The 144,179-nt window shown below is 45.8% G+C and overlaps 5 protein-coding genes and 1 long non-coding RNA gene across 6 annotated transcripts; 2 read left to right on the top strand and 4 right to left on the bottom strand.

The window, feature by feature from the left end:
* The first annotated feature begins 4,148 nt into the window (after positions 1–4,148).
* Positions 4,149–20,533, top strand: LOC126534612 (uncharacterized). Its single transcript, XM_050181884.3, has 8 exons — positions 4,149–5,209; positions 7,484–7,533; positions 7,746–7,827; positions 10,517–10,545; positions 13,419–13,473; positions 15,299–15,342; positions 19,443–19,536; positions 20,176–20,533. The coding sequence occupies exons 1-8, from the start codon at positions 5,179–5,181 to the stop codon at positions 20,313–20,315; spliced, it is 525 nt and encodes a 174-aa protein (XP_050037841.1). The 5' UTR covers positions 4,149–5,178; the 3' UTR covers positions 20,316–20,533.
* Positions 20,534–22,718: 2,185 nt separating this feature from the next.
* Positions 22,719–49,781, bottom strand: LOC140219510 (uncharacterized). Its single transcript, XR_011895829.1, has 3 exons — positions 48,201–49,781; positions 25,462–25,533; positions 22,719–23,199 (listed from the first exon to the last, which is right to left on the bottom strand). It is a non-coding gene; the product is annotated as an uncharacterized lncRNA (long non-coding RNA).
* On the top strand, positions 27,464–52,575 carry LOC126534611 (uncharacterized). Its single transcript, XM_050181883.3, has 8 exons — positions 27,464–28,291; positions 30,095–30,144; positions 34,100–34,181; positions 35,676–35,704; positions 44,858–44,912; positions 45,660–45,703; positions 46,240–46,333; positions 52,139–52,575. The coding sequence occupies exons 1-8, from the start codon at positions 28,240–28,242 to the stop codon at positions 52,258–52,260; spliced, it is 528 nt and encodes a 175-aa protein (XP_050037840.1). The 5' UTR covers positions 27,464–28,239; the 3' UTR covers positions 52,261–52,575.
* Positions 52,576–53,557: 982 nt separating this feature from the next.
* On the bottom strand, positions 53,558–66,130 carry LOC126534607 (uncharacterized). Its single transcript, XM_050181880.2, has 5 exons — positions 66,028–66,130; positions 61,044–61,176; positions 57,680–57,825; positions 55,079–55,208; positions 53,558–54,776 (listed from the first exon to the last, which is right to left on the bottom strand). Exons 1-5 carry the CDS (start codon positions 66,059–66,061, stop codon positions 54,536–54,538), a joined length of 684 nt encoding a protein of 227 aa, XP_050037837.1. The 5' UTR covers positions 66,062–66,130; the 3' UTR covers positions 53,558–54,535.
* An 18,401-nt stretch (positions 66,131–84,531) lies between these two features.
* Positions 84,532–96,072, bottom strand: LOC126534606 (uncharacterized). The gene is made up of 5 exons (XM_050181879.3): positions 95,955–96,072; positions 93,797–93,938; positions 92,340–92,485; positions 88,027–88,156; positions 84,532–84,836 (listed from the first exon to the last, which is right to left on the bottom strand). The coding sequence occupies exons 1-5, from the start codon at positions 95,992–95,994 to the stop codon at positions 84,593–84,595; spliced, it is 702 nt and encodes a 233-aa protein (XP_050037836.1). The 5' UTR covers positions 95,995–96,072; the 3' UTR covers positions 84,532–84,592.
* Positions 96,073–125,279: 29,207 nt separating this feature from the next.
* On the bottom strand, positions 125,280–135,500 carry LOC126534508 (uncharacterized). The gene is made up of 4 exons (XM_055072172.2): positions 135,481–135,500; positions 135,289–135,434; positions 132,425–132,557; positions 125,280–126,669 (listed from the first exon to the last, which is right to left on the bottom strand). Exons 1-4 carry the CDS (start codon positions 135,498–135,500, stop codon positions 126,408–126,410), a joined length of 561 nt encoding a protein of 186 aa, XP_054928147.1. The 3' UTR covers positions 125,280–126,407.
* Positions 135,501–144,179: the final 8,679 nt, after the last annotated feature.

Here is a 144,179-nt window from a genome sequence, read left to right on the forward strand (position 1 = left end):
CAATGAGTCAAACTTGAAATCCAACCAGAGAGACCAATCGACAAATTTATCCATGTGGCCACACAGGAACACTCAGACCAAGAAATACTAAAAATACTTGCGCAAAGATATCTGCCGATTGATCTCTCATGCGACGCCGACTATCCTCCTTAAGAGGGTTTGCACGCGGAGCCTCTAGACGAACCTTTCAGCACGGATGATGTGAGGGAGGCCCTCATGGGACTAAATGGGCGCTCGGCCCCGGGCCCGGACGGGGTCTCTAATAGGTTCCTTCGTAATCTGGGCGATGCTTCCGTACAAGCGCTCACGGACGAGATTAACAAGATGTGGTAATAGGGCGCCGCCCCAGAATCGTGGAAACTGGCGTGAGTCATCCTTACTCTGAAACCGGGACGTTCCCTGGCTCTGTTTAATATCAGGCCTATATTGCTTACATACTGTATAGGCAAGGTAGCCGAACACGTCATTACCACCCGCATTTCTAAACACATTGAAGAACACGTCTCTTTCCGTACAAATGGTTGGCTTCCTTCCAGCCGGCACTTTCAACCCAGGACAACATGAAGTTAATCAAACTTCAGATTATGGACGTTCAGAAGACAGATGTTAGGGAAATCTTGTCTTCCTGTCTTGACCTGGAGAAAGCCTTCGACAATCTCTCGCACATGGATATTCTCAAATTCATCTCTAGTTTTGGCTGGGGGCATAGATTCCATGCATTCATCAGCTCCTTCCTCAAAAACAGAACTGCCACGATTAAGATAGGAGATCTCGATTCAAAACCCCTCGTACTTGGCTCCAAAGGTACTCCACAAGGTTCGGTGGTCTTACCACTTTTATTCAACATTGCTTTCTGTGGGCTTTCCAAGATGCTCTCGCAAGTCGAGGGCATACATCATGCCATTTACACCGACAACATCACCGTCTCGTGTACGGGCGGCGGCGAGGGTATAGTAGAGGATGCACTTTAACAGGCTGCGGATTACACCGAGGCTTTGTTTAGTGGAACCGGACTCCGACTCTCTCCGAGCAAGTCAGAACTTTTGCTGCACGGACCCAAGAGAAGGGGTGTCAAACCCAAGGGTTCGGTCTCCCTCTCGGACGTCAGTATAAAGCTTCTCACCAGCTCTGGTCATCTCATCCCTTGGGTAGAGGTCATCAGAGAGAGAGAGAGAGAGGAAAGGGGAAAGGCGGGGAGGTTAACCAGAGAAAAAGATCTGGTTGGCTACCCTACGCTGGGGAGAGAGGGGAGGGGGAGGTAAAGTGGTAACAAAGTAGAGATAAGGAAAGGAAGGAGCATAGACACACAATCACAATCGGTCACTGTCATCGAATACTGTCATCGCACAGCACAGTGACACTTGCAGCACAATGAACATCTGTTCAGGCTATAGCCGCCTGTCCAATTCTGTCGCCCTCAAAAACCGCAACAGTGCCCTCGTCGCCCTCTGCTGCGGTGGCTTATGATGGCGGTATCTGAAAATAAGTTCCTCTGTGAGAGGTCTTTGGTCAAAGCACGCTATCGCGGTTGCGAGTGATTGTCTCTGTAAATTATATCGAGGACAGTCACAAAGAAGGTGTTGAAAAGTCTCCTTGTTACCACAGTCCTCACACGAGGCGTCGTCGGCCCATCCAATTCGGTAAGCTAAAGACTTGGTGAAAGCCACCCCTAGCCATAGTCGACAAAGCAGGGTAGCTTCGCGACGGCAGAGTCCAGCTGGAATACAAAGGCGTAGAGAGGAGCCAAGATTGTGTAGTCGGTAGTCGTGAAAACTTCCAGCGTTCCACAAGGAGAACGTGATGTCACGGCTGATCATTCGAAGTTTTCGAGCGGCATCTGTCCTTGATAACGGTATCGGCTCCTCTTCGTCCCCTTGAAGAGCCGACCGAGCAGCGTTATCAGCGTGTTCGTTCCCTATGACTCCGCAGTGACTTGGAAGCCACTGAAATGTCACGTGGTGTCCTTTCTCATTTAATGTATGAATGAGTTCTCTAATCTCAAATACCAGTTGTTCGTGTGGTCCGCGCCGCAAGGCCGATAGCAAAGATTGCAGTGCAGCCTTCGAGTCACTGAATATTGAGTCATCAGAGATCTTGACGTCATCAGAGATCTTGACGTGCTTATGGAGGCTAATGGCACTAAACGCAGACCATCAACACGATCACAGCTAAAACGGAAAGCATGGTTCGGCTGATCACTAGAGTCTCCAACTCTCGAGTTGGCCTCAGGGAGGACAATTTACTAAGGATGTTCTACGCTTTTTTTAATGAGCCACATTACCTACGTTGCTGCCATGCACTGCTGGCAGAGTCATGAAAAGACTAAGCTCAATCTACTGATCCGCAAGAGCATCAAGAGAGTGCTAGGCGTCCCTTCGCGTGCTAGCACGGACCGGCTCGCGCAACTGGGTAATTACAACACGTTGGAAGAGATAATCGAGGCACAGCATACGGCTCAGATGGCCATGCTCTCCTCCTCAGCCGTAGGTAAGAGCATCCTGGCCATCCTAGGGTGTAGTCCAGCTCTATAAGAGGAACGCAAACATAATCTCAGCAAGGAGCAATGGGCTTACATTACGGTCTCTCCTTTTCCCCACAACGTACCCCTGCAGATCAATGTGGGGAGGCGGAAGGCCAGTGAGGAAGCCCTGCTCAAAAACGTTCGTGCAAACCAGGAGTCTGCATGCTTCGTAGACGTGGCGCAGTACGGCCGATCGGCCAACTTCTCGGCTGTCCCGATTGATCACACAGGTTCTGTTCACAATTCCACTTCTATTAGGAACGCCACTCCCACTAAGGCTGAGCAGGTGGCTATCGCCCTCGCTCTCCTCGACGATTCTAAGCAACAGATCTACACACTCACGAGCAGCTCTCAGGGCCTTTGCGTCACGATCGGTATTAGCTGAAGTAACTCGCATTTTAGGTCATAGGGGTATTTCTCCTCACAAAATCACCTGGTTTCCGGCTCACCTCGGATCACATCTGTCCTCCATGGCCAACCTGAACGAGATCGCCCACGCCCGAGCGCGCGAATAACTCACCACGCTGGGCAGGCTGGGGGATGTTCGGGCTCCAATCTAGCGGTCTTTCGGGACGTTCTTCTCACTTTTAATGAAATCATCAAATATTATTAGTTGGGCAGGAGGGTCTTCCCCCTTCCTCACGAGAAGCTCTCCAGAGCACAGTCATCCACCCTCCGCATGCTTGATACCAGGTCATGCGCTAGTCTTTATTCCCCCAGTCATTTCATCGAAAGCCTTGATCCAGCATCCCCAGATTGTGCCACCGCTTGTACATTAAACCATCTCCTCTGGCAGCACCCCTCATTACAGGGTCCTCAACGCACGACCCAAGAGGAATGTAGCTCCACGCTCAGGAGCTCAGACCTTCTACATCAAATCCGGGCCGTCCAGTGGGCCCGCGACGCGGCGGTGAGGCTCGGCCTATAGATACCCGTCCCGGTGTGGGATCGGTACGCTACTCTACCGCCTTGAGCGGTAGCGTACCTCAGGACCTAAATAAAGTTCTTTGTCTGTCTCGTATATTCAAAATACAATCCGACGCTATCTTGTCTGTACGTCGTGTTTAAGTCGTACGTTACGAATTGTCTGAAGCATTTTACTTTGAGAAATTAAATTATTTTAGTAACGCCTCTGCGTCACGCAAAGGGCGTGTCTGGTCGTGGTTCGGTATGATCTTTTCTCACGGACAACGTGGTGGACGGTGGACGCCAACATCAAATTTTCTGCGACACGGACCTTAAAGCTATCACGCTAAAATACGCGGTTAAGTAAACAAATAACCATAATCCACAAAGTATCCGCCCACGGTACGGTCACTTTGTTCGAGTTTTCAATCCCCGGCTGGTATACTAGACATTCTCAGATTCAGCCAATTTCTCGAATTCGCCATCTGCTCCTTTCTGATTGGCTCACACTGGTGCTACGCCTTCGCTGATTCGATCGAAACACCAACATGGTGGAATTTTACTGCCCGCACAATAGCACCCCTGTTAGCAACTTTCAAGCCAACAGTGTAGCTCGATTCTGTGCAAAATGATACTTGGTGGCGAAATCGTTGGCCGTTGTAAAGCACTGGCTTGGTCGGTTTCGTCGACTCTGTTTGTATAAACGGCAGAAATAAAAACTGCTGTGTTTTCACTGCCGAGGAGGCGTACCGGCTGCATTTCATTCTAGTCACGTCATCCTTTAGACACAATCTCCGTTGTCGCTTCTTCGGGCGTCGTGGTTACCAAAGTGCCGTAGAGATAGACTGAGCTTGATGGCGAGAAAATAAGTGCTTCCTGCTTATATCTCGCCTACCAATAACATGGCCACCCTTATATTCAAGCTACAACTTAGACCGGCTCCGCACTTTTGTCGTATCGTAAGTACGCGCTCACCAGATCCCATCTCGTAATTCATTGCTGCTGAGTCCTGTCACGTCGTTTTGTTTTAAAAAAATACAGAAAATAAAGAAAGCAAGAGAGAATCCAAACGTCAAGGACACGCATTTAACCGAGCTTCAGTCGCAACGCTTGTCACGTGCAAACCGGTTAGGTCAGCGGAGGAAAATCCCGCACAACAAAAAAAAAAAGATATTCAACACGCGTCTCCCAGTCAGGTGAGTAAGCTTTCTAAAGCTCCTTGTTAGCGTAACTTCCTTGCAGTGTGACAGAGGCACACGTTTGTTGACGGAGCTGTAGAAAAACCAGTCGAGAGTGCCTGGAAGAAGGTTCCGGACGATGTGGTGTTACTCCGCCCTGCTTCGTGAGTTTTTGAGGCTTCGCTTCCGCCTCAAGAACGAGAACAGCAAAACGTCGGTCCGACTTCCCATGAATGAACGGGCGTGCGCCCTCAACAATGATGCGCTGCACCGCTGCCCTTCGTGTGGCGACTTGGGACTACATTCTCTCGCGTAGAGTGCGAGCTGTTCCTACCCTCCCGCCGTGCGTTACCTACGCTGTACGCAAATATCGGGACAAGTTGTGCGTGCTATGTCCTTGTGGTATTTCCTTACGGTGAGGCTCTACCACAATGCTGTGAACAACGAAAGGCGTCTGTTTCGGGAAAGCGAAACCTCGGCGCCGTGCCACTGAAAGCTCAGTGGTGGTATACATTTCGCGGTGCCATAACTTTGAGTATATAGCTCGGCAGTCTGCATTCCGAGACGGTCGCCATGCATCCTGCTGTCGTAGCAGCTCTCATAGGTGAGTCAGGTGTTTGCCTTTCTTTGCGTTTTACGGTGTACCTAGAATTCGTGATACAGTTCTGTTTTGGGCGAACATTTTGCTTATCCCTTTATTGTTTGTTAAGCCTCTTCTCAGCGCTCCCTGTGAACACGAGTTCCGAATACTGATAAGTTAACAACGGCGATTTCATTTCATGGGGCGTACAACTTTGAATCAATGAATATCCCGACGCAAGTCACGTTGCATTCCGAGTTTGTAAACAAAATGGGGACAGATTTGTTTTTGTTTTTTTTTATTCCTCGAAGTTTCTTCAAGCGTCTCCAACGGCAGGTCTTCATTGCTATACAGGGTGTTTCACGTAACTTCAGCCAAACTTTAATAATGTGCAAATGCCACGTAGCTGGACAGAACCAAGGTAATGTTGTTTGCCGCCGCTTGAAAATACTCAGATTACTTTTTTTACATCGCGCCAAATTAGTTAATTAGTCTTAATTAATCAACATTTATAATATGGTAGTTAGATGAAAAGTGTGAATGAGAAAACTGTAGAGCAACATGGGAAACTCCCCATACATATTTCCGTTCCTCAATACGCGCTACATAAATGTGTTTTTCCGAGCGGGAAAGAAGCCCGCGAATACCCGCAAGATTGCCGCGCGACTCGCCCCTCGAGGAACTTCGCGTGTATTCGCGGGCTTCTTTCACGCACGGAAGAACACCTTTATGGAGCACGTATTGAGCAAAATAAAGCTGTATCGGGAGTTTCTCGTGTCGCTCTACAGTTTACGCATTGACACTTTCCATGTAACTATAATATTTTAGAAGTAGAATTATAAATTAAGACTAACCATCTAATTAGGCGGAATGGGAAAAATAGTTCGAGTATCTCTAAGCGACAGCAAACAACATTACCTTGATCCTGTCCAGCTACGTAGCATATGCATATTTTTAAACTTTGGCTGAAGTTACTTGAAACACCCTGTAGGGCAACGAAGACGTGCCATCGGACACGCTTGAAGAAACTTCAAGGAATAAAAAAAAATTACTTCTTTTGTTCGGATTTAGTCTCAGTGGCGTTGCAGTTATGTTCTGAGAACATTTCTCCCGTTTTCTGTTGTTAGTCATTGTTTCGGGTTAGTATTACTGCTTCTTGATATAATAGATTTATCTACTTAGTATCTTCCTTTAGCTGCAGTTTTATGACGGTAGTTATACTTCGAATATTGCCACAGTTGAAGGAACACTAAAGGCAAATACTAAGTCAAGCTAAAGTGATAAATTAGTGCTCGAGAATCTCTAAGGCGTCAATATTATAGCGAACAGAGCTTTAATAATTGAGAAATCGAGGTAAATGCGGGACATGATTAGAGACTCTCCCGGGGCATTCAAGCACTTGCCTGATGACGAAAGCACTCCTCAGTTAAATTCTGTCACTAGTACTCAACAAGTCGTTGCAAAAACATCCTCGTATTGTATTGCAAGATGGAATGAAATGCTACTTACCCATTTCTATGTCATTTTTAGAAAAAAGAACTGAATGAAATTACCGTTGACAACGATGCGGGTGGTCGAAAGGTTTCGTTTTCGCTCGACTCCGTGCCGCCCACGTTTTCGCGTTTCAGTACTTTCCTGATCGCCTAGTGCTGCGCTGGTTGTGCTGGCTCGCGAAACTCGCACAAACTACAAGCAGCAGAGAATTCAACTTCCATGTGATGTCGGGGATGCCCGAACGGTCTACGCCACTTGAACAAAAAGCAGCTACAGCGGCGAATCCACCGCTCTGTCTTGACTCGATACCGCCGTTTGTCGGGCGCAGCTTTGCTCACCGACGGCAGCAAAGAGATGGCGTATGCAACGGTTGGGTGGCGGGAGATTTGAATTTCGAAAAACGTATTCGGACCCTTCAGATGCAATTGTCTCGTAAACTAAGTCTTTTCTAGGCACGAAACAAGCGTTGCGAGGTTTCTGCAATGGTATTTTGACAGTTTACATCGACTTAGTATTTGCCTTTAGTGTCCCTTTAATGAGCAGCCGCAGAAGCAACAGCAGCAGCAGCAGTATAGTAGCGTAGCATTTGCTTACTGATTCATCCGCTGTAGGAGTAGTTGGTGCATAGCTTATGAAGAAACTTGGTAGCGCCTACTCCGACAAATACTGATACAGCAAGTCATTTGGATCGCTCATAGTTTAGCTCCTGCGTTTGACGCATTTTCGCATACTTGAAGCCTGCTGTTTTTATTCGCTTATGTTCGGCCAGAAATCCCGAGTTTAATTCATGTTTGTTTTTCACAGCCTTGGTTTATAGCGGACGCGCAACCTGCACCAACGTGACCTGCACCACTGTGAGTCCTATTATTCGTGCATATTCAATTTAATTTTATTTGATATCCTAGAAAGCATAGACAAGGTTAGCCCCCTTCTGGAGCTCGAGGCGCCCAATAATACAATAAAAGACAGTATAAACACAACAAAACAATAAAAAACGTGACGCTGCACGTTGTTTGCTGTTTGCCAGTGGTGTTAACCTGAACTGCTTTTGCGTTAAACGTTTTAGAACGGCGACTGCACCGACGGAAAGATGTGCGTCACGCATTACAACTACACCTCCGGATCAAGTTGCAAGTCGCAGGGCCACTGTGAGTGTCAACATCCATTATAGTGTCTATCTTCGAAATATTTTAACTATTTCAAATATCGTGAGATCATTGGGGGCGCCTCTGAAGATTCTGTTGCGGACATCCTCGTTGAATGCCCACAGTTCGAGCAGCGGCGAGAGACATCCGTGTTTCCGGTAGTTCAAACCTAAGGTTTTTATTAAATGAAGGAAATGCAAATGACACGTATACTGAAACGTGCGATACGTAGTCCAGATGCTTCCCTTCTTTTTCTTTTTTTTTTGCAATGTGACGGAAGTTACTCGAACTATGGACGGTGAGCACATGATTTTCTCAAGTAACAATAAGAACATCGTAAAAGTGAACATTTTCGGAGTGTAATTTTGAGAACATATGCGCGCTGTCTTGCTTATCGAACCAAGTGGTATTTAGGTTTTTATATACAAACGGCTCTTTTTTTCAATTCTCTAAGTACACATTTCCGCAAAGCAACCAATGTTTTCACCGCGATACCAACGCCTAGAATAATATGTTATCAAATATATTGCCCAAGTCGGATCAACTGAAAGTGGTACTGGCTGATGTTGTTGTCATATTCAGAGTAAATATGTTTAATTGCAGCTCGAACGTAACCCAGTCATGAGCAGATACCTTATTACCGGCAACTGGCTATCGTTCTCGCGGGTCAGGGCCTGCGTGTACCCCTTTTGTTGTATGAGCAACGATCTATGTCAAAATGTGGTTTCAGACTGACTTACTTAGGAGTGACTACAAATGCCTATTTAATTCCATTGTTACTATGTATGCCTGTTCTTGTTTCTGACAGCTGAAAATGTTTGTTTTTTTTCTTTGGGAGGGGGGGCACTGTTATTGTTTCGAAAGCACATTCGGTTAATTATTTCCACAATAACTAGCAGTTTTTTCGGACGCTGTGGTGCGGGCAATGCCCCTGGCAAAGTGCCTGCAAGGAAGTGCTTGTGCTGTCAACAATAATTGAGCTTTTAGTGCCAGTAGCCATCTGCCCAACACTGGTTAATAATTCCAGAGAAAAAGATCACCGAAAGCCTCCTTCTCGGCCACAGTACACGAAATTCCATGTCACACTGTAGGCGGTGATTGTAGACAGAAACGCGCCACTATTTGAGAAACGTGTACACTATAGACATTAGCCTGGAAATGCTGTAGGCTGTAGAGGGCGCTGTGGGTGTGTCGGGCGCGTGCATGCAAAGTCCGCTGGAAGCACTCTTCAATGTAGCTACGCGGTCCCTATTGTCGGCGTCTCCGCGGCACAACCAAACTGTGCAATATACGAGTAATAATCTTTTCCCCACTCCATCCCCCCCTCCGCACCAGCTGTGGAGGATCAGCTAGTTTTACCTAAATATTGGCTTGTAATAAAATAGATACTCCTGTGCTCCAACAGAGAAAACATTTTGCGAAAAAATAAGGCTATAGCGATATACTAAAAGCGTTTTAGGAAATGTTTCCGCGAACAGTCCACGAATCGTGATTCGTACTTGACACAGCCGCCACACCATAAGTTTTCCACAACATCGTAGCGTAAGCGTGGCGCCAACTGTGGAAACAGGTTCTCGCTGGTGAACGCTAGAGAATGCGTGAGCGTGAAGCCGTTAAACGCACTGAAATACAAAAATTCATACATTCACCTCTGTCGATCTCGACCTTTCGCTTTGAACCTGATGCTTGTTTTGGGTGAGATGAGGCACAATCTAGAATTCCAAGACCTGGAGATAATAATTACGAGTTACTATTCTACAACTTTTACAAATACTTGTAAGCGCACACTAATCAACACTTCTGTTCTTGATGGAACATTTGGGGATTTTAATTTAGTTTAGTTTCGTTAACCGTTTAGCAGCTTTCCTCCCGTATTTTGTGTTTTTCTGGATTGCTCTACTCGATGTGCCATTGTAAAGAGAAAAGCTTTACTAATAAATTTGCAATATCTGTTCATCGGGCTATAATAAATGCAATAAGTGTTTTGCCAGTAATATGTGGATTGACAGCGGACTGTCATTTGCCCTTCAAAGCTCTTAGAAGCGATGGCCTTCACATTATGGTGGCTGCCCTTAGGACCTCACAAGCGAACGCTACGTAAATTTTCTTACCATAAAAATGGGCTACGTGCATTCAATACATATACATGTCGGGGTTTACGAATAGTTTATAGTGCCTATTTCGACCCCTATATATTCTGTGTAAAACTAGGCTTTAAGTGTCCGTTCTAGGCGCTTAAAACGTACACTTTTATAGCCTAAAAATATCGCTTCTAGTGCAAATTGTGTGTTCTCGATATCACCAACTTGTTGCTTTACTTCAATTTAATCGATAGTGCATTTTGAAAATACTTTATTCGCTCAGTCCCTTCATTTATGAACTGTATACGCTGCGTAAATAAACATACTGAGACGCTTCCTCATTTTTAGGCGTTACTTCCTAGTTCGTGAAGAGAAGACGATATTTTCACTAGTAGAATAATGCGAGTACTCTAAAGTGTACAGCTATTCAACTAACACATTGTTCTAAGGTCAGAAAAGCAAAAACTGTATTATGAGGTGTAATATCACTTGCAAAAAAATCACTTTGGTACTAGCGCTCATCAAATCCTGCATTTGTATTGCGTATGCCCTTTCAAATGCCACAAGATAACATGTTAAAGTTTGCTTCTTGACGTAATCTTTCTCTGCAGGCATCTCTGTCACCGGCAAGACGTGTTCGGTAGGTATTCAAGGCTTCTATGGACTACTTTAAGTTCAATTTCAGTCTATTTCTATTTATGACTACAAAAGTTGCTGAAAATCACCTGAGCCCTTAGCAATACTGCTAGTTCTGGGCCCATGCAAATGAATACAAAACACAACAGCAACTCAGGTTAACAGGTAATGTGATTTGTAAGTACAGATTCCGCTAACATTTTTGTTAGCATGATATAAATAAATGTGCTATAGCACAGGAGAAAAACCAACAGTAGCGAAATCCGTTACTATGACACTACGGAAACAAATCCATAAGGAATTATAAATTGCTTAAGAACATGAGAAAATCTTGGACTCTCGTTTATCCTCTTGGGAAGATTATTCCATATTTTCGTTGCAATATAGGCTAACCTGCGCCTACCATACAAGTTGCTGACAGGTGGTACGTTCAGTTCAATTGGATGGCATGCCGCAACTGTTACGAAAGATGACCACGCAGGAAGCTGCGAGCCACAGGAATTACCATGCTCGTATGCAGAAGTCTACGAGACATTGCATTCTCGCTCTACTAATTTCGATGAATGCCTGCGCCAGGTGGCGTAATCCATTTCGACAGCTCGAGAGCTTGAAGAGGCGCGCAGTGTATGCAAAACACATGAACATGTTATCTAGCTAACTACCATGATTATTACAACAATTTCAGGTTTTACGGAACGTCACGTAATAATGAAACCAAAGCGATCCCATTTCAATTCTGGTCAGTGTTTGGCTACATGGCCACCTTACGCCGGCTGCGATATCTTTAGAGATGCGATATGCTGAACATGCTTTGGATAGTTCTTCAAGCCGCGTCGTTTAAAAAATGCAAACAGCACCAGTTTTGAGATATCCGTCCCTGAATATTGTGGTTAACAGTGGTATAATCGATGGACCGAGAGAAATGTAGTTACACAGTACGATCGCTTATTATTTATTTATTTATTTATTTATTTATTTATTTATTTATTTATTTATTTATTTATTTGCTTGCTTTTCGTCGGTTATCGTTTACTTTGTTGGTCACAATGAACGGAATTCAGCTCTGCCAAATCACATTTGTACAGCCTGTGAAATGTTCAACGAAATAAATCGGCGCTCTAAGTGGATCGGTCTCACAGTGTGTGACTAATATGGGAAACAAAAGAATTTTAAGGGAAACTAATATCTAAAATACCAACATATTTTGACGCATGTGTTCTGCGCGGATATCTCGAAACGGGTGTGTGTCTCAGGACTTCTGGCAAATGTACATGATCCTTGCACTGGCTGGCTTCAGTTTTCTAAATGCAACGCTAGTCGTACAATAGTTAAATATATTATAATTGCTAAAATGACGTTGTTCCGTAATTTCTCCTCGTTATTTATTGCCTCTATTTAGGCGAAATTTATTGTCTCAATTTAAATTCAATCAATCTTCAATCAATCAAATAAATCTCAATCAATTCAATATCAGTATAAATTTATTGCCTTTATTGAATTTATTTATCGAATGTATTGTCTGAATTTAGATGAAATGACGCTATCTGCCTCGAACGATTTAAATAATTGGGTAGACCAAATATACGCCTCGTATAATTTGGACAAAGCGAGCACATGTAAGTATTTGACACTTGACTTTTCCTTTGCGCTATGCTTGGCCGCTACGTAGCCCCGTAGTTGATTCGCAGCAACCCCAGCACACGTTTTGACGATGTCTTTTTTTTTAATCCTGTCAAACAAGTGCTAAATATCCTCTCCTTTCACGTCAGATTACTTATTGGATCTTAAGTTGTGAATCGGTAGATGCACGCCTAATGGAAACCAGCACGAAAGCAGCACTTCTAACAATTCTTACCCAGCGAACACTTTCATCTGGCCTCCACTGTCAATGATTTAATTAAAGCGTTTTTAAAAAGTCTCTACCAACTTCTTTCTGCAAAACGTGCCGATAGACTACAATCATAAATGGCCTGTGCACTTCTAGTTCCACACTTTGTGTCGAATAATGTCGGTCAGCTCATGTAAAGGGTCCATGCAGAAGTCTAGGCTGCATGGCGCGTCAAAAATTGTTTAAAAGAATTTTGTATACAGAGGGTGTATAAACAAACTATAATTGAAGGAGACGATTCAAGAAGCGACGTGGCCTACACTGAGTCTATAGGGAGTCTGCCAACTCTCAAAATTCATTTTGTAAGAATTTTAGGTTAATATTTACGCAGTGGTAAAAGCGCTCCGAAGATGTTACCAGCAGGACGGATATATGGCTTGCTGACAATCTCACGCATGTTTGAAAACATACGCACTATTAACAGGAAAGGGAAAGCGAGGAGCAGGCTGGCAACTGCCACCGGAAGGGGCACAACGCCTGCCTACTCTTCAGAAGGGAGGTGACAGCAACACAGAAATGGAAGATAGGAAGGAGGGGAGGAAAGAAAGAGCAACTTAGTTCGCATAATCTATGCATTTTAAAGCAAATTGTACCGATCAAACACTGTCACTTTTTCTAAGCACACAATATATTTGCGAAGGTAAATAGAGAGGTGGCCTAATTAATTTTTTCTGACTATCGCCCACAGAGTTTGTCTTTTACGGAGCAGCCACTAATAAACTGAAGCTATTTTAATAAATGAATCAGTCACTCACTCACTCAATCAATCAACCAATCAATAAATGTTTATTCAACATTTTATTGATATTTGGGGCATGGACAAAACACCTGATAATGATTGGCTGGGTCTATGTCTCGGAAACATAGTATACACTGCTAGGAAGCTTGAAAGGGTACAGCGCATATATTTCTCACATTTTATCACGCGACATCATTTTTCCGCGAGAAACGCCTTCTCAGACAACTCAAAAACCTGCCCTTTATTTCAGTGTCTCGAAGGATACACCTGCCGACAAAAGGACTGCCCTAAATCACCTTACGAATGTAAGAATTCAATACTATGCATTTGTCATCACAAATGGTCTAACAAGGGATGTCTCAGGTTTGAGCGAACGTGTCGGTAAGTGCGCTTCTCTTCACCAAACCAAGGTCGCCTTATTTTTATACATACTGCCACCCTAAGATGGTTATAGCAGGAGTGGGGTACAAAATTAAGGGTACCACGCACACAGCAAAAGGAGGTAAAAAAATCAAAGGTACAAGGCACACAGCTAAGCAATAGGGAACGGGATATAAAAAAGAAAAATGAAAAAGATACGGTCTCAATACACACATATATTCATATAAACATAGTACATAATACACGGTCCTAGGAGTCACGGGCATCGACTAGTGACTGCCTTAACAATATTATCAGGCGCCAATTTTCGTATGTTAATAGGAAGCTGGTTCCACAATTCAATGGATCGGGAGAAAAAAACTATATTTGTGGGAAAGGAAGGAAGGAACGAAAGAGAAAAGCAGAAGGCAGGGAGGTTAAGCCGAATAACGTCCGGTTGGCTACCCTCCACTGGGGGAATTAGAAAGGGGAAAACAATAACAGGGAGAGAGTGGAGGGAAGGAAAGAAGGAAAGTAGCGGTGAGTTCACTGACGCGTGTGGTCTAATAGTTATTGCACTAATAGTCACAGACGTTCACACAAGCCCGTCGTCGTCAAGAATTTAAACCTTATCTCCAAACATGAGACATCTCTTGTGGCCCATTGTTCATCTGATCACTTCAGGTATCCATCTTGCCATGAACCTCAATTTTATCACGATTAAACAATGCATTGCGTATTATGTTCCGTAAACTATCGATCGCGTCGGTGCTTCGAACTCTGGGCGAAGCTGCAACTTTTCTTGTAAGGACAATTTTCCTCATCTGGTTGTTCTGTGCGCACGGAGCCTAAATCAACGTATTTTTCACAGAAAAACATGCGCACGTTTGATAAAAAAAAATATGCTCTTTGGAAAAGTGCTCTATGTGGCCCATTGGTTATAATCAATGCTCTATAAACACAGCGAGACGTGAATAAATGTGTGTGAGCGTCAGAGCCTTGTACGACGAGCTTGTCCCTAAGCGTAGTTTCGAGAATTTCCTCTAGGGAACAAATTAGGACGTGAAAAGAAAGTCACAGCATGCCACACTGCTTGTTCTGAGAAGGAAAATGAGCTTAATAATATTCCCTCGAGGAACACTTAAGATAATCTGTAAACGTACGACCTGTCTGAATCAAATCCGCCAGTCGTGCATAATGTTTTGACGCGTCGTGGCTTGGGAGTCGGCTTAATTCAATAAAGCCTCTCGGAGAAATTGTTTGAAAAGCAGGACAATGACACTGATTGCAATCTTTTAGAAAGTACTGATGATATATTTCATTGAAACATTGTGTCCCGTTTTCCGCAAAAAAAAAAAGCACGCATGACAAGCGTCGTTGAACACTCACCACGTCTTCCACCGTAAAATAAACAAAAACCTTCTATATTGTGGCAATGCTTTCTCATAAGACTGGAGTTCTGGGAAGTGGCCTTCCGATAAAAACTACATATTGCATTGCGCACCTAAATAAATTATGACACTGCAATTTTTATTGGCGGATTACATTCGTTCACTGAAGGTGTCTCTTAAGAGTTCGTGCATTCTTTTGTTTAATTAGTTAGAAGGCACATCGAGCCTGTATAAATCTAACGCACAAGTTGAACGCGGCTAGATAATTACGCTATAGACAACGAATGAAACTGGCCGAAACACGGTTTTCCGTGACCATTTCCCCTGACACCAGTCGCGCAAATAGCACAATTTTATTTCCACGGATTTCCATTTCCAGGTGTCATCATCGAAAACCACGAAACAAGATGCGGCGGTAAAAACGTGCGTATTGCCCCTCATATTTCATTTGCTATTCTGAGTGCGTCGGGCCTTGCGCAGCGTTTTCTTTGCAACTCAGATGCAGCAGCATTCTTTTTTTTTGTTATTGTTACTTTATTATTGGGCCGACGCTTGCCGGCCGTAGCTGCTACGTCGGCCTCGGTGGTGCCGGCGCATTTCAGCGATTCGCCATCGGTGTCGGCTACATGATGACGTTCTGGTATTGAGCGCACGAGGTCGCGCGATTGGCTGCGGAGTGCGGCGACCACGTTATAGCTAACGCAAAACGAACCGATCCTCGTGTACCGTGCTTTGGATACAGGTCAACAACCCCAGATGATCGAAATTGTTCCAGGGGCTACTGCGTGCCTCAGAGTCCAGTGCGCATAATGCACAATTTCGGCGCCTCCTTTTAAGCTTTCCGTAAAACTCGCAGGAGAACCGAAAATGTTACGACATCTAAACGATGCAATGTGAGCTGCTGAAAGAATGGCGAAAAAGGTAGGTGCTGCGATTCCGTAATAACATAGGTGCGCGTGCAACTTCGAATGTGAATCGAATACGATTTGAAGATACAATATCGAAGCTAATATCAAATAGTCAGATGCATACGTGTAAATTTACAGCAAGAGTATTTATTTCGGCATAATTACTTGCCGCACCTATACAGACTAGTTCAAAAAGCGACAGCTATTAGGAACACGGGATCATTTTTTGAACAAAAGGTCACTAAATGTCAATAAAAAAACTGCATTAATAGCCGCTCAACGTCTTCAGAGCTTGGTTGCAAGCAAGCTACCTGAGAATAAATGGCTGCAGTATGACAAGGTTGCATAAACGGAAAATAAATGGTTTGCCGAAAAAATGATCAGAAGTTGCAGAGCAATAAAAGCTGCTGAAAGGCTTGTGTGCCGTAGACACGTGAAAAAAAGGGAGCGCTGCTAGGAAAAGAACCCTGGTTGTAACGCAAACGATACAACTGCTACGTGACTACATTTGCAAAAACATTGAATGACAGACTGCAAGCGAAAATCGCGAGTTCTCATCTAGGCTTATACGTCAAAACCGAAAGCAAAGCTTGCATTGCCCATGTCCTTTCTGCGTCGCTTCCAAAACTTTTGTCTTCGTGTCACTTATGACAATTTGCGTGCGATTCATTGTTTAGCAGAAGAACAGTAATCCGACTTTAACAGACGGATGTTGGGAAATAATTTGTTAGTTTTGAACGATCGAAAATGACAAATAGTTCCTCTTTGTCAAAGCAAACAGCTCTAAAAACACGCACGAGAAATGAAGAAGACAGGACCAGCGCGGTCGGCGGAACAGGACAGAGTTCGTCCTGTCCGAGCTTGAAGCTTGGTTTTCGGACATTCGAACGCATCTTAATGTGAACAATGGTTCCTCGATTGTGTTTACATTGAATGTGCCGGTGAAGATCACTCTCCAATGCCGTCAGGAAATAATTCCGCAAGTTACTTTTTCAAATACGTAGGTGTAATGTACGACGCAAAAGTGAGCTGGCGAAATCACATTGATTAAGTTAAATCTAAGGCAGCATGCGCTGTTAGCATGATAAGCAAACTGGGCCGACATCACTCTGGGCTACGCGGGAAAACTATAATAATGATTTATTGCATTTGCATTCAATCAATGCTGCCATTTGGGTGCGTGCTATTCTCTGGTGGGCCAGCATAGAAGTTTAACCCCCTGGTTCTTCTGGAGCGGGAGGTTCTACAAAATTGTATTGGTTTAGTAAAAGTTTTTTACAAAGAATGTTTTATATCAAGAAGCAGGACTGCCTACTTTTCCCGACAGATTCTGCATCCTAAAAACAACAACGTATTTAAACATTTATTCATCTCCTTGGAGACGATCACATTTTATATTTATTAGTGAAATAGGGGTATCTTTCGATTAGCATTGGTCCCGCTTACATAGACCTCAGGTTTTGTTTTTACGAACTCAGCTAGATCCATCAAACGTTATTCTACGCTAGATCATTTGACCGGACAAGCCACTGCCTAATATAATGATTGAAGTGTATTATATATTTCCATCGAATGGGGGCCAAACTCCTGCCCACTGAATATTTAAATGACATGTTACACGATCATTTAACACACTTGGGAATAGATAATGTGATCGCGACTGATGCGTCAATGAGTGAGGAGAAAGCAGATGCGGGCATTTTCGTGGTCATATGCATTACGCTTTTCCGGATTTCACATCGAGATTTCTGGCTGAACTACCAGCCATTACCTTAGATCTTCAAAAACTTCCTCCAAATTATTCAACAGTGGGTATGGCGACTGATTCACTGTCACCATGCCCATCACTCACTTCATCTTCAGGCACTACTGTAGCCAATGTATTTAAATCATTAACCCCTCCAAACTTAAGCCTAGTTCGATTGGCATTGGTTCCAGGCATCGTGGTATAGTTATTCTTAAATGAAATGGCTGACGCAGTTGCGCGGATGTCTCATGATGGACCAGTTATGTCCGCTATGCCTACTTCTGCCGATGTCACTGTGGTTATAGGTTTAGAAAAAATTCCCTTTTCCATGATTCTACGAAGCTGAGAATCCCAACGCCGGAATTTAATCATTTGTACTTCTTATGGGACAATGAATGGTGTGCCACACGTAAATTAGAAATCTCCATAACAAAATCACGCTGCCGCCACCCACCATTAAAACTTTACCTACACAGTTGTGGTCTGGCACCATTCCCCCTCTGTGTCCTACCTGCCAGGAGCCAGAAAACATTGATCAATTTCCACTCGCATGCGGTAGATTTAGAAATCAGAGAAATAAATTTGAATTTTCATTCCGAAAATTGCGCATTTCTTTAACTTCTCAAAATATCCTCTCCTTCGGGGCTTCTTCATTGGGCTTTAGCCACAGGAACGTCTGCGTGGCCATTTGCGGCTACCTCTGGGAAGGCTGCCATGTTAGTCCCTGAAATCAATAATTGGATGGCTCACGACATCGCGGATAGTTTGTTCGAAATTATTCTAGTAGCATCCCAAACATATCTTTTATTTTCTTTTATTTCTGTATCCCCCAGGTCAATCATAAATTATCATAAACGTTATACCTCACCCTGAATAACTTTCTCGTTCAAGTTTTTCTCTGTCGCCATTACCTTTGACCTTTAACCTCCGGCTTCTGGGGCCAATGCCCCGTATTGCGCAAGCGCCACAAGCGAGGAACAAGCAAGCTTGTCCGGTCGTCCGTGTCTGGCGCTGTTTTTATTCGATGCATTCGTACCAACGAGCTCGCGTTCAAACCATCTTAAGTTTCCTTTTCAAATACGGGTAAAAATAGTGCGAAATATTCGATTCATACTTGAAGCCTTCAATATACACCGACCCCTACTTATACTATAGTAGAGTGTTTGTAACAATGGCTTTCTTAGAGCGGCTCCGTAAAGACGTCGCATGGGTAATGTGTGTATATATATATATATATATATATCAAACCGACTGAAGCTCTCATTCGAGAGCGTGATTGCCATTAGAGTACTACCTCAAAATATGCTCGCGTATGACACCACTGCCGTACGTGAGAAGTACCGCAGGCTGGGGCATTTTTTCTCTCCGCAGGTTGCGTCGTACGTCTCAATGCCGATAGCATAAAATTGCTGCTCTGAGGTCTCAGATTTCTTGCCATGTTTCTTTTCCTCCATTCCCATATTTCTCCCATTTTCATCAAGGTAGGTGGCGATGTGCGATGGCTTGTTGGCATTTATGTTACGATAGGTATCTATCGTCAAACGATAGCGCTGTCACTTATTAGAGATAGGTTGCAGTGCCGACTTATACAAAAACACCAGCGAGTTATTCCCATGCGTGTATCTCCGTCAGCCTTATTTTGCTTCCCTCAGGTAGCAGCGCTTTCTTTTTATCCCTAAAAAGGGACTCAAGTTTATTGGTACGTCCAGCAAAAGCTTCGAGAACGTCCAGCTTACGGGTAGCCATCGTTTAGAACCACCCACGGGACGCCGATAATTCCTGAAACTTAATCTTGCCTCGAGATGATCTCGTTGCTCACGCTTCTGAACTCCGTTCTCACCTTTCTTTTTTTTTTTTTTTCGCCCCAGGCCCCCGCCTGCAAGGACGGCGAAGTCTGCGCCTACGTCTTCCAGGACGTCTACTGCTACGAGTGTCCTTGCTACTACACGCACGATGTGACGTGTTAGTCTAGCTTTTCTCTCCTTTATTCTCTCTCCCTCTTTCTTTGTCGCTGTTAAACACTGCGGAGATCTGGCACAGAGTGCTGGAGTAAAAAAAGAAATACATCGTTCTCTTTAAGTAAATACGATATTATTTGATGTGAGTATTGCGTCATAAAAAATGCACTTGCGGATTCGAAAGCACGAAATAAGAGTGTGTGTCTTGACAGCCTTGAGGACTCAATTGCAGTGCATAATATAGACGAATTCGACAGTCTACGTACTTGTGAGCCAGCGTGAGAACTGAGTGCCAGCGTCTGAGAATTAGGTGTCTTGTGCAACGAGTTGGGCCCCCGATGGGTCCAGCCGAAACTCTGTACATGGCCATGCGGTTTGAGGGGAGCGCATGCATACCCCAGAGTTCTACCCCACCGATGCGCCCAGTGAGGTCACAAGCTGATCACGTGTATCTCAAGTTTAGCGACGAATTTGCCGTAGCTCAAAGCCGGAGCGAGCATCTGCTACTGAAAAAACTGACTCCTCCGTTCCCTGCGCCATGTGTTACGTCACTGCTGTTGGCGTTTAAAAAAAAAAATATTCGTCACTGGTTGCTCATCGGCTTTTAACGCGCTCGTGTCACTGGCACTTCCGTTGCACGCAGGTCTCAAGATCACCAAGCAACATGGCGCCTGCGGCCCGAACGCCATCGCCGAAGTCAGCGGCCGCCGGAAGTACAGCTGCGATGGCTGCAAGTCGGCCACCGCTGTGCTAACCCCGCCTACAATCAGCCCCGGACCCTGAACACTCTCCTCCGCGCGTTACGAGAAGCGAAAGAAGCGTGCATACAACTCTGGACTGCTCGTAGCCCCGACATTTCCTACCGTACAAACCCAAAATAAATGGGCCTCTCTGAAATCGACCGAAACCGTGTGCTGAGTGATTCGGCCGACAGCCGGGTAGCCTGATCGACTCATCTTCTACTGATCGTTCCAAATATTCCCTGAGAGACGTCGCTTTGCTATGGACGTTTGGTGAGACGTCACAGGCACATACAGAGACGTTCAGGCGGAGCAGCTGCCCGACTCAACCTACCACCTAGCAACGGTATAGAGTCACGTAAGAAAGAATCGAAGCCCTATTTGGAAAACATATTGGCTGATTTAGCATCTTAGTAAAGCCTAGTACTACTGCTATAAGCGAGCATTGAAAGGCTACCGGAGCGTTCTGAAACGATCAGTCCAAAAACGTTGTTGGGTCCTCAAAACATGGTTACATGTTTATGTTGAGTCCTTTTCAACAGGGCACATAGCCACGATAGGAATTGGCCACGCAAAGGAGAAATTTAATTACTGTTCATGAGTAACAATACTTTGAAAGACGCAAAGAAAAACCAATTTTATTAGAAAATATAGCGAACGTTAAAACAGAGAAATAGAACCTCTAGCACTGTAACCGGCTTGATGATGCTTCTATAAACTTATGGAGTTAACTGCAAATTGCACTATGGATGCAGGCAAACTGCGCAACTTTTGTGATAATAACAACTGTAATAGCCATGAAGAACGGAAGACGAACGTTCAAGGAAACGTCTGCGCAAATAAGTGAAACGGCGGCATAAAAAAAGGAAACAATCAACGGTTTCTTCTTTATTACAAAAAGCAAAGGTTAGAAGTAGAAAGTCCAGATCGACAATGGAAAAAAAGAATTTTTGTGATGGAACTCTGCGTCGGAGGTTGGTAAACGTAACCTCGCATTGACGTGAGAGGCATTGATCTGGGTGCCGTGGGTAACGTTCAGAACAACATTCATTTGGGCTAGATGGCGCGTACTTTAATGAGGAAGGAACGGCGCCAACTAAGACGACCACGAGAGGGAGAACGACACAGGACAAGCGCCAAATTCATCTAGAGACGAAGTCAGCGGGTAACGCAAATGCTGGAAGTCAACCATCAATAAAAGGGTGGATGACGCAGTGCAAGAGGGGTCGTTCTTGAGTATGGAAAAGGGCGGCACAACATAAATAGGTCCTAGCAGGAATGACGACGCCAGAGAACCAGATTCCCTAAGAGCGGAAGTTATCTTCGTTTACTTTTTTTTTAACGTTGCAACGACTATTGTTACATATCGGCCATTCCACCCTACACTACTAATGTAGACTTTTATAACATAGGTGAACTTACCACATTGATAAGACGGGCTTTGAGACACATGCTCTCTTGAAAATGTATAGGAATCTCCGAAATCGGTGCTTATCCTCCCAAAATAATACGGAAGAAGAATTCAAGCGACGACGTTGTGCGCAAAAAGATACGAAATCATGAAATTTAGATGGGAAATTCTGTAGGAAAAACAATATTCGAAATCAAGATTTGGACGATTGCCATATGAACTCCAATGTACACGAGTAGCTGATTCAACCGCACGTGCAGTAGCCTTGACAATTTTTCCAAAGTCACGGTTAGTACGATCAAATTTTGATTACTCTCTGATTAGTCTGATTACTCTCCGATTACTCTCTGAAGTTTTGATTAGCAAAATCAAACTCATTTGAAAGGGTAATAGCCGGCGTTAGAAGGCATAAACTGACTAACCGACAACTATCCCGTGATGTTTTAACATCCGCATTCATGAACCCGAACAGACACAGTGAGCGTAAGGTTACATTTCGCTCGGAAATCACCGTGGTGTGAATGAATCTCAGCGACCCGTCGTGTCGACAGGTGGTGCTGACATTCACTTTCTCGTCCTAACTAGAACGACTTAAGAATATGACAGAAAGTAAATGGGCTGGGAGAGTGTTCGGATAGTTATACAGGAAAAATATTGATGCACAGTGGAGAAAAAGAACTAGGATGCTTACCATCAAGTATGCGACTGGTATGGTGAACAACGTGGCAACAAAGAACGTCAAGCGGGAAGTCAGAGAGGCTGAGATAATCCCATGAGTGGCGGTAATGAAGAAGAAAGCTGCTATGAGTAACTGCTTAAGATAAAAAGAACGAAATGAGGAAAGAAACGATTTATGATAACTCAAAGGGAAGCTCAATGCTTTTTGAAGCGCGAACAGGGTGCCTTAGAACACGCCTTTATAAGCGAGGTACAACAAGAAGGAAGAAGCATGTGCTTGCTGCGGTAAAGATAGGGAAACGATGGACCATGTTTTATTAGAATGTGAAGATGTCTACCCGACGGTCAATTTAATCACTCATGGCCTCCTTGAAGCCCTCTCTCTTTCAACGAGAGCGAGGGGAAGGTAAACTTGTCCGCCATAGACATTAGTAAGAGGTGATTGGAAGATTGGTGGAAGAAAAGTATAGGAAATGACAAACAACGGAGGCGTAGAAAAACGAAGTTCCCAATAGGGGTTCAGAAAGTTTGGTGATGTGAATTCTTAGAGTGTTTTTTTTTCTTTTCCTTTTTTTAAACATAAGTAGGACATTAGACAATATAATAACAAGAGCTTGGTGCCGCAATCCACCGCCCCGTTCCAAAGGGGACACTCACAGCATCCATCCATCCATTTATCCGGATGGCTCGAGTTAATCAAACTGCTTACCATGAAAAGCCATCGTCGGCAGACAAACATGTTCCTGTGTCGCTGCTTCGGCGTCGTGGCAAATCCATGGGTCATTGATCGCGAATAGTTGCTTATTCCGTTGCTGGTCGGGCACAGATGGTTTTGTAGCTGGAAATCAAGAGCTGCATAAGTACATTTGCAACGAATAATGCATATTCATGTTCACTGAACACAGTCACACTTTCTGTCTTTAAAATCAAGCGTGTACAATGTGCGGAGCTGCGCACAAAGAGATATTGCCATTCAGAGCGCAATCAGGTTGCAGGCCGCACATCTGCTTGCAACCTCGCATGCAGCCCTTCTCAGATGCATGTTACTCTCAGTCGGCAAATAGCAGAAAAAATTATGAATTTTTACTTTATCGGCAGTGGTATACCATGAGCCTACAACTAGACCGATCAGCAGACTCGCCGGCAGCAGACAGACGTCAGGGACGTGCAGCGGAGAACCGCTCGATCGTGCAAATTACAGATGATCCACCGCTGCTCAGCGTGTGCAGTATTAGTAAGATGTGCGCAGTAGTTGGCTGCAAAAATAGTGACTGGCATGTTAAGGAATGGAATGAATGTGTGCGGCCAAGTTCGCGGACCGCTGCTGTGACTGTCCGTACGTGTTACCGGCACTTTGAGATGTGTACGGCTTTCCTCGAGGATACAGATATTTGCTCATCCTCCGGCGTTGTATCGCTAACCTTCAAAAAATGGGCTTCAGCCGCGGAACGTTAGCGAGAGTGAGTAGCGCTCGTTAAACAATGACAAAGGGAGTAGCGCCGCTTCCTGTCATAGTGCGTTTCTCGCACAGTATCTACACATATCTACACTAACTTGCACGAAATCTTACGCCCACTCTATCACCGACGTGTCTATAACTGAACGGGCGCACACTTGAATATATGCGCACCATATACGCAGAATAAATGACCGACTACTCCGATAGCGCACGAATGGTCGAAGCTTATATGTTTCGTGATGGTCCACAAACGCAAGCGAGTTACTAGGGATAATCCATCTTAGCTACACGGTATCACAATGCACAAAAAAAGCTACGTTTCAAGCATTCCGCGTAGCTGGAACAAATCTATCGGAACTGGGCACACCCACGAGCGATTAGGCAGAAAATAATCAGGTAGTGACCGCACCGAGGAAATTTACTGAGTCAGAAACGTGACAAGGCGGTGCTTAAATATATTTGCCAAATAACGAAAGAAGAAGAAAACACACTAATCCTGATTTAGTTCATGAGCGGAAAGTTTGGATAGCTTGGAATACATAATTAGCCCCGCTTTTAGAACAAGTACCATATACGCTGCTCGCGCCTTTTGAACATAGCTTAATCGGCTCCGAAAGCGCTTTTGCATGTTCTCTGAAGCTGTGGCCAAAGGTTCGTGTCGTCCACCCTGTCAGCGTCTAGGATATCTCCCGAAACAGGGGTTTGCTAAGGCGTACCGGCGTCATACACACCCATTGTAAACGCGGAGGCAGTTGAGGCAAGCAATGGATGCGTCACCACGTGATATAACATGGCAGCGTCCACGGGATCGCCGCGTAAAGGTTCAACAGGGAGAGCCGCTGACACCACTGACGAAGTTCGAAAGGAAAAGAATTGGTATGGTAGCACAACGATAACGCCAACCCTGGCTGCGAATTTTAGCCCGGAGCCTTTCACTATAGCGCGCACGTTATCGGATCGCGGCCTTTGTTCGTAAACGCCTCGCATAATTAATTTCCAAACCCGTCACACTCCTAAGTTGTTGCCCCCGATTCGAACACTGTTTAAGCTCGGTCTGGATACATCCCCTGAACATGAGCAATAGGCAGAGTAAATGACACCGGTAACGCGGTCCGACATCCTGTTATCGCAGTCAGTGGATTTTGTCATTTCTTTCCTCAATGCGGCGTAAAGCACCGAGCGAAGTTTTTCTTTCTTGAATTTTTACAGATATTCCGGTTTAACAAAATTCATTTACGTGCTCTTTCTGAACGACATAGCACACGTGTACGATCGCGTACTGAACTTGGGCCGGTTGTCGCATGCAGTGCTGTCCACTGAGATTGGAATGAGAGCCAGCCGGTACAAAGCATATTTAAACGTGTATTCTAAGTAAAATAATATAACCAAAATAACGTTGAAAAAAAGGAAAGACGTGAAATCTGTACAATAAAAGCGTAAATTTGGAGAAACGGGCAGTTCACTCGTATGAATAGAAGGGGGCGCTTTGAAAAGCGACAGGGGCTTCACAACGGTGCAACTGGCATGTCAGCTTTGGCCATTAAATTTTTTACAGCCATTCCTTAATTAGGATGCAGTTTTCTATGACTATGCATTTACTGTGCGACGCCATAGAAACGAGCATAATTTCAGGTGATATACCTGCTGTTGATGTCTCTTCCAGGTTCCTGCGTCTCCCATGCTGTAGATGTACAAGAAACGCTGACGGCAATCCTAATAAAAAAAGCTGCGTTCAAATCCGGAAGGTGAAAGTGAAACTTAATTGCTTTTCAACGAAAAGAAGGTGCCAGAACAAAAGTCTAAGAGCCTGACAGTGTCACTGACACACGTAAAACAGTCGACATTGTGTACTTCACAACGTGTAGTTGAAAACAATTTTACAATGGACTATACATATAAGTACGCGAGCAGAATGATGAAGGCAGCATGCACTAAATTTCTAGATGAAATGTAAACTGGAATGTATGAGCAACCTAGTGCACGAAATATGCAAATTTATTACCATCATCATCATCATCAGCCTTATTTACGTCCATTGCAGTATGCAGGCCTCTCCCTGCGATCTCCAGCTACCCCTGTCCTGCAACAACTGATTCCAACTTCTGCCTGCGAATTTCCTAATTTCATCAACTCACCTATTTTTCCGCCGTCTTCGAAAGCGCTTCCCTTTTCTTGGCAACAATTCTGTAACTCTAATGGTTCACCAGTTATCTATTCTACGCACAACAGGGCCTGACCAGCTCCATGTTTTTCTCTTCATGTCAATTAGACTATCGGCTATCCCCGTTTGCTCTCTGATCCACACCGCTCTCTTCCTGTCTCGTAGCGTTACGCCTAACATTCTTCGTTCCATCGTTCTTTGCGCGGTCTTTAACTTGTTCTAGAGTTTTTTTGTCAGTCTCCAAGTTTCTACTCTATATGTTAGCACCGGTAGGATGAATTGACTGTGCACCATTCTTTTCAATGATAGTGGTAAGCTTCCAGTCAGGACCTGGCAATGTCTGCCGTAGATGGAGGAGACATAATGCTTGAATAACCAGCGGCCCTTTATACGAACTCTCTGTCGACTTGAAGAGTCCGAGAGAACTGGAAGAATGCTCACAATATACTAATAAAAAAATACGGAGACATTAGAGAATTGAGCAATTATAGACCCATTAGCTTACTTTAAGTATTGTATAAAATATTCACCAAGATGATTTCTAGTACAATAAGGACAACACTTTACTTCAGTCAACTAAGAGAACTGGCTAGCTTCAGGAAAGGATACTTTACAATGGATCACACCCATGCCGTCAATCAGGTAATCGAGAAATCTGTAGGGTACACTCAACCTCTCCATATGGCTTTCATAGATTATGAAAAGGCATTTGATCAAATATGGAGGAGATATCATGCTTGAAAAGCTTGGGGCCCTTTTTACGAAATGTCTCATGACTTCAATGGTTCCTGACAACTGGAAGAACGCCAACATTTTATCAGATAACAATTTTATAATATACACAACTGTGTATATCAAGTGTTTCCATATTAAGTATAAAGTCGTAAATAGGTACAAGCATGACAAAACCATTTTAAAGTCAGCAAGAGTCACGTAAGGCACATTTGCTAATTAAGTACTCCATTCCGTTTCTTCTTTCATTTTTATTAACTAAATGAAAATAAAAGGAAGAGACGTAGTCAGCGTGTAATGGTGACGGCCACTCCTTCTCGCATAGCGGAAAGAACAATAAAAAAATATATGTAGGAAAATAAAAAGAAACCACGTCACGGTTTGTTCAATTGGGTGTTGTTGATTGGCGTGTTTAAAATATCTTGATGAGCGCTAATAGTCAGTTACAAAATGAAATCGATTTAGTTTTGGGATAACTTGGTAACTTAGTCATTGCTTGTCGTAATTAGTGCGCTTTATCGGTACGCGTTTACGTTTCTCACGGAGAACATATCGCCTGCGGGAATCATCTGCACACGAAAAAAGAATATATATGACGATGGACATGATGTTTAAGTAGACAGACAACGACATGTTCCAGCTCTTAAAGAAAAAAAGTAGAAAGTGCGGAAAAGATAGGCGGCTGGACATGTACGTAGCTCCAGCGTTCTACCTGTCCAGTCGGCTTTCCTCTCTACACTCTTTTACGCTTTTTTCCTACAGGCTGTTGTATGTATTCGTCTAAATTCCAACTAGCCCAACATATGGCCTTAAGTCGACGAAAGATTACACGCTTGGCTTCCCTTAAGGACGCCCCGATTCCGATATTGCAGCGACGATATTTAAGGGAAGAAACATGGCATTGGGAAACGTCGAAACAGTGGTGACGCTATTTCAGTAGCGTGTAAGCTTCAGCAGTCTGGTAGTTCATCGCAGTGACATGCACACCGCGCAAATGGTTTATTAAAGTAACATGGACCAACGCAGAGTGAAAGAACGCCGTCATGTAAATAATTTTCACTGCCATATACACTGGCGCCGAGAAACACAAGGCGAGAGGCAACCGAAATCGGGAGTAACACCAGGGCTTTTTCGCTTTCTACCTTTATAGTTTTTTTTTTTTTACCTTCGTTAAACCATTCGTGATTTGTGGTTGCCATTGCAGGCTGTGTGCAAGCTTGTCTAGCACACACCGTTTCTCGTTTACCTTTCTTTTTTTTTTACATTTCAAAGCGTGTATGTTTAAAGCTTCCGTGCTCGCATGTGCCACGCTGACACCGGAAAACGCTGCGCCATCCAGTACTTAGAAAAGCTTGCATGAATCAGAGATAGAAATGTTCGGCACGTGGCTGGCCACCTGGTGGAGAGACTAAGGTCCATGTACGCGCGATCGACCGCCTGTTAATTTAGCTCGCAGCACCCCGTGCGATTACAGTTTTCTAGTCGGCGTGTTTCGGGCCTTTCGTCTGTTATTCTGCCGCCGCGCAATGGTTTTCAGGCCGTCCGGAATCACCGTCGTCTCCTTCGCTGCTTCTTTGGGTACGTCTCCACTGGATGGCTGCTTACTGGTTTCTTTTCTCTTCTTTTATTTTTCCTTCTTTTTTCGTCAGCGAACTTGTTAAGGGGAGTTCCAGAATAATTTTTGTTGGGCGGCCGTGGTGACAGCCGATGGCTGCGTGCGGTCACGTGGTATCCAATGTCAAAAGACATGTTTTAGCAGAGCGTTCACGGTCCGCGTTATCCTAACCATTTGCACAATGCCACTCAGCGCATTCCACGTGAAAAATCTGTCTTGGGCAAAAAGAAAGCAATAATGATATTAATAACACAAAAAAGGCAGTGGCGATACCAATAATTACTTCCTTTTTTATTTATTTTTTTCACAGGGGGCGGAGGAGGGGGAGAAGGAAAACAATGTTCCTCGACAAAAGAGAAAGGCGCAGCGGCTGTCTTCTTTTACTTATTTTTACAAATTATTTTTGGCGGGGCGATCAAAATGGACCAAAATTCTTTCTTCGGCAAAATAAGACAAGGAACATGAGCGAATTTCGTTTACAGCTTGATGTACGCGCCGTGGTTGCTTAGTGGCTTTGGTGTTGCGCCGTTAAGCACTAGATCGCGGGATCAAATCCCGGCCACTGTCTACGCATTTCGAAGGGGGTGCAGTTCAACATCACCCGGATACTTACATTTAGGTGCACGTTAAAGAAGTCCAGCTGGTCAAAATTAATCCGAAGTCCCCCCCCCCCCCCCTCTATTGTGTGCCTCATAATCAGATCGTAGTTTCGGCGCGTAAGACCCTATTATTTAATTTTGTTCATTTTACAGCTTCATGCATTCATTAAGCGACCACGTTTACGAACCCACAGCCAACAATGTGGCTACGATAGTTCGTATTCCTGAATCGCTCTATAGCGCTTCCTTCGTTGTGCATATTCTGTTTCTTACAGAGTTAAACTACTGTAGCGAAGTCTTGCACGATAATTTCGATAGTATATTACGATACAAATTCTCCTTTCCGTGAGCCGCCGATCGACTTGGCACCCTTCTTCGCTCAAGAGAAGTTTCAACAGACCTCGAGATCATAGCTTTGTGCTAGGTGAATACTCTCTGAGGTCCACACAACGCGACGTCAGTCATTAACTGATCAGGCTAGAGAATAGATAAGGTCGGTAATGCCATGCAAGGATATTTACCGTGTCAGAAAACTTATTTGTCGAAATTACGGCACCGGACGTCGTCATGACATTCGCCTCCGTAATTCGTAGTGGAATAAAGGCTAGCAACCCCGAGAGACTTAAAAGCGCTCTGTATTTCTGACGTTTGCTCCTGGCCTGCCTTTATGCTGGTCCGATGAGTTACGATGGTCGCTCCCATTGCTGCCCCATCTCCACGTACTTGGGACCGCCACAGCTGCGTCGTCATGGACTTGGCGGCGTAATTTTTTAGTCGGTAAACACGGACCGCACTGGATATATAGTGAACTTAGAAAGTTTCAAGAACATCTACTGAGGGACAATGGCTAAAAGAAATGAAAAAACAAAGCTCTGAAATCTGTGACGTCATGTTGACTTACCATTGCTGGTGCGCCGACATAAAATACAGAAATGCAACTTCTAACAATCAACGCGTTACCCCAAAATTAACTAAATTACTGTTTCGAAAGGAACACTTCATCAGTGTAAACTGATACGGGGTCTCTTTAGTATGCCTTCTGTCGCCCGGTGCTCGGTTTACTACGCAACACAATTTGCCGCCTGTGAGCAGTATTTTATTTACTATGGAAAGGAACTTGTTCGTGTTTTCTAACATCATTCGCATCGCTTTCCCCCACGCTTCTAGCGGCTGTGCTGCATTTATGTGCCGCCAGCGTGCCTCCCACATGCGCATCGGTGAGTTGTGACGTTTTCATGGTTCAAGTTATTGAGGCGCTTCTTAACTAGGGTACGCTAATTGGGCTTTTTTTTTCTCTTCCTATTGCCACCAAATACTGAATGTAACTCATCTCATTGGTCGGGCTTTTTTAGGGATTGATCAAGGGATACTCAAGAGCAAAAGAAAACAAAAAATGTCGTGGTTGAACGCGGCTAAAGCAAGTTCGTCGAGCGATAGCGAAGTTTTGCTTGCTTTGGGAAAGTGCACAGACGCTGCTTGGTGCGGCAGCAGCAGCGAGTGAATTGACCTTCCTGCTGCGTCTCGCTTCAACGCGAACTATAGCGTCGAAAGCCCAGCGCATACGAAGCTACCAGCACTCGACGCACTTTGTCCGCATCGCAGATCGCTTTCAGGATATGGGCGGCCACGCGGTGCTTCCAGTCCCAGTTTGACCTTGGCTGAGCTTGAAGGTCAGATTTACGGAACCAGGCGTTTTCCGGGTTTGTGCCTGGAGCAGTAGAGCTATCGTTCTGAAATTAGGCTGATCTAACGCATACATTGACATCTTTGAAGCGAAGCTTTCGTGGAGAGGTTAAGTGTTATATCATCATCAGCAGCAGCAGCCTGTTTTATGTCCACTGCAGGACGAAGGACGTCCACTGCGATCCTCAATTATATAAATTCTTCCCATTTCATCCCCGCGTCTTTGGCGGTAAGGGAACAGGGGTGCACACGTGCTGTGCCCAATGTTACACACACTGCAATCATCCAAAAGAGCTACTTGATTGCTAGAAGTACAAGTGAAGTGGCGCCCTAGCGTTAGAGTACCGGGCTGCTGCGTAAGGAGACCCGAGGTTCAGCCCCACCATCGGGTAGGTGAATTTTTCTATTTTTTTTTACTACGAGAATACACTGCACCAGCAGCAGCCACGGTCAGGAATGGCTGGGAGCGTTCGCAAAGAAAACTTCGCTTTGCAATTATTCGAGCTGCATTAATTACCTCTCACAAGGAAAGGCATGTCTTGACGCGAGAGGACAGCCGCTAAGGCAGAAAAGATGAAAAAAAAACTGAATACCGGTGGCGACGCCGCCGTCGAGTTCTCGCACCAACTCCCTGTGACGTCATGGGTTTTGGCCGGGTCTGCTCGAGTCTAGCGATGTTTATCGGTGAAGATGATTCGCAGTAGTGGCTCAGTGGCTATGGCTTTACGCTGATAAGCACGAGGTGACGGGTTCGATTGAATTGAATTGAATTCCAGGGTTTTACGTGCGAAAACCAAGATTTGATTATGAAGGACACCGTACAGCAGGAGACTCCGAATTAGTTTTGACCCCTAGGGGAACCTTTGATGTGCCCACAATGCACAGAACATGGGCGATGTTTCATTTCCTTTTTTTTTTTTTTGCACTTGGCCTTCAAAGAAATGCGGCTGCCGTGGCCGCGATTGGCCCACGGGATCAATGCACAGCCGCGGCTGCTGGATTTCGGTGGAGGCGAAATGTCAAAGCGCTTGTGTACCGTGTAATGGAGGCACGTTAAAGATCACCTGGTCGTCAAAATTAATCCGGAGTCCCCCCCTGCGTCATGCCTGTTAATCGTATCCTGAATTTTGCACGAAAGACTCCGTAATTAACTAGAAATCGATAAATATAGACTGAATGGTGTTCTAGAAGAGCCAAATAACAAACATGAAAATCTTCAAGAACGTCTGATGAGTCAGAATGACCCGAGTACAACGAAAAAAATAATAAGCGTGAGACCTGCATCGATGTTATCTGTGTTCATAACCTACCGGTTACTGCCAAGTTAACGAAAGTACTATTGAAAGAATGCTTTAGCGGTCTAAGCTTGTTTAGCATTTCCCTTTAGTGTCCTGTTAAGGCGGTGTTTCTCAAACATTTCCCAGTACGTGGCCCCTTTTTAGTAGTACGAAATCCACCACGACAACCCCCCCCCCCTCCCTGTTTATTAGCTTTCTGACGATTTACTTTCTGACGACTGACAACACTGTAAGATAACCGGTGGAGCCACCAAGCTAGTCTTGTGCGTAGCGTGGAGTGCCGAGTGCGTTGTGAATTGTGCGTAGAATTCCCGAACTTGTGTTACGAATTTTCTGAGTTTCTGATTTCAGTGAACTGTGTTTTGTTTGTACGTCATGGATAGTAAAGAGGAGCAGAGAACAGCCATCAAGTTTTGCGTAAAACTTGACAAACCAGCCACCGATACCATGAGCATGATTCAAACAGCTTACGACAATGATGCTCTGGGCAAACCAGCCACGGAGACCATGGGCATGATTCAAACAGCTTACGACAATAATGCTCTGGGCAAACCAGCCACGCAGACCACGGGCATGATTCAAACAGCGCACAACAATGATATTTTCCTATGGTATCGTCGTTTTTGCGAGGGTCGGGAGGCGGTCACGGCCGACCTTAGACCTGGCCATTCGGTAAACGTTCGAACTGACAAAAATGTTGAAAAAGTGCGGGGAAAAGCTGGGTGAATATCGTTCAGTCCCTCAGGATGATTGTGGAAGACTTGAACATTGGTAAGGATACTGCTTCGAAAATCGTGGAACAAGATCTACAGAAGAAGAAAGTTTGTTCCAGATTTGTGCTCCACAGTCTGACAGCCGAGCAAAAAGAAGACCGGGTGTCTTCGTGTCAGGAGTCGGCCCGGCTGGCCGAAAATGACCCAGAATGGTTTAATAAATCATAACTGGTGATGAATCGCTCTTCCACGCGTACAAGCCTGCCACAAGGAGACAATCAGCAGCATGGGTAGGGAAGAATTCCCCACGACCAAGAAAACTCCGCATCCAGAAATCACGTGTGAATGCAATGCTAGTGGTGTTTTTCGACGGGCAAGGTGTTGTGCATAAAGAATTCATTCCAGAAGGACAAACTCTGAATGATACGGTGTAAAGATACATTTTAGCTTGCTTGCTGCAGAGAATGCAACGGGTCCGTCAGGAAATGGTTCATTCGGGTGTCTGGCTCTTGTTGCACGACAATGCACCGCTCCACCGAGCCATTGAAGTACAGAAATTTTTGGCAAAAAAAAAAGAAAACAGGTGACATGCTTCAATCATCCGCCCTATGCACTTGTCCTGGCCCCAGCTGACCATTTCTTCTTTCCAAAGTTCAAAATAATGTTGAGAGTAAAACACTTTTACTAAATTTCGCATATGCAAAGGGCTATGATGGCAGAACCCTACACTGTCGGTAATGACTTCCAGGAAGGTATCCAGAAACTATACAGCCGTGTAATTGCCTGTATACAACAAGGAGGGTCATATTATTGAACATTAGCAACCAATCAATGTAATTATATTTTCCATTATTTTCTGATAATGCCACTCTTCAAATTTAGTAGCACATGCACACATTCAATAGTGTACATGCATCTCATGGTCGGTAACACGATATCGAAATGCAGTTTAGGTTCGACCGATGTACTGCAACGGACAGACGGAGAATTGAAAAAAATAATGTTCATTGCGTCCCACGCAAAATAATCCCGAATTTATTGGCTAAATTTCCTCGTGGTGTTCTTACCCACAGCAGCCGTCGGTCTCGGTGCCGATACTCTTCCTACGTAGTTTTATTCAAGATGAACATGTATATTCCGAGACTTAAAATTCATATCGGCTACGGAAAGCCGAAGGTACATATAATTTGTACCCTCCATTACCCCTCAGAAAAAGGGTCTTGGCCCGCTGTTTGAGAGACACCGCTTTAAACGATAATGCCTGCATGACAGGGTAACTGCTGCTCTCTGACACGTCAAAACGAGATGACGGTTGGTTTAGACGCTTGTTCTTGCTGAAGTCGCAAGAACAAAGGTCTAAACCAACACTGGGACCATTCTTCATTACGTAAATTACGTCTTCGCGCCGATCGTGTTAGCCGAGCGTGAACCATTTCAAAGTTCGTGTCGCGCGTCTATAACGCATTTCTCGTACGCAGGATTCTGACTGCTCTGGTGGCCAGCGCTGCGTCACACACTACAACATGTCGGTGAACAGCAACTGCGACAGCTACAATTACTGTAAGAGCTCTCTCGCTCGCTTGAGAGAGAGAGAGAAAACGTTTGTTTGGAAACTTGTTCGGAGATCATATTTTTTCTCCTTTATTTCACTATACTGCTCATTCACGCAATCGACGCGATTGCAAAATGCTCATAATTGCTTATTCTTTCATGGTGTCATGCTTATTTCACATTTTATGAACGAGTTTGTGTCGTATGTAATATTTAGTAACTTTAAATGAGTGCCTAAAGGTCGAATAGCAGGAAGATCTTCATTTTTATTAGCAAAGCGTTAATATGACAACGTCTACTGCCGCGCAGGCCGTACGGCTGTTGACAGGCGCGGAAATAAAATATCTAACATTTATGTGTTTGAAAAGGACAGCCATGAGATTAGTTCTTTCGCGTTCCTGATGTATATGCCCCCCTTTCTTTCTCTCTCTCTCTCTCTCTCTCTGTCTATGGATTTGCCAGTGCATACGGATCTGTGCCACCATCTTGCCGCGTGTAAACCGACTCAATGCGCTCCATGACGTTAGTGGCCCCGCCTTTAACAGATATAATTTCAAGCACAATATTCTGTAGGTTCAGTATGCACGTAGTTTAGAAAGGAGCACACTTACGAAAAAAGTTTCTCGCACGAAGGCCCTGCCACGACCGAAACGAAAGCCATTAAACATGCCTTTTTCATAGGTGTGCTCCTCCTTTCCAAACTGTGTGTGCGTGCGAGCGTGTGTGCAAAGATTTAATGCCGACAGGCAATGAAGCCAAGGAAAGCACAGAGGTTTAATGTAGTATATATTTCTAAAATTTTAATAGATTTAACTTTTAAGAATTAACGACAAATATATATATATATATATATATATATATATATATATATATATATATATATATATATATATATATATACAAACTAAAAATAATTAAATTCTACATTTTTTTTAACATTTCAAATATATTTAAAGTAGTGTGTGTATATATATATTTATACACGCACATATGCCGAACAGGAAATGTCCGCGAAACTAACTCAAGGTGGACCGGCATTTCGCGCTCGCTTAACTGTCTGCGTGAAGGTCTTTTGCAACGTAGGGACGTCTAGCATCATAGAAGCGGCACATTGGCTAACGCTTCTTCTTTGTGGCGACAGATGGTGACACGTAGACCGTGGGAGATTTCCTGCTTCTGTGACCCGCCTAGTTTGAATTTCAAAACAACGTGCACGATACCTACGTGCATGGCTTTCGTCGGCAATTCCAGTTTGGTCGATTTAGCGAGGTTTGTCGTCGCTATTCGCCCATTTATCGCTCGCGTGGCACTTTCATTACATATGCAGAGTCAACAAGCCGCAGTTAGTCAGCGGTGCATGTTTCGTACGTCAGCTCGCACACTGGCCATTGCACAAGATAGCTTCATCTTATGTTTCGGTCATGACAACCTGTTGCACAAAACAGTGACGAGTTGAATTTATGGTGGTTTCAACACGCGTTTTCTTCTTTACGTTACCTTTAGGTATCGACGTATCCGACACATCCTGCTCCGTGAGTACCTTGGTTATTGTTGCTTTATAATTGTGGACGCAGCGACAACAAACATCTGTTTCAACTTTATCGAACTCGCTGACCGACAGAGTAAACAAACACGCGCAAGTTAGCAACGGGTCATTCTGTCTAGCTACCCTGTGTGAGCAGTGTCCGCGATTAACAAATGTTGAGAGTAGACAGCACAGGCACGGGCGCGAACAAATGCGAACAAATTATGCATATAACTATAATCTACTTTGATTAAAGAGTAATGGCAACATAACACGTCCTCCTCTACGCCCTCCACTACCACCTTAGTGCCTTCCTTCTTAATACATAATATTGTGTTTTGCAGAAGTCACGCTGGCTATTGTACAGCACATCGGATTAAGAGATGTTATATTGAAAGCCCAATTAAAGCGGCACTGAGTCACTATGATAACAAAAGTCGCATAAGTGCCCTAAAACATGTGATAAGTGAAACACTAAATACTGCGACTCAAACACGGGTCATATTAGTACGCTAAGTACAATGCACACGCGCTAAAAAAAAAAAAAGAAAACTCGGAGTCTGGTCACAAAACGACACACTGTATTGTCCACCACATTTTACGCGTGGGGAAGGCTATACTATTATCCAGAAGGGCATTTTTCGCATGCAAGCGCCATGACATTGGAAGGTCTTCTGCCTTTGTTTTCCCTGTATATCGTTATCCCGATACAGATGCAAATTAACCGACGTGTGTGCAGTTCGCTAATTTTCGACTGCTGTTTGCACAATTCAACTTAAGTTGCCTGTTATTGCGCAACGTTGTTGACCCAGTATTTTGCGATATTGTTGACTCAAGCGACAATAACCAAAGCGCCTAGGTGCTGACCTAGCAGATGCCTTTAATGACTACTTTCTTTCTTTTGCGGACACATCAAACAGCGATGTAAATCTGTCTAATATGAGTGCCCGAAATAGCGAAACAATATTTCTAATGCCGGTTACAGTAAATGAAGTAATTACAGAATTTTTATCACTCAATAATAGTAAAGCTACATATGCGTCAGGTTTCCAGATACAGCCCATAAAATTTACTATCGACATTCTTGCACCTTGCCTTGCCCATATCTTCAACTTAGCTTTAGTTTCCGGCGTTTTCCCGCGTCTTATGCAAAGGGCAAAAGTTATAGTAATATATAAAAAAGGGAACAAAAATGTAGTGGGAAACTATCGCCCGATATCCATCTTACCTGTGTTTTCTAAAGGCCTCGAAAAAGTTGTTCTTAAACGGCTATCTTGTTTTAGTGAAAGATACAACATTATCACTTCAGCTCAATATGGCTTTCGTAAAAACAGATCTACTGAGTTAGCTCTCCTTGCTCAAAAAGAATTCATACTAGAAAATTTTGAATCAAAAAACATGGTACTGTTACGTTTCGCCTACAACGCGCGGTAATGCCGGCGCGGATGCAACGGACGCCGGGGCTTTGTTCAAAGCGGCGGACATTTTGGCCCGTCCGACGCCGCCGCAACGCCTACCCGCCAAGCGTGTCCAGGCGTGTTTCAGTGCCACGTGTCTTCGTGTGTGCGTGTGTGTGTGTGTGCCCTCGCTTGTCAAAGCGCGGCAGCCGGGGAGCGGAGTTCCCCGAATGAGGAGCCTGGAGGTCTCTCGGCTCAACCGTTCGCGCCGTCGTGTGGGCGGGTTGGCGATGCGTCACTGCACTCGGTTCAGCAGGTCTCTCGGCTCGACCGTGCGCGCCGTCGTGGGCTCATGCTCCGCCGTCCCGTGACCTTCATCCCGTGACCTTCATCCCGTGACCTTCCCTTTTGGACCGCGACGCCGAGAGTATAAGAGCAGCTGCCCCCGGACGCCAGGAAAGAGGCTCCGATTTGTACTGTTGAGTTACGTGCTCTCGCGTCTCTCCACTTCGGTCGACCTGACCGGCCGCTCTTTTGCTATGTTAGAATAAACAAGTTGTTCTGTTACCAGTCTTCTCTTGCTTTGCCGGGACCTTCGGATGCTTCCAGTGCCCCAGGCCGCCAGGCCAACGCTACCCTTGGGGCTTGCGACCCATTGGCAATAACGGGCGTCAGCACCGAGACCCCAACAACTCGTGCCAGCGGTGCGATTACAACATCTGGTTGCCAGCGGTGAGATCGCGACAACGGAGGCCAGCAGCGAAGAGATGCGGTTGACTGTATGCTGAGCAGCACATCGACCATCCGGGAGCAGTGCAACGAGCCCTGTGTGATGACTGGTTGCCTGCAGCGGAACGACTGCGCTGAAGTCTTGGCTGCAAGGTTTGGTGAGTGCGGGACTTTCTTCTTCTGAGTTTTGCCAGGCTTTTGTTAGTGTTAGAAACAGAGCTGGTAATTGTGGTTGTCGTTGCTACCGGGTTAGTTTGCGGCAAGACAATAGTAGGCAGTAGAGAAAGCAGCATTCAGAGCAGCCATGGATTTGAAGTCGTTGCGCAAACCGAAATTGCTGGAGCTTGCGAGAGAGTTGGGTCTGGATGTCTCAGACAAACTCAGAAAACCAGAACTGCTAAGGGCTATTCTTGAGTTAGAAGCTGAGGATGACGAGCTGTCGGAATGCCTTGAGACCATTGAGGAGAGGGAGGAGCAAAAAGAGAAACAGGAGCGCGAACTTAAAGAACAGAAAGAGAAAGATGAGCGCGAACGTAAAGAACAGAAAGAGAAAGATGAGCGCGAACTTAAAGAACAAAAAGAGAAAGAAAAAGAAGAGCGCGACCGTCAACACGCTTTGGAAATGAAGCGTCTCGAGTTAGAGATGGAACGCGCTCGTAATGGAAGTCAGGCACACGGTGCAGGAGAACGAGTATTGTTCAAAATGACTGACCTGATGCGGCCGTTTAAGCTTGGAGAGGACATTGGTTTGTTCCTGGTTAACTTTGAGCGAACGTGCGAGAAGCAGGGGTTCTCTCGGGAAACGTGGCCACAGCGCTTGCTCACTTTGCTACCCGGTGAGGCGGCCGACGTAGTCGCTCGCTTGGAGAGAGAGGAGGCAGAGGATTTCGACAAAGTGAAATCGAGTCTGCTAAAAAAGTACCGGCTGTCAGCGGAGGCGTTCCGTCGGAAGTTTCGGGAAAATGAGAAAGGCAGAAGTGAGTCATATACAGAGTTTGCGTACAGGCTTATGTCAAACATGCAGGAGTGGCTCAAAGAAGAGAAAGCGTTTGGTGACCACGAGAAAGTTCTGCAGTGTTTCGGGCTAGAACAGTTTTATAGTCGGTTACCTGAGAACGTGCGGTACTGGGTCTTAGATAGGCCAGACGTTAGTACGGTGGCTAGAGCCGCTGAGTTAGCCGAGGAGTTTGTGATGCGTCGGGCTCGCGGAGCTAAGGACGGTCAAAAGGGTGAATTTGGCTCCAAGTTTGAGAGGCCGAAGTTCACACCCATGAGAGCAAAGGGGGATACACGTAGTGCGGATGCGAGTGAAAGCAGTCCGACCGAACGTAAGGAGACGGCGGCAACCGAAGCCGAACGCAGAAAGCGGTTCGAGACGAGGCAAGCGCGCGTTTGTTATACGTGCCAGAAGCCGGGTCACTTTTCGGCGCAGTGTCCAGAAACAAAAACACAAGTCGTGTTTTTGTCTATATGCAGCACTGACGAGAACATGAAGCTTCTCGAGCCTTACATGCGAGACCTCCTCGTGAACGGGAAAGAGTGCCGAGTGCTTCGCGATTCCGCAGCTACAATGGATGTAGTTCACCCCTCTTACGTAGAACCCGATATGTTCACGGGCGAGTGCGCATGGATCAAGCAAGCAGTGGAAGCTCATAGCGTGTGTCTGCCGGTAGCAAAAGTGCTTATTGAAGGACCTTTCGGAGCACTTGAGACGGAGGCCGCAGTGTCATCTATGCTGCCCCCCCAGTACCCGTACCTATTTTCGAACAGGTCCGATCACCTCCTGCGCGAGAAGGGGCTTTTGTTTGGTGAGGCTAGCGTTCAGGCCTTAACCAGATCGAAGGTTCGGGAGCTCGCTGCAAAGGCGGTAGTTGCGGGGCCGACGTTGTTGAACGATGAAAAAGGGTCAGAGGCGCAGCAAGCTGGTATTCAGGGCACGCCCGAACGGGATAAAATTGAGCCTGTAGCGTTAAAGGCACCAGATACTGGAGAGGAAATTCCCGATGCGGGAAAGTTAGAAGAGCTTCCGGTCGAGCTTCCGGGACTAGGCTCAGTGACGAACAGGAAAGACACCGATCAAGTCATTAGTGACTTAATAAGTAAAGCATCGCTGTCGCCGGAGCAGAAAACCGAACTACACCAGCTCTTACAAGAGTTTCAAGGTCTGTTCTCTGAGAGGCCTGGTAGGACTTCTGTCCTTACTCATGACATAGAACTTACCTCCCCAGAGCTAGTACGATCCAAGGCGTACCGGGTGTCACCCCGCCAGAGCGATATTATGGAGGCTGAGGTAAAGAAAATGCTACAGCTCGGTGTTATTGAAGCGGGTGAGAGTGATTATACCTCCCCTTTGATTTTAGTTGAGGTACCGGGCAAGGAACCTCGTCCTTGCGTCGACTACCGCAGGCTTAATTCCATCACTAAGGATCAAATTTATCCGATCCCTAACATCGAGGAGCGCCTTGAGAGAGTGAGTAGCGCTCAGTTTATTTCCACCCTAGATCTTGTCAGGGGTTATTGGCAGGTTCCACTTACAGAAGAGGCTAGTAGGTATGCGGCGTTCATTTCACCAATGGGGACATTCCGTCCTAAAGTTTTGAGTTTTGGTTTGAAGAACGCGCCATACTGCTTTTCAAGCCTCATGGATAAAGTGTTGCGGGGACAGCAAGAATTCGCTTTACCGTATCTAGACGACGTAGCGATATTCTCCGCATCCTGGCCTGAACATATGGCGCACTTGCGGGCAGTGCTAACCCGCCTGCGCGATGCGGGCTTGACAGTCAAGGCTCCCAAGTGCCAGTTAGCACAGGCCGAGGTTGTCTACCTCGGACACGTGATTGGTCGGGGTCGACGCCGCCCCTCTGAAATAAAGGTGGCCGCTGTGCGAGACTTCCCGCATCCGCGTACGAAGACCGATATTCGGTCGTTCTTAGGTGTCGCCGGCTACTATCAGAGGTACATCCCCAGGTACTCTGATATCGCGGCTCCCTTGACGGATGCTCTAAGAAAGACAGAGCCGCAAACAGTCGTCTGGGATGAGACGAAGGAAAGAGCTTTTAGCGCCCTAAAGAGCGCCCTAACAAGCCAGCCTGTGCTACGATCGCCCGACTACACAAAAGGGTTCGTTGTTCAGTGTGATGCTAGTGAGCGAGGCATGGGCGTTGTACTGTGCCAACGGGAAAATGGAGAAGTAGAACACCCCGTCCTGTATGCTAGTCGTAAGCTGACCAGTCGTGAGCAGGCGTATAGCGCCACCGAGAAAGAGTGTGCGTGTATCGTGTGGGCCGTTCAGAAATTGTCATGTTACCTAGCCGGCTCGAGGTTTATCATTGAAACGGATCACTGCCCTCTCCAATGGCTGCAGACCATCTCTCCCAAAAATGGCCGCCTCCTGCGCTGGAGCCTCGCTTTGCAACAATATTCCTTTGAGGTGCGTTACAAAAAGGGGAGTCTCAACGGTAACGCCGATGGCTTAAGTCGAAGCCCCTAACGTGGGAATCAGCCTCAAAATTGCTTGTTACTGATGTTTTTCTTCCTGAGGCAGGATTTTTTTAACCTATTGCTTTTGTGTAGTGTTTCAAAGTGATGATGTGCTTTTTAGTGCAATTTTTCCGATTTGTGGACGCGTTCTGAGTGCTGCTAAACTACTGTAAGGAACTAGGCAGCAGTATAAAAGGGGAAAGAGCCTCGCAGGGCTTAGTGAGGGTTGTGCCGTGCTTGCTGACTGAGCGGTTGACTTTTGGCGTGGTTCTAACGCTTGCCGGAAACGAGAACAAAAATGTCAACTCTCCCGAAGTCACTTTGCAGTGTCCTGTGTGCACCTGAACGTGAGAACGAGGCCTTCTCTGTGCGCTGCGCTCAAGAAACGCCCAAGGACGCCCAACTTCGGTTATGAGCATCATCGAGCGACATCCCTCCGGACAGCGGATGCAGTCCCCTGACCATCGGGATCTCCTTCCCCCGGCGGGGCGGTCTGTTACGTTTCGCCTACAACGCGCGGTAATGCCGGCGCGGATGCAACGGACGCCGGGGCTTTGTTCAAAGCGGCGGACATTTTGGCCCGTCCGACGCCGCCGCAACGCCTACCCGCCAAGCGTGTCCAGGCGTGTTTCAGTGCCACGTGTCTTCGTGTGTGCGTGTGTGTGTGTGTGCCCTCGCTTGTCAAAGCGCGGCAGCCGGAGAGCGGAGTTCCCCGAATGAGGAGCCTGGAGGTCTCTCGGCTCAACCGTTCGCGCCGTCGTGTGGGCGGGTTGGCGATGCGTCACTGCACTCGGTTCAGCAGGTCTCTCGGCTCGACCGTGCGCGCCGTCGTGGGCTCATGCTCCGCCGTCCCGTGACCTTCATCCCGTGACCTTCCCTTTTGGACCGCGACGCCGAGAGTATAAGAGCAGCTGCCCCCGGACGCCAGGAAAGAGGCTCCGATTTGTACTGTTGAGTTACGTGCTCTCCCGTCTCTCCACTTCGGTCGACCTGACCGGCCGCTCTTTTGCTATGTTAGAATAAACAAGTTGTTCTGTTACCAGTCTTCTCTTGCTTTGCCGGGACCTTCGGATGCTTCCAGTGCCCCAGGCCGCCAGGCCAACGCTACCCTTGGGGCTTGCGACCCATTGGCAATAACGGGCGTCAGCACCGAGACCCCAACAACTCGTGCCAGCGGTGCGATTACAACAGTACTAGGATTATTTCTAGATTTTTCAAAGGCGTTCGACCTTGTTAATCACTCTGTGCTGCTTAAAAAATTGGATCATTACGGTATTAGAGGCATAGCCCATACGCTGATTGCCTCATACTTGCGACATAGGTCTCAGTTTGTTAGTATTGCCGGTGAATGCTCCCAGTTGAAAGCGGTAGCTTCCGGCGTTCCGCAAGGGAGCATTTTGGGTCCGTTTCTTTTTGTTCTTTATGTCAATGATATTGTCCACATCGACAGCACTGCTAAGTACATAATTTACGCAGACGACACCAGCTTGTTTTTTTCGGGTACTTCAACTGCTGATCTCGCAAATCGAGCTAATAAAACCTTAAAAGAAATAAATACTTGGGCGGCTGATCATCACTTAAGAATTAACGTTAGCAAAACTGCAGCAGTCATGTTTCACCCACGTCACAAACACTTTGAACCTCCTCTAATTGAATTAAACAATACCAGAATAGAATTTGTGCAGTCTGTGAAAACTCTGGGCGTTTACTTTGCAGCAGATATGTCGTGGAATGATCATATTAATTACGTAGTTCAGAAACTTTCCAGAACAGTTGGTATCATGCGCCGCAATTGCTTTAATTTTCCTACATCAGTTAACTTGTTACTTTACCACTCTTTGTTCTCTTCCATAGCCAACTACGGATGTATGGTGTGGGCAACAACAACAGCTGGAAACATTAGCAAACTCACTGTCTTACAAAAACGTATTATACGCATTGCATGTAAAGTGCCGTATTTCTTCCACACTGCAGGCCTTTTCCATCAACACAACATTATACAGATGAAGTCCATGTATAACTTCAGACTGTGCTATAAATATAAACTCGCCATGATGAAAAATGATGACTCCTTGCTTAGACTTGCTGGGTTAGAGCAGAGCAGAACTGTGTATGATACCCGCACAACAGTACCTTGGAATGTTAAGAAATGCCGCACAAACTATGGCAAACACATGTTGCAGCATACCTTACCGACACTTCTGAACCATTTGTACTGCTACGAGAATATTGATTTATCTAATATTTCTCTGAAAGAATTGCCCCAAATGTTCGTGTAGTTTTTTACTGTACAAGTACAATGTACTGCGTACTGAACGTGCATGTCTCATTCTCTGTACCGAACGTACGTGTTTTTTTTGTTTTGTTTTTCTCCTCACGTTTTGTTTGTTGTTGTACTCCGCCGCCGTCAATGCTGCACTGTAAGAGGAAGCCAGGGCCTCTCAAGCTGTCTATACAGCTTTTTCCCCGGCTGTCCTCGCAACACCAGTTGCGGAAATAAACCTTCAACCTTCAGTGCCCGTGCACATGCGCATGGCGTTGCCTCGTGCTTTTACCTTGGATCCATATTTCAACCCTTTCATTGCGTCGCCTCCAATTTCTATTATGAATATTAATTGTGGAAACACACAAGCACAACACTTAAAAATAAACAGCAGCAGACTAGCAGTCGTCCCCTGAAAGTGGCACGAACGGCCCTCTGCGTGAACAGGATAGAAAGAAAAGCAAAAACAGAAGAAACACACCACAACACACTTTGAGCATATGTGTGCTATACACGATAGCCGAACCCCATAGGTGAGAAGAATTTTAGGCGCGCTTTGTGGGCCCCCGTGTCTAGAGGCTCGAAACAACGATCTTGCGGAAATGACAAACCACTGAGCGTGCGGTTCGAGAAGGGCGAAGCTACTGATGCTCCCTCAGCACCACAGAGCGACGAATCGACTGTACAAAGTTTGCGAACGCCTGTGGTGGGAGCTCCTTTTCTGCTACTTGCTTCCTTTCCTTTTTTTTTTGCTTTCTTTTTTTTCTTGTTGCTTGTTTTTTTTTTTCTCCTCTCGCTCTTTGTCGTATTTACAACCACTATATCCCCAACCCCAGTGCGGGGTAGCAAACCGAGAACGCGCCTTTGGTTAACCTCCCTCCCTTTCCTCTCTCTCTCTGTCTCTCTCTCTCTCTCTCTCTCTCTCTCTCTCTCTATATATATATATATATATATATATATATATATATATATATATATATATATATATATATATCTCGCTCTCTCTTTCTCTCTCGACATTTCGAAAGCACATGGCCGAATGTTGCTCCGAAGTTACCTCGCCGAATTTTACACGCTTAGTCTACGTTTCTTTTCATATTTATCTGCAGAGTCCCTCTAAGCCGATTCGGGAAGAAATGTCATGCACACGTGTTCATCCATTGTTTGCGACCTTGCGCATGAGAAAGAAACACATTCGAATCCTCACTTCGAATGTGCCTCGCAAGGTGCGCCTCTTTCGGGAACCTAACGGTAACGTTTCCTTTATTATTCCTTCCCTGACTATGCTCAGTGTGCTGATGGCTACACCTGCCGCCTGAAGGATTGCCCGAGTTCTCCTTACGAATGTGAGTCCCGAGACATTCTATAGTATATGCATCTATGTCTTTTCGCTATGCTGGTTGTCACAACGAGCTTATTGTCGGAAAAGCTGTTTCTCCTCTATCAGTGTGAGTCACCATCGTCAATCACTCGCTTTGTCAAGTGCTTGAAGGCTTTGCTTGCTCTTGTGGAGTTTCTGCAATAGTAACCAATACTTTCGTATACAGACAAATAAATCGGATTGGGAACAAAAAATGCTTGAGTTTGAAAGACGTAACAAATCGCTTCGTGCAGTGGTAAGCTCTTATTCTGCGCTGTGTACAATGGATTCTTGGTTTTTTTTATATATGTTTACGTAGCCTTGCGTGTACTGACTGCTAATTTCGATGTACGGAGCGAACCTGCGGTGCGATTCAACGTTCATATGTTAAAATATATCGCCCTCTGGCGATACATAGATTATGTAGCAGGCAAATTTTTTCAGATGTGATTCATTCAAGCTTCATTATTTCTCATTTTTATTTTTGTGCCCTATTGTTCTGTCGTTCTTGATTCTTCCGATTTCTTAGTAAATGCAATTTATATGGTTTTGTCTGGGGGATATTCTACACTCTGATAGCATATTTTTACTGGACTCGCATCACTCACTAAAAAGTAGTAGTCGACAGGCACAGCCTAACTCTGAATTAGCAACGCCCAAACGCTCTAAAGCTCGACTGAAGTAAAGCCAACGCGGGGGCCTAATCGTGCCGTGTACGTTTCCTATTCTGCAGGTCTATTTCTGCAAGACACCAAGAGCAGATGTGGTGCGGAAAATGTGAGTGATTCATGTTTATATTTTTTATAGAAAAGGCACTTCCGTGGCATCTTGTGAACGAAAGCTCAGTTTCATTGTTCCAACCATGTGCATTAACCAGCCGTCTCTAAAAATAAAACAAACGGAAAGTGGGGCAAATCTGCCATTCTCGATGCCATCCCTCCATCCACCCAATCTACCTTGTCGCCTAGGTTAAAGCACTCTCGCCTGCTAGCTGTTTTTCTTTATTCATTTACTTATTTATTTACTTATTTACTTATTTAGTTATTTACTTATTTATTTACTTATTTACTTACTTACTTACTTATTTACTTATTTATTTATTTATTCCTGATGTGCCATCGTTTATTTCTACGGCTTCAGACCCAAGGTAATCGGGTGTCGCTGTCTTTTTCTTCTTCTTTTGTTGTTGTTGTTGTTGTTGTTGTTGTTGCTGTTGTAAATATCATTATTATTATTCTAAACGAATTCCTGGTTTTGGAGAACCAGGCGTCGAGGCCTTACATTTGCTTCTCAAATTAAACCGTCAATTACAGGCTCCCGTATGCCAAGACGATGAGACCTGTGCGTACGCATTCAACACAGTCTACTGCTACAAGTGCCCCTGCTATGGACAGTTCAACGTCACCTGTAAGTCTACGTGTTTCCGGCGCGACATTAAAAGCCGTGACCAGGGCAGCAGGCGTCGCACACATTGCGTCATTCACAGGATGTCTGAGATACTAGAGAGTTTTAGATTAGGGGGACGCAAGCGTTATGGCCCGGTAGCGCTTGTGGGGCCACGGTACTGCGCATGCGCATATCGGTTCCGGGCATGCTCAGTACTGTGGCCCCAAGCGCTAGCGGGCCCCAAAGCTTGCGTCCTCCTAATCTATAACTCCCTAATGCTGGAGGCAGTGCCGAGATACGGCGCAATCACATGACCCTCTGCCGCATTTTCGGTTACGCGGATTGCTTGCTATACAGTGAACAGTTTTCAATTGGGGAGTTACGCAACTAGAAGACGTTCGCTCAGCGTACGGTGCGCGTAAACAAATCAACGGCGAGTTTGTGTCTGGCACGTGCCGAAGTGATGCAGGCACTGTTTCAGTGGCCCGCAAGTCTTCACGTGTACATGCCACTGACGTCGCCTAATTATACAGGGTGTTTCAGCTAACTTTAGCCATAGTTCCAAAAACATGCCGATGCACTCTAAGTCGACGCGATCTACTGGATGTTGCTCACTTTTGTATGTAGTGTATCCCACTATATTTTGTATTTTGCTCAATTAGATAATTATTCAAGTATATTAACCAAATTCTGAAGGAACGAAGTTAGGCGAAAATTTTCAATTAGAAAGTTATAGATCGCTTTGCAGAACTTCCGATTAGACAGTTTGTAACTTTACATCTGTTAAATATTCGTATTTTTCAGCTCACTGCCGATGCCCGCGAAATACAAAAAAAAGTACCACGTGACATACCCGCTTGCGCAGCGCGATTGCAGCGCTCCCGAACTGTCCGCGTACAAACTAACATAGCATCTAGCAGGGCGTGCTGCCGCTTAAAAGGGGACAGGGCAGTGACGAAGGCGTTGGCTGTGCGGTTTACGCTAGCGATGTGCTTCCCTCGCGGCTTTTATGGTAGCGATAAGCAGACGCAGCGGCAGCACACCAGGCTAAATGCTATGCAAGGTAAACGTAAACTGTTAGCGAAGCTTCCATAGGAGCCCACATGTCAAGAAAATGGCGGCTCGTTGCAACCGGCGCAATCTACGTATCGTGGGGATAACTAACGGCAAGCAAAAATTTTAAAAAAGTGAAGTCATAACTGGAAATGCCAGTGACGTCAAGTTCTTATGCTGCTTGGAGCGAATGTTTCAATTTCTTTAGCGTCCAGCATTTCGACCGCTACGTCAGCAGTCATTTTCCTTTTGAGGCTGAGGCGAGCTTGCGACTTGCCTCAGCTTAAACGTGAGCATGTCCTTTAACTATAGGAGTGGCGTGTGCCTTAATGTGAACATAATTAGGCTGTTACTGACGGCAATTGATCCAGTAACTTCCTTTGGAAAGTGAGCGAATAGGATGGAAATAAATGACACTGCCCCAGAGGTTTCAAAAGCAACTTCACTTTTGTTCGTCTAGAATAATGCAACCAATATAACTGACCAAACAAAACATGTTCCAATGCATGAAGAGTAGTACTGTGGCCAGCAGACAGTCGTAATGTATAGCAACATAAGCCTATTCTTTTCACAGAATCATTCGTACTTCCTTGCGACACCATCTATTCATATGCGACAGTTATCACACAAGACAACATTGCCCCACATTATCATTTATAAAACATTCGACTTACTCATTCTGCTGCCCGTCGGACACTCAGAGCCTGTGTTACGGGGAGTAAACGAACGTAGCGCGATGTTTCTTCGCGGAGCGTTCCGCGTTTATCGTCACGACGAGACAAGCGCGTCGGATACGCAGCTTAAACTTGCACGATAACAAAAAACCTGCACTCACACGTTTCGCCGACGAATGCCGTCTGCTAGGTCACGCAAAACGAAGTGGAGCGCACGCCACACTTTGAACAAACACGCAAGGAGATAAAAAAAAACTCCGATGAAACCACCGCGTTCAAGTGAGCAACGTCATTCCGCACGACGTAGTAGCTGGTTTGCACAGCCTTGCCATGTGTTGCGCCAGAATCACTGGTTGGTAGGGGTCACCAAGAACGAAGTAATAAATTGAGCAATAGAAAAAATGTACATTTGTTGTTTTAGTACAGCAAAAATACTTGGAATGGAATATTTACTCGTATGACAGTATTCTGATTAAAAATGTTCGAACATATTTTTTTTTTTCACATAGGTTTTCTAGTTTCAGTGTTTGTCCCCCCCTCACCTAGCCGCGCTTCAATCGTGCACCACTAACTGATATCTTTGGCGATAGGTTTTGGCACGCTTTTCTTTCCAAACTTCGCGACCTATCTAGATGGATCTTATGCTACGTTTGTGCGCGGAACGCTTGGGAACAGTGCAACCAAGACGCGCAAGCGGGCATATCACATGGCATTTCTTTTTATTTTTTGTATTTCGCGGGCATCCACAGTAAGCTGAAGAAGACTAATACTTAATAGATAGAAAGACAGAAACTGTTTATTCGGACGTTTTGCGATTCGCTCTGCAACTCTTGAGGTTGGTTAATTAATCATGAAAAATTACTTAATTAAGCAAAATACAGAAGATAGCGTGACACACTACATCCAAAAGTGAGCAACATTCATTTAGTCACGTCGTCTAAGAGCGCATCGGCATATTTTTAAACTCTGGCTAAAGTTAGATGAAACGCCCCGTATATATTTGTACCTACATATTTCATCCAATATTTTCTTTTTTTTTTTTGTATGTGTAACAGGAATGGAGAAACGAATATGCGTTCGACCCCCGTCTGTCTAAAGCAATCAACTTAAAGGGGCGCCTTGCGCGAACATTTAAGATCGAAAATAATCCCTGTTTTATTATTGTGTTATTAAGTGTTTCGTAGCAGTGTCCAATTTTGTACGTCATCTATACACACAGCTGCCTCCTAGCTGTAACTGCTCATTAAACGCACTGCTGTGCGTAACTCTGCGGCCACTTCGTAGACCAGTGGTGCGATATCGCACCAAAAATGCAGGCTGTTTCATCAATAGGAACGCCAAATACACCTGACTCTTTCGATCGCTGCAGTCCTTACTAAATCATTGTATAGCTAATGACGTTTCTGTTGACTTTTTCTTGACTTTCTGCTGCCTTCAATAGAATGAAAGTTGAGATGGTATTGAATATCGTGCAATATTTCTGTAAGCGTGTGGTGTGGTAAAAGTTCAATGAATTCTGGCGCATTCGAATTTCGCACAGCCTCTACGCGTCGCTTGGAACCTGTGCGATGCCTAGTAGAAAGTGCATAAGTGCTGTAACGGAACCGTGGTGCCCTCTGTTATTGTTAGGTTGAAACTACAAGCTGCAAGCGAAACACACAGCGCCCACGCGCCTTTGTTCGTTGTAGCAGCGACAGACGGCGCCACAATTCTCTTCCAACAAATTCTACGCTTTCGGCTAAGCACCGCCGTAGGCGATGCGTAACTCAGGCCAATCGTGTAGGCTGTAACTATACTTCCCAGTCGGTTGCCAGAAAAAGCAAGCAATAATATTTAAATAATGTGTTGTATACTATGTCTGAATTATGTGATGTTTGATTTCTTCGCCGTTTCACCTTTCGGCCTTTTTTCTTTGCTTATTTTTGACAATTGTTCTTCGCTGAAGTTTGCTTTTAATATTTTGGATAGACGGCCATTTGGTGGGACCTCTTTACTCCGTATTTCGTTATATAAAAAGCAGCCCACACGTTCACATTCCCGGAGTGCCACGCTGTCATATCACTGGCAGCAGCCGTGGTAGCAAACGACTGCAGCGTATTGCGCTTATACAGACGTTTGTCCCCTGCCTAGAATGTGCGTACTCGAAGACAAACGTGTTGAATGTCCAATTATACGAACAACAATGACTCATAGGGGACTTCTGAATCGTCAAGTATTAAGCTAGTGCGTATAGGGTCACAAGGTCGCGGGATCGAATCCCGGCCACGGCGGCCGCATTTCGATGGGGGGGAAATGCGAAAACACCCGTGTACTTAGATTTAGGTGCACGTTAAAGAACCCCAGGTGGTCGAAATTTCCGGAGTCCTCCACTACGGCGTGCCTCATAATCAGAAAGTGGTTTTGGCACGTAAAACCCCATAATCTAATCTAATCTGCGTATAGGGTTTCTGCACGCTCGGTTTTTTTTTGTCTTAATGGTTGCGTTGTGAGCTGCCTTCTTTACGAACTCTCAGCCCGTTTCCACTTAAACTTCGTTCGGCGTGCCTTCTTAGTTGTCGTCGTTTACTTAAGGATGACATCCCGCGCGTACTAGCCAATCTCCAGCCACTAGGGATTGTTGATAATAACGGAAAAGACAAATGAGGAAAGGTAAAGGCAAGCTCGAAAAAAAAAGAGAATGACCAAGCTCTCCCCTACCGGAAAATGGGGGTAAGCGAAGCTTGTCTTACGTGCAACTGACCTTCGTCACGGTTAAGTAAGCCACAGGTAACGGGTAACGGTGCCGAATTGCTTCGGCCTCCCGCTCCCTTAGCTTGGGATTTCTTCTCGCTGCTGTCGGATTGCCTGGGCTCTGGCGGCTCCGACGATTGGATCGGCATGCCGACGGCGAGCCCTTTCGTAGGCTAGTTCTCGCCGCCGCTCGTCGAACGCTGCCCGTCCCTCGGGGGATCGCACAGCGCTTGGCCGTCCCATCCGTTTTCCGAGAATGAACTGAACGCAAACGAAGCCGGCGTAGCGCGCGCGACATCCTTTCCTGCTCGTTCCCTCCCCGGCGGAAGCGAAACGGCTCTGATTGGTTGCGCATCTGGCGTGAGCGCGCGCCTATGCAGCTGGAATCCTTTCTAATTCGGCGCCGGCGCAGTTTTAAACTCATCAAACCGCCCTTTCCCACAGCTTCTCTGCTCTGGGAACAACTGGGTTTTTGCGTGACCACGACAACGCCCCTCGTGAACCAATACAAGCTTCGCTTGAAGAATAGCGGCGGTACAGAACATATTTTAACATAGGCTTAAACTGCTGCACAGAATGTGATTGTCAGGACGTGCCTCGTTCAAGCTTATGTGCTTTACTTGTTGATGCGTTTCTGAACCTTTCCAGATTGTTGGAACTGTCAGTTGTCACATGCATCAGCATTTATTTCCTCCAGATATTTACTTATATTTTGCCCACATCAGAGAGCTACGCCGGCACTCTTGGGCTGCACTTACAGTCACTAGTGAGCGTAGTCATTCAGCACAAAGAAATTTAAGTGGCAATAAAAGTGATGAGAACTGAAATGAAAGTTTCGTACGTACAAAACGTAGCCGCGCCGCAGTGAGTCACTGCTGAGCTGCAGCTATTCCCATTCAGTGTCTCTCTCGATGCGAAAATAAATGTCTGGCAAATGACCTTTCACCAAAATAACTGTTATCTACAAATCTCAAGAATCTCTTGTTATGTGACTCCCCGGATACGTACAGTATTCCGCAAGAGTTTGCGGGCAGCGCGATCTGAGAAGACGTCGAATTTCCAAGCAGTACATGTCGCCCTGAATAGCAAAACCATACAACTATACACATGTAGGTTGTTTGCACGTACAAGTATACTGGCAAGAAAACCGAATACGAGACTTCTCTCCGAAGCTGCGGAGATATTAAGCTTTTTTTGCTCGGATGTTACCGCCGTCCGTAACATTTTGCGGTTGAATGCACAGTAAGAAATTATACAAAAGCAGAATACGAACAGTGACCCTTTCTCCAAGTGCTATAGCATGTTTAACCTCCTAGTATGGAAAAATACTTTCTCAAATGTGATCCTATGTCTTCAATACCGTGTGCAGGTCTGAAGCACAGCGATCGGTATCCTGCCTGCGGACCTAACAGCATCGCCACGTTATACGGCATTGAATACTGCTGCGACGGCTGTAGGTCGGCGAGCTTCGCGCTCGTCGCTCAGAACTGAGCACACAAGTGTCACATCGGACGTCCAGCCTTTGTGCTGAACGCCAACGACAAGGCTAGACCCGAAGCTTAACCATGTGAACGCGTGGGCGTCACTTCGTGCAATCGCAATAAAGCCGCGAGGTACTCGAAGTTCACCTACATTTTTATATTATTTTTGTCCGTAATCAAAAAGGTCATGACAAAGCCGGGATGAGTGCATCTGCCACTTCGCCGGCCCATGGTTAGTCGCTCATCTGCTACTAGCCTTAGCATTCTGCAGTTCGATGTGCTCAACACTAACGACATTTTCTCGTATTAAACGTTTTGTTCTTTATTGCTATTGTCGTGACAAGAGCTGAAACACTTACATCGGGTGCTCAGTTTGACCGTGTATAGGTGTGGGCAAACATCTGACTCCTAAGACTTGCTTATTTTTTTTTGGGGGGGGGGGGGGGGGGCTGTAATTTTTGAGACACCTACCCCAAGTCATGTGGCACATATGCGTGTCACGCCGGCAGCGTTAATTCTCGAGACAAAAATATTTGAACGCATTTCCTCGGGCAAAGGATTCAAATGCCCGTGTGCTACGACTTCCATGCGCTTGAGAGAACGCAGAGTAGCAAACTCAATCTACAATCATTAGGGTTTGAGACCTCGCTAGGAGTTGTTCCATGTTACTGCGAAATATAACACACACTGGGACAAAGAGGAAAAGACTCTTGTCTTCCTCTTTGCCTGTCTGTCCCCGTGGATGTTGTAATTCGTAGTAAACGAGAAGAGAGGGGGTTAACCGAGGGGCCCAATTTTTTTAGTCATATCATAAGAAGCCAACAAACACTGACACCAAGGACAACATAGGGGAAATTACTTGTGCTCAATAAATGAAATAACCAAACGATAAATTAATGTAAATTAAAGTGGATGAAAAAACAACTTGCCGCAGGTGGGAACCGAACCCACAACCTTCGCTTGTGGGTTCGGTTCCCACCTGCGGCAAGTTGTTTTTTCATCCACTTTAATTTACATTAATTTATCGTTTCGTTATTTCATTTATTGAGCACAAGTAATTGCCCCTATGTTGTCCTTGGTGTCAGTGTTTGTTGGCTTCTTATGACGTAATTCGTAGTAGTCATTCAGAGTGTCCATAGAAATTCAGCTCTAGGGCGCGAAAAACTACTTGATCAGTGGTACGATCAATCAATCAAACTATCAATTAGGGAAACAGAAAGCATTGAGAAATGGCGTAACAGTTCACAGCTCAGCAACGAGTAGGTGTCGCGGAGAGGTGAAAGAAGAGAACACACTTGGAGACAACGCAACAGCACGAAAGAATGTATATATATTTTTTTCTGTACAAGTATCACAAATCGCACAGGGGCACACATGGGCATACGAGTGCACAGGTAACTTCCCGCTGGCGATCAGAACCACGTGTCACACATTTGCGACACTACATAGACGTATATTGCACAGTCAAATACGAAGCTCGGAACGTATGGGACGGAACGGGCGCTAGTTAAACGACAAAAAGACAGTGGTGGCTTAACACTGGAGACAACGTGACTACCACAACCAAGCACCTGGTACTTAGGGGGAAAGAATTGGGGGCAATAAGCTTTCGTTTCCGCTGGGAACATCTGTGATCTGACATCCAGGTACGTCCGTTTGTTTTGAGCTTGCAGCGATAAAGCTCGCCAGGGACTACAGGCACAGGAGAGATTGAAGTGCTTTAAGCTCAGGTTTGCGTAGCCTCTAGTGAAATGGTGCTGACCACAAGCTGTTGAGGTAACATTTGAAAAACGTCCTGCAGTGAAGTCTGCGACCTAAGTTTAAAAGAAAAACGCGAATGTTCAATACACACTTAAGGAAGCTTAATTTCTTCTCGGCACTTATTAATTGCTAGAGTATAGTTTAGCAAAACAGCGCGTGCTTCAACTGTTAGCGTTTCAACCTAGGCCATCTTCGCGTCGGCCAAATGTCGCATCAAGCCTCGATACAGCACTTGTCGTGCCAATAAAGTCTTTCCCATTCTCCCCACGTCGAGCCATCTTCAACTCTTCCCCAACGTCGCGTGCCAATCTGATCTGCAGGTATTGCCACTGCACCACCGCGTTAAATCACTCTTCCCCAATCTTCTTCGTAATGCGCGTATCGTGTCTGGTTCGATGAGTGCAGCACGCCAAAAACACCGAACCGCCAGTTTCCGCACCACGCGTTCCGAGCGTACGCGCCGCAGCACTCATTGCACATCGCGATTTGTACAAATGTCTCTCCGTCCCGTGCGGCGCCGCGTTTTAGCCCAGGGCAGCGGACACCTTGATGAGGGGCGTCAGGACGGCGCGGATGTTCTTGTCGCCGGGCGCCGAGCCGAAGTCGATGCTCTTGCACTTGTTGCCGGACCGGTAGGCGGTGCACACCGTTCCGAGCAGCTCGCCGGCGTACTTCTCGACGATTCCCTTGGCGAACTCGATCACCTCTTCGTCGCACTGGGCCTGGACGGCCTTGTGAGCGCACTCTTCGAACACGTTGAACTTGCTGCACAGCAATGCGAAAGAGGAGATTAGGTCGCTGCGCTCTACTGTGAGGTATACGAGAGAGCAAAGATTAAAAGAAAAAGAAAAAAAACGGAGCTCCACGGTGACAGAGAACAGTGCTGGCGAACACTTTGTTCTCAACCGAAACTGAATGACTTCGTCGCTGGCGACTTAGTTCTTACTGAGCTCTGTGACGACGACTACTCTAGCTTGAGAATCGGTAATCGTAAAGCTTTAGCACAGCTCGGTGTACTTCGACTCCCTCTTTCGCTGATGGCCCGGGCGACCGTTATGTATACGTACCAGCAAGCTCCGCCAATCCTCTGCTTGTTGGGAAGCTTCGACGCCAGATCGAGGTCAGCGGTGAGGGCGCGGAAACACTTGTGGAATGCGGAGCCAGCCTTGTTCAGGCACGGAGCGTGCTTGAGAAAGTCTGCGAAGGGAAGGTGCAGGGGGAGAGGAGGAGAATAGTTTGTCTTAATCGAGATAAGTGCGGCGATATATACCTCCCGTTACATGTCATTGGTCGAAATGTTTTTTCACATTCCGCGAGATCTTGTACCTGTGCAGCTTGCGTATTCGGCTACTCACGTACGAACGCGTGGACTCAGTTTTGTCTTGCTTTGCGGAACGTTTCCTTGTTTCGAGGAAACTTCACCTAGCCGGTTGCGTGGGCTTTGCACAGACAGCTGCGTCATCGGCAAGTAAGTATAAAATAAATAAAGGTACTGGTAGGGCCCCATGCCTAAGTCTTCGTAATCATCGCCGGCATAATTTTTCTCTACTTTGTATTGTCTTGCCCACGCGTCATCTAAAAACCCCGGTTATAGGGGCAGTTGAAAGTTGAAGTATTAGAAATGAATAAAAGTCCTCTACCAGTAGATCCAATTATCTTTGTCTTGTCCCCACATGTTCCAACAGATGCCTCGAGATGTCCTAATCTTTTAATGCAAATCCGAGTGCATTTTAATTCCTTTCGCACTACCCCAACGGAGTGGAGTATGCCTAAACCATAAAGGTTAGTAGGAGAGCGATTTCTTATCTTCTCTGCCACCAGCGATGCCTCCAATATGTACCGTACGGGTACCCACGAGCATGCTTCAACGACTTTTTAGTGCCCCGTCGAGGAGCAAGTTCCATGCTGCGATTATGTAGCACATAGCTAGAGCTGTTTTCTTGACTGATCACTTTCAGGGACCGGTTGGTGACCCAGGGCTATGCGACAGTGCGAATATTCGAAATTTTGAACACAAATTGAATATTCCTTTCTACTAGATTCACATCCTACGCGAGAATTCACTGTTTGGAGTTGTCTAACACTCGTTTCGTTCAACTACTATAAGGAACAACAATTCTTGCCGTCTACAAGTGGAAAGACTAATGCAAACGGGTACACTGAGAAATAATTCTGCCACAGGAGCACTGCAGTTGTTGCCAACACGAAGCGGTTCCTGACCGATGCGTGAAGTTTGAAATTTATTGTAGACTTCCTTAACCAGGTACATATGCGCTTTGGACACTTTCTGGGACCCCCCAAAAATTGAAGATCAGTCCTTCACAAAGTTTTCAGTCGTTCAATGAGCACTGCTTAGGCAGCCCTACAAACTTGTTTTGCCAATCTCACCACATCTATCTTCTTTAGAAACTACGTGCTGTTCTCTAGTTTCGTGCTCTAGTTTTCTTCCAAAAGCACCATAATGTGCTTCTGATGACTTGCGATTCCTTTGTTTCATTACTGTCTTTGTCCTGGCGCATCAGATACCACCGGATTTCCTTAATTTTTTATTTTCAAGTTTGTCGGTTACCCTGAGATCCAGTTGTTAACGAAATTACATGTATCAAATAAAGTAAATTATCCTTTTTTTTTTTTGCTAAGCAAGCCCTGCGGAACCTCTCAATTCACTTTTTTCTTCTTCTTTAGAAACTGGAAACATACTGCATTCGATTCTTTGTTCGAAGATCGTTTTTTTTTATATCGAATATTCGCTTTCTACTCAATTCGAAACTTTCGCTATGCGAATATCCCTGCTTTTGCATGACGTGGCGTTGAGCTCGAGGCCTGTGAATAGCTCCGGCAGCAGCCACATGCTGATCGGTAACCGTTACCGGTTACTGACGTCACACGCAACGTCGAGCCGGCGTTCGCGAAAATATCACGCCGAGGCCCGCTACATACGGAGTTAGCGCGGAAGATGACATAATCGCGGAGATTTATTCGTGACATGCAGGAGGATGACATTCGCAAGGCGATAGCAACGTGTTGAGGCCACAACAGCAACAACAACCAAAAAACGTGTTGCTTTCTTTTTATCAGCTATGGCTTTGGCATGGCAGGTTGGCCTGCCATGCCAAATTTGGCCAACCATTCGGTTGGCCAAATTTCCCCTTTTTTCACGAGTAAGCAACAGTTAAGAATAAGCAATGAGAAGTGGTAAACACCGTGTTAACAGCGCAAACAATGCATTCAATAAATTAAGTTAGCACTTGCTTTAAAACGCAGCTTCATCTGTTCGTCAGGGCTTTCAAGCCAAGGTCGCAGCGTCATTTGTCCGCGTCATAGTTATCCTTTAGCCAACCCTAGCACGAATTTCGAACACCTAATTCGTGAATCCTTAAAAAAAAGAAACTAAATTACGGGGTTTTACGTGCCAAAACCGCGATCTGATTATGAAGTACGCCGTACTGGGGAACTCCGGAAATTTGCACCACCTGGGGTCCCTTAACGTGCGCCTAAATCAATTCGTGACTCCTTAGTAGACGTGCATTCAGTGTGAATGCCCGTATACGCGTGGCTTGGCCGGTCCTCTGCCCTTCCGCGCGTGTCTAGGACTGTCCGTGTCTAACGTACGGCCACGTAATTGTCTCTTTAACGACGGTGGAAACGCGGTCGACGGTCGCACTCACCCTCGTGGTAGGTGGAGGCTTGGTCGCAGCGCCCCTCGATCTCGGCCTTGATGTCGTCCAGGAAGATGCTGCCGACGCCCTGCGCGATGCTGTCCGTGCAGCGCTTCAAGTAGTCGCGGGCGCAGGCCTCCGATTTGTGTTGCTTGCTGCTCGTGATTGAGAGAGAGAGAGAGAGAGAAAAGGAACAAAATTGAGAGCGTGCGTCGGAAGTTCCCTACGTTATGCGGCATGCACGGCCATTGATGTACGGTAATCGCGCACGTCGATCGATGTAGGACGATCGATTGTGTGTGACGTGAGCGGGTGCGTCTGTAGCACTATACGGGCATGACGGCGACGGCGACGGCAGCGCCATGACCGCTAATTTATTTCACTCCGGCGAAGAAACCTTGCAACCGGTTAATGCACGCCACCAGGCCCGAACCAGAAGGTGCTAAATCGCGCCAACTGTCTCGAGGCGCTATAGTTCGAAAAGTGAAAAATGGGCGAGTTGGTATGGAAGCAGGGCTGAATTGGGAGCGCTAACTATGGGGACACAAGCTAAGGCACAAGAAAAGACGGGACCTGTCCTTTTCTGTGCCTTAGCTTGCGTCCTCGTAGTTGGTGCTCTGAATTTAGCCCTGCGCCATAGTTGGCGCTTTTCTGAGAGAATTAAGTATGCATGCGTCATGGGGAGCTAAAATCTGATAAGGGGTCTTGGCCGACCTTGTCAATTTGAAACATCATTAAAGTGTGCCCCCACCATAAGCATCAATCATGGTGGTGGTTAGTTTGTTCATGTTGACGTTGCTCGATACGCAATAGGAAAAAGCAAAAAGAAAATTCTAGAATTTTACGTGCCAGAACCACTGATTATGAGGCACGTTGTTTGAGAAGGGGGGGGGGGGGGGGACTCCGGGTCATTTTCTACCATCTTTAACGTGCACTCATTGCACGGTACACAAACGTTCTTTCTTTTTATATATATATATATTTCACCCCCCTCAGAATCCTGCTGCCAGGGCCAGGGTCGAACCCTCAACCTCAAGCCCATCAACGTATCGCCACAGCCACTTACTTAGCCATCGGGGTGGGTCTAGGAAGAAAAAAAAAAAGCGTCTGTGGCCTAACGGGTTCTGATTTTTTTAATGAGCCTGATGCATCGGGATTTTATTCTCCTGTGGGGCTGCGCCTCTGCCGGTCCCCCTTTCACCCAAGAGGAAATGATGAAGCTCATTAGGGCCCAGGACCAGACTTCTCAAATCCTGGCAGACCAGAGGGATCGCGAGAGGGCCGTCAGGTTTCACCTGATGGTTCCCCCGAGTGGGCCTAGCCAGGTGACGTTGAGTTTACTCGCATATATTGTGGACCAGATAAAGTTGTTTCACTCACTCACTCACTCACTCATTCCCTCACTCACTCACTCACTCACTCACTCACTCACTCACTCTGAGAGCTGGTCCGATCGCATCGTCGAACGCGTAATAATTTCTTTATCGAAGAGGCCCGAAACAACGCGAGACGGGAACCTGCCAATATCGCAGATGGGCCGGCACGAGTTAAAGAACGCTCCGCATTAGAAGGTGCATGCGCTTCGGTTAAGCGCTTTGTAAATAGCCAAATGCGTGCCATAACCGCCACGAATTGACTCTCTCCCCCCAAGCACACTCTCAGCTATATAGATACTTGTCTGGCATTGAAGAGTTCGCCTTCCGGCTCACGCATGGGAATTATGCCGGCTCCTTGAAAACCAGCTCACCCGCAGCGCGTGCTAATTAAAGCAAACTGAGCCTCGCAGGCCCAAGAGATAGTGATCGCCCCTCAGCCTTCGATGGTGCGCGCCCGCATATCCTATCTCGAGAACAGCTAGGCGACAAGCTTACCGCTGTGACGTAATCGTTCTGGCAGACCGATCCACATTGAAGTCCTATCGACGCTGTCTAAGCTGCTTCGAAGGTTTTATTGCTTTATTTTCCTCCTATATGTCGTACATATCTTATTTGTTTCTTCGCCACTTCTTTCCTTTCATGGTTGTGTGAATGAACGGGATTTAAAACGCAAACTATTGTGCTTCGATTTGGGAACTCAATACTCGATGAATCTTTCACTTTTCGCTTGCGCGTATAGCGTAGGCCCACGTGCTGCAAGAGCCTGCCCAATGGCGGAAGGTGGGATTGCTACCGTCGGATTCAAGAGTGAAGTCTAAGCTAAGCCTGTAAATGCGAATATCCTAACGGGCGTTAAGTTACATTAACATTAGATGATGGCAGCCTTGCGACCGTCGTCAACAATGCGCGAAGCACATTGGAACGTGTCAAAATCAATTGTCTTAAAACGATCAATCTCGAGAAATGAATATGATTTAAAAAATATTCAAGGCTGCTGAAGCATAACCTTGGTGCGTCTGTTAGCACATTTTAGCGCTTCTGTCAGGTGGTTTTCGCAACGACTTCTTTGTATAGCTCGTTGACATGACTTGTCACTATGATTACCTTGTTGACACGATAACCTTACGCACAGAGCGAAGGAATATGCATAGAGCACCAGTGGCTCTTAAGAATTTTTTTTTCAGACTAGCTTTGAAAAGTGTATCCCATATGGGTTTGTTGTAGCTATTGCGTAATTTTACTTCACTTTAGTGTAGTAGCCCAGCTTACGAGATAGTCGCGCATCTTCGGTATCTTTAAATCTCGCCTGGGCCACATTACCTATACTGAAAAAAACCAGCCGTCACTTTAACGGTCACGTTTTTATCATTTTTGACAAGTCGTCGGCGTCATTCTCACATAGCGCTTTTTTATGGCCGTAAACACGGAGAGGAGACAGTCAAGAACACCACATGAAAAAAAAAGGAAGGAAAAAGAAATCGCTCCTGGTAATAACGCAATTCTAATGGCTACCGTGTGCAGTACGTCGTGGTGTATGCCTTAAAATTAAATGGTTCGAACTTGAGCTGTCAAGATATTCCCCACACATTACTGCAGCAATTTTTTTTTCTTTTTACAGTGCAGGAGCGGATCATCCGTCTGTGTCTTTCGGGATCACATTTAGTAAGACAATACACCTTTCGGAATCAGAAACATAAACCAGCCTTGCGGTATTCTGCTACATAATAGGCTATCAGAAATAAACTTCCACCGCGATTAGATATTGATATTCTTTGTCTTTTCAGACTGTTGAAGATACAGTTAGAAAACTTATAACGCTGGTTCCCGACGCCGCTACTTTGGTTGCATCTTTCAGATATCCTTGCCGCTTGTCTTACACAAGCACGTAACGACACGTCCAGAGCTGAAGGAACGAGTAATAGTTACTGCAGTATAAAACGAGAAGTCAGAGAGAAAAAAAAGCCGCGCATGTACATTTAGGCCACTGAATAACTCACCTGCAGAATCTCTCAAGCTCGCTCGATGTGGTCGGAACCTTCTCTGAGGTAGCGAAGATGAACAAGTCGGCGGCGCAGGCATCCACCTTCTTGACGTCGCAGTCGGGACCGGCCGACGCAAAGCCGGCGAGCCCTGCAAGGTGACACTCATTGGTCGCACGCACCGTTTTTTGCCAAGCGTGGGGGAATAAAAACGAACAAATTGACAAACGCAAATTACGCCAATTGACGTCGCTTATCACTATAAGCTTAAATTAGATTTGACGTGCAAATTGATAAACTGCGACAGACAAAAGGTAAATGCAACAAAACGACCCTAATGCCGCTGACAAGAACAACTGAATATCGTTGATCGTTCCTACCTCAAACATTAGGCGAATGAAAGGTCCTTACAAGAAACGTCGGCGTCGAAACGACTCCTGGGTCATCTCCGTCTGCAGTGTGGACGTTCTTGCAATGTTGATGCGTTGAATTTTATTTTTCGTTTATGCTTTCACGCTCTGAACCCTCTTTCGTGCATTTCTTTTTGACAGGGAATGTAATCGCGTCAACCTCATTTTGTCACTACAGGCGAAGACGCGCTTAATCCTATATGTTTGCTTTGCTTTCATTATGCTTTTCCTCTTACTCCTTTCAAGGGAAAGTGTATGCTGTCTTTTCATATTATGTAACTACACCTGCCTGGGTTTCTCAAAGGCAGCCGGCGGTATTGTTTAAATACTTAGCGTACATCTGTACATCTGCGTATTTATTTATTGGGTTGTTTGTTTAAAATTATTTGTTTAACTATTCATTTATTTAATAATTAATAAATTATAAAACGATAGCATATATATTTGCGGCGCAACTTGGAAATGCAACACGTAGGGAAAAAGAAATTGTGTGCGAGTAGAAAGCGCAGGCGAAGAGGAGCACGAAGCGAGAGAGGCTGGATGGGGACAAATCGTGTATCTGTAAATGTAGCGTTTAGGACAGCGTGATATTCCCGTCACAATGTCCACCATAGATTGCCTGCCATGCCGCGACCCCTACGGCCTGTTCGGAGATTTCGAAAGGCCCTCGTCAAACAATCTCGTGAACGGCAATTACGGCTACAAGCGCATTATATATGTGTCAAGTAAATTAACTTCGCAAGATGTAGTTCAATATTTTGGCGTGCAAGACGACGCCACCGTTAAGCTGTAACGTTTCTTCCAGTGCGTCTGTCACATACTACGCCGAAATGGCAGTCTCTTGTAGGGGCGTCTACAAACATTTACGAGCACATCCTGTACGTTCAGGTAAAAAGCATATTGCCAGTATATTCCTCCACTCCTCTTGATTTAAGAATAGCCGCAGTGGACGCTATCGCGACAGTCGCTTTGTTGCTGTGTTTTAATACATGCTTGCGGTCAAAGACCAAGCAGAACGTGTGAGCGAGAAACGCTGAAGGAAGCCTTCCAGACCGAAAGACAGTATCTGTGACGTCAACTGTGCCTACATGCGCCTCAGCGCGATGCTTTATAACTGCGTCGCCTGGTGCATTCGCTGCAGTGAAAACAAGGACGATTTCGCGCTTCCGATTAGCTTTGCCCAATGCATGAGGGAGGCTTTGAAGACCTTGAGAGATGTTGCTCATTTCTTTATTCTCTCTCTCTCTCTCACTCACTCCCTCTCTACGTGCAATGCAGGAAACATTAACGGTATCAGAGAACCATCCGGTGAAAAGGCCAAGATTTTCTGGAAGAACACACCACACCAACGTTGGTGAACCACCAGAGAGTAGGGAAAGCGAAAAAAAAAGAAATGTAGACAGACTGATAGACAGAAACCGAAAAAAGCAAAAAAAAAGAAAGGAAAACAAACGATACTCAACAAGCGTGAAGAAAGAAGATAAGAAGCCTTTACACGATGGCAATGAGCAGCGATAAATACATGTGGCAGTTATTAACGCACGTGACCTTCTCGGCAAGATCACATCCTAACGTCGCTCCAAGCTCGTTGCATCATCCATTAAAAGTAAACATCGCACTTCTTTTATTCCTTCTTTTGTTCCTCCTCACCTCTCTTGTTGCAATTACTGGTTATATGTACATATATATAGTTTCTGATAGTCGCTTCATTTACGTATGTCTCCCCTTACGCAGTGCCACTGTGAGTCGGCATGGTATTGTGAAACATAGAGGATGACAAGCGAACACGCCATAATAGATACGCACATCATTCCTCAAGAGAGGTACAACCAGGTGTGGCTAGGCGAAGGCGCCCGAGGCAGAGAGAAAGATATTTTAGTTTTTTCCAGCTGGAACATGGTGCGGAAATAAGGCGAAAGGAAGCAAATGTTATCAAAGCCTCCAGAGACAGACACGATCGAGTCATGGCGCGCAAGACTTTAAAAATCCTACTTTATGAGAAAGGAGGCTCACTCGGCCTGAAAACGAAGCAGCTGAAGGCAATCTCCGGGCGTTTCCTGTCGCATCTTTGCCTTTTCTCATGCGCTTTTGTAAATAAAATACATTTCTTCATTATTTTTTATTACTGGGAACTTGCCATAGGCAAAGCTCGTTATGCCACGGCACGAAACCACGTACTCCGCAGATTAGGCAATTACCTTACTGTGCCTCCGGTATTTATCTCACGGCATTCGATCACAAAACGGCATCTACGAAAGTACAGGTTTCACTCTCGGGAGGTTCTGCGTTGGCGCTAGGCCAGCCGATCAGCGATTATCTACTGCCCGATCACTTGTGCTCTCGACGTCTCGTACTCAATGCGCACGATAGCTTAAGATTTTGCCTATATACGGGATGAAACTGTAATACGTACAACAGCAAAAAAAAGAAGACTGTTGTAATGTCGCGATACCATTCCACCAATTTTTGGCACCTTCCAAAAAAAAGCAATGCGTAATCACGTGCTAATAAAGATCAAGCTGCGCTAAAACGAATAGATGCCTCGTGGCGGCTCCCCTTCCCACCATTTGCTCGCGCTGTTTTACGTGAAGATCTCTATCGAACTGCGAAACTTTGCTCGAACCGGTGAAGTTTCGTTGTAATTGGCCCTCCTGTGTTTTCGTAATATGGTAGTGATACGGCTATCCTGCGGTCGCACGACACTTAGTTCAAGGAAGCGCCACCAGTAGAATAATAATAATAATAATAATAATAATAATAATAATAATAATAATAATAAGCTTTATTTCCATCAAACGATGGAGGGGCCGTGGGTAAAAGCTGCTGAAACAGCTTGACTAGAGCCCACGGTCCCCTCTACAAGGCAGCACTGGAGCATACATGAAACATACAGGAATACAAACATACAGAAACGCAAAATTGATTCGATTTAATGTATCACAAGGAAATCAATATTAGAATTGTTCAAAAACATGACATATCACGTGGCGCAGTTCGCGAACTGTAGTGCGACCTAAATAAATTCCACATTTATTCAGATCATTAAGAAGTTTAGGCAAAATGTACGATAGTGTACCCATAGAATAGTTAGCGCGGGGAGTGACCACCTTCCAGCATTCAGACTGACGTATAGTATAGGATGTAGGCTTTATTTCTAGCTTGGCTAGGTTGCGAAAGAAGTTTCGATTTTCTTTTAATTCGCACTTAAAGGCAACAATTAGTCTATAGCTAAACAATTTCCAGACAGGCATTATATCTGCTTTAGTGAACAGAGTATGTGTATGAGAATTGTAGGGGACATCAAAATTAAGCCTAATTATCTTTTTTTGTAGAACGTACACCTTTGTTAAGTTTGTTACTGTGGTAGATCCCCATACCAAAAAGCAGTAAGAGAGGTGAGAGTAAAAAAGAGAATTATATATCAGCTTTTTTACGCTGAAAGGTAATATAGACCTACACCTGGATAAAATACCAACGACACTTCACAATTTAGTGCAAACAGAATCTACATGAATATTCCACAGCACATTTTGCGAAAACGTGACCCCAAGAATTTTAATACTACTTACTATTTCTATTTTTCTAGTACCATAAATAAGTTCTACGTTCATATTTACCAGCTTTGATTTCGGTCTAAATAGCACAGCCTTAGTTTTGTTGGTGTTAACTTCTAACTGATTTGCTACAGACCATTCCAGAATTTTTAGAAGGGCGGAGTTTGCTATATAGCTGATTTGCTCACAGTCTGTAGCGGAAAAAAATATGCTGGCATCATCGGCGTACAATATATATTTGGCTTCAGCGCATGTATTTACCAGATCATTTATATAGATATTAAAAAGAAAAGGTCCAAGAATGCTGCCTTGAGGCACTCCTCTTGCAATCGGTTTTTGGTCGGAACAGTGCTCACCTATTTGAACATACTGCCGCCGATAGCCAAGGTAAGATTTTATAAGATTCCAACAATGGCCACGCACTCCATACAATTCAAGTTTTTTGAGTAAAATGGAATGAACAATGCAGTCAAATGCTTTCGTGAAGTCAATGTACAGGCCCAGTACAACCATCTTATTTGAAAACTGTGACAAAATAAACTCTTTTTGTTCTATCAAGGCTAGTTCCGTAGACCTATGCTTTCTAAATCCAAATTGAGCTGGGGTTAAAAGGTCATATTTCTGAAAAAAAATTGAAAGGCGCTCATGAATAATCTTTTCTAAACCCTTTGAAAATATTGGCAACACTGAGATAGGGCGATAATTCTTGATGTCATTTCGATCACCTTTCTTGAACAGTACCGTAACCTTAGCCACCTGCATTCGGATAAAACCCCGGATACTTTTTCGCTATTGAGTGTGAGTGCGCTGTTCCGTAAAGGTACTTGATTACGCTTCAAAACGGCTTCTGCACGCTGTTCCTGAAAACGGTGTAATTGAAGTACAAATACTAAATGCACGAAAAATTCGTTTGCATCACATTAAAGGCGTTCTAGAACATCGTCCCGATTCATGTGGTTACAGCATAATACAGTCTATCCGAAGTTGCGGCTTTTGAACAAATATGAGTGGTTGGTGAAAGCGAGACCGTTTACGCACCTGCGAGCAGGAGGCAAAAACCAATCCGAGACATGGCTGCAATGAGCAGGTGTGGAGCTGCGTCCGTTTAGTGTGGAAACGGCGGAGTGAAAGCAACTCTGAAGCTCTGGAGGACTCGAAGATCCTCATCGGCTCCAGTTCTTTTTATAGGCCTTCCAAGTCTTGCGGCGAGGGTGACTGGTGACGGGTGTCACCGGGAGCGGAGAGAAGCGACGAAGCAGGACTCTGTAGGAGAGGAGGAAAGGTGCGCGCTTCGAGAGCGAGCGCGTCGAAGGTGAAAGCCATTGCCACTGAAACCTGCCCCCCGCGCACGGTAAATGCCCTTGCCTGGAAGAATCGCAACGTCTTACGCGGCGTTGGTGCCCGTATTCGGTCGGCAAGGCCCTCCCGGGTTCGCTGCGGGGTCCGCCAATTGCAAGCTCGTAGAGAGCGTCCGCTGTACGTCATCGGATTGTGGCGCCATTTTGTGGCGTTCAGAAGCCGTGCCGGATCCCTGCGGGTTTAACGGCGGGTTTGTGGACACGACTGGTGACGCTTTGCTGACGTTATGTGGCAGCTTGTGTCCTATGCCCTGCCCACCGAAACGCCGGCGGGACTTTGGATTTATTATTTAGATGCTTCTCATGAATCGGTCTTCTCGGTAAGCTGTAACCAAGGTTCACTTCATGACATAAGAAGGGCTGAAGTTTTCGCCATCATCTTGTCTAGAAATATATTATAATTATCAGATTTACTAGCACATTTTGCTCACACTTTTCCCTTGGAATCGTTTAATCCCCTTCAGCCTTAATTTGCACAGTAGCATGTCTGTGGTTGTATGCATGCCGCAAAAATCTCTGCCTTCTAATGAAGACCTCCCCATTCTCTCTCTCGCGCTTCCGGGCTTAGGAAGGTTATCTTATGAATAAGAATTGCATTCATAGCGTCATTCATCTTAAACAGAGCCAAAAAAAAAATGGACGAAAAAGGAAGAGCACAGGACTAGCGCTGACTGCCAACAACGTCTTTATTGAAGCCTGCACAAATGCATAATATTCGCAACTGGCTGAAAGAGTGAAAGGAAGAAAGGGAAGATGAGTCGTCGTCTATCAACTCTTGCTGCACATGCGTCACAAATGTAAAACTATACAATTGTAAAATACACTACATGGACACAATCGAGCCTAACTTCTAAGGAAGTTCTAAGGAAGCTTTACCTCGGGGCCAACTCCGACGCGGCCAATTTAAATACATGTAAAACGCAAAAACGCTTTTCTTAGATAACCCCTGGAACAATTCTGATGAAATTTGTTGCATTTGAGAGAGAAACTCAAATTCTAGTGACTGTTCGAAGCGGAATTTCTATTTAGGGACTCAATTTCGCTAAATGAATTTTCAAAAATTCGAAAGTGCGAAAATAATAGAAGCACGAAGTTTACAAATTAATAGCTTTGCATCAAGAATAGATATCGCGGCTCTATAAACGGTATCCATTAGATCATTCAAAGCGGACAAATTCTATGCGCCAAGTTATATCTTCCGTGAATTTGTCACGTTGTGTACAAGGGTTCTCCAAAAGCTGTATTTCCATATTACAAATTTTTTGTAGATTCATGTGTAACATATAAATTTTGGCCCCTTTGTATGTACTATTAGATGCAATTAAAATAATTCTGCTATCATTTTTTATTGCTGAGTTACAGAGTTGTAAACTTCATAGTTTCGATTTTGAAATTTTGCAATTTTTGCCAATATTCAATGAGAAATTGACGACGTAAATCGAAAATTCGAAACAAACAGTCACTAGATTATAAGTTTTTCGTTTAAGTGCAACAAAATCTCGTCAAATTTGGTGCTGTGGTTGCCGAGAAAAACGAATTCTCCTTTTACATGTATTTATATAGGAGCACCGGAGCTAAAGCTTCCTCTTAAGCTACTTATCGCAAAGAGCTATAGAAGGGACGCTTACGCAAGTGGCTCCTAACTCACAAATTGAAAAGGCCTCAAAGATTTCCCTGGCCATCTGATCGCTGTACCTCCACAGCACACGTGTGAGCAGCCCCACTTTGCACAATGAACCGCTAGATTACTACCAGCCTTAATCTTGACACAATGCGCATGCTCACGGGAGCGTTCATTAAGGCAGCATCCTGTTTGCCCCATGTAAGTGCAGCCTCAGGAGTTGGGAACGGCATAAACTACATTAGTTTCGCAATCTACGGGCTTAGCGGTATTTCGCTTACTACATAGACCAGCCGTTTGCTGGCTGTCGTTACCTTCTTGCACAATATTCCCAGCTCTTTCAGTGCTGTAATCAGCAGCTTAACACCGGCCCGGCCCACGGCTTTCTTGATGCGGTGGGACACTAAATGTACATACCGGATCGCGACAGTCTTGCTTATGTCCTGTACCACTTCGCGCGGTTTCATGGGGGAACGAACCTCTTACAGCAAGACTTCCGAGAAGGATGACAGCAGTTGTGCTGGATAGCCACTTGCCTTAAGCCGAAGGACATGGTTGGCGAAGCTGCTGTACATGAAGTGGAGGCAAGAGCGAACCACACCATTTCTGAGAGCCCCTAGGGCTATTGAGCACTTCAACACTTTTGAATGTTTGGAAGTGTCGGGAAGAAGGTGTTTATTGGAACGTGGGGAATACATTCGACATGTGCGGTTCTCCTGGAGGTGCAGTGCAAAGGCGAGGAACGGATTTGGCCTTTTTCAGGCAATTCCCTTGTGAACGTCAACCCTCGAAAAATGCTCTTGAGTTTTTCGAAAACATAGTTGAACAGAGATGTCGCTTCATTTGGGTGGGCAGAAAGGATGAGCAAAATATCGTCAACGTAACGAAACACTTTCACAGGACCTGCTGTGCTGAGGTGATCCCGGAGGAGACTGTCGTAGTGCGTCAAGAATAAATCACTCATTATGGGTGCAATTCGGGAGCCAATAAATGTCCCACTTTTCTACACATAGAACTCTTAATTATGCAAGACAACCGTAGATATTAGGTAGACCTGCCGCAGATCCAGGAAATTGATGACGTTGGTGCCCACTGCCTTCTGGAACCAGACCTCGCCTATCACCTCAATGCCTTCTTGCACAACGGCGAAGAGGTCAACTTGAGGTAGGGAATAAAATAAATCCTTGATGTCCATCGAGAAAGCCTGTGTTCTTTTGATGCTGGATTCCTTCAGGAATTGGACTATACCTCTGTGGAGTTGCGTATTAAGAACGGGTCTTTGATCGACAGCTGCCTCAGATCTTGCAGGGGGTACAACCAGAGGCACTTCTGCTGAGTGCCCACTTCAGAGACAATTTCTCGGAAGGAGTCGCCCATCTTGTGAGTCCTGATGGTAAAACACGCGGAAAGGCACATTTCCTTGGAGCGCTTTATCGCACTAGACAACTCCTCTAGAGCAGCTTCTTCCCACTTTCTTTCGGAACATTACTGGCCGATGGTACTTAGTGGTCGCACAGACGATCATATTAGCCGATTATGTGCTAGCGATCTGCTTGCCGTAGTGTGCAGATAGAGACGAACAGTATTCCTCTATCACTCCCACGGCCCTCATTCCGGCCCCTCCCATCGCCAAACCACATCCCTTCTATAGCGCCTTCATAATTTCCTCAACACAAGCCTCTCAATTCCTTTTCACCGCCCTCAGGACATATCCCCTTCGGACAAACGGTCTGTTTTTTTTACGTGTTATATCATGACAAAGAAGCTATGTCAGAAGCTATGATGTCAGAAGCTATGCGCTTTTATGAGAACTGCGAGGAAGAGTGGCAAGGCTGTTATTCACTCGTTTCGCGACTGCGTTGGTTCCACCCATTCTCTGTCGCCTCTCCCTCGTCCTCTCTACCATTCTATCTACCTTCTCTCTGGGCTTGCACGTTGGCAGAAAGATAAGCGCTGAGAGAGAGAGAGAGAGAGAATAAAGAGGAAAGGCAGGGAGGTTAACCAGATATGAGTCTCCGGTTTGCTACCCTACACTGGGGATGGGGGATAAGGGTTGGAAAGATGATAGAGAGGAAAACGAAAAAAATTTGAAAAAAAAGGAAATTAAAGGAAAAAGGAACGCGCACACATGGAGACACACACACAAAAGGCGTTCCAGAAATCTCTGCAGTGCTTTTTGCGGTGGGTCCGGGATAAAACAGCTGTCAAGAGGCTAACGTGGCGACGCCCAGGGAGCTCCAGAGGGTATTGTGCACATTCGACGCGGTGAAAAGATCCAAAGGAATGTTTCGCCTCGCCTTTCTTCTCTTCCGCGCTCCTGTCATGTATACACACGCTCTGAACCAGCTCCCGACGCGGTGTGCCAGACAGCAGCACCAGCGTCCCCCGCACTTGTTAACGCGATCTCCAGATTAGCAAGGCAGTCGCGCCACACTTCGCTCCGTTAGGAACGGGCCGCACGAGACAGATTGTCCGCGCCAACCTATATATCACGAAATGAAAACACGTGTAGAATTCCGCTCACATTTCACGTTAGGGAGCATCTCAATCGCCACCTATTTCTTTTTATTATGTATTCCCTGTAGGGTGGTTACTTTTCATTTGTGTGATCTGTTACAACTGCCGCGTGGCGTTCGACCCTTTCTTACTCTCTAGGGAGCCTTACCTAAAAGCGGTAGTCCCATAAAGAGTAATGTTTACAACAATATCTTTTTTTTCTTTACATAAGGACGGAAAATTGCTTTAAGACATTACCTTAGTGAAAGCACAAAAAAGTAACAAACAGAAATGTTATTTCACTAAAAACGAAGTAGTTTCATTTTTCTGTTCTCTTCACACAAACACAAAAACAAATGCAGTACCTATATCTTTCTTCTTTTTAAAGTGTTACACCTATATCAAGCAATTGTTTTCATTTGTTTCTTTATCGGCGTATGTGATCAGTCTTTCAAAAGAATCATCCAATTATCTAAAGTATTACATTATGATTGCTGTATATGGTAAGAGCGCTTTGCGTCGTTATTGCGAAACATAAAAATCAAAGGGGACATCCGTCGGCTGTGTCTACCGCCCGCAATTTATTATGATGGTACTTGAGAATCCATCTCGCAGATCTGTGCCCTTATTTAGGCTTGTCCCAGCTTTAGCGCTTTTATTGTATTTTTCTTTTCATCTTTGTTTTCCCCTTTCCCATTCCCCCGGTGTAGAGTAGCCAACCGGACGTTATTCTGGTTAACCTCCCTGCCTTCTACTTTTCTCTTTCCTCCTCCTTCTTGTCATCTGCGCTGCTGTGCTTCAACCAGCTTTCTTTGGCACCGTTCCGATGGCTATAACACAACCACTGGTCGTAATGCTGTCACGCTGTCGCCCTTATATTCATCAGCGGAATCTGTAATGTGCTTTAAAGAGGCATCAAAGGCAAATACTAAGTCGACGCGTTCTGTGGAAATATCGTTCCGGAGACCTCGCAGCGCTTGTTTCGCGCCAAGAAAAGACTTAGCTATTTACAAGAAAGTCACGTATGAAGGGCTCGCACACCTTTAACACCAATCAAATCGCCCACCCCGGAGAGGGAAGTGGTGACGTTACATACTCCCGGCTCCCGACAGATGGCGCTATGGGCTTTTTTTTTTTGGGGGGGGGGGGGGAGGGGGAAAATGTGAACGGGCGGCCGTAGAGAAACCGAGCCCAGACGGGGCGTTGGATTCGCCGCTGCAGCTGCTCTTGGCCAGGTGGCGTGGACCGTTTAAGGAATTCTCTGCCACTTGCAGTTTGTGTGAGTTTGCGCAGCAAAACACGATAACGAAACTACTGAAACGCGAAAGCGCGGCCGGCGCAGAGTGCAGAAAACGAAACCTTTCGACGGCCCCTGTCGTTGTAAAGGGCAACGTTAGTGATTTCTTTTTTTTTTTTTAAGCATATAAAACTGGACAAGTAGCTTCCTCCTTTGTATTATAATGCGGTTCAATTACCTTTCATTACGAGTGTTTGACTACTTCTGACATAATTTTAATGAAGAGCGCCTTCGTCCTCGGGCTAGTACTTAAATGTTCCGGGGTGAGTGTCTCTAACCGTGTCCTACATATACATCAATGTCTCGGCTACTCAGGCTCTGTTACGCAATAATATTTACGCTTTAGACGTTCTCGAGCACCAATCTATCACTTTAGCTTGACTTCATATTTGCCTTTAGTGACCCTTTAAACTGCATTAGCGGCCACGGCGGCCTCATTTCGATGGAGGCGAAATGCGACCAGTGTGTACTTAGACTCAAGTGCACGTTAATGAACGCCAGGTGGTCCAAATTTCCGGAGACCCCCTCTACGGTGCGCCCCATAATCAGATCGCGATTTTGGCACGTAACCCCCCGGGCGCCCCTCTTAGGATGCATTGGGAACTTCACCTGGTTCCTGATAAAAAACGTCAGAATTCTCTCTTTTTTTTTTTTTTGTAGACGATGGGGCACTTCTGAGCTGCCAGCTGCCATTCTGAAAACCAATTGCTAATTATTCTGCAAACCCTCAAAATAAATATGAATAATAGTGTGGCTTGTCGGTGGTCTGTGCTCTCTAACAAAGCATTCGCTTTCACCCCTACACTGGAACAGACAGAGAAAAGGGGAGTAGTTTGGCGCTTTACCCAAGAAATCAGCGTGAGCGACACGCAACCAAGAAGAAAGCGCAGTCTACACATGAATTATAAAGCAAAGAATGCGAAGCGAACGTGCAGGCATTTTTCGAGCGCATTGCGTGCAAAAGAAAGTAATAATACGAAAGAACTTTTCGTAGGCGCACTTTCCAAGTTGAGCAGAAGGATTAGATTAGATTAGACAAATCCAAGGGGGAGTCTGGACTACTAGCCATGCTGCTATTGTTTTTTGTTTGTTTGTTTTTATACTCCTTCCTTTTCACTTTCTTTTTCGGCCCTCTTTCTTCCGGTGCATTCGTCTCCTCTTTGTGCCTCGCTTGGCGAGTGTTATGCACGCGGGTATACTTCTACAGAAGTCTGCGCTGGCTAACAATCTGCTTTTAAATAAAGTACTCTCTCTCTTTAATGAAAAACAAAGAAAAAGAAAAGGAAAAACAGGAAAAAGAAAAGAAACAGCAACGTATCTGTTTAAGAACATAACACGTCTCTAGACCATGTTCTTTATCAAGACCGTTTAGCAGTAGTTATGTAATCGAGTGCACAGTAACATATGTACATATATATATATATATATATATATATATATAGTTTGTTTGGTATGGTGGCCTTTCTTGCTCCTTTTTTTTCGCAGTGCCATTTTTTTACTTTTTTGCCATGATGGATTTTGTATGCCCCTCCTTTTTTTTGCTAATTTGTTTGTCCTGCTGGTTGTGTACTGCAGTATACGTATCCTCGTTTTCTCCTTTCGTGCGCGCGTCATGTAATATACGTATCCACAAAGAGAGTTGCTTAATTAATAAAACGCCGGTCTCTCTTCAACAGTTTGTTTTCCTCTTGGGAAATGCGAACGGTATGAGCAATCTTTCTCATTTTGATAACTGACGTAATTTCTCGTCGGCTGCCCCTTCAGTTCAATAACTAGATTACTTTGCTATTTTTTGTTATTTTCTTGCGTATCGTGTAGCTCTTGCAAATCACCGCTGTCTGCGACTACTTTTCTTCTGCGTACCATGACAAAATAATTCTCGCTTGCCTTGAGAAGCATTTCTGCCGAATAAATTTACTAATTTGTCCGCCCTCTTTGCCCTTCCGTGGCCCTTGTGTTATAAGACCTCATTAGTGGTCAATTTGTTCTATGACGAGTTGTACAGGTGCGCTGTATTTTGCTCTGGTGCTAAAACATAAATTCTGTTTTGTAGAATTCACAGTTGGGGCTTTCTGCATACATACCTGCCACTATACGCTATAGGCTGAACCAGATGTAAGGCTTCTAATAGGCTCTGACGACGCTATTCAATGATCATGAAATGTCAGGGCTTTGATTTCTGGCATCAGTAACATCTTGGTGAGGGCTAGTTGGTTCGTCCTTTGAACTAAGTTCGAACAGTACATCTTCGCAAGCAACAGCGCTTGTTGTGTGGTATGCGTATCTCTGTGCGTCCTTGTTTTAGTCGCACCGCTTTAGCTTCTGCTCGCACTTGCGATATAGCCCAGCGGCCGAGTCGTACTATGACGCCATCAGCTCCCTCAACACCAAAAAGGAGGAAAAAAAAATGCGGGACATCTATAGTCCTAGTTGCCTTTCATTCAGGCGCTGCCAAACTGTTTACGGCAAGCATCGTGAGTCACGACTTTATGTTTACGTAGGGCCTCGCATGTTCCTTCTCTTTCACTGGCCATGAAAAGGTCATGACGTCACTCGTTTACGAGCGCTACGGCACGTGCACATAGGACGGACCGTAGCATGAATTTCGCGTGAATTGCTTTTTTTATGCCTTCCGCATGTCTTCTCCTCTGTCGTCGACGCTGGCAGAAATTCCTTGAGGACAGTCACCACGACGCTGATGACAACAGACTCAGCCTACTCTCTCGGGGTTTCCAGGATATTTAATTACAGTCGCGCGAATTACCGCTTCGAGTACACTTCCTCGTCGGCCGTCGACAACCGCGCAATTTCAGGAGGGGGGGTGGGGGGGGGGGGTCTAGATCCACGTGCGCTGCGGGCGCCTTTGATACGCCGCCCAGTGGATGGCGTTTATAAATAAAGATGGCGAATATCGCTAACGTGGCCTCCGCGACCCGCGAGAAAGGCGTATTGCGCGCGAAATGACGTTGCCCCGTGCTACAGGCACAAACGAGTGGACCTTGAGCGGCACTTAAGGGCGCGTGCGACATGGGGACGCCGTCTAAATAGTCAACGCCATCCTTGGGCGGAGGTCTTTCGCGCTATCGGTACGGCGCTAAGCATTCCGTACACGCAAGAAATTTTGGTACAAGCGCGTTCATGTCCTTCGCGTAGCGCCCGCCTTCATCGCTTAAGAAATTCTGGATGTGCCGTCATACGACGACGATACGCATAAAAATTTCGTCCGAAGAGTTGTAAATGTTTCGCATATAAAAAAATGCATGCCTTGCCAGAATGCATTGCCCTCCTCTTTGTCGGCACGCGTACGCTACCTCAGATAGCGCGTCTAACTTCCCGCTTGTGTTGTGTAGCGTCCAACATTCCTTTGCGCTTCGTGAACTTCATTATTTTTCTTCTCGCTCCTTCTTCTCTATCCTTTCCCTTTCCTCGCCTCCAAGTGTAGGGGAGCAAACTGGGCGCGTCCTTTGTTAACCTCCCTACCTTTCCCTTTTTGTTTCTCTGTCTCTCTCAGTACAAATATTTAGCTTCTGAGATGCACTAAAATTGCTTGTTACTGCAAATTGATTGCGAAATTTATCCAGTTCTTGGGGCGGAGTCTGCTGCTCCTTTTTTTTCTATTCAGATGTAAAAACATGTCTACCGTGCTGCGCACGAGTGCGCAAGAAAATGGTAATGCTTCTTCAGAGGCGTTGTCGATGGTGTTCATTAATTGTTCCTCGAGCCAGCTCAGATGTTGTTTCAAGTTAGTCAAAATAACGCTTCGTAAAAGTTCGCGACATCTCTTTTCTTGTTCGATTCTGTGGCACGCTGAGGATGTCCTAATAATATAAATGCAGGGACTGGCTGCGTGAGTTCGAGAGCAGTTTCATCAGATTTTCTTCTAACAATTCTCACTGGCACTGCCGAAACAAAGGAAGTGTACGTTAACTCTTGTACTACCAGTTTGCTCCCTCGCCGAAACCCCAGCGCCCGTACGTCAGCGTGACGTCAGGGATTCCAAGGTATGTTTTCGCATTTGGGCCGCGTTGGCTGAATAAAGGTTCCCGAAACTTACCATGTTTAATATTCTGTTCCTTTAGAACACAATGTAGTCAATCTGTACCGCTATATATAATTAGTAGGCCCTAGAAGATGCCATCAAAATCCATGACGTCACAGCCCCCAGGTGCGGGAACTTAAGTAGGCGTCGCCACCCGTAGTTCGTTCTTGCGCTTTTTCTGGCTAACCAAACGTCTTATCGTTGTAAGAGTGGCGTTTTTGGTGTTGTAGAACGGTAATTTACTGATGCAGAAGAAATCCTTTTTCACTTTAGTGTGCCTTTAAATGACTGCAACGTGACTATGATGGACTGGTGAACTCATCGGCTTTACTACGGCAAATAAGTTTACCCAAACACGCTGTTCTCTATTCAAGAGCCTATAGGAAAAAGTGTAACAGATGTTACGACACTGAGGCAACGCAACCCTTCTCTAGCTCAAGGCCATACTGCAGTGGCTTCTAAATATCGAGAGTTGTCGTTAAGGATTACGCCTGCCGACACGGCCAAAGAAAGTCGTCTGTAGCCTAGACTACGTTGCACCATGTTCTTTTGCAGCTTCCGGTGACCTCCGACGAGCCGTATCACTATCTGTTTATCGCATCTGCCGAGGCCTTTGACTTACTTTTGCTATAAAGGCCATATCTCGGCTCACATGCAAGGACTCCGTACTTGTTTCTTCCTTGTCTGCGTCCACGTGTACCGGATACAGATCTTTAACAATCGAGACGAACGTTAGCCGCTGAGGAACGATGAACTTGAAATCAGGCGTTCCCGTAATGTATTCTCTCCGAAACCACGGCGGTGAATCGCTTAAAGACGTCGCGATACCGCTCATAAATGTATCTCGACTGCCTGGTTTCCTGCCCACAGTTCACCTTCTGCATCGGCTTTAAGCTGTAAGTACTACTTCGTTCACAAGTTAGCGCTTCCATTATTTCGAGTGTCTGCGGCAGCGAGACTGCGCACGTTTCGAAGCCATTTCCGATATGCGTGCAGGGTTACGTTAATCTGTGACAATCACGTGCGTGCTTGGCAGCTTCGCGCACGTATTCGGCGCGCCAATTGATAGAGCGATAATGAAAGGAGAGACGCATAAACCTGTACTAACGACTGATGGAAGAAGTAACAGTCATTCTCTAGCGGATTATGTAGCTCTCGACAAGCGCCAGCTTATCCAGTTCTGTGGGAGTCCATCTATACAATCATCTATACGTTGCATCGCAAGTTACATCGCTCAATAATTTTGCAATCGTTTCCGAAACTTTCTCCTTTAACATTACCACAATGGAAGGCCGCTGCAGTGGTCCCGTGCCCATCGTGAATGGGAAACGACCTCTGTACTGCAGCGCATACTGCAGAGATCTCGAGCAAAGTTAAAGGGACCCCGAAACAATTTTGACGATTGTGCACAAACGTACCGAGTCGGTAGGGTACGTTCTGCTGATCATTAAGAAACACATTTTAGCTTTGCGCGCAAAGCGTGTAACTTATTATAAGGTTTCCAAAATGTGCGTCGATACCGGTCCCCCTCCCCCTCCCCTGCGTTTTCAGCCGCCCCGTCCCACACCACGTAGCGTGGGAGAGTGGGGTCGCTCGGGCGAGCGGCCCGATTGGCTAGACGCTCAACGTCAGCGGGAATGCTTGAAACATGTGGCTGCATTAAGCTTATTTCTAATAACATCTATACGCATAATCACTGGTGTACCCTTAAGATTAAGTCCACAAATACAATAAATGTAGACGTTCCTTCAAACTAATGGCACACTTCTGCCTGTGAATGCGGATCGCCAGCGGCAGCTCTGGCATTGGCAGCCGACATGGGACGCGGGCGGGCTCGCCCATGAAAATAGCAGCATCGATGTCTTGTTTGGCGACAGAACCATGAATGGTGCAGGCACTGTATTACGGCTCGTCCTGCACTGTAGATTTCTATAGGGTAGTAAGCTGCTGCGGCAGCACACTGTCTACAAGACGCGAGGCTGCACATCAATGTGGACACCAACCTCTTTGGTGAACAAACCAATCACCCGCAGTTTTAACAAGAAAATTGCTTTTAGCGGAAACCGCAGGTTCAGCATTTGTCAGAGAGCCATAGTTTGTGCACAGTTTTCCCAAAATTGTAGCAGAGAAATTTGCTAACAAGTCGAGATCGGGAAAAAGAAGGCGTCGCGAACGCAGTTCAACGTGCCTTAAGAAGTGTCAAAACATCTTTTTTAAAAAGCCGCCATCTTGAATTGGACTTTTGTGAATAAGAGGCATCTGTGTTTTACAGATGTCCCACTTCTATTTTCCCTTTATCAGGAGCCATTGTGCATTAGGATGCGTCAATGTAGAAACAATCAGTGTTTTAGCGTCTTGTGTGACTAAGTTGTTGTATTGGCTTACGTAGATGATCTTGCCTATTCCTGCACTGACAGACCTAGCATTCACAAAGGGCTATCATTGACTGAACAATTCTGAATGGCCTTATGCGGCCCATATAAATCGAACTAAGAGCTTATGTCATTGGTTTATTTTGTGGCGTTCTAGGCCAAGTAATTTTGCTGGTATTGAATTGATATGTGTGCCATCCAGTTACACTTGCGTTAAGATAGACACATATGAGGTCAGGGCACGATACTGGCGACAGGGATTACCAGCACCCCAGGGTTTTGCTGATACATTTGTACCACATTGCATTTCTCTATTTGCAACCGCCACCGGCATGTAATCTGTTCCTCACTACAAAGATACAATATGTACTGCAGATTCTGCCTTGTGCCTGGACTTATATTCAAAGTTTTCATGGAACATTTGACACATTTGTGTGGTCTTCTAAACTTGAACCTTTGAGGCGAGACAATTTCTTTAGGCCTATATGTGCGGGCGGACTTCGCTTAGTGCAGCTTTCCGTACATATTTTTTTTTGGCGACAGATAGTACGCCGCTTCTTATTTTTTCCGTGAGAGTTCAGATCCAATATTCCAATTATTCCTGCATGTAAATCTAGCCAATGCTTCACCCAGTTTAGGCGTGTCATCCGGATATTCTGCACCTCTTCTCTTTGCGGGGTTTTATGTGTATACGAAATTTATTTTCCAGTGCATTTTCATTTGGTCCGTTTTCCCATGAATATCCGTACACAAGTATCGAGGAAACGGCTGTACAATTATTTAATATCCATGCTCTTTCCGTCTCCCCTTTACCGCTCTGCACCCTCCGGTCTACCAGGCGATGACATAGTTTAGCGAGTGTACTGTATGCCTCTTTGCCCATGCAAGAAAGCGTTTTTCGATAAATTAAACACAAGTACATTATCTGTTGAAACCTGGCTACATAAAAAAAAAAGTCACAGTTTCGCCCGAAAGGCGAGGCATCGATTGGGATATCAAATTCGTGGACAGCAATACGAAGTAAAGAGTGTATTTTCATCGATCGCGGAAACTTGTAAGCATAGGCCTACCAACAAGATTGACAAGCATGGTGTCAAGTGCGCCAAGCAAACACGAACTCATTTCACTCGATGACCGCGGAAACTCGCTGTCAAAACATTGGAGTGAGGAAGTGCGGCAGCGAGTGAATTGACCTTCGTGCTGCGTCTCGCATCCACGCGAACGCGGGTGGGCGCGGCAGCCCGGAGTTGAGCGCACCAACCTATCGACCATCCCTGGAGCCTTGCGCGCGACTGAACACGGCGCGCTTCCTCCTCGCTTCCGTACCTTGCATGCGCGAGATTAAGTCGCGATCACCGGCTCACCCTCGCACGCTTTCACTCGCATAAAGAGCATGTGGCGAGCGGCGACTATTTTATCGCCCTTGGGCTTTATATGGACATCACGGCGACGCCAACGGCGATGGTGGAAATGTGCCAGCCGTGTCAATACAATTGATATCGCAATAAAAGGTATTTTTGCGTTCTCTATAAATTTTACTACAAGCTATAGGTGGCAGAAAACGGTTAAAAAAAAAAACAATTATCTGAGACGACGAACCACAGCCCTCCATGCACTGTCGGACATGAAGTGTAGTAAAATGAGCTCACTCGCTAGAGCTGAAAGCAAGCTCGCCACTTGGTTGCCGCAGATATTTAGAGGCGCTTTAGGGTCCGTGAATTTTATATTGATGGCCTCCAATTGTTTCACTGAGAGAATGTTGTAATATAATGACGTTCAGCTGACGGCACTGCCCAGATCCGCATCGAAACGCGATGGAGCAGGTAAAGCACCATCGCTGCACGTCCTATCTGCCGAGTGGCGCAACTTTATCGCCGAAAATCCCGTTGCCGTAGCAACCGCAGCTTCGCAGGACGTATCAAATCGTACCTCCGTGCTTACCTGCGAAAATAATAGAATTATTAGTGTGGCGTTTTATCACCGTATATGCCGCACTCGCGACGTTTTTCTCTCCAAATGAACGTGACTTGCAATACTTAGCACGATATCAATTGGAGCGAGTGATGGGACACTTATTTTGGGTATATACAATACTCTGTACGGAAATATGAAAGTAAAGAAGTGCATTTAACGTTACGGCTACACAAACGACTAAAGTGGCGTCTACAGCAGTTTTTGACAATTATTTCATTGATTCAACCTAATGAAAGCCGAGCGTTCACTTTTATACGAGAAAAGAAACGTAAATAGATTCGGCTAAACGCAACCAAACAACTATCTGTGCTTTTCGAGCCGTAATGCCGCTTTGAACGCTCGAGGAAACCATGCACAGTTCTCTTTTGGAACGCTGAAGTCAGGCAGTGGCCAAAAAAAGATGTAGAAAAAAGAAACACCCCTCTTCATTTTTTAAGGAGGTACTGCCGAGAGAAGCACTTTTAAGGAAAGCTCAGGGGGGCGTGGGTCGCGAACAGCATTATGCTTTTTCTTCTTTTTTATAAATGGCACTATAGGTGATTTTTTTTACGTGTAAATGAGTTATTTGTTAAAGCACCTTCACCCACCTTTGTATAGTGCTGGTGACATTCTATTTATTCCGCGGTATTGGCCCGCAGCCATATTACGGCGTCTTCGTTCCTTCGGGCAACACACGGCTACCATGGACTCGTTAGCGCAGTTTACGCGGCACCCTGGCACACAAGACATAAATGGCATGGCGTGGTTACTTCTCTCACGTTTCCCACAGAAGTAGCTCAGCTTACACAGAGACCGCAACATAGCCTGCACACAGCACAGCACACGCCGAGGCAGCACAGGTTGGACAAACCAAGATCGCATAAAGGACCTGTTCCCTCACGACTACTGTCGTAAAAGGGAAACATGGTGCGCGTAATGTTGAGCGACCACGCTTTCATTTACATCTGACAGGTGGGGCCCGCCTGCCCCATCTTGGATGTATTCGGCGGCGGGTGCAAAAGTTGGGGCGAGCCGGGATGGCCAGCGGCTTCGTCTGCGTTGTCTTCCCGCGCACCTAGTGTTGAAGGTCGCGTAATCTGAAGTTTTGGAGACGCGTTGAAGCGCGAAGCAACACGAAGCATTCATTTGGGCTCTTTATGGCGCCAGCGTTGTGAAGACGAGTGGTCGCGGTCATCGACCGAGATCTGTTTATGTTCGTTTGTGCGCGCGTGAGGCCATGATTGGTAATTTAATTAGTACATGGTGTTAATCTTCACTGCAATTTATACAGCCGAAAAAGACTACGAACCTTACTTTGTGTAGTTGACTGCTACTTCGCTATCTCTGTCAATTGTTCACGTTCAGAGCGTAACTGGACCTTCTTAGAACTTCTCTCACCTTGCGAACGCTTGAAATGAGAATTGCGGAATTCAAAAGAACTCAAGCGTCAAATTTACACCTATGTAACGGTGCAAATAATAACAGACATAACAGTTCCGTAAACTGTACTTAATCATAGATCTAAGGTGGACAAAATTTATGCACTATAGACCGCTCTAAATTATACCACTAAGTTGTAAGGGGCACGCTTGCGAAACTCTCCTGAACTTTTAATTAATTTACGTAAGTTGTAAACTCGCCAGCGTATGCTTGAGATGCTCTAAGTGATACAGTTTACAGAACTGCGATATCTGTGTTTGCAGGAGCGTTATGGATCCGTAAACATCGCGCTTCTGTTTTTTCAAGCTTAACAAATTTTGACAATCCTCGTAAATTATTCAAGATTAGAAATCAAAATTTTGCTGCCTAGAAATGCTACAACTTACTTTTCTCTTCCGAAATGCATCAAGTTTCTTTCAAATCCGTCCGCCAGTTGTTTTATAAAACCACATCCTCCTTTCGAACGTATCTGAACGAGGAAATCGCAATTAGCCCCGAATTGAAGCTTCCTCCGGAACGGCCTGCTCCATGCTCGCACCAGGAACTGGCAGGGAAAGGACATTAGGGAGTCTGCTTCACTAAGGTCGCAAGTGCGGCACACACAAAAAAGAGAATTTGAAATAAGTATAAAAATTAAAATAGTAATCACACGTGTCCGTCCGTGTGTTGTGCATGTGCTGCCTAACAGGAAATGAAAAAAAAAAACACGCCGCTGACCTTAGCCCCTCCATTGCACGTGTTGCGTGCAAGCCTTCCTGGTGCGCTTCCCACTTCTGTGTCAGGCACGGAAAGCATCATTTGAAGCTCGGCGTCAGGCCTGACATATGTCATACTGGTGGCGTAAACACGTAGTTTTATGCGCTTGGCATCACCCACAACGCGCCCGTGCAGTTAACAGCACGTGTCGTACTTGAAAAACAAGCGAGGCTGCCAGACCTGTTTTCAGCGCAGCGAAACGTTTCTACATATGAGCATATGAGCTTTCTACATATGAGCTTTCTACATATGAGCATAGTAAACTTGGCCCTTATTAGTCTAAACGTTTGAGAAGCGTCGCCGCAGGCCACGAAGTATCGTCTTCACGCCGAGAAAAGATTTGAGATATTTCGAATTTTGTTAAGTTCGTAATGGTAGCTCTGAGTTTCACTATGAAGACAGGCACAGCAAACACTTTTTCTTGATAACGATTTTGCTAGCAGGTGAGCGAGCGAGATCTCAGCTTGTATTCGGTGCGGATCCTCTCACTTGAGTGTTTCTACGACGATCCGCTCTGCAGTCGTCGCATAATTTTCTCATTGCAGCCTGCAGATTATCCTTTGCTATTGTGACATCTTTGTCATGCCGTCTTTGTAGCAGTATATATGACAGCAGATGTACACGCTGGGAAAAAGAAAACCAAGGAGGGAGAGGACACAGTGCTCACCATGAGCACGACTCGACGAATATAGAAAGGCTGTAGTCATGGTCAGCACTCTGTCCTGCACTTCCTTGTTTTTTTTTCCTGCCTACATGTAGATCTGCTGTAACGCTGCTACCATGAATGCATCACCAACTAATCCGGCAGCAAACATTATTGAGTCATGCCAACGCGTATGACGCGAAACGTAGCCAAGAACCATGGCAAAGGCACTGACTGTTGTCCTTGCGTCAAATAGTGACGAATGACCATGCGCCAGTACTGCCTGCATGTATTGAATTTTCCCGGACGCCACTGTCATCGCGCAGAGCTGGACGTTTACTTCTCAAGTAGCCTCGCAGTAAGCTTGTATCGCTAACTACTAATTAGTAATTACGTTACTTATTACTACCTGAATACGCAAATACGTCAGGCATGGTAGATGTATGTGCATTATGGGACTAAGTCGATTTCAGTAGAAGGGGTAGAACTAAGGGGCTCGACGTTTGTTAATCAGAACCTTATGAAACCAACAGATAATGAAGCCAAGGAAAGCACAGGGGAAGTTATTAGTAGTGAATATTTTAATTGAATATGTAGGAATGTTAAGTCAAAGAGAAATGAAAGTTGGCGAAACAACAACTTGCCGCCGGTGGGAGCCGAACCAACAACCTTGACACTACACGAAAGTTGTATCCCCCGCCATGGACTGAGTGGCGCTGGCCTATTCTACACATAAACATACACATAAATACGCAAGCATGTTGACATTGGAACAGCCGCTGCCGTAGCACAGCTGACAGTGCATCGCACGTGTAATGCGAAGGTAGTCGTTTAGGTCCCACCGGCGGCAAATTGTTTTTCGTACGCTTAAGTTTCCTTTAATGTACCATTTTTACATTTTAAAGTTTAAAAAAAAAACTACGAGACACTGCCTCTGTGTTTTCCTTGACTTCATTATATGTCTGCTTCATACAGATGGTTCCAGCACAAGCAGTCATCTAACCTTAAAGCACAATGCTTTATTGATGGTTCGGACGCTCGCTTTCAGCTTTTTTTTTTATTTAAACTTGTGCTGTTTTGTGTGTTGTATGGGTGATTTCAACGAATGCATGCGCTGTTCGCTTCACTTTGCTCAACGCTTGTAGCCTTTGCCTCGAGGGGGCGCGAGCCATTGCAACGAGCCACTTAAGGTGTTCTTAGATTTAGGTATGGCACGCACACCTCCCATCGGTAGTGACGCTAATCTGGCAGCGCACAACGCTCATGCCAGCCAGCAGGGGAAGCCGAAACGCAGCCCCGGCTCCGACAGCGCGGATCTAGCGCCGCGTGGACGGTACGCACGTACACTTGGCATCGCCTCTTTCGAAGTCAAACACACGGCCATCACGGCCATCAAACACATCACCATCCACACGAGGGCCGCCCACTCACGCCGATAGCGTGACAGCACGGCGACGGCGCCGCCGACGGCAACGGCGGTGCGGACGACGCGAACACGTCTCGCGAGCTTCTGTGTAATTTGCCGTCGAAGCATAAATTCCTCCTCTACGACATTTGCGTCCGCGTCGATACGTTACGAGTTCGATTTATTGGCGCATTGATCTAAGGACAGGTGCGACGCGAGCAGATCAGCCTTGCAGGGCGGCGCCCACTTGGATGAGGGGCGTGAGCACAGAGCGCAGGCTGGCGTCGCCGGGCTTGTCGTCGTACTGGATGCCCTTGCACTTCTCGCCCGACCGGAATCCGGTGCACACGGCGCCCAGGAGCTCGCCGGCGTAGCGCGTCAGCACTTTCTGCGAGAACTGGAGCGTCTCCGGCGGGCAGGTGGACTCGACCGCCTTGCGAACGCATTCGTCCAGCTTGTTGTACTGGCTGCGAAAGCGAAATCACGTTGATAAATCACTGTCACGTTGATAAATCGAAAGGAAGCAGTTATGTCTAGAAGGTACTGAATCCTGTTATTGTAACTAGCCACTCGTTTGCAGTGCAGTTGAATAACCCCGCGCGCACAGCGTTCGCTCTCTCCCTCTTTTCCTCCTCCTCCTCCTTTCCCTTTCCTATAACCCAGTGTAGGATAGCAAACCGTACGGTGATCTGGTTGACCCGCCTGCCTTTTCTCTGCTTGAGTTCTTCCTTTCCCTCTCTTGGTCAAGGCCTCGTACTTGTTTATGTAATTTCTTTGACGTTCTAGTGTATTCCTGTTTCCGTAATGCCTGATACCTGTAATACCTCGTCAAGCCTGATGAATGGCTTTTTGTCTGTACCCATCAGGCGTCTGTGATACTGAAATAAAATTGATTGATTGATTGATTGATTGATTGATTGATTGATTGATTGATTGATTGATTGATTGATTGATTGATTGATTGATTGATTGATTGATTGATTGATTGATCGATTGATTTTGTTATCGTCTTCCCACGGCTCTTGCGTGCGTGTTCGTGAGCACAGTCTTTTCCATTAACGAAGGACGTCATTTGTGCGTCAATGCCAACCTTAAAACTTTCTTGAACTCCCCAGAAACAACTTTTTTTGTTGTTTGTACGCGAAATATTGAACCGTTGTCACTGTAGTGTAAACTATACTTGTTAACACTTCTTTTCTTGCGCGCATACGAATTACGAGAAAAGTGTATAGCCAGCGCTGTCTAACAGACATGAAAATCTCCTTCAACAGAGCCAATGAAAAAAGAAATTCGTCTGTACTTCCGTCTCGCGTGCTATACAAATGAGGTAGACATTTTGCAGTGTGTTACTGTTAGTGCACGATTCCTCCATTTACCATGATATGGATGACAAACCGAGACACCAGCTCTGTTCAAGTTCATTCCACAGTAGAGGCCACGGACCTACCACTTCAAGCGCACTGTACATCACTTCTTTCACATGCTTATCTATCCCTGTGTCTACCAAAAAATCTTTTAAGATGTTCTCTTTTTACTGGATATGATTCGTTCGTGATTATCTTCACTATTAATTTTTTTGATTTCTCGTGTGTGTTATCATTTTTTTCCCTGCAGAACGTAAAGAAATGAAAGGGATGAGACATTTTCTGCCTCAATCTCTATAGAGCAGTCAATTTAGAAAAGAACAAAGCAGAACGTGCTAAAATACTTGGGTCATGTCCAGCTAAGCGGAGATGTGCGTTCAGATCCGTACGAAATTTCCAAGAAAGTGTGGCGTCATTGTTCAATCTTTACTTTTCTTTGAGCTTTTTGGTTGTCCGTGATAACTGATGGACACCGTGTGTTCGCTACACGATTACACGAGCATCCATTATCACGTCGTTTATCATGTTGACATTTATATAACGCGCGTCATATAATATTACGACCATTGTGATCTCGGTATTCTTTATCTCCCCCCCCCCCTTGCACTTGTCCAACCATGAGCACTGAAGTCATATATTCATTACAGCTACAAAGTTACTGAAAGATCAAAGGATTCCCATAGCCCCGCCGGCTTGTATTGTACAGTCGGGAGGAAAAATACACGTGTAGTGTCGGGAGGTATCCAGGAGCAGCGTCTTTGAAGCTCCCATCCCCAGCTAGCTTTCCCATTCACACCGATCCAGATCCGGTTTGCCCAAATTGTCTCCATCAACCTAATTGCTTGAAACACATCATTTTATTCTCTTTTCACATTGCTTAGATTTCCGCGCACGCACGCACGCACGCAGGCACACGCACACACACACACACACACACACACACACACACACACACACACACACACACACACACACACACACGCACGCACGCGCACACGCACGCACGCGCACGCACACGCACACGCACACACACACGCACACACACACACACACGCACACACACACACACACGCACACACACACACACACACACACACACACACACATTATGTTTCAACGAACACTCAAATTAGTTTAAAGCTTGCCTGTGGTAGATAGCTCAATTCTAGTTTATGAGCCGGTCTTCTCGAAGCGGCGGACAGTACATGCACAAGAAATTGAAATGCAAAATTGACTAATTAACAAGAATTCACTAATTAACTATTGGCCAATTATCCTATGTCCTATATTGCATTGTTCAAGACATCCTTCATTTGGGCTAGATGGTGCATACTTGAATTAGGAAGGAACAACGCCAACTAACACGATCACGAGAGGAAGAACGACACAGGACAAGCGCCTGCACTTGTCCTGTGTCGTTTTTCCTCTCGTGATCGTCTTAGTTGGCGCTGTTCCTTCCTAATACCTGTGTTGCAATTTACAAATTCTAGCAGCGGACTTCGCAAGGCGGATTCACTTGGAACGAATTCTCAGGACGACACCAGTTTCGATATATAAATTCCCGTACTTTGCGGAGAAATGCATTGTCGTTTCAGTTACTTGTGTGCTTCAGTGCATATAACGACGTTTTTTAACAAATTAGCTTCAACGCCAGTGCACTTCTCCGCAAAGTTCGGGGAATTTATATCTGGAAACTGGTGTCATCTTGAAAATTTGTTCCAAGAACTCCACGGTTAGAATTTGTAAATTGCAATATGCGCCATATTGTAATTAGTTAAAAACTAATTAGTGAATTTTGAGTTATTAGTCGATTTGGCATCTCAATTTTTCGTGCAAGTATTGTCCGCCACTTCGAGTAGACCAGCTCATGAACTAGAATTGTGATATCTGCCACAGACAACTTTTAAAGATTGTCGAAAGTGTTCGCTGAAACACCCTGTATATATATATATATATATATATGTACGGAACGGCACCCCCTCACTTGCAGCACACACACACGATTTTTGTTTCGCAATACGTGAAATTGATTGATTGATTGATTGATTGATTGATTGATTGATTGATTGATTGATTGATTGATTGATTGATTGATTGATTGATTGATTGATTGATTGATTGATTGATTGATTGATTGGATCACTCACAGTGAAGCACACACAAGACGCCTCGTCATAGGCGACTGCTTTCCTGTCTCGGCAGCTGGGGTATGGGATACGCATGGCGTACAGCCCACTATCGTTACCGCGAGTCCATGTACGTGCATGCAAATGTCCCGGTAAAACGCACTGACCAGCAGGCGCCTGCGATCCGTTGTTTAGGCGGCAGCCGCGAGGCAACGTCCAGGTCAGCGATCGTGTTCTTGATGCAGGTGCTGAACGAAGAGCCCACCTTATTCAGGCAGGGCGCGTGTTTGATGAACTCTGCGTACAATGACAAAAAAGAAAGAATGTACCATCGTGGAGACGTTCAAAACAATGCAGTACGTGCAACGCGTTTCTGCACGCATAGCCACGGAGCACGTTCTTACATATTAAGGGTAATAGGTGCTTCTTTAGATGAAGTATTCAATACCGATGCAAGCTTTATTACTTCGAACAGTTTTTGCCAGAACAATTGCTTATGTAGGAGGGAAACTTACAGGAGCGCACAAATGGCCAGCTAGGTGTCATGTCACGCCATGTCACGGCATGTCACGGCAATTTGTGCGCATATCTGCCCCCGTAAATTTAGAAGAGATGGATGCTACCTTTATACCTGACGAAAAAAAACAGTACAGCCAAGCCCTTGTGGCTGTTACAGTTATTCAGAGTAAAGATCAGGGATGACTGTCTTCAAACTCCAGATAAGATAGCCAGTTTGCTCAGGTGCAGCAGATACCGGGTGTGTGTGGAAACCTCGTATCACCGCTTTCGCCTTGGTGTGGCCAACACAGAGCACCTTCTCTTTGAAATCCACCGCGCAAGCGCCTCACCCTGCGCGTGGGGAGGGCACTGTAAAACTATTTACACCCTTAAAAGTGAAAAGGAGTGTAAATGTGCCTCTAACTCACACCCTTATGGTGTCACTTATATAACTCACATCGTAAGGGTGTCATGAGAAGCCAACAAACAAAGACACCAAGCACAACATAGGGGAAGTTACATGTACTTACTAACTGAAATAAAGAAATGATAAATTAATGGCAATGAAAGTGGATGAGAAGAAAGAGCATCGCAAGCGTAATGCGAAGACGTGGGATTGTTCCCCACCTGCGGCAAGTTGCTTTTTCTTCATTCACTTTCATTGTCATTAATTATCATTTCTTTAATTCAGTTATTCTTTTCATTATTATGGGGTTTTACGTACCAAAACCACTTTCTGATTATGAGGCACACCGTAGTGGAGGACACAGGAAATTTTGACCACCTGGGGTTCTTTAAGGTGCACCTAAATCTATGTACATGGGTGTTTTCGCATTTCGCCCCCAGTCAGTTAGTCAGTACAAGTAATTTCCCCTGTGTTGTTCTTGGTGTCTTTGTTTGTTGGTTTCTCATGATACGATTAATAAAAATCGGGCCCCTCGGTGTCTATAACTCCCCCTAAGGGTGTGAGTTATGGACACATTTACACCCTCTTTTCAATTTTATAAGCATAACTTATTTGAGAGTATGGTGGACGAAGACATAGTCCACGTGCTGCCGGAAGCATGTCGCAATGTCACAGAACGATTGGATACCGCGTAGTGGAAGCTCAAAAGTTGCGAAAGTATTTCCCTACGCGGATAATTATTTGGTGCTTTAGACGGTAGCAAATGCACCCTTAACGATACTGTGGCGGAAGCTGCGGGCTCTTTTACTGAATGCTTGTGCCATTTTCTTCTAACCGTGCGAACTCCACTGGACAAACGCCTGAGATTTTTTTAATCTTGAGACGGAGGCAAGTCACATGGATTACAGCCCTACGTCCACGAGGCAGCAAGACATGTCAATGAAATCGGCTCATCCTAAGTTTGCAAGACGAGTCACTGCTTTGCGTGTGTGTGTGTGTGTGTGTGTGCGTGTGTGCGCGTGTGTGCGCATGTGTGTGCGCATGTGTGTGCGTGCGTGTGTGTGCGTGCGTGCGTGTATGTGTGTGTGTGTGTTTTAGGGCTGTCCTTACGAAACCTTGTGTTGTCACCATTCAGTCCAGTTTCACGAGCCAAACTGGGCGTTTGACATGTGTTGAGTACCGGTACCTTGCCTTAAGCTAATTTGCAGAAAAAAATGCCGAAGTCGGATAACAAAAGCTGGCAGCGGTGCTGCAGGTTCCCGTGATACCAGCGTAACAAAAACGAGAGACAAGAATAGCAGTTATGCCATACTTGCGTCAGATTAGCCGCAACGTAAAGCGCGTAGACAATAGGGTTTGTGTGAAAGCCATGTTCTAGGCATCTGATAAATTCTGAAGAATGTGCCGTCATGCGAACATTAGCTCAATGCTCGAGACAACCGTTTGTCACTAAGCATAAAGACAAGTTCACGCGGTGTGGTGAAGGCTCTTTGTAATCCGTTATTCTGCCAGAGACAGTATGTATAAGTCCGAATAGGGGGGCGGTGGCTAAACGAGCGTCTTCCAGAACATAGGTATAATGTAGAAAAAGTTCTTAACGTGCAAATTGGGGTGCATTGTCGCGATTGTGGTTGTCGGCCTGCTCCTTGATCAAGCACCGTCTAATTGCGAAAGGAAACGGCAGAATTATAAGAGAAATCATTGAAGCGCAAAAAACAACTTTGAAGCGAGTTAACAAGCGTGCCAGTGGTTTTGCCCTGTGCCTCGAGAAAAAAAGATCGAGATTTGCTATCGCAAAATACGTGACACGTGCGGTGAGATGTTTCTTGCAGGTTCCATTTATTTATTTTTTTTCGCCTCTCTTGTCTTTTCTTGTTTTCTTTGTGCATCGGGCTTTTATGGCTGGGGAAATAAAGTTCGATCGTTAGCTCAGCGCTGTCTGTGTCCGTTCTGTTGTCCGTGTCTGATGCGCCGAGAAAACACCGAAGATGGTACACAAAAAAAAAAAAAAACTGCGCCGATCCCAGACACAGTGTAACCCGCACTCGCGTGGGTCACGTGGATCGCCTGATGGAGCTCTCCGGATATTGTTAGGCATGTGCACAAGGGCTATGCTGCATAACGCGGTGCAGAAGATTGAAAGTCTTAAACTTGCATTCTTCACCGATTCACGAAACTTTGGCTTCACGTAGATTGCGACATTTGATCTGGGCCTGCATAATTTAATTCTCCGACTGTCGTGTTCCCGGTGCAAAATAACGCACGATGCCATCTACTGCTAACGGGAACACACTAACGAACGACTCCCATTTTGCCGCCGGCGTTCCAGCTGCAAGTGGCGGATGCAACTTCGTCAGTGAACTTGCGTACAAAGGTGTTGCGGGGCCACCAACCACAGGTCACCTTCCGCGTGGCCTGGTAATTGTAAACTAGCCAGAGGGGAAATTTTTCCCACGTGCTCTAGACTCGCATCTTCCCTTTAACAACAGGCCGCACTATATACCTCCCTCACTGGCGGTGTTCGACGCAGGACTCACGTAGCAGGCCTTCATTATACCACTGTCCGTCTCATAAATGGGCAAACTTGAAATGCCACACAACTTTTCACCTTCTTTCTTTTTTTTTTTTTCCTTTACCAATCGTTGGCACATATCCAAAAGCTCGCCGCGCCGATGAGTAGCAACCTCATTCTCCGCGCACGCCGTCGCATCCACCATCGGCTTCCTTATTTTAAGCAAGCAGGAAAGTTCTAAGAATTTCTCATCGAAAGTAATTTCCCAGTCCTATTCTTGCTAGTAGTGTGCAGGTACGTCTTCTGCGGGGGCGTTCGCGTAAACGCGACGAAAAAAAATGGATTAGGTCGGCTTGTTGAGCTCTGACTTGACCTGCATCGCGCTCAGGGTTTCGAGGTATGGTGGAAGCCCCTCTGGGTACGACGATAACTCTTTAGACTAACCGGTTCCGCAGTAAACGGCCTATGACTTAGTGTCCTATTATCATTCTGTTGATGCTACAATATATAAGAAAAAAAATGATGCACCTAAAGAGCCTTTGAATGGCTCACGCCACACTCTGCAGCTAATCCATGTAATCCACTAATCCACTAATCCATCCAGCACCGAATTAAATTAATTTAAATACAGTTTGCGCTGAAAAATGTGCATTGATGGACTACACAGCTGGGCCGTTACGTTAAAGGACCGCATCATTCCAAGAGGGACCCCTGCCCACCGATAAGTCATGTGCGACAGCTTGCTGCTATACCACTTCAGGGACGAAACCATCCATTGGTTCTAAGCACCTCAGCTGACCTAAAGCATCACAGAGGCTGCCTTTTATTTACTTTTACGAAACCTTTCCTTTTTTTCCTAAAAAAAAAAGAAGAAGACATCCGTATTGGAGTCCAAATTGAAGACAGCAGTCTTTTTCTCGAGAGCGTATTTTTCGCGCGCACCTGTGAGAGTTTACGACAGCCGATACTAGACGAGGTAAAGCAAGACTTCGCAACAACGTTGCGCCACTGATCGCGGCACTGCGCATCTAGACGAACCTGTAATTTTATTTTTCTTAGCTCACCCTTGTGGTACTCGGACGACGTGTCGCAGCGATCATGGATCTCCTCTTTGACGTCGTCCAGGAAGATGTTGCCCACGCCCTGTGCGACGCTGCTCACGCACTTCTTGAGGTAGGCTCGGCTACAGGTCTCCGAATCCATCTGAGTCCTGCGTGGCATCGGATCGCCCGAGAAGGAGCGAGAGGCGGGTCAAAAGATGATCGTCGGGGACACGTTCGTTTACGAGCAGCCGGCGGTAATTTCTCGCGTCCTCAGCCTTGACCTATATGCTAGGCTGATCAAACCAAAACGGAACGCCCCGAGTTGTGGACATCGAAGCCCATAATATCGTGTATATTTTAAGAAGTCGAGTGCAACGGAACAAAGAAGAAAGGACGCTATCACCACCTCTTCATAATGACAGTCAACTTCGTCCAAGATACGGGATATTCCGCCATCGGGTGTCCACAACCCCCGGTGCTCGGTTTTCATTGCATCCGCCATATATAATTTGATGGATCTTGGTATACGGAGACGACCGACAGCTTTCCCACCCATTGCGGTAGCTTTGTGGCTATGGCTTCGCGCTACGGAGCTCGAGGTCACTGGTTCGATTCCGGTCGCGGCGGTCGCATTGTGAGGGAAGCGAAATTCAAATACGATCCGGTGCCAGGCACTCGCGGCTGTTTAAAAGAAAGGCCAGGTGGTCAAAATTATTTCGAAGGTATGCCTCGTAATGAGATCGTGCTTTTGGCGCGTGAAGCTGAGAACCAGATTAATCTTTCATTCGACAGCTTTTGACCGCTGCTCTTGGCTGTTCATACAACCAGACGGCCGCCTATATTGGCTCTGAGCATCACGCATCATGGTCCTTCTCCTTTCCCTCAACCCCTGCTGCCCCTCTCCCCATCCCGAAGTGCAGACGAATTGCCTATCTGCCCTTTCTTTATCAGCATAACCAAAAATTTCTTTGTCGACCGCTGAAGAAATTGGGACATCGCTTTAGGCAAGCAGCGGCAGTGACTGAGAGTTGACTTCTGCGCCAATCAAAAATGTAAATTCTCGCTCATTAGACTAAGAAGAATCCGATAGATTGCGTGCTTCCATAAAGCAGAACGCTGTGGCGTCTGCCCGATTCGAAACACGACGCGTGTCTTGTTTTGTCGCTGCGACTACGGAACCGCGCGATCATTCCGCTCCCGAAAGAAAATCTAGGCCATTTCCATCGGAAATCGCTGAAGACGACGTGTCCCTCGATTTCATACGTACGAAACAGACGAGAAGGTACGAGTGCAGATGTGACATTAAACAGCGTGCACCGTGACACGTGCCACCTTTTCGCCAATATTTGAGCGCTTTTGGCCGGAAGGGCAACGTTTTACCAAGGAACCTGTACACCAACACCCAGTCTGACGTGGTGATGGTTGAATCACACGCCAGATCTTCGGAACGCTCGTTCGACAAGAAACCAACCACGTACTTGCAGAATGCTGCCAGATCCCCTTCGGTTTCCGGAACTGTATTCCTGGTGGCGAACACGAACAGGTCAGCGGCGCACTTGTCCAAGGAGTGGATGTCGCACTCATCGTCCGTAGGAGCAGCCGAGCCCTGTGCGACGAGAGCTGTGCGCATCAAGGTGAGAGTTACATTCAGTATTGCCTATTGAAAGGTGTCTTGGCAACAGAATGGCAAAAAACATTTGACGCTAATTAAGTGTTGTTTCTATAATAAACTATTTGTAAAGGGCGTCTGCCTTTAGCAGTGTCAATCGAAGCTGATTGTCGCTTATGAACGCACTTCTCCAGCTGAGTTTCGACAGGGACGACCCAAAATATGTGTTCTGGCACCCCTTTTCTCTCGTCTTGTTATGCATATTGTTCTGCTAGTCAAGCCAACTTATCTGCACCTGTGCTCGATAAACACAGCTAAGAAGTGGCCCTTGGCATGTGTTGTCGATTGGGTGGATCATAAGTCCTGGTAGATTGGTGATGGTTTTACGTTCGAGGACAGCCGAGTGATGCTGCCTTCACCCAACTTGCCTGCAACCAGTTTTACCAGCACAAAGTTTTCAGCGACGTTGTCGCGTTCAACCCAATCTGTCTCCTTAGAGCAATATGATCACAATCTGACTCAGAATGACAATCATAATCAGAATGTGCACCCATTTCTCTTTCGATTTTTTTTCTTGTAACCACTCGGCCAAGCAGCGAACACTGCACAGTCTACAAAAAATGTATTTTTATCATAACCCATGACATGTACTTTGAACGATAAAGTCAAGACTAGGAAACCATTGTGGAAATACTGAAAGCTAGTAGCCCTACACAAGTATGTTTGTTATCGTGGTTAAATGTCTCTACAAACGAAAAGAAATAAAAAAAGTCACGACCCCTGTAAGCTGTACCTATTGCCGCGCAAGAGGCCACTCTTGTCTACCACTGCGAGCGCAAACAGACCAGTGAAACCAGCGTAGAAGAATTCAAATAGAGTTCAAGTAAGCCTAGATGTTGTCAGCTTGACAAATTTTAAAATTAAGTTTTGTGGCCACATTGTCATCTAGTGTGTTCCTAAACCGGTGGTACTAGCGTTCGATGGACGTGGGTTGCGATTTCAATTCATCAAAACGCAATATTATAAGATTGGAGTTCGCATAAACGTGGGTTTTTTTTTTAATATTTTTACTGCAAGGTGAACAAAATGCAGATTTCACGTCCGCACTTAGTCGTACAACTATCTTCCGTTGTAATGCACATCATACCTAAGCTGGCTTTGGCCCTGTTAGGGTGTTGTCGTATGGTCATTGTTGTGTTGTCTTACATCCCTGTTGAAACGAAACAAACCGAGCAAGCGAAACTCAAGCGTATTCTACCGAGGTGCTAGAGCTTATTCCAGCGAGGTCTTCCTTTGTCGTGATTGTACAGTTCCTCGCGTAACAGCGCCGCTTTGGTGGTATTTTTGTCATGCTATAACTCCTCTCGGAAATGATATCCGATTGATATCTTTGATAATGTTAGATTTTCGTTTCTTTTTCTTTCTTTCTTTCTTTCTTTCTTTCTCCTTGTTTTGCGGCTGCCTATACCTTTCAGTATCGGTAATTCTGTTTCGAATCACATTCATACATATAAACAAAAAAAACTAAATACTGCAGCGGCTATGTGGTTATGGCGTTCTGCCGCTGAAAACGAGGTGGCCTGTTCGAATCCCTGTTGCGGCGGACGCGCTTCGGTGGCAACTCATGTACTAGGCGTTTGAACTCCAGATCGTTGTGAGGAACTCGGAGCCTTCCACTATGGCGTCTTTCGTAACACTGAGAAGCTTCAGGACATTAAGCCCCATAATTAATGTTCAAATGCACCAATTAAATATTTGAAAACAAAATTGCTATATTTACAAGGAACGGACTTTATTCGCGGACGTTGACACCGTTGCGCTCACCACTCAATGCGCTGCCGTGTGTGCAGCCTATAATTCGCGAAAAACTTCGCTCAGAAGGACTTCTGCACATCCTCGCACCATGTCTCACAGTTTTAGGCTGGAGCCACATGGTACAGTGCCACGCAGTACAAATGAAATGCAGCCTTCGGAGGTCGCCTGTCCGATGAACACCGACTGCGAGAACGGTAAATCAGCACACTTACCGACAAGAAGGAAGCCGAACATAGCGAGACGCTGGGCCATTTTCGATAGGCGCGACCTGCAGATGTAATCCGCGAGCTTCTCTCAACGATACTTCGCCGTCGGCGAATTGTCAGGGCGAGAAGACCGGCCTATTTATATATGCGGGCACGATAGCGGACGATTACGGTGTCGGCCGTGCGTAGCCTGAACGTGGAAGCCCTTGTATACTTAAGGGACTTAATGAGCCTCGGAGCTCGCCGCTTGCTACTCCCTACGGGAGACTGTTCTTTCTTTCTTTCTTTCTTTCTTTCTTTCTTTCTTTCTTTCTTCCTTTCTTTCTTTCTTTCTTTCTTTCTTTCTTTCTTTCTTTTTCTTTCTTTCTTTCTTTCTTTCTTTCTTTCTTTCTTCACGCGCGTATGTTCGTGAACGTATAGCTTTCACGAACGTGCCAACTTGGAGGCAAAACGCAGAGGCTCCTCCTTTTCCTCACCAGGAAAGTAAAGCGCTCGCTTCCACTTTCAGATAAACACATCCCGGTGCTGTGTCACAATTGCCGCGCAAGAACTTCAAAATGTTATCTAATCCGCAAGAAAACACAGAACAAAAAAAAAGATATTCTCTGGGTCGACGAATAACAATGTCTTACGCTGTTGGACACGAAGAACCGTTAACAATTCCGCGCGCATTATCTGCAACATAAACTCACTCGCTAAAACTGCAGGCGAGGTTGCCCGTGTGTTTCAGGCTCCTTGAGACTGGTACGATGACCTCCAAGTGTTTCTGTAACACCAACGTTTCCGGCCTTGCTTTCAATGCCGTTCGAGGCGTAAACAAACCACAGAAGTGTGTGCTTTCTGACGCAAATAAGTAGAGAGCCTGCGATACCATATGAGGTTTGTGAGCTCCTGCTGACAAACCCAATGCAATGGCTGCTCATTTTTGTGCTTCTCAGTATTATTGTGACTCTGAACTACAGCACAACGTTCCAGATCTGCACTGACAGACCGCTCTGACGCTATGATTGTTCGTAAGATGAACTAACAGTCTGATGTTGAACTCATTATTTTCCAAGAAGGCGAGCAAATGGCAAAAAACAGCGCGTCAACTAAAATGTCTGTAAATTCCGCCCCATAACATCAGAATGAAAAGATGTTTTTTAACACGTGATTCTTAGAATCTTACACACGAAGTTAGGTTTAGGTAGGAGATTAGTTAGAGAAGCTAGAAGCTAGTGTCCCTGCTACTACATTTCACTTGTGTATGAGCTGAGTCATTGTGAAGGTTGAAAATTGCTTTAAAAGAACACTGATTAACACGAGAAAATGAAAGAACAAAACCGTGGACGACGTGACGTCACACATTGTTTTAGAGTGAGTAGCACCGTTACGTCCTTCCCGTAAAACTAATGCAAATAAAAAAAAAATCCAGCAGGACCCATCTCACAATCGATGGCGGCGCCATTGCAATCAGCACTGAATAATAATATATGGGCTTTTACGTGCCAAAACCACTTTCTGATTATGAGGCACGCCGTAGTGGAGGGCTCCGGAAATTTCGACCACCTGGGATTCTTTAACGTGCACCTAAATCTAAGTACACGGGTGTTTTCGCATTTCGCCCCCATCGAAATGCGGCCGCCGTGGACGGGATTCGATCCCGCGACCTCGTGCTCAGCAGCCCAACACCATAGCCACTGAGCAACCACGGCGGGTAATCAGCACTGAAGTTAACGTACCGATGCACTGTTATGCAACCACCCAAACACGTGATGTATCAGGCGCGTGTGCAGCCGTTCTGCTCTCCGGAGCTTCCCTCCGGACACATCTCCCCGCGGTGTTGGGCTGCTGAGCACGAGGTCGCGGGATCACATCCCGGCCACGGCGGCCGCACATAAATGAGGGCTAAATGCGAAAAACACTCGTGTACTTAGATTTAGGGGCACGTTAAAGAACCCCAGGTGGTCGAAATTTCCGGACTCATCTACTACGACGTGCCTCATAATCAAAAAGTGGTTTTGGCACGTAAAACCCCATAATTTTTCTACATGTCCCTGCGTAAGGCGTGTGGCCATATATATTCGCACGTGATTGTCTTTTGAATACGCGTCACTATATGAGGTGTGTTCGACTTCGCCCGGCACCGAAGAGATTTAAATTATTGTTTTTTGTTTTTGTCATCGAAAATCGGCACATACCCAGCGGCTGATACCACGTGACCCGAGTTGGCGCGAAAGACGTTCTATGAGGAGTAGTGGCACGTTCCCCAATGGCACATTCCCGGCGACTAAAGCTTGCGTGAAACGGGTGCCCAAATTAGAACCACCTGCCCCCATCCATTGCCTACATAGATGATTCTGTGGCCTTCAAAGGAGCGATCAAAACTTTTCTGCATTCGTAGCTTGAAGACGTTAGCTTATCTTTGTACCTTGAATGTTTTTAAAGCCCTGCACTATGGGCTTTCTGTATGTGTGTGCTTTGCCTTTCTTTGTTGTTTTTTTTTCTTGATTTCATCCGTAACTTTAGATTCCGTTCTTGTTCGACCATGTACCCACCCCCTCTTTACCGCCCCCAAGGCCCTGAAGGTAAATAAATATATAAATTCTCGAAATTGATTCCAAGTGGACGCGCGCTTGGCAAACTCACCGGCTGCAATTCGTAAATTACAATACGTATCGTAAAGTAAGCAAATGAAAGGCTTATTAGTGTGTTTTTCTTAATTACTCGAATGTACGCTCGGATTTCTCGTGCGAGTAATCTCCGCCACTCTCAGTAATATGGCTCAAGGAGTAGAATTATGTTATCTTCATCAGGCCATTTCTAGAAGTTCCCGAAAGGCCTTAAAGTGACCTGCCCGTGCACTCGCACAATGTTTTCTGAATGTGCATCAAGAAACGCGCCATGCGTGCACGTCCCAGTGGCACCGCTAGATGGTGCAGTGTGCCACCGGGGAAGAGCGAGAGAGGAACCCAGATGCAGTGCACGTCTCATACGTGACGCGGTTGGGCGGTGGCTACACGGTGTGTCATTGCATTGCTTCAATGGTAATCGCATTAACGTTCGCATTTGTCTGGAGATGGATTCTATCATCATCATCAGTCTGGTTACGCCCACTGCAGGGCAAAGGCCTCCCCCATACTTCTCCAACTACCCCGGTCATGTACTAATTGTGGCCATGTTGTCCCTGCAAACTTCTTAAGCTCATCCTCCCACCTAACTTTCTGCGGCCCCCTGCTACGCTTCCCTTGCCTTGGAATCCAGTGAGTAACTCTTAATGACCATCGGTTATCTTCCCTCTTCATTACATGTCCTGTCCATGCCCCGTTTCTTCTTCTTGATTTCAACTAAGATGTCATTAACTCGCCTTCGTTCCCTCACCCAATCTGCTCTTTTCTTATCCCTTAACGTTACACCCATCATTCTTCTTACCATAGCTCGTTGCGTCGTCCTCAATTTAAGTAGAACCCTTTTCGTAAGCCTCCAGGTTTCTGCCCTGTACCTGAGTACTGGTAAGACACAGCTGTTATACACTTTTCTCTTGAGGGATAATGGCAACCTGCTGTTCATGATCTGAGAATGCCTGCCAAACGCACCCCAGCTCATTTTTATTTTTCTGATTATTTCAGTCTCATGATTCGGATCCGCGGTGACTACCTGCCCTAAGTATATGTATTCCCTTACCACTTCCAGTACCTCGCTACCTATCGTAAACTGCTGTTCCCTTCTGAGACTGTTAAACGTTATTTTGGTTTTCTGCAGATTAATTTTAGACCCACCCTTCTGCTTTGCCTCTCCAGGTCAGTGAGCACGCATTGCAATTGGTCCCCTGAGTTACTAAGCAAGGCGATATCATCAGCGAATCGCAAGTTAGTAAGGTATTCTCCATTAATTCTTATCCCCAATTCTTCCCGATCCAGGTCTCTGAATACATCCTGTAAACACGCTGTGAATAGCATTGGAGAGATCGTATCTCCCTGCCTAACGCCTTTCTTTATTGGGATTTTGTTGCTTTCTTTATGGAGGACTACGGTGGCTGTGGAGCCGCTATAGATATCTTCCAGTATTTTTACATATGGCTCATCTACACCCTGGTTCCGTAATGCCTCCATGACTGCTGAGGTTTCGACTGAATCAAACGCTTTCTCGTAATCAATGAAAGCTATATATAAAGGTTGGTTATATTCCCCACATTTCTCTATCACCTGATTGATAGTGTGAATATGGTCTATTGTTGAGTAGCTTTTACGGAATCCTGCCTGGTCCTTTGGTTGACAGATGTCTAAGGCGTTCCTGATTCTATTTGTGATTATTTGAGTAAATACCTTGTAGGCAACGGACAGTAAGCTGATCGGTCTATACTTTTTCAAGTCTTTGGCGTCCCCTTTCTTATGGATTAGGATTATGTTAGCGTTTTTCCAAGGTTCCGGTACGCTCGAGGTCATGAGGCATTGCGTATACAGGGTGACTAGTCTTTCTAGAACAATCTGCCCACCATCCTTCAACAAATCTGCTGTTACCTGATCCTCCCCAGCTGCCTTCCCTTTTTGGATAGCTCCCAAGGCTTTCTTTACTTCTTCTGGCGTTACTTGTGGGATTTCAAGTTCCTTTAGACTATTCTCTCTTCCATTATCGTCGTGGGTGCCACTGGTATTGCATAAATCACTATAGAACTCCTCAGCCACTTGAACTATTTCATCCATATTAGTAATGATATTGCCGGCTTTGTCTCTTAACGCATACATCTGATTCTTGCTTATTCCTAGTTTCTTCTCCACTGCTTTTAGGCTTCCTCCGTTCCTGAGAGCATGTTCAATTCTATCTATACTATACTTCCTTATGCCAGCTGTTTTACGCTTGTTGATTGAATTGGAAAGTTCTGCCAGTTCTATTCTAGCTGTAGGGTTAGAGGCTTTCATACATTGGCGTTTCTTGATCAGATCTTTCGTCTCCTGCGATAGCTTACTGGTATCCTGTCTAACGGAGTCGCCACCGACTTTTATTGCACACTCCTTAATGATGCCCATAAGATTGTCGTTCATTGTTTCAACACTAAGGTCTTCTTCCTGAGTTAAAGCCGAGTACCTGTTCTGTAGCTTGATGGGTTCTATAGGACTTTGTTATTTACTGAACGGTCAGTCGCATTGAATTTTTTCGTGAGAGAGTTCAGTGATTAGTTTGACGGACACGAACAAGTTCGTCATTGGATGAAAGCATTGCTTAAGCGAGAAAAAAAACATTAATTCATCATTACTAACAGAGCCGAGCATGTCTGACATTTCGTCAAACATGAAATTTACCAAAATGTCACGTGTACGGCAGTAATATTCTGCACATCAAAGAGAAATGTAGCCGCACTCGAAACACAGGGTTCCAGTCGACTCACTGCTCAATGTGAGGTCTTTTTTTGTGTGTGTTTGGCACCAGTGGACAGAACGCGCAATAAAACGTCGTGCACCCAAAACTTCCCGCCGTGAGTGCAGGGGATCTTATAATGGATAGTTTCCAGGAATGTTGCTCGCTGCAAGAAATCTTTGAAGGTGTTTAGCGCTCGCTCTTACATTGCGCCCGTTGATCGTGGATCTTATCTCTCCTTGAAGCTTCGCCGTTTGAGGGCTAATACAATTATATTTACGTCTACAGTCGCTAAATATATTTATTTCTGTTTATGAATGTCGATACGGATGACTGAAGAATGTCCTTGCGCAGTTCTCATTTGCATCGGCAAGTACCGAACTTCGCAGGTTTGTGCACAGTCTCGTGTGCCTTCAATGTCCGTGTCGTTGTGCCTGCGCTTCAACAAATTAAGGGTGACAAGCAGTGAGACTGTAACCAGTAACGAATGAGACTTTTTTATTTATCGTAAAACATCCTACTGTGATGTTAGTTCTAAGAACCACGGCATAGAAATGCTGCAAACCAGGCAATGTGACTTAGGTGAACACAAGAACAGAGAATCGTAGAACCTTCCGCTAGTTGATAGTTCATCTGAAATGGTTTATCCAGAAACCAATTTTTCTGGGTGTCCTTGCAAGCACTAGGTGGAAGAGCTACGCCCCACACAACCGTCGAGTGATGAGAGTTGCCACATTTAAACTCTGTATCACAAGCCCTGTACAACAGCAGCACCTAGGTACACCAGTAAAAGTTACATTCAACCGAGGAAAATATCACGTTAGTACGCGACCGCTACTGTTGACGAAGCAGTGCCTCTAATGTCTTTTCAATGTCAGTTTCCCTATGAAAATGGACGAGTTCATTTTATCACAGCTAGAGCCGTGTCGTAGTCAAGCTCAAGAGTTGCTCCGTGCCCCATGAAAAATAAGCAATAAGCGATTTCGCACGGGTTTGTGGGCGCGCCTGTAGGTGTGCCTTGAGTGCGATTTCCTTAAGGGAATAAAGAACACTGTTGACCTCGCCAACTATCTTGCACGTGCTCTGTGCAAGAAGACGGGGGGCCTTCCTGGAGTGTTTCTCACTGCTGCGTCTGGATTGGAAACCTTCTTCTTGACGCTGGGCATGAGGCCTGACAAATGCCATACGTGAGGCGTAAATATACGCAGCGATATATGCGTGACAGCAGCCATAACATACCCGTGTATAGTTAACAGCACGTGTTGCTCCTGAAAAAGCACGCGAGGCCTTCGCTGCCGGTCTTGCTTTCGGCGCACCCAACGTGTCCTCGCATTAGGCACCCCTATGATTCTGTTTACACAATTCACGGGCACCTTCTGCAGCTAGGTACATTAAGCTTGGTACTTGTTATTCTACCGTCTGACAAGCACCACCGCACAAGCAACAGCGTATCCTCCTCCCATGGAGGTAATAGTTTAGATATTTGAAGTTGTCTTGAGTGACAGCGCTGAGATTCATCATGAATACCAACACAACAAACAGTCTAGAAGAATTTGCAAGTAGGTGTGTGATCGAAATCTTATCTTGTTTTTGGCACAGTTCCTCTTGCTTGGAGCGTTTCTGCGATGAACTGTACTGCACTTCTTCGCACAATGTTTTATTCTCACGCTGTAAATGATGCTTCGCTAGTGTGACAGGGACTGCGTCGGTTGCTCTCCCAGCATCCGGTTGTCCAACTTTTCTTCACTACTTTCAATTTCAATTTATTCTTTCTTTTTTTACATCACAGAAAAATACACAAAATCTGTCTAGATTCATAGCCAGAGGGTAGTAGGGCGTCATGTGCGTGAAAGTTCTGATAGTCCCAGTAAGAAAAACTATTTTATGAGGTACACTTCTATGCACCGCGTGGCAAAGACGCTTTCCAGTGCGAGCAGTCTTCCAGATTTTTAGAAAAAGGCGCCTGTGAACAAATTACAGAATTTTACTCGGAGATACTCCAGGACAAACTGTCGAGATTTCTTAAGCTTGCCTTGGAGGACTGGACAAAGAAAGGCTGCTGACGCTTTCTATTGTCTGGCACTGCTACTAGAAACACACTAAGAGAATCTTCCCCGGTGGCCCTATGACTAGGGCTCTGGGCTGCTGAGCTCCAGGTCACGTGTTCAGCCCCGACCGCGACGCGCTCTTTCTTGATGGGGACGAAATGAAAAAGAAAAAAAAAAAACGTTAGTGTATACTCAGATAGGTGCACATTAGAGAAACCCAGGTCGTCAACATTATTCCGGAGTCCACTCCCCCCCCCCCCCCCTTCCACCCCATTATGGCGTGCCTCGCATTTACATCGTGATTTTAGCATGCAAAGTTCCACAACTTAATTTTTTTAACAATGAGAAAAGGCTAAGAAAGAAGCAAAAGAAGAAGGGTAGTGAGGCTAGCCAGATTCACTGTGCTGCTGGTTTCTCTGCACTGGGACATGGCCAAAGGGCAGAGAAGGTCGCATTCCTGAAAACCGCACTGTTAAAGATCGAGGAAAAATTTTGAAACTATATGAAGATCTGTCTGCGTAAACGCAGTGAATGCATCTGACAGCCACCATAGATTTTCAGTCAGTCCCCATGCTTTAAAAACATTTTGTTTTTTTTTAGCTATCCGGAGCAGCAACATATTTGAGAAAGCGAGTGCACTGTCCTTTGACGACGTACTTTTTGCATATCGTAGCCATCGACTGCAGGAGTGGACCCAACAAAGCAGAATCTGATTAAGGTTTACCGGACGTATTACCAAGAAGCTACCGCTTTAGCTCCACGATTCTCAACCAGGCGTAAAATTGAAATGACAACGTAGACCCGTTCTTTCGGTGGCTAGAAATTCTGCCTCGAAGCAGCGCTGTCTTTTCACAACAATGTCTCCTATGTGTAGGCCTCCGTTCATAGCTTCTGGTAAGCCAGCATACCTACCCACTGGCATGTCGTTAGTTGTTAACCCGTTCGCTACCACTACAAAACAAATTCGTCACTGGCGTACGTATGAATATAGTCGATAACGAGTACAGACGACATGCGACAAGGGTGTACAAATATTCGAAACCTTCGAATAGCGAATCCAGTAGTGTAATATTTCATTCGGTCTTCGAACCGAATCGAATATTAGAAAACATCAGCTGCGCCTAGTTAAACAAAATTGACGCAGAAAGTAACGTAAATTTTCGCACACCCGTGCCTAGTGTAGACATAAAAACATGAGAACCTCTTCGTGGAACAGCCTGCGTCGCTTAGGTAGCCATGCTTTACAAGCTATTAGGAGCGTGTGAGTGGGGAATTTTTTAAGCGAATCGAATACGAATCGAATGGTGACAAAAGCTAATCGAAACTAATATCGAATAGTTTTCGATCAATGAACAGCCGTTATCACAATTAAAATAAAACGATGGTCCCATCCTAGTGTTCACTAAGCTAGCAAGCTGCTATCATTACATTATCATTATGAAGCGTTGTTCTTTAAAAGCGCAAACAGAGCTTTAAAAGCAGACACATAATATGTTCACATGCACAGGACTCTTCGGAGAGCACAAATGATAGCTGTATAACCTGTAAAGTATAGCTACCTAAGCTACTTAGCTTGTACCACTACGCAAGTTTTCATGTTTAGTATCTATGCTACACCCGCAAGAGAGAAAATTTACATTACTTTTGATCCAAGTTTCTGCTTATTTGGGCGAATTTGACGTTATTGAATATAGGAAAGTATTCAAAAAATTTCGCATTTACGAGTCGAGACTATCAGATTCGAAGACCGAACCGCATAGTGCACTATTCTATTCGTTATTCGAAAGTTTCGAATATTCGCAGACATCTGCAGGCTACACCGAAATACTTCGCGGTCTCTGCAGAGTCCTGTTCATGCGAATAAACTGCTTGTTTGCTCCTAATGTTCCGTGCGTGCTTTTAATAAACAATGCTTCGTAACCTACCAAGTAATGACAGAAACTTGATAATACTAGGATGCGAACATCAGTTTCTATTAATTGTGATAAAGGCTGTTGATCACTCGAAAACTATTCGAAAACTATTCGATATCCGTTTCGATTAGCTTCGGGCACTGTTCGATCTGTGTTGTATTCGGTCTAATAAAACCATATTCGCACACCCCTACATGCAGCCATCTTTCTGGAAAGCTCCGGAAATTTCATAGGTTTTTGATGGTTTTCTGCGGTACGGAAATGGTTCATTGAACGTTCACACGGAGGGGAGGCGAACACAAACGAAAAGAGACAAACAGGCACTTCTCTCTCTCTCTCTCTCTTTTCTGCTTCGTGTACTTCTACTCTGCGCCAGGAGCGATATATTTAGTAAGCCTTAAACACGAAGTTGGCCAAGAACAAGTTCTTTTGAAGACAAGCAAAGTATGATTAAATAATTTCAAAAAACTTCGACAGGAAGTATGACACAGTGTTGCTTTAACTCGAAGGGTTCTACTTTGTTCTGGCAAGAATGGCACTACGAGCATCGTAGTCGGTGCATAAAGTACCGTTTCGTGTAGTGAAAATGGGATAACAACAGGAACCTTTGAAGACTGCTTGGCGTACCGGTTCGAGATCACACTCATGAGTCATCTATCGGCGACGGTATTAAATACCATTCCCACGCTGCAACAGAGTGCATTATTGTCCTAGGAGGGATGAAAGCAAAACTACGGTAGTGAATCAGGGCATAAGGGTTAAGCAGAATGAAGATGTGGAAGAGAGCAGTCACATATGGGCTACGTGAATGGGTTGAGTAATGGTGACATTAACCCGTGTGCTAAGTTATGAGCACTTTTACTATGACACATAGGACCACAAAGGATTAGCACGAGGCGGTACAGCAACAAATATTGTAAACGTCAGCGAAGGCGTTGAACATCAGCTAGGAAACAAAAAAGAACTCCAATCAGTCAGACCGCGCACCGACCAAATGTCGCGCAGACAAAGAGTCACAAGAGAGAAATAAATGACATATCACAGCTTCCGAAACAAAACGAAAAGGATCACAACATGCCGTACGATATTGGTCAGACAAAGCTTTAGTCCCTGCAATGTTTTGTCAAGCACCCCACTGGGCTGATAGCCGCATTCTTCAGCCGGATGACTCGAACAATTGGCAGCATAGACGTGGTCACGTGAACACAGGCTCGTCTTACGCAAGGGCGTGTCTCCCGGCAGAGCCGAACTTCAAGGTCCGACTCGCCGGGTTGCTGAGGCGAGACAGCCTTGAAAATTCCGTAAACGACTCGCACGTGCGGGCACTAATGTGCGGTGGCGCGGGCCTTCTGTTACACAGAAAAGTAATGAACGGCAGTGAGGCGAACTTTGATGGATGAAACGCGAAACGACGATGAAACCCACCCCACTAGTTCGTATTACGCCGTCCCTTAAATTCGAGCTCTAACCGAAGTGCGTGCCTGCCGTCTGCTTTCAGCAGCCTTACTTTTTATTCGCTGCAACCAACAAGGCTGCCTCAACAAAACCCGTAGAAAAATTGAAGGACGCACGTGGTCGCCCTAAAGCACGCCGAAAGCAACGGTCACGTACGTCCGGTACCCAGACTTCTTTCAGCCGTCTGCAGTGTTCGACCATTAGCGAGGCGCGACGCCTCCTCCGTGTTGCCCAATCACCTTGCGCTGTGCATTTACAGAAAACAGCACTGGCTAGTGCCAGGCGCTTCAAATGGGGGGGGGGGGGGGGGGTATTTAGCGCTGATCACGTTGCAGACGTATATCCTCGTATCGTAGCGGAAGCGCATGCCGTCCCTGCAGGACTGGTCGAGAATCGGGTGGCACACGACACGCTTGTAGGATGTCCTCAAATGTAAAACGTATAAAAACACGAATAGTCTGCTTCACGCTGCTCCTCAGAGCTTCGTCGTCTTTCGTGAAAGGGCGCTACCGACCAAGGTCACGCACCAAGCAGAATAATGAACAGCCACGAATAACAATACCACATAGGGTTGGCAGCAGATCCATGGAATCCGGCACGGAGCTGCCTATAGGTGGCGTTACAGAGGGCTGCGCTATTCATCGCACGAACCGCAAAGAAAGGCACTGGCAATCCCGTTCGATTTCGTGAAGCGGGTTAAGGCACGAAGATACTTCGTCGATGTGATAAACGTTGCGAATACATTGCGAAAGTAGGTACTGGGCATACCTTCAAGTTACCTTTTCTCACGTTTCTGGAATGTCGCAACTCTGTATCTCTCTGTGCGCCGACTACCGTGATGTGAGGGCAGTACACTAAAACGCTTTAGGCTTGGATGTTCCACATCCGCCGCCATTTGTGAGTGGTGGCGTTGGCTAACAGTCCCAAGGTTAGTTCTAGTAGTAAAAACATAAATACCCAAGAAAGTGCATGGGGAAACGGTGCCGCGGTAGCTCAATCGGTTAGAGCATCGCACGCGTAATGAGAAGACGTGGGATCGTTCCCCACCTGGGGCAAGTTGTTCCTTCAGCCACTTTCAATTGCATTAATTTATAATTTCTTTATTTTCACTTAGCAAGTACAAGTAATTCCCCAGAGTTGTCCTTGGTGTCTTTGTTGGCTTCTTATGATATCATTAATAAAAATTGGGCCCCTTGGTTAACCTTGTTTCTTTAGGATGTGGAGTATTTCCTTCATGAAGCATACTGCGACAATATTATTAACAAGTGGTCCGCGTACCACGATTGGATCCCCATTAAAATCCCATTAATTGTGACCGTTTCAGCAGTAAAAACTGAGCTGCCCCTATTTATATTTTGTCATTTTTGTAGTATATTACAAGTGCTACGTTTTTTTCAGTCTAAGCAAACTTTGAGTTGCCCGTCCTGTGATCACGCTCTAAACGTTGTCGCGTATACATCTGTTCGATAAGCTTGTCGTACTCATTCAAATTCGAAGGATCAACTCCTTCTTGAATCGAGCTACCTCTACTGTCTCGGTGATTATCACTTCGAAGTGGGTGTTACAACGTGTAGCACAGACGTACGCCTAGATTCTTTCATCCCCCCGGAGCAGCCGTGAATGTAGCCACTTTCCATCTTTCATTGCTGCCATTATTGACGCCGCCGCCTTAAAAAAAGATGCTGTTAGTGATATTTTGTAACACCACTCCTCCCTCGTGTAATGCATTCGCGTCCTGAGAGCACGAAAATAAGTAAGCCCAACTATATTCTTGACAACAGTAAGTGCGAACTCCTCAAAGTTCATCCAAGTGTCGTGGGGCAAGAGATGCATATGCTAAAAAGAAACAAGGAAAAGCGAAGTCTGAAGCAATACAGTACTTACTTCTTTCTAATACATGTTGCTGCTGCAGCTTTGACCAACGACGTTGGAATCTCGCGGCATATTCTGCTTATTTTTGCCTTTAGGGCGTCCGGTGTGGTAGTTTCACTGCTATACACCGGATTTCCCACGTAGCCCCGCAAGAAATCCAGCGGTGTCATGTCCGCCGACCTTGCAGGCCAGGGTACAGTTCCTTGCCGGCCAATCCACTGTCCAGGAAGAAGCTTGTCGAGCCACGCTCGAGACTGACTATTACAATGCGCAGGAGCACCATCGTGTTGAAACCAAATGTTCCGAACATGCGCAAGGGGAACGTAGCAACTGACGTCGTTCATGGGGCACTCGAGAATGCCGTTGACGTAGCGCTGCGTCGTTTAGTGTGTTGTCAAAAAAGATGGGTTCGATGATGTTGCCATCAAAAACACCGCACCAAACATTAAACGACCACTGGTATTGGTGTCGTGTTTGTGCTCCAGTACTCCAGCACTCCAGTAGGGCGCGTTGTGAAGATTGACTTGTGCGTTTCTGGATAAATTAGCCCCATCCACCCAAAGTACGTGAGGGAGAAAGTCCGCTTCTTCTTCACATTTCGTGAAAATCCAATTGGTAAAATCAAGTGTGTTTTCAAAAGCGCGGTCTTCGAGTTTTTGATGAAGATGTACGTGGTACGGGTGCGCATGACCTTTGTTTAAAATCCTCCACACTGATGACCTTGAGGTTCCGGCCTCCACACTGGCATCGCGCACACTACCGTGAGAGTTAGCAGTAAAGAATACCAAACATCCGTTTCCGCTCCTTGAACTACCGTCGCAGTCCTGTGTCGCTTTCTAGTGAAGCTACCCGTGTCGCAAAGGGCTTCGTACGTTCTAGGCATTGTTGACGGATTAGGTCGTCCTCCACAATGCCACATCCGGAATAGCTTGGCTGCCATCCTGTTGTCGCCGTGCGCCGCCCACAGAGCAAGGATCAATTTAACCTACTGATCATTCGTGAAGGGCATGACTGTCTTCTCGAGGAGCAGGTCACTGGCGTGGTACCGTTGCGATCTCCCGTTGTTATCTACACAGTAACACGACAAGCGAAAATGGTTTACGTAATCGACAACAGCGTATGCTGGCCGTACAGATCCTTCAAAACGTATTAGATGGACATAGCCTGCGCAAGGTTTGTTTCTTTAGTTAAAGGGAACAAAAGGAACAGACGTTCCGGGCGCCCCTATCTACATAGCAAGATGAGTAAGCAAAATTATAGCCGCAAGTGCGCCGTCATGTTTTCCCGGCTTCGCAATCCCCCCCTCCTCGGCCCCTACGGCTCCGCTACGCTTATCAATGCGTTTCACGGAATTTCTCATTTTCACGGAATCACCAAGAGTGGTCTATCGTTGCTCTAGGAATCTGCGTGACCTAGTAACCTCTTCCAATACTAAAGCGATTGCTCCTCCTGGTTGTCATCCCTGCAATAAACCCCGTTGTAAAGTTTGTACACATATGACCACGTCAAAGACTGCTAGAAGCACATCATCCAATTTTTCTGTGAAAATCAGCGGCGACTTTTCTTACGACAGTACTAACATCATCTACCTTCTTGAATGTTCAATATGTCAGATGCAGTACATCGGTCAGACAAAAACAATTTTTCGCATCAGGTTCAACAACCACAAATCACACGTTAACAGCTAGCCGCATCTTCCATTATATAAGCATGTTCGACTACCAGGTCATACGTTTGACAACATCAAAGTAACAGTAATACAATCAGGTTTCAAATCCCACCATGATCGAGAAGTACGAGAATCCTTTCTCATTTATAAATCTAACACTGTTTCATCTGGTATCAACGAGAGAGTAGGAAAAATGTCGTGCCTTTCTGCCATATCTTGATGTGTATATTCTTGTACAGCATTGACAAATCATGCCAAATGAATTCGTTCCTAGTCGTGTCATGTCGCACTTGATATCATTCTGTGACCTCATGTATAATCACCGCGATACCATAATGATATTTCATACATATCATTTATTGTGCTTAAGATATACATACTGCTGCACTTTTTCTGTTATTATTTGCAATTGCACACGTACATGCACTGCTGATTATGCACACGTGCGCATGCCCATAAAAGCGGGTGCGCACTTGTATCTGTGCTTATTCTGACGAAGGCCGTTCCACGGCCGAAACGTTAAACCATAAAAATGCAGTTTTCGTAAGTGTGCTCCTTCGATCCTTCAACTATATATATATATATATATATATATATATATATATATATATATATATATATATATATATATATATATCAAGAAAGCGAAATGGCATGGGCCGGACATGTAATGAGGAGGGAAGATAACCGATGGTCATTAAGGGTTACGGATTGGATTCCAATGGAAGGGATGCGTAGCAGGGGGCGGCAGAAAGTTAGGTGGGCGGATGAGATTAAAACGTTTGCAGGGACAACATCGCCACAATTAGTACCCGACCGGGGTAATTGGAGAAGTATGGGAGAGGCCTTTGCCTTGCAGTGGGCGTAACCAGGGTGATGATATATATATATATATATATATATATATATATATATACTTCTCCAACTACCCCGGTCATGTACTAATTGTGGCCATGTTGTCCCTGCAAACTTTTCAATCTCATCCGCCCACCTAACTTTCTGCCGCCCCCTGCTACGCATCCCTTCCATTCGAATCCAATCCGTAACCCTTAATGGCCATCGGTTATCTTCCCTCCTCATTACATGTCCGACCCATGCCCATTTCGTTTTCTTGATTTCAACTAAGATGTCATTTACCCGCGTTTGTTCCCTCACCCAATCTGCTCTTTTCTTATCCCTTAAAGTTACACCCTTCATTCTTCTTTCCATAGCTCGTTGCGTCGTCCTCAATTTCAGCAGAACCCTTTTCGTAAGCCTCCAGGTTTCTGCCCCATACGTGAGTACTGGTAAGACACAGCTATTGTACACTTTTCTCTTGAGGGATAGTGGCAACCTGCTGTTCATGATTTGAGAATGCTTGTCAAACGCCCCCCAGCCCATTCTTATTCTTCTGCTTATTTCAGTCTCATCATCCGGATCCGTGGTCACTACCTGCCCTAAGTAGATGTATTCCCTTACCACTTCCAGTGCCTCGCTACCTATCGTAAACTGCAGTTCTCTTCCGAGACTGTTAAACATTACTTTAGTTTTCTGCAGATTATTTTCAGACCCACCCTTCTGCTTTGCCTCTCCAGGTCAGTGAGCATGCATTGCAATTGGTCTCCTGAGTTACTAAGCAAGGCAATATCATCAGCGAATCTCAAGTTACTAAGGTATTCTCCATCTACTTTTATCCCCAATTCTTCCCACTCCAGGTCCCTGAATACATCCTGTAAACATGCTGTGAATAGCATTGGAGAGATTGTATCTCCCTGCCTGACGCCTTTCTTTATTGGGATTGTGTTGCTTTCTTTATGGAAGACTACGGTGGCTGTGGAGCCGCTATAGATATCGTCCAGTATTTTTACATATGGCTCATCTGCAGCCTGGTTCCGTAATGCCTCCATGACTGCTGAGGTTTCGACTGAATCAAACGCTTTCTCGTAATCAATGAAAGCTATATATAAAGGTTGGTTATATTCCCCACATTTCTCTATCACCTGATTGATAGTGTGAATATGGTCTATTGTTGAGTAGCCTTTACGGAATCCTGCCTGGTCCTTTGGTTGACGGAAGTCTAAGGCGTTCCTGATTCTATTTGTTATTATTTGAGTAAATACCTTGTAGGCAACGGACAGTAAGCTGATCGGTCTATAATTTTTCAAGTCCTTGGCGTCCCCTTTCCTATGGATTAGCATTATGTTAGCGTTATTCCAAGGTTCCGGTACGCTCGAAGTCATGAGGCATTGCGTATACAGGGTGACTAGTTTTTCTAGAACAATCTGCCCACCATCCTTCAACAAATCTGCTGTTACCTGATCCTCCCCAGCTGCCTTCTCTTTTTGGATAGCTCCCAAGGCTTTCTTTACTTCTTCTGGCGTTACTTGTGGGATCTCAAATTCCTCTAGACTATTCTCTCTTCCATTATCGTCGTGGGTGCCACTGGGACTGTATAAATCTCTATAGGACTCCTCAGCCACTTCAGTTATCTCATCCATATTAGTAATGATATTGCAGGCTTTTTCTCCTAACACATACATCTGATTCTTGCTTATTCCTAGTTTCTTCTCCACTGCTTTTAGGCTTCCTCCGTTCCTGAGAGCATGTTCAATTCTATCCATACTATACTTCCTTATGCCAGCTATCTTACGCTTGTTGATTAACTTGGAAAGTTCTGCCAGTTGTATTCTAGCTGTAGGGTTAGAGGCTTTCATACATTGGCGTTTCTTGATCAGATCTTTCGTCTCCTGCGATAGCTTACTGGTATCCTGTCTAACGGAGTTGCCACCGACTTCTATTGCACACTCCTTAATGATGCCCATAATATTGATTGTTCATTGCTTCAACACAAAGGTCCTCTTCCTGAGTTAAAGCCGAATGCCTGTTCTGTAGCTTGATTCGGAATTCCTCTAGTTTCCCTCTTACCGCTAACTCATTGATTGGCTTCTTATGTACCAGTTTCTTCCGTTCCCTCCTCAAGTCTAGGCTAATTCGAGTTCTTACCATCCTATGGTCACTGCAGCGCACCTTGCCGAGCACGTCCACGTCTTGTATGATGCCAGGGTTCGCGCAGAGTATGAAGTCGATTTCATTTCTAGTCTCACCATTCGGGCTCCTCCACGTCCACTTTCGCCTAACCCGCTTGCGGAAATAGGTATTCATTATCCGCATAATATTTTGTTCTGCAAACTCTACTAATAACTCTCCCCTGCTATTCCTAGAGCATATGCCATATTCCCCCACTGACTTGTCTCCAGCCTGCTTCTTGCCTACCTTGGCATTGAAGTCGCCCATCAGTATAGTGTATGTTGTTTTGACTTTACCCATCGCCAATTCCACGTCTTCATAAAAGCTTTCGACTTCCTGGTCATCATGACTGGATGTAGGGGTGTAGACCTGTACTACCTTCAATTTGTACCTCTTATTAAGGTTCACAACAAGACCTGCCACCCTCTCGTTAATGCTATAGAGTTCCTGTATGTTACCAGCTATGTTCTTATTAATCAGAAATCCGACTCCTAGTTCTCGTCTCTCCGCTAAGCCCCGATAGCACAGGACGTGCCCGCTTTTTAGCACTGTATATGCTTCATTTGTCCTCCTAACCTGACTGAGCCCTATTATATCCCATTTAATGCCCTCTAATTCCTCCAATAACACTGCTAGACTCGCCTCACTAGATAACGTTCTAACGTTACACGTTGCCAGGTTCAGATTCCAATGGCGGCCTGTCCGGAGCCAGGTATTCTTAGCACCCTCTGCTGCGTCACAGATCTGACCGCCGCCGTCGTCAGTTGCTTCGCGGCTGCTGGGGACTGAGGGCCAGGGTTTGATTGTTGTATTCATATAGGAGGTTGTAGCCAAGTACTGCACCAGGGTGGCCAATCCTGCTCTGTTGCGAGAGTGCGTTACCGGTTCTGGTCACCGGGATCAGGCCGCACTCCAGGCCTGTTTGTGCAATTTTCTCAACACACGTTTTTTTTTCGGTGGAGAATTGCGTGGCACCGGGGTTCGAACCACGGTCCTCTTGCACGCGAGGCGGATACTCTACCGCCCGCGCAGGAGTTGTACGCCTCATTTAACCTACAGTGGGGCCTTATTTGATCAGTCAAGGTGGACCAATCTGAGCTGGGTTATACCGCACGGATGGCGCTCAATTAGAGAACCTGGTATTTATGACCTGCACATGTGTGGCCATACATAATAGAGAGGATTTCTTTTTCATTTTTTTTTTTCATTTTTTTGAAAGGGGGATATTAAAGAAAAGGAGAACAGGTGATTTGAACTCGTGACCCTTGGATGTTGCCCGGAAAGATAGCTCAGTCGGTTGGTCCGTCAGGCTCCAGGTTACTTTGAAGCGCCATAACTCCTGTCCAGAGCCTCATATTTACGTGGAAAGGGACTGATGTTGTCCGCGATGGTGGATTGTGGTAGAAGGCATACTTTCTTGGAAAAATGGCCGCTCGTGGAGAAGAGTGAACTCGAGCGGCTTTAGAGACTAGGAAAAGCTTGATCACGTGCTCGGCGAGCGCGTGATCAAGCGAGCGCTGTTGCTTTGTCTCTGCGTGTAGTAGTTAAGAGAGCCAGTTTAAGGGAGGAGAAGAAGAAAGGAAAGGAAAGTTTATGAAGCAAAATTGCAGTGCCGTGGTTTTGAAACGCACCCGCGGTAGAGAAACGGAAGGCGATATAAGCTTGCGTGGCCATGATACGCACACGATAAACTGCCTCAAAATATTTAGACTTGAGGGAAAGCTTCGTTAACAAACGATAACACGGCAATCAGCACTCGAATACGACGAGAGAAATTATTGAGACGTGGAAAATTCCCTAGAAATAAGTATGGTTTGCGAGACAAATGCTTGTAAGTATTGAACTTTTAAAAGATGAGGGGTATATGCGCTCACTGAGAGGACAGCTTCCGCACGAGACCACCACCAGGCACCTTACTGAGACATGGATGGCTTTGTGGCCGGAACAAAGCTCCCGTCTCTGCCGGCCAAGCGCAGAAAACGTGCGTTCCGATCGCTCAAGGCTTCGCGGACATAGTATAGTTCTAGAGTATATATATATATCATTTTATGCGGTAACTCTGTCTTGTATGCGGTGCTTGCGCGTGCTGTAGTGCCCTTGTTATCGACGATCTTATTTATATCAAAGCGAAATATTCTTTTGCATCGAAGTGAAATTAAGTAGAAGGAGGCGTGCTGCCTCTCCAGCTAGAAACAATTTAATCCCCACCGTAATTATCAACATTCATTTTAATCCTACCTATTACGTCCGAGACGAAATGGTGTCATTTCGAACCTGTACAGCTCGCTGAAGACGAACGATAATACAAAGCTCCTGAATAAACAATCCCACGGGATCTCCATGGACTCTGAGCTATTCCTGCAGCCGTCGATGACATCGTAGGAGATGCTGTGTTTCTTGAGTGGAATAAGGACGTGAGGAAATGACGTGGACAGGTCGGACAGCTTCCTTCGTTTCCTTGCGCCCTTATTCTGCTCAAACAAATGCAACGCAATGCACCTACTCGTCCAACAGTCAACGATTCTAAGCATCGTATCAGATGTTTCGCGTTTGATAGCGAAGGACTTGAAATTATTATGCGAGAACTGCTCCTAATAAGCTTGTGGAAATTTCTGTACACGTACAGATCGCCCTTGTGCAAATTTATCACACAAAAAATAGCTCTCGTCAAATCATTGTCCCCAAAATTCTCTTCAAATCACAAACACTAGGCAGCTCTGTGCTGAAAGTCAGTAGAGACCGCCTGGGAGCGGCTGAGTGCTGATACGTTTGGCACCGCTTATGGCGTGGAACCAATTCAGGGCCCGTATGTAAACTCACTTTAAAATTGTTCGTAAGAGCAAATGTCACATGATTAAAGTGCACCAAAGACTGACACAAAGAGAAGAAACAGCAGGACCGTGAGCTGACTCTCAAACACGGCGTTATCAGCTATAGTTTATTGGAAAGAAAGAAACACGTATATAAAAGCTTTCTCTTTGGATTTATTTGAGAGTCAGCACACTGTCTTGTTCGCTCTTGTCTTTGTGCTCGTCTTTGTTGTACTTTCGTCGTGTTGCCACGCAAACTTGCCTCACGGTCTCAACCTTAGCAAATGCCACCCAATCCTGTTGCTGGATGAGTTATTAGAGAACCAATGGGAAAAAGCACTGCCAAACAAAAGGCTTTGTAAATTGAGCCTCTGGCGTCTGCTGTAAGCGAACTAGTTTGGGTGTCCGTGGTCTTTTCAATAACCGAATGACAGAGTTATGTCTAATTTTTATCGCATTGGTCAGCCCCAGACCAAACGGGACACCGGGCCGGCCATAACCTTAAGAAAATGGAAAAAATGAGTTGGTGCTGACGTTGTGTTATCTGCTTCTTTAAAGCTTTGAAGTCTGTGTGTGCAATTCAGCACTTGCATAGAAATAACTTGTGTTGATAAAAAGAAAGCGTCACTGCACGTTTGAATCGTGCACGGAAGAAAGGCACGTAGCCAGGATTCTTTCTTTTTTCTTTTTTTATTCAGACCGGTTTGCAGCACTCTACCGATTCCCGAACCGTTATATGCGTTATTCGTCTAAGCTGAAACGGAACAAAATGGAAGCGAGTTCAGCCATAACCAAGCAGGTTTATTTTTTTTTTCGGTTCGACACCCTAGCTGAACCGGCCTTGCACGAAATCGAATCGAATCGAGGAGGAAAGTGCTGCACTCCCATGAATAGTGCATAAAATGCAGTTAAATCGAAGGGGCCGATTGAAAGAAGTTTACCCACAATGTGAGGTCACGAAAATGAGAAAACGTATTCGGCCGACGGACGTATACGGGTTCTTTTTTCTGTTACGCAGGTGGTGTATTGATTAGCCACTATATATTTTTTTAGATTTTCACATATACTACACATATACTACACATATTCTACACATATACTACACCTATACCGGTCGCTAGGTTATGTTACAATTATGTTGACTTTTTATAGGCTTCAAAAGAATTGCTGTGGAAATGCAACTGAGCACTAGGCACATTTTTTGCAAGACTCTATTTCGGGAGAAAGCACCTTAAATAAAGGCGCGCATGGCCGCGATTTCCTCTACGCGCAAGGTCAGCGAGTCTTTCCTCAATTTCCAGGTGACAGGTGCAACACCGCGTCATTGCGTCCTGATAAAAACGCACCGCGGCGTGGATTTCGCGCTCAATTCTATTAGCGAGCATTGGAAGAGACCGGGCAGGGTTTTGGTTCGATTCCAAGGGAAAAAAAAAAGATAAATGTATCTGGCACGTGGGACGCCCGCTGCTTTACCTTTGGAGGAAAGTATCTCCAGACTCATCATTTTCGACAATTACGTTTCGCAATGGATTCACTGTTCGTGACCGTGAGAACGATAGCGATACCTTACGCGTCCTTTGCGACCTAATCGCCGCGAACACGCGAGCGACGCTTGTTTGCGGTGCCGGAAAGTAATACGTGCTGCCCGTGCTATGACCGTACAAACCTTACCAAAGCCCGCACGTGCGTTCCGATTCCATGCTGCTAGAGGTCTTTAGCCTTTCTTACACAAAGCTTTTCTACCTAGCTGGTGCATACTACAGCGATAGCTCTATGCGTGAGACTTTGTGTTTGCCATAGGCGCGATGCATCAAGGCTGTCATGGGCTTCTGGTACGGCAGTGCTGTGGATTTGAGACTTGGAAGAGTGTGCTAGCGGTTGAAGTTGAGTCGCCACTATTTTCGACGCCGTCATCAACACTTTTCTCTCTCTACTCCCATTTCCCTTCCTCAACGCTACGTAGCAGGACAGAACGTTGATTCAAGCGAACTTGTCAACTTTTCAATCTAAATGTCTTCCTCCCTCATTATGTGTCTATTTTTTGGCGTTAAATTATGATAGAAGCTCTATAAATCCTCAAAACGTACTGAGGTGGTTAAGAGTGCTACAAATAACTTCCCACAATACTTCTTCCTGCGGGCCAGTTTTGATATCGCTGCCTTGTACGTGAATGCGTCATGGAGTCATAATGCACTAGCTCGCTCCATTTCTGCGATCAATGTGGCTGCCGCGCATGTGCGCCGCCAGAGGAAATGGATGGAGCACGCTCGTCTATCTTAAACCGAAGCTATCTTTGCATGTTGCTGAGGTTTTGAGGAAGCTGTAAATCTATCCAATCGCTATCGACTGCTTGGGCGCACACTGAGGACAAAACGCGGTGCTCCCACAAAATCGGGCCACTAGATATATTAAACTGTTATGCTCCGCGGGGGGCGGGGGGGGGGGGCGGTAGAAGACGACGATGCATATAAAATATGACGGAGAGTAGAGACAGAGGCGGAAGAAGGAAGAAAAGGAAGAAGTGTCGTAGGTTGAAAAGATTGCTGCCTGTGAGGCGATTGGAATCAAAATTGTTATTGCAGCGCGATGGTCCCCCTACCACTTTCCAAAACGTAGCGGGCACTTTACACAAAGGTTAAATATTTATTCCAATGGTCATTGGTTGCAGTCTGCCCTCCATGCTTCGTCTTCCTCGTTCTCTCCACGCGAGCACGCTTGTTCATCTGATCACTGGCTGTCTCTTCCCCTCGTAGCACACGCACCATGCCCCCCCCGATCTCCCCCCCCCCCCCTTCTTTCGGAAGGCTGACCGTCTCGCTCAGCGAAGACTGGCATTCTTTCTTTAAGTTCGTTGATAGCATATTCATGAACAACACTGATTTGCGCTACAAAATAAACGTCACAGGCATTTTGAGTCGAATGTTGGAAAAACAGAGCTGTCAACTCTACATGTGCTTCTTCGTGTGCCCGAGGTTATGTAGCTCGGGCTCTTCGTTTTTGTGTAACACTCTGATGGAATTTGACAACGCTGTTTCTGTAATTGTGCACTTTTTGGTCAGGTCTTTAGCCACAATAAACGGCATAAACAAGACCCTTGTTACCTGGCCGAGCGTCTTTTTCCGATCCTGGTTGTCAAACAACCAGCGCACCTGAATGCCTCCTCCAAGTTTATGCTGATAGATCGTGTCGTTTTCCGGTGCTTTTTGGACCAGGGTTTCCTCGGTAGACATCCGGATGGCCTGGTTGATTAGATATGGTCCTTGCAACTGCCACCTGCCTGCATCTTCTTGAACATGGGCTTCTGACCTGCCACCAGCCGAAGTGGCGTGGGCTGCCGCTTGACAGGGTTACCGTACAGACAGTTGTGCTGTAGGCTTTCCGTCTCCAGGTTCGTGTCATGCTCCACTATTTCGGCCTGCCTTGGACGTAGTCCGCATGATGGCGACAGCGGCCTGGTTGGTCACTGTCGTCGATGCATCAACAGGGGCTCCTGGAGACGTGCTAGACCTTGGGTTCCAGAGTTCACCGTACACCAACTTAGTTGTCCAGTCTGGTGTATCTCTACGGCTGCGGGTTTGGTACTCGCCTGGGACATTGCTCGCGTACAACCTCCTCATCGGCAGACGCCCCAACCACATAACACGAGGCCGCAGCTAAAGTCCCAAGTTCGTTTTCCATCTGAACTGTCACCTGCCGCACGACTGTCTCCCACTTGCGGTCATACCACGCCACAACCTACTCAAGGCCACTCACCATTTTTCTGTCGAATAAGACCATAGCTATCGCCGCCTACGCGTGTTTCGTGATCCCACTGCTTGCCACCAATGTGGTGCCATATGGCGCTGGATTAACTATATTAATTTTAATTGGCACACGTGTAATTGTTCCTTGTCTTCGTTCTCTGTCTATATATATATATATATGTATATATATATATATATATATATATATATATATATATATATATATATATAGCGTTAGAACAGTTCGGACAAAAAGAAGCGTTACGACGTGTTCAGTTATAACCCGCGCCAATCACCAATGTTTATGTATAACGTGGCGTATCTGCTCTCATTCCCACGTTCCGCAACATTTGGAGTGGCCAGTGTCAACTGTTTTTTTATTGCAGAATAAATTTTTCAGAGTGATTTACTCCTAGAAAAAAACAAGCAAATAGTATTTTACGTGAGAATAAAGAGACAGCTCTTTTTTTCATTCTTGCATTTTGAGGCACACGTATAAAATTGCATAAATATTTTTTGTACAAGTTTCATAAAAGTAACACAACAATTTATTATGCTTTAGATAGTTCTGTCACAACCAAGACCCCTATTCTGGCACGTTCCATTTCGTTTCCCATTCTTTTTAAAGCGAATAGCATTCTTTGCCTCACATTCGCGACTATCTAGCGCCCTTCCTGTGTTGTCCTTTTTTTTCTGAAGTGTTTCCGTTTTCTGCAAGTGAGGCTTCAAACTAGCCGAGCCTTCTGCTTTAAACAGTTTCCTTGTCACTATCGCCGTTCCTTTTTTTCCTGTGCGTGTGCGTGCGTGTATGCGTGCGTGCGTGCGTGCGTGCGTGTGTGTGCGTGTGTGCGTGTGTGTGCGTGTGCGTGCGCGTGTGCGTGTGCGCGCGCGCGCGTGTGTGTGTGTGTGTGTGTGTGTGTGTGTGTGTGTGTGTGTGTGTGTGTGTGTGTGTGTGTGTGTGTGTGTGTGTGTGTGTGTGTGTGTGTGTGTGTGTGGGTGTGTGCGTGCGTGCGTGCGTGCGTGCGTGCGTGTATGCATGTGTGCGTGCGTGCGTGCGTGTGTGTGCGTGTGCGTGCGTGCGTGCGTGCGTGCGTGCGTGCGTGTGTGTGTTCGAGCTTTCAACCCTCAACGCACAGGACGCCTGCACTCGTGTAACCGAGTCGCGGAGTGCGGTTGTCGCCGTACGCCAGCTCGCTCTTCGGGAAACACATCGCCTCAGATTTGCAGCGTCTGAAGTTTTCAGATGCTGTACTGTGGAGTGCGCGAGAAGGACAGCCCCTCTGCTCTCCCGCCGGCCTCTGCCCCTGTGGCAGGCTAGTGGGAGGGGCCTAAATAACGAAGTGGGAACACCTTCGTTGGGCATTACCGCAAGTGCGTTCTGCAACTTCTCAATTGCGACTTACGCCCTGAAAGAACGAATATTTCGAATTTTAGAGAAATAAGTTTAATTAATCAGCCAAGTAATCGCCTTTCAAAAAAGTATTCCGAGTAACTCAAGACGACTGGCGACAATAGGCCTTTGGCCCCACTTGGGTGAGATTTGTATCGCTCTATTTTTTTTCCTTTGTTTATGTTTGGTTCTAATCACGTGAAACACGCGTACGTTGTATACACTCTTATCTGTTCGTTGTGCAGCGTATGCTGTCATAGTGTGCGGTTATCGCTACCGGCTGGGATCGCTTGTCTGTGCTCAGAGATCACCTCCGTGTCTCAATAGAACAAATCATTCCTCAAACAATATACGTTACCCAAAAGCCGTACTTCTGCCTCTGTTTCCGATTGTACAGGCGTCAGCATTAAATGTCTTGTCATGGCTTAGCCTACGCCAGCGTTCGACCGCCAAGTTGGCTCATATACAGAATGTTGAGCGATTTAAATAAATATCACGGAGTATTCGACGTGTACGTACTAGATGTGCTCATTTGAACGGGAGTCTTCTCAGAAACCACGTGACCAAAAACAAGAATTCTGTCGCAAAAATTTTCACCCAGTGCGTGGCATTAGCGACTGCACGACCCTAAAGTGTTAAAAGAGCGTGTAAACTATTTTATAGGAGAAGTTGAGCATAGCGGTTAAGCGCAGAGGTTGAGAGGAAAGTTTACCTCAAGGCCAACTCCAATTTCCCTGCTCAACACGCGTCAAACGCAGAAATGTACTCATAAGACCACTAACTGCTGAACCGATTTCAAGGAAATTGGCTGCGTTTAGAAGAAATAATTTCACGGTACTAACTTTTGGAGGTAGAATATTGATGTTAGTTCCCATAGTTTCTGCGAGAATTGCCGAAAGTCAACAACTTTCAGAAAAACTAAAGCATAATGTTTACAAATTGATAATTCTGTAGCAAATACAGATTTTGTAATCCTGTAGAAGGCGTCGGTTAAAGCATCTGAAGCAGGCAACTGTGACATGGGCGGTTTACAGCTTACGCCAAATTGTTGGGATGTTTGTGGGAGCTTTCAAAAACCTGGGTCGTCCAACGTTTAACGGTTTATGGGAACGAGGCGTATGTTGTGACAGTGCCTCGCTTCACTTTCACGCTGACAGAAAGGGAGAAACTTTCACGAGAGCTGAAAAAGGTTTGGCCTTGCCAAACATCTGTATCGCTACTATACACTGGTGATTAGGACGGAACACGAAAGATAAGCATGAAAAAAAAATTATCAAGGACACAGCTTAGACATACACGTGAAAAAAAGGAAAAATCAAAATCAGAGAATATTGCAAGTTTCATCCTGTTTTTACGGAGTACGGTCGCAACAAACGTACTGGTATAGGACACTGAAGCAACAGCGGCTCCCGCGATTTAGCAGTGCCTGAAGTACGTGAGGTACAACGCTGGCGCTAGCAGTGACAATGGGTACGTCCTCGGGCAAACATTGTGATTGTTGCGCGTATTCACAGACGTCCTTGTATAGCAGCTTAGACGCCTGCAACGGGCCGTTAATTGGCACTCGAGGAGAGAGCCGGACGTTTGACGATGACATAACACGTGCTCAGAATCTTTTACACTCTCTCTCTCCCTCTCTCTCTCTCTTTTATTTGCTTTATTTTGTAAATATTACTTGCACAGCTCAAAGTAAGCAAGACCGGAAAATAGAGGAACGGGAGCTGGAAACTGCTTGTGCGATATACGTATAACGCTAGTTACCTTCGCGAGTCCAGAAGGACGCCTCGACTTTACCATTTCCGGCTTTTTATTAGTTTTTACTAGCTACTAACGCCCTCGTGTCCCTTCCTTTTTTTCTTTTGGGACGGGGGCTCCTAAATTAGGTCATTGTTTATGAACAATGTATGGTGCTGTGAGAGAGAGAGGGGGGGATAATGTATCGAGCAAACGCAGAGAAGTCAGCCTGAGGTGTAGTGCCCGCATATTCTCAAGCGGCCGTCGGCTCTAAACTACTCCTCCAATGAACGCGCAGGCCTAAAGCGAAGATGCGCATTTGTCTTGTCTTGTTTTGTCTTGCGCATTTGTTTTCCCGCCAGCGGCAAGAGATGTCCTTGTCTTCCACTTTCATTACCGTTATTACTTTCCGCGTCTCAATTTAAATAAAGAAAACCACGCGATTCGCCTCAACGGTGCCCTCGGTTTCGTTGTCTGTTGGTTTCATACGATGGTGTTTTGTATAGTTATCGTGATAACAGTTCGAAGCTTGGAGCCGGCTTTGCTAATCCGACCGCCATTTCCGTTGCGCCGCCGTCTTGGCTCCCGTATCGTCGTTTTCTTCGCAGTGCCCCTCCTCGTCCTCAGATTCGCCCTCGTGTTATGGCGAAGAAATAAGAAAAAGAAAATTACGAACACTACCACCACAAGGTTTTCGCCATAGCGGTTTCTGGATTGCCACGTGCGATTTCCTTCTGTAACGCGAAAAAAGAAAGCAAAACGCCGCGGTCCTCATTTGGCATTAGCCTTCCTTTATTTCATTGACAAAACGAGCCCAGCGCAGAAAACTGGCTCGTGTTACGGCTCGTGAACTGGAGTTGTGAACTTGTAGCTAATGTGTCGGGACTTGTGACCGACTCGCGGAAAGTCGTTCTGGAGTGCTCTTGCACGGCTGTATAGCAGCGTTCTTGCTAGAGTGTTGATCTGTCTTGTTGCACGTCGGAGCAGACGAGTAGGCGGAGCCTCTAGGAGGTGATGACATCTTCCTCGTACACTTCGTTCAAACAAAAAGACACACACACGCAGCGCTGTGCCTCTTTCTCTCGTCTACCCCGTCTTCCGCTGTGTTCTCGATATGCTATGAATTACCAATTTACATAAACCATTAATCCTGTCAGTTTTTTTATTCATTCGAAATTCCCATGCCTAATTTGTCATGAGCTCTAGTTAACTCGTTTTTAAAGAATTCTGGTATCTCTCCTACTTCTTTATACTTCTTATTTTTCCAGTTTTCAATTGTTTCTGTTTTTCCTACAGGGACTAACTGCTGAACAATACGATCTCCTTTCTAGTGCTCTATTCTTGAAGGTACTTATTTAGAAATAAAGACAATATTACTTATAAATTTTATAGCTTTACTATTGTTAATTTCAAGATTACTACTGCTTTCTCCCTCCTGCCCCCAGCTTCTTCGCCAATCCCTCCGTTGTGGCTATTTGCCAGTGTATGAGATCATCCAACCGTGCCCCTGCAGCCTTGCGCAGTAGGGTATCTGGACGCCCTCATAACCTGGCTATAGCGCAATATTCGAGATTGCGACTTGGTGCATACAAATTTTTTTTGCGGCACTGAGACTCTGAGAGTGATGGGGTCTAGGCACGTATTTTGGAGGCCTGTAGCAAACGAAGCCTTTGTCGGCATCCTAAAGGAAACAAATTTGTGAAATATTGCCGTTATTTTATAGGCAAACAAGTAAGATGGCGCTGTTTACTTAATTTCTTGATGAGGAAGTTGGTGAGGGGGGGGCGGTAGGTTCGGGAAGGAAGGGAAGAGAGGGGGATGGGGCTTCATTGTTTTCGGTGCTGCTATTGTGCCTAACCCTTTCCGGTTTATTGATTTCTGTAAGAATAGCAATACCCGACAGGGTACGTCTGACCGGGAGAAAAACTGAAGTGACAAGCAGTGCAAGAAATCACAGTCCCAGCAACACTGATTATACTACTGAATCAAGACTGCGTGCCGCAGATAATTACCTTTTCCCGAAGTTTCGGAAATGTCCTCACGTTGAGGCACACCGAGCTCTGGCATTTGAGTTGGACCACTATTGCCTACCAACTAAAGCACCCGACAGAACTTACATCGTTGCAAATGTCCTTCAAAGGATTTGTGACCCTAATTCACACACTTACATCTGAACGTTTGAGAGTTAAATATGTCATATCCTGCATACAATATGCATAGTTCGTGATAAAAGGCTTCAGCGCATTGCGTAAAACTATGCGGGAATTTGTGCCAAAAATCAAAATTCGGGTCATAAATAGTCAATGTGTTTTATAATACGTGACATGTGCAGGCATTCAATAATTGACACAAAGGCCAACGTTTCTTGTCGTTTTATTAAGCGAGGAAAGTCAAGGAAAAGAAACAGCGGAAGATTCGGTAACGTCAACACTGGTGAATGTCACTGATAAAGAAAGGAAAATCAGAAAACTCTACAGTAAATGAATCTAAAAAAATTGGAGGGTAAGAAATAGAAAATAACATGAAATGTGAATGCAAGTCCCGATCGTATGAGTACACACGGGAAAAGTACTTCGGTATTCCATGTAAAAAGAACAGAAAAGACAGACTGCGCTAAGCTGCTCCATTTCAATGTATCCCTCTACTCAACCTTGCAACCTTAGTCTAATGACCGAATGAACGTTGATAAAAGAAATGCTCTGAATTATTCTTCATCTGAATGCCACTGTGAACTGCTCAATACCTGTTGTGACATTCGGACCCCTAAAAATAGGGCAAATTCAACCTAGGTATGCTCGCGTTAGGGACGACATGGTCAAATTTGCAGTTCTTCGGTCCGTCAAATAGTGACTCACGGAGAAGCATGCATCCTGAAGGTAACGAGGTATACAACGAATTCTCCAAGGACCTCAGACTGGTTGCTCGCTACTTGAGGAGTAATGAAACTAAAGAAATTGGGTGAGTCATCAGCGATACGCGCCTAAAATGGGGCACGTACAATAGACGACGGACACGGGCAAAGTTGCGCCAACTAGCACTGACTTGCGATTTCGTTTCTTTTTGGGAATCATCTTTAAGGGAAAAGGTCAGGGGGTTTGTCATCTCTGGCGTCTCTCGTGCGAGCTGCAGCGTGACCGTGACGTACTACATCGTCTGTCATCGTATGTGTACAACAGTTTCAAGGAAACGAAGTGAGGTTGCGTTAATGCACATTAATGTTCTTAATGGTAATGCACATTAAAGAAAGGTTTCATGTTAACGATTACGTCGCTGTCCGCACTTTACACAAACATCTGTGTAGAATATGGTCTGTTCTTAATGACGTGGTGTCTGTTCTGATTAAACTCTGAGACACCAGGCGGTGCCACCAACCTGGCCGATCACGCTTACGTCTCCGCCGGCAATTTGGTGTCCAGCGAACGGTGACACGTTCACGGGCAAGCTAAAGCTGTCGCACACTTCGCTGGCGCGCCAGGTCGCTTTGTTCAGCGGTCCTCGCGACTGACGAGTGACCGCACGATGGCCTTCAGGGGCGAGATGAAGTTCCTGGGCACAGTCCCGTTGTAGCGCGGCAGGACATCGAGGGAGCGGCACGGAGCCGAGTCCTTTTGGTAAGTCCCGCAGATGACGCTGAGTATGTTGCCGAACACGTTGTCCGTCGTCTCGTGCATCAGCTCGATGGCGTCCGGGTCCTGGCAGTGCTCCGCCAGGGCCTCCTCGCAGCAGTCGTAGAACTCGTGGTACTGGCTGAAAACGTGCGATAAAGAACCGCAAAGCGGAGGAAGCGTAGTCAGTGGACTACAGATCCCGTACTAACGTAATCAGTGAACTACAGAGCCCGTATTTTTTATAGTGCAGCTCTTAGGCGCCCGTTCCAGCGGCGAGCGTCGGCGTTGTCCCATGGCGTCGGCGTGACCGAGCTAACACGAGCTGCGCAAAGAATGAAAGCGACCGTGGAGTGCAGCGGGAGATGAAAGAAAGGCGACAACTCAGGAGAATGGTGCAGCGAACCATGAGGCGGAAAGCAGAGGAGGAGCGGTGGGTAGACGATCCTGCGCATGCGCAGAGTTGCTGGTGGCCTAGGCATCCGCAGCCGCGTGGACGATCTCATCTGCGCTCACGAGGGTGGGAGGATGGAGGGGGGCAGGGTGCCGTAAGGTGGGGAGAGCTACGCTCATGCTCGGCGTCAGCTGTTGAAGTCAGTCTGCGATACCAGCGTGTGTGACGGGGGTCACTGCTCCTGCAAGGGGCGATGGCGAGCAGCTACGAGTAAGGCTCGCTGTGACGCTCTTTTATATATAGGCGTTGTCGCCGCTGACACTGGCAGCCCGACTTCCCCGCTACGAATGGCGGCTCTCGTCGTTTTTCGAACGAAAGCGTGAGAGTAAAAGCCTAGTGCCGCGCAAGACGGGCTGTGCGGCAACAATGGCTACGATATGGCACCAGAGTAGCGTGCATCGTCTTTATGGAAACAAAGCGCTGCATGAGCGGAGGTGTGTCTACGGCAGCTTATCGTTACTTATCGTTACTTAGCGTTATTTATCCGGTGTTAAAGAGGATGTGAGCGTCACATTAAACCTACAAGCCAGAAGCGTTCCATATTTAGCTATTTCTATTTTCGAAAGTTCTGGTCTTCTTTTTCTTCCTTTACACTGCCAGGTATGGGAAGTTTGGTCGCTAAAGAGGTCGGCAATGCCAAACTTTTACCAAAGAAAAACAGCAGACAGAGAGGTAAAAGAAGTGAGAAAACAAGCCTCTATTCATCATTCAGAAAAAAAATAAAAACAACGAGAATGGGTTTCTTAAAGCACAAGAAAAGCATAAGCGTGAACAGGTTATGAGAACATCAGGGACACTAAAAGGGCACATGAAATACTGTTCACAGTGAAGCGATCAAGCCACTGTCTGATAGAAAATGTCGCAGAGCTTTCTGAAGTTCCGATAGATTGCAGGGCTCCAAATTCAGCATGGTTACGTACAAGCAAAATGAACGTATACATCACCGAAAGAGCATACAAATTCTCGAGAATTCAGTTTTGTAATTGGGGAGGCGAGCATTTACTCGCGCATCATGCACTTGGCAGCACGTGACTATATTGAGCGAAGGAAACTTCCCAAATAGGTAACGTCGGGGCAACGCCTAGCCCTTTTCGTCGCATATATGTGCTAGCTTGAACACTGTCGAATTCTACCATATTGTCGAAGTCGCCATCTTGTCGGCTCTGATTGGCTCAGAGGCCTGCTACGGCTTTCCTGATCGGCTCAAAACGCCACCATTGCAGAATTAATTTGGCATTATGGGGAAGCTTAAAAGTGTGCATAAAAGGTGCTCCAGGCATCACGCCGCACGAAGACGCGCTCAAAATCGAGAAAGGACTCCACCTAGCAAAGAGTGAACACAATCGCCTGCCCGGCTGTTGCCAGCTGACGCGACTGCGAAAGATAGCTCGTAAGAGTTTCCTGGAACTACGCCCTTCTTAAATCTTTCGGAAATCACGAACGGCGTTCACTCGCGTTTATACCGAAAGTCTATAAATGCATAAGAAGGTCAATGGAAAGGCGACGGAATTTCTATAACTTTTATTGATACGGTACTGCCCTAGACTCTGCACGACAGGCTTCGCTTTGATGATACAGCCACACTCGATCGCAATAACGGGGTCAGAAAACATTTATCTGCCGACATCTTTTGATAACAAATGGCGCCAAACGAATATTGGATCCAATATCAGTGGGCGACAGTTTTGACCGCGATATACACATTGAACCAGCGTGGCTCCTTTGATGCGCCTTTGCTACCGCTGCCACTTTACCTGCTACCGCCACTGATTGAACACTAGAGCGTACATTCGGTAAGGCCAACATTGCGAAGGTAGTCGTACTGCCGCACAGTGTTGGGCAACAGTTTCCAAATGCTCCTCAGTGCTGCATCAGGAACGACATAAAACTTGTTCTGTCGTTCGTACAAATTAATGTCTTATGCAATTACGCTCACGTGGACACCTAGCGTGACATCTGGCCTACCGAATTTGTGATATCGCCTTTAAAGAAAGGCTCACGTCTAACACGGCAGTTTATTGCACCCAGGCTAGAACAAATACGTTGGCTGGTTTCTAACGAGTTGCGAATCCGCTCCCTTGTCGCCTAAGAAAAGTGAACGAGGCGTCTTATACCGTATACTATATCGGTACAACGAGCGCCTGCAATCGTTATATGCGTGCCTACGTTAGCATTTTACGATAAGAACGTGAGTTGACTTAGATGTAGTTGGTCAGCAATGATTTTTTCTCGATGACATACGAAGTTAAGCCTAGAAGGACTATGAGGGTGCATGTCCCACTCTAGAAGCAGCCCACGCATAACTTTTACTCACAAACAAAATAAGGAAAAAAAACACCATCGTAGCTACAGGCGTTGGCGCTTTGCCACACGACCCATCCACGACGGTAGGCTATCTGTAGAAGCCCTGATTGATGAACTTCGCCAATTATCTTGTCGAACTTCTGTCATCGGTATGTTCCCGGCGATGTACAGAACTCGCGTGCGTGGACAAATGGCCATACCTCGGCTCTACTGAACATCTTGCGTAATAATTGTAGTAGGCCACGTGTTTGTCTCACGGAGGCTCTTTCTCGTCTCTCTCGGTGAAAAGGAAAATTGTCCTCCACCCGACTAGTACCACGGATCTATTAATAAAATCCACATACAGGTGCTTATTTTTTTTCTTCAGAAAGAAAGCTGCTTAGTTGAAGAAATATTCATCCTCATCCGGGGATTGAACCCGACACCAACGCCATTCCTGGGTGGTTATGTATCATCTCAGCTAATCGCAGGGCTTGAATATTGCAGAGGGAGGCCGAATTTATCGATAACTCGAAACATTCTACATCGACTAGAGTGTAGCACGAAGCTACAAATGAAACCTATAGGGGTTTCTCAGAAAGAAAATCCCCATATCCGTATAAAAAAAAATACAGATAAAATTCAGAGGTCAGATGGCATTGAGGCGTACTACTGCTTTCTGAAGAGAACGTTTAAAAAACTAGCGTGCCAGGAACGAATATATACGTGAACTTCCATTTGCCCTGTTGTCGGATTTCAGCACTCAGTATTGTGCTTTTCACAAAATTGCCACGTTCGGGCCTCCTTGTCTTAGTTATGCACAAACAGTATACAAATATAGAAATATTTACAACATACAAGATAGACTACCACTCTTTTAATAAAACCGCTCCGTTATGGGTACGCAAATGCTGCTTGCACAGGAACTCTACGATGCTGCTTGCACAGGAACTATACGACTTCTCGAGCACAATTGTCGTGAACCAGTCTAGCAAACAAACACATAATTACGGGAACTTGTGAATCGGCGCTTTCTGATTCCCCACTTATATGCATGCTTACATCAAAAGCACAAATAAAAATCGTATTGAAAGGCAGCTACACTTTGTTTCAATCACGTAGAAGAAAAGTGTGCTTTTACAGCATTCAAAAATTTTTTGAGTACCATGCAGTAGAATATGGAAACTAGCGTTTAACCATAAAAGCGTTCTTTCTTTATGGCTGCCGCCTTCTTATGCTCTGTGATATTGTCGTTTTTGATTGCATTGGTGTTTTGAGAGTTTCTTGATCACTATGTGGCTGTGTTGTCCTGGCGGCCTCGCCGTAATGTCGCTGTGAAGGCATTAACTGTACGTCTACTCGTTCTTTTAACAACTGCGTGCATAAATGCGTAAGACTGCGCCACCCATTCAATGAATCCAGGAGTAGCCGGCGCAGTACTTGTGCGGCATACTCTTCTTCTATCGTGTCAATAAAGAAAAACAAATAATAATGGAGGAATAGAGCGACTACTTCACAGAACATACTGCAGACGTTATAAAAGTGAGAAATAATCAGGAGGCTCACAAGACTGTCGCTAATTCGATCGCGCCGCACATATCACAGAGAGGCTCTCAATCCGTAACTGTTGAAAACCTGAACATCATTTTAGGTAAGTTAAATTTGGCACGTATACCAGAGGTATTTTTACGAAATCTGCTAATACAGTTTTGCGCGTGGATCACGCACGAGAAGCACGAGAAGTTAACAAAGCACCGTGGGAGGTGTAAAAAAAAATTATCGCTGTGACCAGGAGAATAGCAATAATCGAGACCGAGATTTTGAATAGGTATGGCTGAAAGCTATATCAAGAGGTGGGCATCAAACGCCAACTAACCCATACTGTTACCTTTCAAAGTTACATTAAATATTGCTTTGGAACCTTTAATTAAGGCCACTAGTACGAGCTGCGTGCACTCACCTCCGGCAGTAGTGGAGAAGGGATTACACTGATAGCCTCTGTCGTGGGTACTGAAACTCGGGACTTTGCCGGATTGTTGCCAGTGCTTTACTAAACCCTTTCGGCCATAGCGTACCCATATGGAGACGCCAGCTACTCTTGAATTCTGGTACTAGTGACGGCAAGATAAACATCTTGTTCATAGCGTTGCAGGTAACCCTCTGCTATACAAAAACAATACAAAAAGTCAATTTATTACGGAGGGCAACGCGAAACATTGCTATTTTAGAATGTGCACTGACAGGTTCGACGAGAAGTTGGACGTCTTGCTTTGCATCGCTGCTGTTGATCAGTCTATTTCCTTGCATCGCGGGGGCCCTGGACCCAATAATAGCCACCACATATGCGCCTAACAAATGCTCTTCTTTTCGTGATATAATTCATAGTGTATGGGATGTCAATATCCGCAATCAATTATTTCTCGTAATTGTGACAGCTGTATGCACGCTGGTGTAATAGTCACGTTGTAGTTCGAACCTTTTAAAGATAAAGTCTTTCTTGGCAAGTTTCCCGCACTTATCCATATTGGGTATGCATTCTTTATTTTCTATTTTTTTGGGCCGATTACTGAGATAGTACAGTTTAAATATAAGTGCTACTGGAAACACAGGGTATGTGGCATTGGGTATTTGCCACTGGGGCCTCTAGGTATAGGATTGCTATGATAAGGATGATAAGGATGATGACGAAAACAGCTAACAAAATGCGGGAGTTTATTTAATCTCCAGTTTCCGTCAGTCATTCGTTGTCCCTTCAGCATGGCTCTCACGAAAACCTTTATGGTTCACGCACCCCATTCTCAGCCCTAACTCGCTGAGGAAGACTATCTGCCTGAGCAAGTTGGATGTGAGAGTGGGTGTGGTGTCAGCCTCTAGTTGTGTCACGCCGTCTTTCATCGACGTGAAATAAAGGATGAATCGCCTTCCAAGATTATTTTTTAGGCAATCCCATTGCATCCAGCTTTCCGAAATACATATAAATTTGAAGTTCTCAAAACTATGCCGTCATATGTCGTGAGTGAAGGAAATTTAGTTTCAGAGGAGCGCGGCGGGGCTACATTGGCATGATCCGCTTTGGTGGGAAAGTGCCTTCAAGGGCCCTTCAAGCATTGCCCGCGCGTTTAGCTCATTCTGACTGAAGACTGTAATCAAGCAATCTTACCAACAACCGTACGGAATCTTGAGCTTTCGGGGCACACTGTTGGCTGTAACGTACAGATCTTCCTGGTACTTCGTCACACAGCCGTGAATTTTCTCGCCAGCCCGGTTCATACACTTCACGTGCCGGAAATAGCCTGCGTTGATGCACAGAAAGAAATTGAAAATTCGCTATTACCACATAACGTAAATTAAGCTTCGGACAAATAGGAACACTTGAAGTTTCTCCCATGCTGTAAACGCTTAATCGACTCAACTTCAATGTTGTCGGGAAGAGCGTCACGACAATCCCATCTTTGATACTCTCTTTAAAAGGTGATCCATTGTGAATGTGCTTAGCGTCTTCCTACTTTGTGAAAGTTTCTGGTTTTATGTGAACTTGCATATTTTTTTCATGTTTTTCATGCTGTGACCACACAGATAGAGGCACTTCTGGTAACGCACGCAGCGACGTTCATATGTCACAGATACAGAAGTCTCTTACTAGACCTATTCTATGGAAAGTGCCGCGTATGCTAGCTGAACAGATTTTTGGTGTAAAAGGAAATCCCGATGGCAGCAGTTTTCTTCGGGCGCAGTCGAACTCATAGTGCTGAAATCGTAGGATTCCTTGCTTGTTCGAACAACAGAAAGGGCTGCAGAAAACCGGGAGGCTATAGTGTCCGCTCAGAAACTCACCTGACGTACTAAAGCAATGTAACTGGTTATTTACCTACAGCAAGTCCTGCGGTAACCTAAAAATTATTTAAATATAAAAAAACAGGCCTGCAAGGGATTTCTGTTTTCGTCCTGTTCAACGGCCAGCAAAACTTAGCTGGAAAGAAAGAAAATATTGGTCAGCAAGAGTATGTCAGCACAGGAAACTTTAGATACGAAAAAGAAATTTCCTGCCGCCGCAGCTATAGTGACTAAATTTATCCGCCAATATATGGCAGGCTGTGAGGATATGCAATTATGGATGCGTCTAATAACAGAATCCATCATATGCATGTAACCTACTGTCACACGTAGCTTTTAAGGCCGTAGTATTATAGGCGAACTGCCCCCACTTTGTAGGTATGCGTCTGATGAAAAGCATGCGAGGATCCCGAAGGCAGTGCAATCTAACACAGCGCCTCAAAGCACTAGCTGTCACGAGGTAAGAATGCTAGAAACTGTCACGTGACGCACGCGCGAGTCGTTTTCAAAGATTGATTGATTGAGAGAGAGAGAGAGAGAAGGGAAGACAGAAAGGCAGGGAGGTTAACTAGACTGAGTCCAGTTTGCTACCCTACACGTGGGGAGGGGAATGGGGAGTGAAAGAGGGAGAGAGAGAACTTAGGTGTAGGATGTCTACAGTCTGGCACACAAGTCTGTTGCCCTCAGGTAGCGAAAAAGCGCTCGAACTGCTTTCTGGGCCAATGAACTATGAGGCCAGGCCCCCAAGATCTTCGCTTCCGTAAATGGCCTGTCATCCAGTCTATTTAAGGCACACTGGAGAGTCTCGCGTTGATTATCGAAGCGAGAACAGTGGCACAGAAGGTGACTGATGGTCTCTTCACACTTGCACTTAGCGCACATTGGTGAATCCGCCATTCCAATACGATAGCTGTAGGAGTTGGTGAATGCTACTCCTACCCACAGCCGACACAGCAGTGTTGCGTCACGTCGTGGAAGGTTCGTTGGTAATGTAAGTTTCAGTGATGGGTCGAGGCTGTGTAAACGACACTTAGAGTTCTGAGGTGTATGCCAGCAACCTAACGTGATTGTACGAGCGAGACTGCGAAGCTCTCTTGCAGCGTCGACTCTGGATAAAGGTATAAGGAGTGTCGGTGAGCCAGCCTGGGCACGTCGGGCAGCGTCATCGGCGAGGTGATTACCAACGATGCCACAATGTCCCGGCAGCCACTGAAATATGATATTATGTCCTCTTTCAGAAGCACAATGGCAGGTTTCGTGGATTTGTGACACCAGCTGTTCATAATTGCCACGTCGTAAACTTCTCAAGCTCTGGAGGGCTGCTTTCGAGTCACAAAATATTGCCCATTTGTTGGGCGGTTCTTTTTCAATGAAAACTTTATTATTCCAGTGAGCTGGGGTGCCCGCCTCTTAATCTACACGTAGGTAGGAGGGGAGACCGGAGCAGTCCCCGCGCGTTGAGGACGGTGAGTCTTCACGGCCTCAACGGCCAGGCGGATTGCTCGACGCTGGTCGTCTTCAGCCTCGCTCTGGAGCAAGGCCTCCCAGGCATCTCTACTGTCAGTGTTTTCCTTGGCCCCTGGGAGCCAGCACATTCAAAGAGCCACTTGGACACGACAGAAGCGTGCCTGCGATCGTGCTTCGATCCCAACATCATTGCAGTGCCATTGCGCCGTCGACGACGCATTTCTCTGCAGCATTACAGGCGAACTTCGCCCACCTCTGGAGGTATCTCACAGAAAACTCGAGGTGTGTTGAGAACACGCTAGCGCGTCCGAGTGCGCACGAAATCGCAAGTTCGTAAGAAACACGAGGTACGGAAGCATCACTCTGATAAATGAGACAGTGCAAGGCGGCGTGCATGACGCAGCAGCGCGCACCTGTCGAGGCATCACAGTGCTTACGATTTGAGTATGTTATCGCGTACTTAGGTACTCAGCAGTGCTAAGTCCTGTCCGCGGAGCAAGCGTACTTCTTTCTCCGCCGTTCTAGTCTGTATTTATTTCTTTAATGTTGAAGTGGACAACCAAAACCTTAAAAGCAGGAATCATCTATGGTTCCGAAGCACACCAATTTCCCAAAAAGAAAAAACACCACTGGCGTGGGCAAGGCATAGACCCTGTCGGAGCAGGTTCTTTTGGTAGGTGTAAAGTCAAAAGAGCATTAATTGAGGAGTCGCGCTATACTCACGCTTGTGTGCTGGGTGCGTGACGTCGCACTTGCCTTCCAGCTCTTCCAGGACTGCATTGACGGCCACCAGGGCGGCGCCTCGTGTAAATCCCAGCAGGCACTGCGTCGTGTAGTCCTTGGCGCAGGTGGCGCCCTTCAACTCCTGCCTGTAGAATGCGGAAAAGAAAAGGTTTATGCGCCATGCATGCTTACTGTTCATATGCTGCCCTCATCCTTGATCCTCGGTTAGGTGCCTGTGGCGACTCCAGTTAAGAGCAATTGCTTCAGCGTCGTCTAACTGGTCGACTCAATTCCAGAATAGTTATGCTCCAACCTCGTCACTTATTGGCCAGCTGCAACAAAATTTCACGTTTGACTAAATTCGTTATGGATGACCAGAATATGCCCCTCAAACAATAATGCCAAAGCCGCAGGGCTCGTAGATGTTAATTTTTTTAATTATTATTAGCAGTCTCTGAAGAGCAGCTACGCGGACAACCCCTGCCACTAGGGGTTTGCGGTTATGACGTAAGTGCCAGCACGTCGTATGAGAGATTTCTCGGCCCACCGCGGGCGGCCCTAGACGGTCCTGAATCTCAGGAGTCACGTCAAGGAGCTGCATCATTTCCAGCGAGCGGTAATGGTGGCGTCTTTTTCTTTTCTTTTTCTGCTTCAATATCAGGAACTTCAACTTTTGCGAACCTTTCCTGGCGCATACAGCCGCATTTTAAAAGTAAAATTTACACCGAGGAACCTTTGTAGCTACACTATGTGAAACTAGGCTTTTTATGCTGCCCAAAATATCGTCGCAGTCGGCATTCGAGAGGGACAGTTGCAAGGTACACTTCTTTAAATGCGAAGCATTTCTTGGCGAACACTTGCCACTTTAACAGTATCTATCTATCTAGCTCCCTACGTCTTGGTGCTCTCAAGGTCGTTTCGTTAATTACGTATGTATCACAATTGCTATAGTATGACAAGAGTGTAGGACCAACATTACTGATGGGCCATCACATGAATTTCATGACATGAGTGTCATGTAGGTCATGAAACAGCCGCCTACGTCTTGGCATGTACCAAAATTCGCATAGTATGACAAGATTGTATGACGAGCATAAATGATAGGTCATGACATGAATGCCATGACATGCTTGTCATGTAGTTCATGCAACAGCCTTCTTCGTCTTGATGCTGAGATCTCATTGCCGTTTCGTTAATTTGATAGGTTCCCCGCCCATTGCTTCGCATAACAGTGATTCCCACAGGGCGTGGGATCTGCCGGCTTTCTTTCTTTGTTGTTGTTGTTGTTTTCACTGAACAATCACTGTGGCACTTTATCTTCCTTCATGCGAGGCTTTTCGCTCCGAGGTGAATTGGCTGCACCCACCGAAGTGGCTTAATGGCTGTGGCATACTGAGCACGTGGCCCCGGGTTTGACTCCCAGCCGAGGTGGTTGTGGTCCGACAAGAGTGAAATACAAAAAAAACCTCGTAAACCGAGCTCTACATGCTCGTTAAGGAACCTCGATCAGGTGATCTAACTTACCCCGGAGGCTTTCAGTACGGAGTCTCTCATAGCGTGCATTTTGCTTTGAGACATTGGACCATTCAGTCAATCAACGAATCAAATTAGTCCGGGGTTAAAATCAGCACATCTGCTTTGGAAGTGGGCTGCAGCAAAATATATATGAAGAAGGTACCGTCCTGGGGGACTGATATCACGTGTAGACCCGGGTTGCTTCCGGGCGTGAGTCCACGGTTCGCAGTTTAATTCTCTTCGGCACCAACCTAGGCCTAGAGATAGGACAATCTTTAAACCCCAAATAAAGAAGTTTATACCACAACCATGATGAAATGCTTCGTTCAGGCTGTCCATGAATTCCATGGTGGTGGCGATGATGACGATGATGAAAACGTTAATTGAGGGAGTAAGATGGTCTTGGAGATCCTATGGGTGGGGCCCCAGGTGCTGAGCTCCACTGGCCTCGGCTGCCAGCAGGACTTGGTTCACAAGCACCATTTGTACCTTTGGGTTCGAGCTGGAGAGCTGTACATCCAATTGCTTCATACTGGAGATTAAAGGGACACTAAAGGCAAATACTAATTCGACGTGGACTGTTTAAATACCATTCCAGAAACCACGCAAAGCTTCTTTCGTGCCAAGAACACACTAAGTTTGCGAGAAAATTACATCTGAAAGGTCTAAATACGTTTTTGGAAATTCAAATCTCCCACCAGCTAACCGTGGGAGTGGTGATGTTGCATACGCCATCCCCAGCGTTTGCTGCCGTTGGTGAGTAAAACAGTGCCCGACAGACTGTGGTACCGAGGCAAGACAGAGCGATGGATTCGCCGCTGCAGCTGGCTCTTTGGTCAAGTGGCGTAGGCCGTTCGGGCATCCCGCGACATCACATGGAAGTTAAATTCTCTACTACTTGCAGTTTGTGCGAGTTTCGCGAGCCTGCAAAACCAGCGCAGCACTACTCGATAACGAAACTACTGAAACGCGAAAGCGTGGGCGACACGGAGTCGAGCGAAAACGAAACCTTTCGACCGCCCGCGTCGTTGTCAAGGGTAATTTCAACGAGTTCTTTTTTCGCAATATGAAATAGAACTGGACAAGTAGCATTTTATTTCGTCTTATAATACAATACGATGCTATTTTTTGCAAGGAGTGGTTGAGTACTAGTGACAGGATTTAACTGGGGAGTGCTTTCGTCATCGGGCAAGTACTTGAATGTCCCGGTGGAGTCAGTAATCATGTTCTGCATTTACCTCATTTTCTCGATTATTAAGGCTCTGTTGGTGATAATATTAACGCCTCAGAGATTCTCCAGCACTAATCTGTCACTACGGCTTGACTTAATATCTGCCTTTAGTGCCCCTTTAATGGTTTACCTAGGTAATTATCTAGACTTCGGGGTTCCCGCTCACACCCCCACGAAATGTGAAACAGGCGCCAAGGAAGCTGATGTTGTAAAAAGTAACCTCTACTTGTTGCTGAACGAATTGTTTCACACTTGCTATGTAATATGACGCGATACAACATAAAAAGAATTCGCAGAAGCCCATCTGACGATGACTGTCAACGGTAATGCATTTAGCATATAATCAATATAGCGACACAAAGTATTGCCGCCATCGAAACGAATTATGTATGAGGTGTGTACTGCAGCTGGACTTTTTTTTTGCTTCCCTAAGAAATCTCGGCGCCATTTAGAGCCCCCACTGCGAATCCTACGCGTGGCCCCCGAAAAGCGTAGCGGGCCGCCGCGTGCCAACGGTTAGAATCAAGTCCCATGCCACAGCCATGCTCCTGTATCAGGCTGCTTTCTGGTCACGCTGCGCCATCTGGCGGCTCTGGCGAGAAGTCTGCGCGTGGCCTTCGAGACTAGAAACATGACGGGCCGGTGCGTCCAAACGCTGTGAATTGCTGCCTCGCTTGCCGCACGCCCAGTGGCGCCTACTCAGCGATATACGGTGGCGAGAGGTTCATTTAAAGAGCGGCACGTGCCCAGTGCATTCACGACGCAGCTCGCTAAAGCATTGGTGTAAAAGACGCTCATTGAAAAGGGGCGCTTGCTCCGCTCATTTGTGGCGCAGCTTGCTGAAGCGTCACGTTGCTGTCCTTGAAGAAACTGCATCACTTGGGTTTGATTCCGCAGCGTCCGGGGAACTTAGAGGATTTTATTAGTTATTTACACAGGTACGTTCTCAGTGGCCCATACCTAGTTGCCTAATTTAGCGTAAAAGACGTTAAGTGAAGAGTGGGACATACCCAGTGACTCAATTTGGCATCAAAGAGGTGCATTGACGACGCGCACCGACCGACTGGCACATAACCAGCGCTCCAAGTCGGCGCTAAAGAATTTCATCGAACAGCGCGACCTACCCAGTCCGGCAACTACAACGACCCATGTCGGCGGCAAGGTAGTTCCTTGAAGAGCAGCACCTATGTACACGTGTGCCACATAAACGGTGACTAAAGTTGGCCCGACGGTTGTTTTTGAACACTGTTCCCGCAGCACCGAAGCTCGATGCTCTATCCATTCGACCGCGAACTACACAATGACGCATGTTGGCGGGAAAGCGGTTGGATGCAAATATGCATAGATACAAACATACATAGACAGATAGTTTGACCCCGAAAAGTGCGTGCAGTACCCTAAGGGCACTCACGCATTAAAACAACACCGGAAAGAGCGTCCTGTTTATACTTGTTTTCTCTTTGCGTTAGCATTAATAATGCACTTCACACACTTTCCGTGGGCTATGTATCAAACTATGTATGTATGTTTGTACCCTAACGTTTTCCCGCTTACCTGGGTCACTGCATAGTCAACGGTCGAATGACTATAGCGCATCGGACTGCTGCGTTGAGGCAACAGGGCTAAAAACCGACCAATCGGATTAACTTGGATCACTTATTAGATGACAATGTGCACACACCTGTAGCTGTTCAACTAACCTCAATTACGCCGACATGCGTCACTGAACACGCGGGACTGGCTAGGCACCGCTGTTCGCAGAAACTCGTTGACGCCTGTATACTTGAAGTACTGGGTATGTGTGACTCAGTCTGTGGTTGTCCAAATTGAACCTCTTAGATGTCACCTTGGGTCACTGGGCATATGTGTGTGCCGACCTTCAAGGAACGTCTCTGACGCCAACTTGGGTAACTACGTGTGTACCACTGGGACTGTGCCGCTCTACAATGACGAGACAGATCCCTTAAATTTCTTCGATGTTAAGCGGCATCGAACCCACCTCACAAGGGTTCCTGAAGGAGAGCAATCCGAGACGTTAGCATGCTGCGCCACAAATGCAATGGGTATGTGCCGCTGTTCAATGAACGCCTCTCAGCCACCGCTTTACAGAGATGCGCCAGGAATGCACACTAGGCATGTGTGCCCCTCTTAAATGAACCTTTCGACAACCTGGGTCACTGAGCATGTGCGACGGAGTGTACGGCAAGCGAGAGAACAATTCTCAGTGCTTGTAGGCACCGGCGCGCCGCGCTTCTTGTCTCGGAGGCAACGCGCGGACTTCCCGGCGGCGCCGCTAGATAGCGCAGCGGGTCCAGAAAGAAAGTGCGAGAGAGAGGAGCTCGGTTGCCGCATGACGCGTTTCTCCGCGTTCGCACGTACAGGCGCGTCATTCATTTCGCTGGCTACGTGCATGCTTCGCAGCGGCGGCGCCAGATGGCGCCGAGTGCTCTTAGGGAAGCGCGAGAAAAGAGTCCGGTTACGATACCGGCCACATGCATAGCTCGTTTCAATGGTAGCAATACTCTATGTCCCTATATTTAATCAATACAATTTATTTACCACCGACAATCATCGTGAAATAGGTTATGCGGCAATTTTCTTATCTCATACCGCGTCGAGTCCTATTATAGCACTTGGCATGGACCCGGCGATCTTATCCCACTACGGCAATGACGTGCGCGCAAAAGTAGATACCAGTGTAAAACAAACCTGCAATTTATGTAAGAATTACGTTGTCGGTCCTGGAGCAATGTATGGGTGCAATGACGTCACTCACTTGCAACTCTGGGCAAGCTTCTCCGGCGTGTCGGGTATCTCGGGGCCCTTGGCGAACACGACGAAGTCAGTGCCGCAGGCATCGAGGACGTCGTCGCTGCAGCTGGGGTCGTCCTTGAACTGGGCGCGAGCGCGCTCTGCGAGCGTGTACGTATTCTGATATCGATGGTCGTGCATACGCCCCGTGTGTAAAAAAAATAATAACAATAAGTCTGCGCTCAAACCCGACGCGAGCATTTTAGTGGACTAGGTGATGGCCATACCTGGGCAGGCGTCTAGCCGTTATATGCTGTGTAGTGGTTCACGAAATGGCGAGGAAAAATAAAAATTTAATAGGTCTTTGTAAACGCCCGTTGGAGACGCATCGAGAGCAGCGCTTAGAGAGTTTCCTTTTGGACTAGTTTGTCCATGCAGTAAAAATAAGAGTCAGAAGAGAGAGAGCAAATGATAAATTAAAGGTAGGGAGGTTAACCAGGACTAAGCCCGGTTGGCTACCCTACACTGGGGAAAGGGAAAGGGGGACGGAAAGATTAAAAGAAGAAGCGAAAGTCCACTGGGGATACCATTCGGTCACTCAGTCCGGATCACAGACGCTGACTCAATCCGGTAGCTTTGAAATATCGCAGCAGCGCTAAATAAGAGTCAGAAAGTACCAGAAAGGGCAGGGAGGTTAACCATGCAGACGACCGGTTCTCTGTCCCAAAGGTATTGAAAGAAGGAAAGGGCGAAGGAAAAAGCAGAGAGAGTTCGCGTGCATAGCAGCAGACACAAGGTGTCTTATAAGCGTCTGCTCAGGTTCGTTTACTTTAGGAAAATCAATCAATAGCCAGAGTTTTAAAAAATGCCGGTTCACTCTAAGACGACGCGACCAAGTGCTTGTTGCTCACTTTTGTATGTAGTGTGTCACGTTATATATTATTATTGTGCTTAATTAGATAATTAGTCAAGATTAATTAACCATGTTCTGAAGCAACGAAGTTAGGCAAAAAATTCCAATTGGAAAGTTGTAGAGCGCTTTGCAAAACGTCCGACTAGGCAGTTTATAACTTTCTATCTATTAAGTATTAGTGTTTTTCAGCTTACTCCGCATGCCCATGAAATACGAAAAGATACCACGTGGCATACCATAAGTTCGTTTGTGCGCGGAACGCTTGGGAGCAGTGCTATCACGACGCGCAAGCGGGCATGTCACGTGGTGTTTTTTTTTATATATATTTCGCGGACATCAGCAGTAAGCTGAAAAACACTGATATTAATGGAAACTGTATATTCGGACGTTTTGCAAACCACTCTGCAACTTTCTAATTGGATTTTTTTCGTAGCTTCGTTGCTTCAGAAGTAGGTTAAATAATCTTGACTAATTACCTAATTAAGCAAAATACAAAAAGTAGCGTGACACGCTAAATACAAAAGTAAGCAGCATGCATTTGGTCGCGTCGTCTTAGAGTGCATCGGCGTATTTTTAAACTCTGGCTAAATTTCACTGAAACACCCTGTGTAAGCTTTCTTTATTTATGATGGATGAGGCCAAGCATCCCGGATTTATGCTTCTGCAAAGGCTCGAACGTCCGGTCAGGCTGAGTGCGCTCTGAAGAGGCTGACATTGGCCGTCCAAGCGAGTGCAGTGGCAGAAGAGGGGCTTGAGGGCCTCTTCACATTCGCAGTGGTCGCATGTGGTGGTGCCAGCCATTGCAATGAGGGCGTAGACAAGAGAAAGTGGTTGCTGGAAGGTATAGAAGCACCCACAGGTAACTTACACAGTGACGAGTGGTTGCGGGTTACTGGTATTCGCACATGGGTATTCAGAAAGAAACAGGGTGCTCTAAAGGGACGGGAAAGGAGGACAGACACTTCAGCTGTGTGTGCGAAAGCTTAAACAGCCGCAAGAACTTTCGCATGCAGTTTGGAGCTGATGCTGTTGCCCCTTCATGGAGACCATCTAGTACCCCGACAACTAAAACGCCAGAATTTATTTCATTAATCTTAAATATTACAAATGGTATGTTTCCTTTCCTTCGCTTGTTATGGCACACGTGAGCTACGTTACAGGAAAACAACTTTACGCGGAACTTTGGGCAAATAATTCGTATTAATAGAGCTAGCAAAAGGCAAGGACAAAGAGAGCGGCTGGCATGTTTTTCGTGTCACCTCGTGTTCACCTTCAATTGCTGAGCAATTGATTGTCCGGTGCGACGAAGCCGGCGACACAGCAGCTACAAAAATTTCCAATTTCATCCAAATGAATCACTCAATCGCACAGGACGAGAACTTTTTTTTTGTCCTCGTCTTATGGTCGCGCCGTTAGTAGGTTATCATGAATTGCAAAGTATAACCCAAAGCAACACTTTCTTTTATTAAGGGAGACTTTATTTGCAGCTTAGCGCGGACCATGTTTTCTGCCTGCCGCGTTCAAGGGAAAACGTACCTTCCGTTCACAGACGCTGATCGAACTAGCCAAGCTACTCGGTAACATTATAAACAGCATTAGAAAGTTCATCTGCCGGTAATGTGGAAATGTCGTCTGCTAGCTAAGCTGACGCCATCTTTCGGCGTCGCGTAATTTTTAACAAACAATCGAAGGCCATGCCAGACAGTACATGGCGAGTCAACAAGAACTACAGAGGAGAAAAGTAAAATGAACACGAATGGAAAGGAAAGCTAAGATGGACGATAACGATGTACAGAGGCAATGCGTTTCCTGTGCTGACATACTAATGGGCCCGAAGTTGTGAGTCAGTCTCGACGTTCTCCAGAATTCCGGTCCCAGTCTTTTGCTTGTTTTTTTTCGCGGCTAGATGCCACTCACGGTCAGAACATTTCATCTTGAGAGGAATCAGGCAGCATACTGTTGAGCGCCAGGCAGTTGCTCTCGGTGATGTCAGCTCGTGCCGCCAGCAAAAAACTTTACAGCAGCTGTTTCCACATGCTTGGCATGCAAGTAGCCCGGGAGGTACGTTCGCAAACAAACACAACGTCTACCACTACAACTTCGCTGAACGCTAATAAGAAAAACAGCGAATTGTTTTGGTGCCGATTCTTCAAATAGGCAAGTATAGCGTTGCAGACATAGAAAGACGCAAGAGACAAACACCACGAAGAAGGCCACTGCACTCGATATATTTGTGCTTAAACTTGGCCGTATTTGGGCGTATTTCGAAATGCGCTACCAGAGAATTCCATCCCGTAGTGCGCAGGGAAGGTTTCCTGAGAAATCAAAAAGTGGAAGACCAGTTCATTATCTCGACACTGTGATCGAGGAGTAGGAGAGGAAGGTAGGGCAGGAAGGTCAACCAGGCTTGCCTTTTAAACTGGTGTTAAGGATGGTATGGCGAGATTAAGGTAAGAAGTACGTAGGATAATGCATTTCTTT

The sequence above is a fragment of the Dermacentor andersoni genome, chromosome 7 (assembly GCF_023375885.2).
Source record: "Dermacentor andersoni chromosome 7, qqDerAnde1_hic_scaffold, whole genome shotgun sequence".
In the NCBI taxonomy this organism is placed as follows: Eukaryota; Metazoa; Arthropoda; class Arachnida; order Ixodida; family Ixodidae; genus Dermacentor; species Dermacentor andersoni.

Coding starts and splice junctions, on each gene's coding strand:
- LOC126534612 (XM_050181884.3), top strand. CDS start 5,179: ATGCATCCTGCTGTCGTAGCAGCTCTCATAG. Junction 10,546..13,418: donor TCACCGGCAAGACGTGTTCG/GTAGGTATTCAA, acceptor CCTTTATTTCAG/TGTCTCGAAGGATACACCTG. Junction 15,343..19,442: donor CAAGATGCGGCGGTAAAAAC/GTGCGTATTGCC, acceptor TTTTCGCCCCAG/GCCCCCGCCTGCAAGGACGG.
- LOC126534611 (XM_050181883.3), top strand. CDS start 28,240: ATGGTTTTCAGGCCGTCCGGAATCACCGTCGTCTCCTTCGCTGCTTCT. Junction 35,705..44,857: donor TATCCGACACATCCTGCTCC/GTGAGTACCTTG, acceptor GACTATGCTCAG/TGTGCTGATGGCTACACCTG. Junction 45,704..46,239: donor GCAGATGTGGTGCGGAAAAT/GTGAGTGATTCA, acceptor CGTCAATTACAG/GCTCCCGTATGCCAAGACGA.
- LOC126534607 (XM_050181880.2), bottom strand. CDS start 66,061: ATGTCTCGGATTGGTTTTTGCCTCCTGCTCGCAG. Junction 61,177..66,027: donor TTTTTGCCTCCTGCTCGCAG/GTGCGTAAACGG, acceptor GTCACCTTGCAG/GGCTCGCCGGCTTTGCGTCG. Junction 54,777..55,078: donor AGGATTGGCGGAGCTTGCTG/GTACGTATACAT, acceptor ATTGCTGTGCAG/CAAGTTCAACGTGTTCGAAG.
- LOC126534606 (XM_050181879.3), bottom strand. CDS start 95,994: ATGGCCCAGCGTCTCGCTATGTTCGGCTTCCTTCTTGTCG. Junction 92,486..93,796: donor GATCTGGCAGCATTCTGCAA/GTACGTGGTTGG, acceptor GATGCCACGCAG/GACTCAGATGGATTCGGAGA. Junction 84,837..88,026: donor CGGATCGCAGGCGCCTGCTG/GTCAGTGCGTTT, acceptor TCGCTTTCGCAG/CCAGTACAACAAGCTGGACG.
- LOC126534508 (XM_055072172.2), bottom strand. CDS start 135,500: ATGAGGGCAGCATATGAACA. Junction 132,558..135,288: donor CACGCACCCAGCACACAAGC/GTGAGTATAGCG, acceptor GCATCAACGCAG/GCTATTTCCGGCACGTGAAG. Junction 126,670..132,424: donor AAGATTCCGTACGGTTGTTG/GTAAGATTGCTT, acceptor GCACGTTTTCAG/CCAGTACCACGAGTTCTACG.